Raw genomic sequence first — 144179 nt, forward strand, 5'->3', positions numbered from 1 at the left:
TTGTTCTGTTCAACTTGGCTTTCAGCCCTCTTTCACTGTCTGAACTTCTTTCGCGATTTTGTTCTTTTTCCCCATTTGTGTTTTGTATTTTATTCAATTTTGTTTCTTAATCTTAAATACCTAGTGTGAAGTACACGTTTGACAATTTTGCATTCGTAACACACATGTATAGCGAGCTGGTGCACCTACCTATTTGACCGGTAATGGTCTACGACCAATAAAGTCAAGTTAGTCTACTTTAAATCTTCGACAGTGGCTGTGCTATTGAGTGCCTCGTGGCTGATGGTGCTCCGTGAGGAAGGAGATTAAGTGGGCCCAATTATACACCTACACTACATTTACACTTCCTGTTCCATTTACACGTACATACGTTCCCTTCTTTTTACACTCTTTCTATTTCTCCCTTCTATTTTCATTTTACACTTCCCTCTACGTTTTGCCCTGTTCAACTTGGCTTTTCGCCCTCTTTCTTTGAACTTTTTTCCCGATTTTGACTTTTTCCTGATTTTGACTTTGTTCCCGACTTGTGTCCTTTTGCCAGTTGTGTCCTGTATTTTATTCTATTTTGATTTTGAATCATAATTCCTCTGTTTGAGGTACACATTTGTCCATTTTTATATTAGTAGCACATATGACTAGTGAGTCGGTGCACCTACCTGTTTAACCGATAATGGTCCACTAGAAGACAAGACAAATCTTAAGGGACTGGAATGCGAATGATTGGGTATTGATTTAAAGAAGAAAAGTGCTTATATTTTAGGTGGAATTAACTTGAAAGGAATTAAAGATATGTGAAATAGAGAGTTGTGTGCAGATGAAAAATAACGAGGAACATTTGAAAACATGGTTAGGAATCTTGTTACAGTTTACGGTACTATTTCTACTGTTTGTTATTAGATATACTATACTCGGGTATAGTATACATGAAGCTGCATCAGTTCCCGAAGGAGCAGGACGCTCATACTTTTAGGGATGAGTATGTACGAACGGCAATATTTACTTTGAGCCAAACAGTGACTTCAACCGATTCATGTGATCCGATTCCGGGAGTAGTTTAGGAATCATTCCTAAACTGCTCCCAGAACCGGATCACATGAATCGATTACAATTACTAACACAGTGAAAGTAATGTACGATGTTAAGAATTATACTATAAGTACAAGGGCCACAATGTTACTATACGATGTTAAGAATTATACTATAAAAGTACAAGGGCCACAATGTTACTAAACATCAATTCAGGTGAAGCGGTGACTATCAATTTTCAGATCTAAATGTGGGGCTACCGCCCTCCAAACCCCCCGCTCAAGTACCATACAAACATCCAAAATAATAATAAATAATCACACCACTACTATAAAGCTAACATAAAAAGGGAAAAATTAAAAAAAAAAAACTCGTCTCTAACCATAAATCAGTGCATGACAAAGAAAAAAAAAATTACATCTCAACAAGACAATAGGACAAGCAGCAGTGAACCAAATACTTTGCCTAATACTCAAATGCAAAACAAATCAAGAATAAAAAAAAAAAGAAAACACCATTTCGCCATAGGAGAACACTCATGAATAATGAACTCATAACTGCTGAACTGCTCCACACACGAAAAAATAAGATACCAAGAACACATGCGCAATACTCAACATTACTGAAAAATGTTCCTTTCCGCACACACGTCGTTTTATTAAACCGAGCACACTTGTTATTATTACAAACAAAAAACCAAAAAACGTGCACTTTTACAATACGTCGAAAATATCTTCAGCTTTAGACCACAACTATGATAGGTTTTCTCTAACTCAATTCAACCAATTCAATTACGCGCTTCCCGCATGCCACAAACAGCAGCACACACATACATGCACACAGAACATGTGACATCACACTAACAAACTACCGTATGACTACACAGACACCTAGTGGGAAAAATATGAACTAAGACGTCACACCAAAGGCACGAATAGTTCCAACAAGTGACTCACGCAGAAACAGTTCCAGGAAGTAACTGAACCTATAAGAACCGATTAAAGTCACAGTTGGAGTCAAAGTAAAGACTTACCGTACGAACTTACAAAGGGGGTAACAAAGCGGCTTTTGTTTACTTATCGACTGATACGAAAATAAAAAAGAACGTACCCGTACTTTATATCTGCATGTGGGCGTATATTCCGAAGTTGGGCGTCCGCTTTCAAGTTTTTTCACTGTTATCTCCTTTCCACACTTTCTGCAATTTGTTATTAGGTTCATTAATCTGTGCTCTTCACAAACTTTTAAAAGATTTTGCTCGTTATCAATGTATTCCTTCACAAATGTTAAAACTGCTAGTTCATTGCCCTTGTACATTCGCCATATTGGTAACATAAATGCTCGTTTCTTTCCCACAATGCAACTGTTCGGTTACCTTGCGCCAAGTAGTTCCCTCCGCTAGCCATATAGTCCCATGTTTATAACCGCTTATATATAACAAATATACAGATTTTTCGAGACTCTTATATATTATCAAGCACACAAATGATCAAATTATCCATATATTTCCTGTAAATTTTAAAAATTTCGCTGGAAACGGACGCCCAACTTTGGAATTTAACCCCTGCATGTGTAGTGCCCTTGTACTTTATCTATGACTGTGTGTGGGGGGGGGGGGAATTTAACGCATATCGAATGTCTTGTGGACATGGATACTTCCTACTATTGCACTACGTAGAAAATTTATGGTATTTCATGTAGAAGTGGTAATAGAATACAGAAGAAACGCAAATTAGGGGGTTCTCATGTATACTATTACCCTATACTCTATCTAATTTAGGGGTATGTTTAGTAGAAGGGGTCCGGAAGCACGTAAGAAACAAAATTTAACAGGAGAAATGAGTGATGCAAGTATTAAGACGTAACATAATGTAACCAAATCTAACCTAACGTAATATTAGTAGAAATAAGCGGAATTTATCATTTTTTTGGAAAATTATGTGACACTCCTACACTAATATAGCACAAACTAAACTAACCTAAACTAGCATAACCTAACTGAAACTAACCAACCCTACTCTAAAGTAACCGAATATGAACAGAAATTACCAAAATTGTAACATATTTTAGAGAAAGGAGCTGGACCCCTTCTGCTAAACATAGCCCCTAATTTACTACGTAATGTACGGTTGAGGTAGGGAAGGTTCTAGAACACAGGTATCTCTATAGAGGTTAGTAGCTAGATTGGTTACTTTCTGTACTAAAGCTTAATAATTAAATCACATAATAGTGCCGAACGAGCGTGAGCGAGTGAAGGCGGGTTAGAGCCCCGCAGGACTCGTTTTCTGTCTTTATTACAGCTAAATGGGAAAGGGGACCTGTGTTCCAGAACCTTACCGTTGAGGTAGAAAATACGGATTTATTGCATGGATCCAGATATAAATTCATTGCTTACGTGCTTCTTTTTGATTCACTTGAGAAGACGGTTCTACCAAATACAATGTTTAACCTTTTTGGTCAATGTTCCGTTAAGGGGGTCCAGTGTCTTTGACACCACTACTTTCTATTGATTTTCGTTTCATTACATAATATAACGTTATATTAGGTTACGTTAGGTCAGATTAGGTTAAGTTAGGTTAGCTTAAGAAGGTCCAGTGTAGTTTTGACCCCCTTAACGGAACATGGACCACCTTTTTTGCAAACGAATGAGTGTGAATATAAGTAATGACGGTAAGAGTGCACTTTATGCCGAACATTCATTGGAACCGACTCCTCGGAACAGTTCAGAGATCAGTTCCCAATAATAATCCTATGCATCGAAGCAATCGAAAAGTGAATTCTTGACAAGTTTTGCAGACCACCCAATAAGTAATCGTAATCTAACTTCACCAGCAAACTAAGATATATATCAAAACAATGATCATAGATTACGATTGCTAACCAAATGATCTACCATACTCACCAAGAATTTACTCTTCAGTTGCTACGTATAAGGGCAATATCCTTGAGAACTGACGCTAGAGTCTTCGGAGAAATCAATTCAGGTGAAACGGTGTCTATCAATTTCGAGATCTAAGTGGGGGGCTACCGCCTCCAGAACCCCCCGCTCAAAAACCAGTACAGAAAACATCGAAAACCACTACTATAAATCTAACGTAATACAGAAATATAAACTGCAAAAAAATAACTCACCACTTATTATAAATCAATCCAGCATGACGAAGAAAAATGAAGTACATCTCACCAATTGAACAACCAGCAGCAAACCTTCTCTTCCATAAGTAATGAGCAAAATGAAGCATTAAATTATCAGAACGATAAAATAAATTTAAATTCCTCTTTAAATGCAACCACACATTCTCGACAGACTGCGTATGTGCATCACTCTCGGGATCAACAAAATTATGCGAATGAATCACAGTCATATGAGTCCACCGTCTCATCCAAACCCATGTACCCCTTCCGATAATCAGTAATAATAACGGGAGTCAGGATGTACAGGCTTAGAAATATTTTTTAAAAGGGAATCAGCACTGCGAGAGTTCTCACTACACTCAAAATTATCTCATTAATTTCACGACAAATACCACCGACTATCCAACTTTGACTACGGCGCATTCGACCGACATTAAATTTGCGTCTACCCAACAAACTCTTTTCAATGTTAATCAATCCACGCAATATTCACTTCAGTATCAGAAACGAACAATCAAACTCGCGAAACGATCTGTTCAGATCCTGGACAATATTACAAGAACGAACCGACATCAAAACTGATTTCAGTTGACACACTTTACTATCTTCCCTTTCCTTCACCATAGTAATACACGTGTTCAACTTCCAAATTCAAACATACAGCATGATCACTCAAGGGTACATAACCAATCAGCGACATCAACACAACCAACCAACCACAGCACAGGAGACAATATCATTGCCACCAAGCGCTAAAACACCAAAACAACATTCTTAACAGAAGGAATAAAAGCTACACTTTCCGTACGTGTTCCGGTGACTGTGATTCTGTTTCTCCAATGCCACTTTCAGTGACAAAATCACTTGTTCGGCATAATCACTTGTGCACTGTCAGAGCACAACACTTTGAAATGAATTTTGAGTGATAGCGAAAGTATTGAATGTGCAAGTGAGCTCTTTCACTAGCCTCGTTTATGCGTATACCCCCCGTCGCTGACGCCCCAAATATCTACGGACGCACACTAGCTATCGCTCGAGCCCCATGCTGCGCTTCTGCTCTGACTCAGATCCATTCGTGTTCACCTAGCAGAAGTTGGTTCGTGTTTCATACGCTAGTTATTATGCCTTAATGCGTAATGTATTTATACTGAGCCCTCCTGAAGTCAATCTGCAGGTGGTGATGGAGCTCCTCATTTAGTGCGTACTCTGCTAACAGCAATACAAGGCTCTAAAGTAAACTGAGAATATAAGAAATGAGTCTGCTCGAACCGTTCTGGTAGAACCGTCTACTCGAGTAATGCTAGTCTTTTCCACTAAATCGACGACTTGTATCTCAAATAATCATTTTTGAGGTGTGAACTTGCATTCTTCGGTACAGATTTGCTTTAAGTGTACGTACACGATGAGAGCTATTATGCCAAAGACACTAACCAACTTGTGGAAGGTGGGAACAAAAAAACAAACTCTGTCTAACGAGACAGGGCAGGAGCGCAGCAAGCATATCAGCGAAGACGGGGTACACAAACGAGGATAGCGCAAAACATTGTACATGATATAGAGTTACTTGATTTATGTATCCTGATATGTTTCCATTGTTCACATATTTGTATTCCAGTGTAACATAATACATTGCTACGGTAATGTAACTTTCACAATTATGTGGATTTCTTAAGTCTCGGACATTTCTATATTTGCTCGTCATGAGTTGGCGCATTGACTTCATTTCACTTTGTATACTGTAGATACTTTCTTCTTTCGATGATTTTATGCATAACAAGTTCTACTATCATTAATGTACTTTTATGTAAATATGCACCTCACAGGTAAGAACACAACATATGTAGATTACCGGTATTTACATACTGCTGTATTAAATATTATTACAAATTTATTCTTTAAATTTTAAGAATTGTGGATCCGTATAGTAAAACTGCACTAGGGTTCCAACTCTGGAAAATAAAACCGGCCCCATAAAATTCCCCATGATATAGGTCTTCTAAATGTGAAGTATCTCTGTTCGCATCTCTCCATGGGAAGGAAATGTACTATCGTCAACGAAATGCATTAGCACCTGTATTCTGCATATCCTTAGTACATTCACTAATAACCTTAAGGGGGTGTCTACCCATCATCAGAGGCTTCAGAATCTCCATAAGGTAACATGTAAAATTTAGTTCGTGAATATCTTACAAAATACTGCACTTAGAAACTTGCAATTTTCTATACGGATACCAAAGAGCAATACAAAGGAGGTGGTTATCTCAATTTTAAACTTAATGACTTAGATTAATTGTAATAATTACTTTCGTAATTAGGTAATCACTATTGCAGGTAAAGGATCAAAAGACCACTTTCATACTTCACAAATTACTACAGGTGACATTCTTTGAAGAACACATGCTGGGGAAGGATGCATTGTGGCAATTTGAACAGCGAAACTCATGTCTATCCCTCCATTTTCATAATCATTTACGCCTTGAGCAGTTTCCCTTACCACTTCCCGCCCCAGACGGCAACTACCTGAATTTGCCTTTTCGATGGAAACTGGAGTGACTCAAGTGTCAACAAAATACTTGGTAGAACAAAGATAATGATCTTTGACACCTCAGTATCGAACATATGTTTCCGATTGCTTTTCTACATCTTTTTTTTTTCTTTTTCTTTCTTTCTTGAAACGGGTGGATTCTTCTTCCAAGCAGTAGCTTTCACCTCTCTGCCACTCAAAACTATACAACAAAGAAAAGTCTAAATGTTTCTTATTTACCTATCGTTTGTTTTCTGGAAGGATAGGTTTCATTTCATTTTATATTATTTATCATAGAAAACAGACAGTGCGACGTTCTGTGGTTAGAATGGATTAATTGTATGCAGGGGTGGCAAAAACCAAGTTTTCCTTGCTTGGTTTTTGAATAACTAGAATTTGGTTTACCTACTCCTTTATATATTTACCATACCCGTGTGTGCACGTGTGTGAAAAAAAAGAAAGAAAAAGTAAAAGAAAAAAACTAAAGAACTGCTTGATGGATCATCACCAAATTTGGTCAAAATATAGTCAAGAGTAAGGAATTTTATTTGTCATTAAAACCACCTACCCAAACCGGAAGTGATTTAAGTAAACCATTTCTGGTTTGACCTTTGATCACCATAGATCGAAAACGGCAATATGTAGTGAGATCCGGTTTTCTGCTTCGTAAGAATATATTTAATCTCTATTATTAACTCTACTACAACCTACAATGGTTCAAATCAACTATAATTTCTGCTTTCAATAAATATTGATCTATATATAGCAAAAACGGTTAAAAAAATAGATGAAAACGGTTTCTTCCAATCGAGCAGCTCTCAAGCGTCTCAAGTGTACCTTTCATCTCCTCTTGTGATCTTCAATTGAAAGCTCGGTTTCAATAGTGATCTCCATAGAACAGGAATGAAGCGGGTTTTTGCTTTCTGTTCAGCTTTGTAAAAATAACTACTATATTCTGTCTTCCAAAAGATGTGGAAATCAACTACTTCCGATTTTAACTTTGATGGCTATAGAATAAAAACTGTAATAGATAAGAAGCGGTTTTCTGCAATTTATTAGGCGTTCCAAGAATATATTTCGTCTCTAGTCTAATCTCTCTACTAAAACCGGAAGTGGTAGAAATCTACTACAATTTACAGTTTCAATATTAATTGTGAAAATATCGTACCACAGATACCAAACTCTTTTGCGTGATGTACACGTGGCACTGCTACTTGTTTTTGAACCATTTTCTTTATCTTGTGAATAATCGTGGCCTCTATTTTTTAAATAATAAAATAAGTTAGACTCAAGGTCATATGTAAACTAGTTTTACAAATGATTTACCAGTAGAGCACAAATTATTTACTAGTCTGCCCATTCATTACTGTTCAAGATTGAATAAGCCAAACAGAGTAACGTGTCTGAACAAAGGAGTGCGTTAGGGAAGCTAATACATAAGATTATTTGCATGAATAAAACCTACTTTAGATTTGTAATAAGGGATAAGAAATCTTAAACATCTGAGAGGTTATTTGGTTCACACAGTTACAGTTAAGAAATTGATAAGAGAATAAGATAGATTGGGCTAGAGCCAAAGTTGGGATAAAGCGGGAAGTATAAAACACATTTTTGTAATGAAAGTTTTGATTCTGAGCGAAAACAGCTAGTTGACCTTTGACCTCGAGTTAGACCGGTTTTCGGTCACTTCTTAAGATTGAGACCGTGATCAGTCGAATGAAGGGGCCATGGCTACAAAACATTTAATTTATTTAGATTACATAAGGATAGAAATAAGTTTTTTCTAGCCCGTTCTTATGTAACAGGGGGGTTATGAAGGACGGGACCTACAGTTTAAAGTGGGTTACAAACCATTACTCGGTTTGAATCGGAGAGAAATTGTCCTCTAGCTGGGCTCAAACCTGGGACCCCTGCCTGATTACAAAAGTGACAATTCTACAGACTCATCCACGGCGAACACCTGATAAAGATATATTGTACTGACCTTGCATGTACTGTACTTGTGAATATTTTAAGAATCACTTTACAAGAAGAGAAAAAAATAACTGCACAAGTGAAATCAGTACAAAGTACAGAAGATATACTTTATTCCTCCAAGTTAGTTCACAGAGTCAAAAATTTAGCGACCTAATTTAATTTGCATATAAATATAAGAAGTGAATAAAGATATGAATCAATTGAGTTCACTCTGGTTCTGAGAACCATTTATATTATTTTATTGGTTTAAATCAATTGTTTGTTTAACATACACATACAAATTCTATGAACTTCAATAGGAAAATGATTTTGGATCTTTGGATAATTTTGGATAATTTTAGCACCAGTCGAGCTAAAACTCGACTCGACTCGAAACTCGAGTCAAGTTTAGAGTCGAGTCAAAGGTAATTTTCTCGAGTGCCGAGTCACTGTTTTTGACGTCGAGTTTCGAGTGAATCGAGTTTGATAAATGGCTCGCTCGTTCAGCTCGTTTTAACTCGTTTTGAAACAATCGTCTGATTAGACTGGAAAGCGAAAGCCATGAAAAATGTAAGCAGTAGTGTGGAATACTTTTAGTGTTGCTCACGATAAGGACCACTACCCGCATCTCGTCTCGTCTCGATAACGAGACGACAATAATTTTTTATTTTTTATAACGAGACAGCCTCAAGTGTCATGAGCATCAATATAAGTATATACTGTAGCTCTTACTATCAAAGCTGAGATCTGCACGTTCGAATTTTTGAGCTCAAGCAGAAGCCCAACCCGAGTGGTGATGTCAATCGGCTCGGCACTCGGTTCAACTGAGCGAACAACTCGAGCCGGCTTGGTTCAGATGAGCCATCGGCTCGGCCCAATTGAGCCAATGGCTTGAGCCTTCTCGGTTAGACGAGCCCTCGACTGGCACAATTGAGCTTTTGGCCCGAGCTTGCTCGGTTGGGATGAGCTACTGACTCGGCTCAGATGATTCACCAACTCAGCTGAGATGAGCCATCGGCTCGAGCCAGCTCCGTTGAAACGAGTTCATCGCCTCGGTTCGACTCGGCTCAACTGAGCCGATTGCTCGAGTTGGCTCGGTTGGGTGAGCTGTTGGCTTGGCTCACTTCTCGGTTCGGCTCGATAGTGAATGAGCTTTGAACCAAGCCGCTCGAGCCACTGACAACCCTAGACCCGAGCCGAGCAGTTTTGAACATGTTTGACCGGCGCCCTATAACTTTTAACAATTTTTGGCTCGAGCCTGAATACTTGCTTCTCCGGAACTCAAACCCAGATCCTTGTGAACAATGTCCTTGCCTCCTGAAGACTTCTCGGCGACCGAGATCGGAAGTCAACTAGTTGTACAATTACACCCCGCCTACTTTCTTGGTTATACATGATGTTATAATAATAATAATAATAATAATAATATAAGTAGTAGTAGTATCATTGACCTATTATCTATGTTGGATACTTAAAAATAGTAATTGAAACTACACACGACTTGACTCGATTCGAAATTCGACCTGAATTCCAGTCGAGTTTCAAAGAAAACTCACTCGTATCCATCCCTACAGTGGAATAGGTATAAAGTTCGTTCACAGGGTGTTCGAAAACGACATCAAATTACTTAAGGAAATTAATCCTTACACGAGAACATAAAATGAAAGTTACGGGTCACCGTACTAGAAACATTCTCGCTTAAATTTCTTAGGTTAAATCATATTATGTTGCTGTCAAATACAACAAAACTTCAAGGCGTTTTCGGAAAACTCCAAAATATGGCTCGAGTTGTTGCTTTCTTGTACCGTTACGACCAATTTTCTGTGGACGAAATATCTGAAATAACGCAACTGTGTACCAAGGTTGGTCTATAGGCATGAAATAAAGTTTACATGTTATCTTATGGGGACTGAGAAACCAGTGGCAAAAGGTATAACATCCCCTTAATAGATACATTGTGTTATAAATGAGAAACAGGTGAACAAAGTATATTCGTTGATAGATGGCGAAAGGTGAGTTTTGGATTTACAGAATTTTTTTTTAATCTATACTTTAAACTAGATACAAATCTGAAAAACCGGTCATAAAGGGGTTCGTAAGTAGTTTGTACCGGTCACCGGTTTTAATCATAACAACAGCAATATTTCCGTCCAGTTGGCAACCCCAATCTACACCCAAAATATCCAGGTGCGAGAAAGTAACTTAATTGTGTAGATTGAGAGTAGAGCTGCTTATACGAAAGTGCTAACTTTTTAATTTTAATTTTAATTTAATTTAATTTTTTTATAATAATATCGTTTAATACCTTCAGGTTTTGTAAGACACTTCATTCGTCGGTCCAGATCTTACTCTAGGCTGGCACAAGCGTAATGACTATGAATGCAGCGTTTAATGCTCCAAACTTCTCTACTTTTATATCACTACCTAGAAATACTCTAATGCAGAATAATAAACTTGCAGTAATAATGCTTGTATATGTTTCAACGAGAATAAATAAAGCTCGATACATCTTCGGCTTAATAATTCAACAATGAACTGAAGTTGATAACCATATCAATAGTGTTTGGGAGATGTAAAGTTAAGGTAAACGGAGGACATACTACTTCTATTGGCATGAATAATAGAAATAACAATTATAATAACTTAAGTAAATGCGAGTGCATTCTGCACAAATGATTAATTTATGAGGGCTAGATATTTTGATTTACAGTACATGGAATCCGTTACTAGCTTTAGTATTCAAAATATGCACTGATATACACACAGAACATCCATGTAGGAAACTCAAGAAAGCCTTATTTATCTTTGTCAAAGGATGTTCGAGCACCTGCAGATCAAGTTTAAATACAAAAAAATAATCAGTTTCTCACTAATTTCCTTACTATTATCAAAAACATTAAATTGGGCGACATGACAATATCCCTCTTAACATTAATGAAGTTCAATGGGTCCACCAAAAGTAATTGTTAAGAAGTTACAATTATTTTACGATTTGCGTATAAATACAGCGTCCGGACGTATACTTTAAAAACTACATTGAAAAAACAACAACATTAAACTCCGATAAGCCCCACCTGGCCAAACTACATAGGAAGTAAGTGAGAGAAACCAAACGAGAACCAACCTTAACTAATCTAATTATAAGTAATTATTGTCATGTTGAAAAGCCAGTGGAGTTTAACGGAATATATGTCAAAAATCAAACTAACATGTGTTAAGTGGCCACTAAAAACCACGATGTAATTTACCGAGTTGTTTGTTCGAACTGATCAGGCGCATTATCGTTAGTAGGAATGTACGTGTGTAAAGGTAATGAGAATACGTGGGATTTTGCAGTGATACAGGTTCCTTTACAGTTGCAATGGTTTCACACAAATAACGCTACACTTGTAAACATGAAAAAATATTATTTAACACTGTCATCTTTCAGTGACTTACGTAGGTCGTTCAAGAAAAAAGTTTCGATATTTTTTCTTGCAGAAAGTACGATCTGTATAATTGAAATGACGGTACAAATGTGATCTGTCACCCTTCCCCTACATGTACCACACAATGCAGTGTTCGTGCGGTGTACCGCGCGTGCGGGACGCTTGATTTAGCAGGAGGCATGCAGTGAGAAACATGCTCTGGCCATAAGGTGTAACGAGTTATGGCGGAACAACGTGTTGGCAGTGTGGAGTAAAGAAGAGATTCGTGCTGTGATCCGGTATGATTGGGAAATGGTCTTGCCCCTATCGACATCCACAGGAAGCTGGTGGTTGTTCATGGAGACTGTAATGTCAGTGCAAATGGTGCGAAGGTGGTGCAAAGTGTTTTCTGAAGGACGAACAAGCATATTCGATGAAGATAGGTCTGGTGGCCCGTCTTTTGTCAGTGACGTGACATTGGTTGTCAAAGTCAATGCACTTGTGTTGTCCAACCGAAGAATCAAGATTCGTGAAGCAGCCGCGGAGTTGATCATTTCTATCGGGACTGCGCACAAAATTATCCACAAAATACTGGGCTATGCGAAAGTTGCATCTCGTTGGGTCGCACGACAACAGACTGAGCAACATCGTTACTCGCGTATGGCCTGTTGTCTGGATTCTCTAATCCGCTACCACAGTGAAGGCAATCACTTTCTCAGCCGTATTGTGAACTCAGGATGAGATCTTTGTCCATCACTACACTCTAGAATTCAAGCGAACGTCCATGGAGTGTAAACATCCTACGCCTCATGTAAGGAAAAAGTTCAAAGTCCAGCCATCTGCATTTAAGGTGCTTGTGACTGTCTTTTGGAATTCCAAGGGAATAGTGCTCACAGAGTTTTTGCCGCAAGGGGGAGTAGTCACTGCTGCACGTTATTGCCAATCATTGGACAAAGTGGAAAACGTAATACGCCGCAGAAGTCCCAGACTCCTTTCTGCCGGTGTCATTCTGCTAAATGACAATGCTCGTTCCCATTTGGCAGGTCTCACACAGAATTAACTTCGCAAACTCAAATGGGAAAGGTTACCACACCCCACAACAGTCCTGACTTGGCCCCAGGTGACTTCCACTTGTTTCCTGAACTGTAATCCAGGCTGCAGGGACAACGGTTTCAGAGTGATTTGGAAGTTCTGACAGCTGTGAAAAGCGTTCTTCGTTTTCTGGACCCCGAATTTTATGTAGATGGGTTTCAAAAACTGATGCAACGATGGAACAAATGCTTGTCCCGCTTTGGAGATTATGTTGAAAAGTGGGAAAGGACCACTCTACTCGGTGCAGCTTGATTTTTGTCTGTAACTTAAGAAATAAAGTTTTGGCACAATAGGGGAAGTTTTTTTCTTGAGCGACCCTCGTATTTTAACCGTCGTAAAGTACTTGCAGTGATTTTACACTTGCTGTCATAAAATACAGCTGTTGTCTGCAGAGATTTGTTCGTTACAAACAAGTCTTTCCATGCAGGGTATTAAATTTTATCTGTAAAATTTGCAAAATATGTTGAGTTGATTTTGAGTTTAACGTCCCTTTCAGCAGCGAGGCTGTATGAGACGGGACCTACTGATTAACGTGGAATCCGATCAATATGAGCTCCCGGTGGGAATTGCAAAATATGGTGCGCTTAAACTTGACCAGTGCCATCGAACATGTATCGGAAATCTGGAAAGTTTATTACTCTGTTTTAAGAAGTACAAGGGTGAGTACTTTTGTTAGTACAGAATTACAATACACGGTCAAATTAAAAAAGACACTTACTTCAATGTTTGTGCCCTACAAGGTTTTGTAAGACATTCTACACCCTTATATGCTTGGCGCCTGCTCACATAATTGCATATATATTAATATTATGCATGTAAAGTGATCAGACCCCTTACTGGTATAAGTCATATATTGTCTTCAGTATGTCGGTTCGAGTGTTATATTTTGTTTGAATCATTTTTTGTAAATATTCTTGAATTGTTTGTGATAATGTTCTCGACAGGGCATTTTTTAATCAATCTTACCATGTATAATGAGAACCTTTTGTAGATACTTTATAAGGCATTATCAAAACGTGTGTGGACCGTGTTCGTGAACGTATAATATTACTCATTGAAAGTTGTGTGTCTGTGTGATGAATTCTCTGTTTGTGATTATGGTTCCAGCTGATAATTTGTGTAGCCAAAAAAAGCCGTTGTATAGGAAAGACAGGTTCCAAACACTTCTATAAAGCACTATAGAAATGGAGGCCTATTTTACTATATTTGATTATATACAGTGTGCATGATCAGTTTAATTTTTTTGTCATGAAATTTCGTTGTGTTGGTGACCGTTAAATAATAATAAATGGAAATGGAAAGAGTGGCTGTGAGGGGTGAAGGGAGACTACTAGTCATAAATTAAATTAAAATGAGTTAGTTTGTACATTTTCAGTGTAATGCATAACCATACAAGCGAATGGTGAAAGCTTAGACTACGTTTTAAATATACGTTAGTTTTCTTTAGTTATGCTAAGGAAAATGATAGTGACGAACAGGATAAAATCATAATTTAGTCAGGAAAAGTCAGGGAATTTGGGGATTTGATTCTATGAATTTGGTAAAAATAGTGTTTTGATTGTGAGCTAGTTATTCTTTTACTAGAAGCAATAATATATATACAGGGTGCGGCAGCGTTCATAGCGTAATTTGACGTACGTAGTACAATGACGTACTGCATGAATGCACGACAGCTCGTGCTGCATTCGTGTACTAATGAGCTGCTATTTCGAGTGTGACAGTGATATGGAGCGGTGGAGTGCATAGCATCGTGCCTTTGCTGTTGAAAGTTATTTCAAGAATAACGAATCTGTTATTGCTACCCAGCGTCTATTTCGGTAACATTTCAACTTGGGACGTCATGGGAAAGTTCCAGATGGACGGCCCATAGAATAGAATAGAATATTTTATTGTCAGTGAGCTTTACAAGCAATAGACAACGTCCGAATGAAATATACATATATAATAAATATATATATATAATAATCTATATATATATATATATATATATATATATATATATATATATATATATATATATATATATATATATATATATAATGAAATATATATATATAATAATCGTTACATACAGACAATCAGTTATTGATTAATATTAATATGAACAACCTAATAATATTTGAAATAAAGTGATACTGCAAACTAGGACACAATGTCTTGACATTCACTAAACTCTTGAATCGAGTAAAATGGATTCGTTATTAACCAGTCATATAACTTTTACTTAAAAACCTTAAATGGCAGCTGTTGTATGGAGGATGTTAGTTTATTAAATAGCTTTCGTCCTATAACTAAATAACTATTTTTGATCTTCGATAATTTAGTGAAGGGTATATCAATTTTCTTACACAATCTAGTATTATATGTATGTACTTCATCTCTGAGTGAGTTGGGTACGTGCATTTCGAACAACAGGTTCTGTTTGCAATGGCAAACCGGGAAGAAGTGAAAGAGCTGTGCGGACACCAGAAGCCGTGGAAAATGTTCGTGCTGCAATATTGCGTAGACCAAAAAGATCTGCTCGTCGCCATTCGCAAGCTGTGTATATGTCCGATCGGTCATTCAGGAGAATATTGCACGAAGATCTCCATTTTTACTCATATAAGCTGCAGATTGTTCAGGAAATTAGGCCTCGCGATTGGGTTTCACGAGAAACATTCTGCTTAACCATGCGTGATCTCCTTCGCCAAAATCCACAAATGTTGCACACCATCCTGATGTCAGATGAAGCTCATTTCGAGTTATTTGGTTCCGTGAATAAACAGAATATGCGTTATTGGAGTGATGTAAACCCTCATGAACTGCGCATCAAGCCCTTGCACAGTTCTCCTGTCACAATGTGGTGTGGGGTTGTTTCCTTTGGGATTATTGGCCCATACTTCTTTGAGGATGACAGCGGTATGGTTGTAACTGTCACCAGTGAACGCTACCTAAAGATGCTGCAAGACTTCGTTCTTCCCCAATTAGGTATGGTTGATGTGGATGTGGAACAATTATGGTTTTAACAAGACGGTGCGACCTCGCATACAGCCAGAATTTGTATGGATTTCTTGCGACAGACATTTCCAGGTAGAGTAATTTCCCGTTTTGGTGACATTTCCTGGCCGCCTCGCTCACCTGATCTTTCATGTGCAGACTTTTTCCTTTGGGACTACCTGAAGCAAGAAGTGTTCTGAATATGTTGTATCACCATTCCTGAGTTGAAGGATCGTATCAGAACTGCCGTCGGCAATGTCCCAGGGAATACGTTACGCCGAGTTATGAAAAGCTTCCAACGCCGCCTAGATGAATGTGTTGTGCAGAGGGGGCATCATTTGAAAGGAATCATATTCAAAAAGTAATCCACGCAATGGACAATGACTTACACATTAGTAAATGGCATACCTTTAACTATTAATTGACATAAGAGGTAATAAATAAATTACAGTTACTGCCTGATGGTGTTTTTAATATCCTACTATGAACGCTGCCGCACCCTATATATATATACACAGTTGCCTCCCCTAAAACTCGGAAACGGTGAACATGTCAAAACGAGAAAACACGTATTTCATCATTTCAAAAGTACCACGTATTGAGTGAAACAAAGTTGCCCCAGGATGCATTATAGGGTCCCAGACGGGGTTCAACGGAAAAGTTGTAAATGGGTGTTTGAAAGCATTTGTTAAAAGAAGGAAGATGGAACAAGTCTTGTGGGTATACTAACCCTGTGTGAAATGTCGGGGGACTGAAAATGTTAACACAGCCTTGTAAAGCAAATTGTAGTGTTACTAATAATAGTACTACTACTTGTAATAGGAATATTAGTAATGAGGTCAGAAGTAGTAGTAGGCCCACTTCTACTTGAAATAGTATTGTCTCAATTAGTAATGCAGACATGGCACCCAGTTAATTAAATTTTTCAATAGATGTGACTGTTTACATATCTCTCAGTTCACCCAATCCCTGTTCTTTTGGACAGGGTTTGCATAACCATTCCGAACTTGTATCATCTTCATTCTTTTACCAATAACTTTCAAATAATATGGTACTTGACCCTTTTCCTATTCGCAAATTTTTAGTTGGACCCCACTTGGGAACCTGCAGGGATTCTGGGACAAATGTTTGCACATCGAAAAGCTGTACTTTACATATAAGAAAACCCTCCTTTTAGCGTTTTGACATCTTATGTTTTATCGTTTCGGATCAATGGAAGTGACATTGACTTTTCGGTGAAGGCCGTGTTAACATTTTAATCCTTCCGCCATTTCACGCAGGGTTGGTATTGAAACATAAGACCTGTTCCATCTTCCTTCTTTTAACAATAGCTTACAAACGATATACCACTTGACCCTCCTTGTCATTTGAAAGTTTTGAGTTGACCACGTCTGGGATCCTGAGGCAACTTTGTTTCGCTCTATACGTCGTACATTTGAAATGATGAAATACGTGTTTTTAGTTTTGATATCTGTTGAGCCATTTCAGATTTCTAGGGGTGGCCAAAAACTTTTCAATGCAAACTGTATTAACATTTTGACCTGCCGCCATTTTCTACAGGTTTACTATAGAACATCGAAATTTATTCCATCGTCTTTCTTTTGAAAATAGCTTTCAAACGATATACTACTTAACCACCCTTGCCATTTGAAAATTTTGAGTTGGACCCCGTCTGGGACAACTTTCCTTCCCTCAATACGTGGTACTTATGAAATGATGAAATACATGTTTTCTCGTTTTGACATATATTTCACTGTTTTCGAGTTTTAGAGGTCGCAAAGGACTTTGTGGACACCTTATATATATAGGAAAAGATGCTCATGAACAATTATTTAATAAGATTATGATCATAATTCTATCCAAATTGTAGATGTGGCTGTAAGTAATTATGAAAATAAACACTAAAACTTGCAAATGTAATTATTTCAGGTGATAAAAATAATACACGACAACAAGAACAGGGGAAATCTAAATAATCTATAATCATTTGTAAGGAAAGAATATGGAAGCACGCAGTGATACTGTTGAAGAAGGTATTAATATCGACATTGTAATAAAAGAAGAACGAATTGGTGATCTGAATTCTAGCGATGAACATAAAAATTGCAACATTTTGTTTCCTAGTGTAGATATAAAAAAGGAAGTTGATGATTTGTCTTCGAGTAATCATTCATATGAAACAGATGCACTAATTTCTTCCAATCCTACAACAACAAATGAAGATTGCAAACCCGTAATAACAGCGGGAAGTAGGTAAGTAATTATTTTACACATTTATTTTTCTCCCTGTTCCTTGATTTTTTGTTTCAAATGTATTAATGAAAACACAAAACACTCCATATACACCACCAGACTTAAACAAAATTCACATCACAAAGAGCGTGATAGTCTTAGTTTGAAGATCCCAGCACACCCACAGCCTTTGGAGTTACTCTGCTAGTAGTTTTCAGGTCGTCGATTTGTGTGCGATTCCGTTGTAATCTGTCTGCAATTCTAGAACGACACCAGTGAACGCCTATTTTGCAGTTTAAGTGACTTTGAGCATGGCCGTATATAGGGGTTCTGGGTGTAGGTAAATGGCTTACAAACACGAAAAATGAGTCATTTAAAACTGTTTTTGGGAATATCTTTAAAACTACAAATCGGATTTTAAAAAAGTTGTAACAAAAGTTGTTAATGAAGGGCGACATCCAATGATACCACACTCGACCCCCTACCTTCACTCCCCGGGGCAAGGGAGGGGGCTAACTTTGAAGTATTAAATAGGGACACCCATTTTTTATTGCATATTCTGATTCTCCGTGAAAAAATGAGCAACTTTTGTAAGGAGCATGATTTTCTTTTCGTGATAGATGGCGCTGTAATCGGCAAGATCAAGATGGTTTACAAACTGTCGTCAAAATCAAAATGGGTTACGAATAGTTGAAAAATAATATCTCAAGAACTACATGTCAGATTAGGAAAATTAATACTTTTGATATCTTCGCAAATGCTATCAAATGACACCATAGTTGATCTTCTCAATATGGAAAAGCGTTTGATTCTTCAGAACTTAATACATTACTTTGCCCACATTGTTGGTGTAATTTCTGTCACATGTGTCACTGAAGTGGACAGCAGTTGGAAATATTCATGGTTTATTTTTATCAATGTATTAAATTCTAGTTTTAGCGTTCCCCAGGAACAACGACGTAGACGTAGTAATAATTTGTTCCCATTGAGATGATTTCTTAATGTGAGTCCCCTTGCGTCTCAGCATCCGGAGCAGGACGTTTGGGCGCAAAACCGTATATCTAAATGGGTTAATCTACTTGCATGGGTTATAATGTATTTCATAACGAGAAACACCGGATGTTTCACACTAAGAGCCTTGAAAATAGGCACCAATATCACAAATATTCTGTCATAAAAAATAAATGTACAACTTAAGAAATTCAGAAGAATGAAATTTGACCCCAATTTTCTTTAAAAAATCTTCAGAAACTAAATTTTCGTTACGTAATAGTGTGCCTTATAGTTGTTGGAATGGGATAGAAGTGCTTACAAATATGAGTATGTTCTATATGTAGTTAAAAAGACATAGTATGTGCAAATAGGATACAGAATTATGATGGATGTTTAAGTTGATGTTTGCGATATGAATTATTATGAAGATATTGCTGATATTAAATATGTAATAGCTGTGGACAGGATAAGGATGAATTGTGATAAGTAAAAGAGTGCACTAGGCACAGAATAATAATAAAGGTGTATTGAAGAACACAAGTATTTATTGTACATACAATAAGATTAATATAGTTGCTAATAGGATTAGACATATACGGTTCAGTTATAACAGTTGGATTAGCAGTAATAAACATTTTAAGTATTAACAATGGTAAACAGTCACTGAAATTCTCAATTACATTAAATGCTTAGGCCTAGTTTAGTTGTAGTAAATTTTTGTATAATGCAGAAAGAAAAAAATCTTATGTTACATTTACCATGACATTATCATTAAATGACGGAATTATGAGCCAAATCCAGCAAGTATTCTACAATATCAACAGTTTTAAAATTTTGTACAATAGTTTGAATTCTTTCATCTGCTCTAATATATTTTCTTTTCATCGGAGGGTCTTCTTCTCGCAGCATTGCCTCGTGCACAAGTTCTGCTTTTCTTTTCTGTCCTTCTAAGTGCATCAATAAACCGCCTAGTCGATCAATATCGTTCCTTTGTGTTAGATATATTATAAAGGACAGAAGTTTATTTTGGGGTGTCACAAGCTGCCTACAGTAATTTTTTTTGGACTACTACTCCTATTTCAATGTATAGTTAGTGCCTATTTTTATGAAATCTGAAATAACTTTCTGTTAATACAATCCGGCCTAATGAGCATATCGAATAACAAAAAAGCATTCAATAAATACTCACTTGGCTGAACCACCCATCCATAGCATTAAAAACACCATTTTTATTCTAAAACCAGCTCTTACTTATTGTGTCTGACCTCTTCGTGCAGGCCAATACTTAATAAACATTTCTTGTCTTGTACCATGCATTTTAATAACATATTATGGAAAAACAAAATACGAAAATGAAAACATGTGCAGTATTGTACACAATTTAAGTAAATTCTTTAAAATAACTGAACATTAACAAAAAACTTCTTTTTTACACAAATTACACGCCCTTCTCTTGCCTCTCACCATCGTGGTGGTTGTTTTAGGAGAATCTCTTTGCTTCTCATACATCTCAATTGCTTACTGAAACAAATGTTCGAAATGGTGCCCGTCTTCTGCAATACACATTGCAAGTGTTACATATACAGCGAGTCGCAGTCCTTGCTTCATAGACGGTAATTTGAATGATAAAGAAAGTATTGCAGAAAATAGTCATCATTTCGAACATTTTCTTATCACTTGTCTCAACGGTGTTTAGGGATGGGCACGAGCAAGTTCGAAAGGGTTTTTTGTGAAACTCGACTCGACTCGACTCGAAATAGATATTTTTGAGCTCGACTCAAAACATACATCTTTGAGCTCGACTATAGAACTCGACTCGAAAAATTTTCTCCAACTCGACTCGAATTCGAGTCGAGTTTCGAGTCGAGTCCACCCAAAACGAGATAAATCCTGTGTGTAGTTTCAAGGACTTCTTCAAGTATCCTACATAGACAGTATAATTATTATCAATGATACTACTACATATTATTATTATTATTATTATTATTATTATTATTATTATTATTATTATTACAACGTGTATAACTATGAAAGATAGGTGGTTTGTATCTCAATACTAGAAACTAGTTGTCTGCCGACCTTGGTAGTCGTGAAGCTTAGGAGGCAAGGACATCGTTCAGAAGGTTCTGGGTTTGAGTTCCAGTGGAGAAGTATTACGGTTCGAGCCAAAAACTGTTAAAAGTTATAAAGTGTCGGCTAAAAATGTTCAAAACTGCTCGGCCTGGGCTTAGGCCTATCAATGAGCACCTGGGCTCACAGCTCATTCACTAACGAAACAAATCGAAAAATAAGCCGAACCAACATTTCACCCAACCGAGCCTGCTCGAGCTCTTAGCTTGGTTGAACCGAACCGAGGAAATGACTCATCCCAACCGAGCCGATGGCTTACCACAAGCGAACTGGCTCTAGACCACGGCTCAGTTGAGCCGAGCCGAACTAAGGTCATTAGTAAAATCCCTTATCTTTTATCGAGACGACACTAGATGCGACAACTTTCCCCTCTCGTGAGCAACACGAAAAGAATTCCACGTTACTGCTTACGCTTCTCATGACTTTTGCTTTACACTACTCAGGCCATGATTTCAAAGCGAGTTAAAACGAGCTGAACAAGCAAGCCATTTTTTCAAACTCGACTCCACTCGAAACTCGAGTTCATAAATAGTGACTCGGATCCAAACTCGTAGTTCGACTCGTGCCCATACAGAACAGTGTTTACGCATTTTGATTTCTTGTCTATTACAGCGCCATTTATCACGCAACGAAAAGAATGTTTAATACAAAAGTTAAGTATTTTTACATGGAGAATCGGAAGCTGGATTTAAAAACGCGGTTCCTATTTAAGATTTCAAAGTTGACCCCCTCCCTCCCCCGAGGGGTGAGGGCAGAGGGTCGAGTGTGGTATCATTGGATGTCCCCCTTCGAGGCGACAACTTTTGTTACAACTTCTTTTAAATCCGATTTTTAGTTTTTCAGATATTCCCAAAAACAGATTTAAATGCCTCATTTTTTTTGTTTACTATTAATGCCCAGGACGACCGCCCTGCTCGCCCCCTCCCCCCCACCAGATTACGGCTCTGTGTGAGAGTGGTAAAAGCACTTCCGTGATCATCAAGACGGTGGGAAAGACGTACAACGGTTATGTGGGCCTGTGACATGCACCGGTGAAAACATAAAAAAATGCACCAACCTTGATCAATATACATCAATTGATAGTTCCAATGTTGGTAGAGGCCGCAGGAGTGTCCTATGGGACTGCTTATACAATGGTAACAAAAAAGCGTAGTAAGCGTAAACTTTTTCCTCGCTTAAGTGCCTCACGCTTTGACTCCTGCTCAGAAACAAAGCAGGACGGAGTGCGAAGACTATCGTCAAAGTATGTATGCATCGCCTCAACGGATTTGTTACGGACGATTGGTTTTGGTGTCTAAAGTACGACCCAAAATCGAAAAGGCAATACATGGAGAGGCGCGGACCAAGGTTACCAAAATTCAGAAAGGTTAGGTGCGAGAAGACACTCATCAAGGTAATACTCATTACATTTTTTGATCCTGGAAGTATCGTTAATAAAAAATACGTGGCAGAAGGCACAATACTGAATGTGGCTACCTACGTGAACATCTCGGATTGCATCTTGAAGAGGATCAGACGTGTGCAGCCCGATACCACCATAACCGTGCATAGTTCTTGGCGCGTAACGGGATGGCTGTGTCCCATCACTCCCCTGTTCATCAGATCTGGACCCTACCGATTATTTCCTTTTCTCTCGCTTGAAGAAACGTTTAAAAGGACAACAATTTTCGCACATTGCCGACATTCAATGTAATGTGAACACCTAACCCGTCTCACAGGCTGCCTTCGCCCAAAGTATGCAAAACCTCTACACGCGTTCTCACAAGTGCATAACTATAGGAGATGATTATTTTGAAAGACAGTAAGCTGTATTCATGCATACATGTACCGCATTTCCACAAGTAAATAATTCGTCGTATTTATTGATCATAGGTTATACATATGATTAACCTGTGTCTCTTGAAGCTTGTCACTGAATACTAGGGTGCAAAATTTATCAAGTACTGACTTAAATTAGCTTAGGACAGCGGACAACGCATTATTTAACTAAAACATAGAGAAATTGAGAACCCCTACTTGGAATTTAACTGGTTCATACCATTTCTGAATACTTCAAAAGAAGGAAGTTTCTATTACTATTATTATTATTATTATTATTATTATTGTGTAAATATTGTAGTTCCATCTATTATGTTTCTTTAGAAAATACATTGTTACCAGATAATAACTAGACAATACACTTAGAAAAACCTCAAAGTAGGATATGAACATATGACACATATAGGTGGGATTCAACTGCAGCACCGTAATTGACAACTGTTTTAAGTAAACATAAATATGAAAAACGTATTCTTGGTCTGAAACGTCGTGGTAGATATGCTGCCAAATTATTTAATGATAAGAAACGTCGATGTTCTTTACCGTCCTGATGTCTTGGAAATTGTCGGAAACAAATGAGGATCAGTTAGCGACTTTCTAAAACTTTACTTTGTTAGAAGAATTATATACATTATAGCAGAATTAGGTATAAATTTTACACACTATTTTATGAAATAAAAGTGGCCGACTCATCAACACCCAGGCCGCAATACTGTTGGAAATGCGATACTGCTTTAGTGACGGAAACAAGAGTAAATATGACTTCTAAAGATGTAATGTGATGTGAAAAAATATTGGAAGAAAAGGAAAATATTTAGTATCTAAAAAATAAGAAACATCACATAAGGGGAGGGGGTCTTTCAGGCCCCAATTATTCTTTAAGAAGTTAATGCAATATGTGTTAAAACTAATACATAGAAAACTTTATTCCTCTCATCACATTGAAATCACAGTATTTTCGTGGTAACTTCCCAATCATAGTGACTGATTGAAATCTGTCAAGAATGAGTGGGTGAATTAACCTCTCTGTTCCCTCCGATTTTGAATTTTTTTTTCCCTTCGTCCATCCATTTCATTGTAATGCAATGCAGTAATGTGCATATTTCCTTTAAGCCTTCCCAATCACCCCTCCCTCCCTCTTCACTACTTGGATTTAAAAGAAGTCAAGAATAGGGATGAATTTGCCCCTTCCCGGTTTTTAAAAATAGTTTCAGTATTACTTTTGTATTGTTTGATTTTAGAGCCGTTTTTTGGCTTGTCTTATACGTCTCCCACTGTTTGTAGTTAAGATCAGTTAAAAGTGAGGGATTACTTTACTCTGATTAGGGAAGAATTACTACTGCATCCACAGCTATTTAAAAGTATGTTCGACGATAAAATATATTTGAATTTTAAGGTTTACATCCCAGAACGAAATATTGCGGACACAATAAATTCACTCCTTCATAAAATTTGAACAAAATCCTGTTTCCAACGTTTTTCTTTACTCTTTTCTGGAATGTTGCAAATTTTGCAGTAAAAGATGAATGAATCATCATACGTATTGTGCCACATTGGAGTGTCTACGAGCTGTTCTGTCTCTATAACGGTCAGCAAAAATCTTTGGGGGAAGGCATTCGGCATGACAGTGCGTGTTCTTGTATTGTTGCAACAGTATTTCGAAAATTCCAGTCTAAGAATCGGAAAATTCCGATGCCAACATGGAGCATACAGTCCAAAGCAGGTCCCGTCGGATTTTGTTTTTGGACTACTGAAAACGCCATAATGGCCAGCATTTTAGTAGCTCCTTGACAACCATGCGCTCAACCAAACGAATTCTACATGGCCATTGGAAACTTGGTATCACGTTGGTTCGGATATCTCGATGTCAGTGCAATGTCAAAAAGTGGTAGAATACCTTTCATATATTAAATAACTTGGTTGTTATCAAAACTCCGTGTAACGTTGGTTCCTGTTAACACGGCATAGCGCGTCCTCAGGTTGCGGATCGAGGAGAAGGAGAAGGCCTCTAGATATAGAGGTTAGCTGCTAATATACTGAATAAGCAATCGCGAACAGACAAGGAGTGGTCCTCCACCTTGGGGGTTTGGGAAAGGCTAGATTTGGAACATGAAATATTAGAAGTTTTTATAGGGCAGGCGCGTTAAAATCCGTAACGAGTGAGTTAGAGAAATACAGGATGGACCTAGTAGGAGTTCAGGAAGTTAGGTGGAAAGGAAATGGAATTGTAAATTCAGGAAATTTTACGTTCTTTTACGGGGAAGGAAATAAAAATCACCAGTTAGGAACAAGGTTTTTCGTTCATAAACGAATATTACGAGCAATTAAGCGGGTTGAATTTGTTATTGACATACTTTCTTTTATTACTCTTAAGGGTCGGTGGTGTGATATTGTTTTGAATGTACATGCTCCAACAGAAGATAAGGATGACGATATAAAGGACAGTTTTTACGAAGAAGTGGAACGGATATTTGACCAACTCCCGCGATACCATATGAAAATTCTATTAGGGGATTTCAATGCGAAGGTAGGACGAGAGGATATTTTCAAACCGATTATAGGGAACGAAAGTCTACATAAGGAAAGTAATGACAATGGTGTTAGACTCGTGAACTTTGCAACATCCAAAAACCTACTCGTGAAGAGTACAAAATTCCCACATCGCGACGTTCATAAATACACTTTGACATCACCAGACGGAAAAACACATAATCAGATTGATCACGTTTTAGTAGATAGAAGAAGGCAATCTAGCATAATTGATGTCCGGTCGTTTAGAGGGGCTGATTGTGACACGGATCACTACCTGGTAGGAGCGATAATGCGAGAGAAATTATCATTGAATAAAGGTAATATTCATTGTCCGAAAACGGAGAGATTCAAAAAGAAATTAGAAGAGAGCCAGGTAAGAGAGGAATACCAGATTGAAGTTTCGAATAGATTCTCGGCTGCAGAAGATTCGGAGTGCACTAGTGTTGAGGATACTTGGATTGCAATTAGAGATAGCATTAAAATTTCAGCAAAAGAAAAATTGTGACACGCTGAAATACGTAGGAACAAACCATGGTTCGACCAGGAATGCATTAAACTAGTAGAGAAGAGAAAACAGGCAAAATTACCTTGCTACAAAATCCGAATGAAATAACTACACAAAATTTCGTAGACATCAGGTGGGAAACTTCCAAAACTTTTAGAACAAAGACATGCGGTATTTTGTAAGCTAAAATTAAGGAACTTGAAGATAATAGTAAAAATAAAAACATTCGGGACATATATAAAGAGATACACGAATTTAAGAAAGCTGACTGAACCTCGTGCTTATATGTTAAAGAAATCTGACGGAACAGTTTTCACATACGGATAGCACCTTAAATAGATGGAAAGATTTCTTTGACAATTTGCTTAACACGCAGCCAAAAAACTAATGTGCGTGGAGAAAAGGAGATACACACCGCAGAACCGTATATTCTAGAACTCAACCGAATAAAAGTAGAAACTGCTATAAAGTGTAACGTACCGTACTGGTAACGACACATTGGGGTGGCACATGAATTTTCTTGTTTTAGGTTGCGTTATGTTCAATCTGTTCTTATACACGCTAATTTATGTTTAACTTGTTATTATACGTGTCTCGTGTGAATTTATGATTGATAGTCCCTTTTACTTAATGTTTAGTACTATTACGATTGTATCTTTGATGGTGTACGTAATCTCTATGTGCGACATAACCATAGCGTATGCCATTATCCCTAGGAGTTTAGTAGGCCTCAGTTTAAATTAATCCGGTAATGATATGTAATGAATACTTTCTGTCCTGCGAGTGTTTACTTACAATATATATATATATAAAGGTTGTCGTTATTGACCCGTATATTGTATACCTGCAGACCATATTAGTAGAGAGCAAAATTTATTAAATAATTAGTACGTACCGGTAATTGTATAATTATACTGAACAGACAGTATAATTTAACATAATTATCCATTGCAATACTACATTAGAAGCGTGAGTGGCCTTTTCAACTCTATAACATGGCATGGTACGACGAATGCATATTAATGTGAACTATCCTGTTACGTGAAAATACACTTACATACATATTTTAGTTTCTCCTGTAAAACTGATTAGTTCATTTTATTAATATTAGTACCATTGACACAAGGAAACTACTTACTTTTAGATATATTCAATAGTGGCTGACAAGTTTATAATTTACCTATCAAGTTCTCTTTTTCTTTTCCGCTTCTCATTTGTTCGCTCTGATGCAAGTATTTACGCCACTCTTTTGTTTGTAAAGAGTATGCAGACGTGGCACATGGCGAGATTAAGTGAGAATAGGAAATAAATTTCTTGTACAAAAATTATAAATTAAGTTTTAGGATTTTATTTATATGTATACTAAGAATAATACAAATCTTTAAATCTGAGCGAGTAATGATGCTTACATTTATTGTTATTGGTGACGTAATATATTATGCGTCATGTGCGAGTAAGCATGTCAAGTGCACAAAGAAGAGGGAAAAAGTTAATATGTTGAATTAGGTTACCCGTGACAAGCAGAGCGATTTTAAATTAGAAATTACGTAGCAAATTGCTTCTTTTGGGTAAACCTATATAAAGTATACAATCAGGAGTAACCTATAGTACATTTTGGTCGATAAATAATCCTCTGCTCAAAATTGAATTAACCTTTTTTTGGATGATCGTCACGCGGTAGTGTTTGTTCCGGCCTAGTGAAATGGCCTCACGGGACAAAACAAGCTGTGATTAGCGTCGTGATCCGACCAAAAATCAAATCCGAACGGGAGTGAAAGTTGGCGGAGTCCTGAAGCAGATCAACAATGTGTAAGCTTTTATATATATATATATATATTTAAAAAAAAACCTCAGGTAATCCAAGTTTTACTTAAATTTTTACACAAGAAAATTCGAAATTTCTAGAACCAATATGGCGACTTCAACGCTACCATCATAATAATCTTCATCGAACTAATATTCTTTTTAGTGACTGTGTTTATTAGTTTATTTAAGTGTTGATGATGGATACAGAAATGTTGGGTTAAAACAGTGTAAAACAATGCTAGTTAGTAACCTTGTATAACTTCCGGTTCTCATGTTTCCTCCTTTTAATAGTGTTATTAACCTGAAATAGGTTAATTTTTTTCTTTTAATTATGAACCTGAGAAATATAGAAATTAGATAAAGTCTGGAACCTTAAGCTTAAATTATTATTATTATTATTATTATTATTATTATTATTATTATTATTATTATTATGATTATTGGCACTTTCGAATTAATCATGTAATATGGATTTGGCTTATGATATCAAACGACAGAATAGTTACCTCGTTTGTAAATGCACTTGAGGTACCAGCTTGTTGGCCTTATTCACGAGAGACTGATCTGTTATATAAGTTAATTATTTTTTTATTTGGCACTTCATTTGTTTTTCAATTTTCATTTCTGTAATAATTCTCACAACAATTGATACATGTTATGAAGTAACTCTAAAAATGCTGTCTGGCAGGATTTTTTTTCCTTTGTAGTGCATACATGTCCATTTGTATATATTTCATATCTCATTACTTCATCGTATTTGGTTCCGTGGCTGCATTGGGTAAATTCAATGCTATGGCCATACAGAGCGATGCCTCATATCTGCCACTAGTTCCTTCTAATTCTGAAATTGGGAAGGCGTATAATTGTGGAATACAGTAAAGGGGATATTATTGCTCATATGACTAATATACGAGGGCAAGTCAAGAAAGACTTGCACTGATTTTTTTCCCGGCAGTTCTGTTAACGCTGGAGCTTCATAGTTTGGCATACAAGTAGGGTGGGTCTTGCTGTGCATATATATAAAATGTTGTTAAGGAATCATTGCATGTTTGGTAACCACGACTTTTTATTGCAGGTGATGTTCTGCGCCGCCTCTAGAAGTCGCCTGTAGAAGAAATGGAGTCATTACGAGATGAACAATTTGCAGCTATACGGTTCTGCTATCGCCTGGGGAAAAGTGCAACAGAAACTCTAGGAATGTTGAGAGCAGCCTACAAAGATGACGCTCTGCCACGAAGTACCGTGTTCTGGTGGTTCAAAGAGTTTAAAGAGGGCCGAATGACAATCACGAAAGCTGGTGGACCAGGTGTATCAGAGTCAGCTGTTACTGAGGTGAACATTAACACGGCAGCAGTCATTGTTAGAGAAGATCTCAACATTCCTAGAGTTTCTGTTGCACTTTTCCCCAGGCGATAGCAGAACCGTATAGCTGCAAATTGTTAATCTCGTAATGACTCCATTTCTTCTACAGGCGACTTCTAGAGGCGGCGCAGAACATCACCTGCAATAAAAAGTCGTGGTTACCAAACATGCAATGATTCCTTAACAACATTTTATATATATGCACAGCAAGACCCACCCTACTTGTATGCCAAACTATGAAGCTCCAGCGTTAACAGAACTGCCGGGAAAAAAATCAGTCCAAGTCTTTCTTGACTTGCCCTCGTATTTAACGAGACAGCTTAAATGTTAGAGTCATGGAATGCAATGTTATTACAGGAGGAGGATTGTAATTCGATGTGTGCCATATTTTTTGTGATTATTTTTTAGATAACTCTAATGAAAGCCGATCAGTCTGTCATATTATAGATGTGTTGTATATGTTGTTGCAACGAGGTACTTTAAACAGAAAAGTAAAATTTCTTTCTTTTTTTCCATTTTCTTCTTTTTTTTTCAGTGCAAACAAGCAAAGTTAAAATGTTTAGTGATTTATTTCACTATGAGAAAGTACATCAGAAATTTTATTATGAAATTAAATATAAAAGGAAAAGAAATTGTATTCTACATGAATAATATTGTAAATCTTCAATCATTTACAAAAGGAAAATTCTTTTAAGTAAATATCTTTTCTTCATTCGAATAATATTGATGTTATCCATCTTAATTAAAATGTTAAGTTCTCTTTTGTATGCTGTCACCTGAAAACAATAAAGAAAGTCAATAATATAGAAATTGAACATTCTAATTCAGTCTCATGAATTAATGAGGATAGTATAGTATAGACTTAATATATATGTACTAATCGAATAGTGTCTTATTTTACAAGTTATAAATTCTTGACAGGCGGTAAGAATCAGGGGAAAAGAGTTAGAACGTGTTGAATATAAACTTGAAAGACAAAATGGGAAAATGAGAATAAATATTGAATTCTTTAATAATTGGGTGGGCAGAACAATTTATATATATATATATATTGACATTAAGACATTGTTTTCTCCGATACTATTTTCAATTTTAAATAACTTGTGAAAACTATTAACTTACCAATTTGGCAACGATTATTAATTAGCTGTCAATTTGGCGTCTTTAACCAGAATTCGTTACCATGGATTTGTGATTTTTTTTAAGAAGAAACACTTCTTTATTAGAAGAAATTAAAGAAACACAAATCTCTGGGTGTAGTTGAAATTCCAGCTGAGTTAATTTTAGCTGGAGGCGAAAAATTGTAGAACAAGATACACATACTTATTCTCCTTGTCTGGAACAATGAAGAATTGCCACAAGAGTGGAAAGAATCAATCACTGTTCCAATTCACAAGAAATGCGACAAGACTGACTGTAATAATTAACGAGGCATTTCTCTTTTGTCAACATTCTATAAAATACTTTCAAATATTCTATTAGCAAGATTGACCCCATACGCAGATGAAATTATTGGAGATTATCAGTGCGGATTTAGACGAAATCGATCAACTATGGACCAAATATTTACCATTCGCCAGTGGGAATACAATACCCCGGTACATCAACTATTTATTGATTTTAGAAAAGCGTACGACTCGGTTAGGAGAGAAACATTATACAACGTTCTTACGGAACTTGGAATACCGAGAAAGCTAATTAGATTAATTAAGATATGTTTAAATGAATCCCAAAGTAAAGGCCGGGTAGGAAGTTTTTTGTCCACGAGCTTTCACGTCGATAATGGTCTGAAACAAGGAGATGCGTTGTCGCTATTATTATTTAACTTTGTTCTTGAATACTCTATAAGAAAAATCAAAGATAGCAACCAGGGCCTAGAGTTGAACGGTGTTCACCATGTTATGGCATATGCTGATGATGTAAATTTAATAGGGGACGATAGGAGAGCAATAGAAACAAATGTAGAGGTCTTATTAAGCGCTTGCAGGGACATGGGTTTAGAAGTTAATAAAGAGAAAACTAAATACATGGAAGTGCGTCGGGACCGTAATACGGCAAATTATGGATGATTTAAAATATTAAATTATACTTTTGATAAAGTGGATACTTTCAAATATCTAGGATCAATATTAACAGACGAAAATCATATTCACGAAGAAATTAAATGTCGACTAAAACCAGGGAAGTGTTATTATTCAGTTCAAAGTATTTTGTCGTTGCGAATTCTGTCGAGGAATTTGAAGCTGAAAATATGTAAAATGCTAAATTTTTATTTCCTTTGCACAGTTACTTAAATCCAGTGTTTCTCGTTTCTATGGAAATGGATCCTTGCTTAGATCGCCAAATTTGTAAAATGCTTAATATTGATAAAAAAACTTGGGTGTAGTCGCCGAATTTGTAAAACTCGTCTTAGAACACAATTTATTTATTTAAAATGAACAAGATATCAGAATGAACAAATCCTAGCTGGTGTAGCCAAATTTGTAACGATTATTTTCCCGGAATGAATAAAATCTCAAAACGAATTCCGGAATGAACAAAATCTCAAAATGAATCAAAATCCTAACTGGTGTAGCCAAATTTGTAAAACTCTAAAATTTTTATTCATTATGATTTAACACCAAAGTAAATATTATCCTGGTTGAACTAAGCCAAATTTGTAAACACGTATGTTTCTTCTTAAAAAATTGTAAACTACGGTTTTATTTGTAAAAACTATTTTCCCGGTTTATATTCAACGCATTCTGACTCTTTTTCCAGAGTCCTTACTAAAATAGCAACCGCTCGTGAAGAATCTATAAGGCATTACTTTATTACTTATACTAGACTTTCATAATATTGTAATCTAATTGTTTTGTAAGACGAAATTATACTGTTCCATTTTATGTCAGCGATCTCATTTATTGTTTTCAGGTAACATCTTTAAAAAGGGATTTGACATTATGAAGAATATAGATAACAGCAAATATCATCTGATTAAAAAAAATGATATAATACTCAACAACATAATTATACGAGTTTTATACGATTTATGTTATTTATATATCTCATTTTTAGAACAATAGTTTCAAAATGTATTCTTTTCATAGTGAAATAAAATTATACATGTTTATATTGCTTGTTTCCATTTAGAAAGAAAAAAATATTACTTCTCTGACTAAAGTACCTCATTATAGTATCACATGCAAAGAACTTTGATGTCTATTCCAGACTGATCTAGAAGAATCTAATCGTAAATAAAAAAATGGCACATTACAATTCTCTTCCTTCAACAACATTGTATTTCATGACTCCTCATGAACTTTAATTAACTATTGAGCTGTCTTATCAAATATATTGGTTCACACGAGCGATAATACATCCTCTATTACATTCTACAATTATATTCCTTCTCAATCTCAGTATTAGAAGGAAGTAGTGGCAGATACGAGGCACACACTCTATATGGCCTTAACATTGAATTACTCAATTCAGCCACAAAACCAAAAATGATGAAATAATGGAAAATATGAACTATATACAAATGAATATGCATGCACTACAAAAAAAAAAGTCCTACCAGACAGCATCTTAAAGTTAATTTGTAACACATATCTTGTTGTGGGGAAAATTACAAAACCAAAGTTTCAAACCAAATGAAGTGCCAAAGAAAGAAAGAAAAATCATCCTATCTATTTGACATAGCAGATCAGTCTCTCATAAATACGTAAGTGCAACAAGCTGATGCCGTAAGTATATCTACAAGTGAGGTAATTATTCTGTAATTGGATGTCATCAACCTGATCCTAATAAAAAACATGCTTAAGTTCCGTACTTTAATCGTGCTTATATCTAAGATTTAAATTATTTCAATAGAAGGAAACATGAAATTTGACGTTATACATAGTTACCATAGCAACATAAATCATCCATGATCGCTATCATGGTTCTAGAGAATTCTAAGACTACATTAGTGGAGAGCTAATCATAGAATGCATGTGATGTGTGAAGCCGCACACAAGTTAACTCAACATTTTTGTATTCACCATCATCGACACACAAATACACCACACACTGTTTTCCAAATTTACTTTAAAAATATTAGTATGATGGTAGCGTCGAAGTCGCCGTCTTAAGTTTAAAGAATTTCAAATTTACGTGTCTAAAAGTTCAAGGAAAACTTGGTTTACCTGAAGCACTGAGATTGTTTTTATAGCTTACCACTGTTGATTAGCTCCGCGATGCAACCCAATTTCAATTCCAGTTGGAGTTGAGCTTCGGGTATATCAGGAGTCTGGCCGCAGCTTCGTTGTTCTGTGGTGTCATTTCCTTCGGCCGGAACAAAATATCCTACCGTGACAACAGTCCGAATATAGGTTACTTAAATTTAGAGCAGAGGATTGATTTTTTTTCAAAATCTGTCTAGAGGTTGTACTGAATCAAATAATTTCCATAGATTAGCCGAATGAATCATTTTAACACCACAATTTCTAACTTAAAATCACTCTGCTTTGTCACGGTAACTCAAGTAGACATGTTACACTTTTTCCTCTTACATTTTACACTCGACATGCCTACTCGCACATTATACATGATAATTCACATCACGAATAATAATAGACGTAAACATCAGTCCCCGCTCAAATTTAAAGATTTGCATTACTACTATTATCTATATATATAAATCCTAAACTAAAATTTTTAACGTGTGTATCAAATTTATTTTTCTTACTTAATCTCGCCATGTGTTGCTTCTCCATACTCAAACAAAAGAACAGCGTAATACTTGTGATAATGCAAACAAATGAGAAACGAAAAAAGAAAAGGAAAACCTTATTACAACGCAAGTCGCTTTTCATCTAATTTGTTTTTACTAGTATACGTAAGTAATTTCTTTATACCAACGATTATCGTATTAATAAAATGCACGATTTCAGTTGAGTAAAGCCTAAAATATGTACATATGTATGCAGGTATATACTTTCCACATAATAGCGCAATTTACGTTAATATGCATTTGTTATATGTCACATTTTAGAGTGAAAAGGGCCTCACACACATTTATCGCAATGGATAGCTATGCTAAATTTTCTCTCCAACGTAATAATTAGTTAATAGGATTTCTCTCCACTAACGAGATCTGCAGATATACTATACGCGGGTCAACAATATTCACCAAACAGAATATTCGTTACGTATCAGTACTAAATAATTTAAGCCGTCGCCTAAGTAGTTTCTAAAGATAATAACAGAGCCTACGCCGCAAGTAGAGAATACACATACCAAGGCTATGGCGCAGATAAAAATTACGTATGCCACGTATGGCATCAATATAAAATAGTAACTATAATGAACGGAACACGGATGATAAGAGATTAAACACAACTTAGCACTTATAAGAATAAAGTGCAACCTAACACAACCTAAAATAAGAAAATTTAAACCCTGTGCAACTAAAATGTAAACAGAATGTAAGGTTACCAGTAAGGTACGTTGCATTTTTCCCAGGGACTTCGAGAATTTTTTTTTAATAATTCATTTGCACTCTTTGAGTAAATCGTTCCGTTTCTCGATAGTACAATCAAATAGCTTTACGTTTGATAAATTTTGTTTTGATACCTCTCTCCCCTTGAGATACTTCAAATATACCATATTATTACCTAGTTTTGTCACTAGATAAGGCCCTGTATAAGTAGGCATATACTTCTGTGTAATTTTCTTGAAGGCATCGGATAGGAAATTAGTTCAGACCATCACAAGATTGCCTTCCTTAATTTCTATAGAACGATTCAATCTATTATCTTGTTTTCTTTTTCTTTTTGTCGACCATCGAGGTTCCACTTGTATATGTCGCCTCGAGTCCATATCCTGCAACTCCAAAGGCCATGGGAATTGTTCCCTGAATGTATCTGCTGACGAAAAGAATATAAAAAGTTCCGCAGGTGTACAGCCAATGGTACTGTTATATGAATAATTTAAGAAATCCTGCGCGAACTTCAATACGTTTTTCCATTTAGTATGATTTTTGTTACATATTAGACGAATAATGCGATTCAATTCTCGATGAGATCTCTCCACTATCCCATTTCCTTTAGGGTTATATGAAGTCACAAGGATATGATGGATCCGATGCTCCATACAAAAGTTTTTCCAGCTCTGATACAAGAACTGTGGGCCTTGATCTGACACTACATAATTTGGATAAGGACATATGTAAAAATATTTTTCTAAAATTCGGATAATTTCCGCAACAGTTGCGGTTTTTAAAGGTAAGTAGCAAACAAATCAAGTATAGACATCTATTATAGACAGTATATAATAGTAACCATAACTGCAAGGGAGTTTTCCGACCAAATCCACACATATTTTGTGATGGGGTTTATCAGCCCGGATGTGGATGTCTTCCCGTGCAATAACTTAGTTGGAAAATTTTGTCTCAGGACAGAGCTCACAGTTTGTTATATACATCTTAAAGGTTTGTTTGATTCCAAAAGAATAGCTCTTGAGCTAGTTTCACACACTTTGTTACCCGAAATGTCCTGTTTCATGATTTTTTTCACCACGCACTGAACTAATGCTGTAGGAATTACTAGAAGCCAATTATTTAATTTAGAATTTCGAATATAGAGTAGGTTATAAATAACTTTAATTCGATCATGTACTATTGTAGTATTTGCCTTATTCCTAGTTTGTTATATACATCTTAAAGGTTTGTTTGATTCCAAAAGAATAGCTCTTGAGCTAGTTTCACACACTTTGTTACCCCGAAATGTCCTGTTTCATGATTTTTTTTTCACCACGCACTGAACTAATGCTGTAGGAATTACTAGAAGCCAATTACTTAATTTAGAATTCCGAATATAGAGTAGGTTATAAATAACTTTAATTCGATCATGTACTATTGTAGTATTTGCCTTATTCCTCAATTCGCAGCAATACTTATCTGACGCTTGCAAATTCGCTAATTCATTCACCTCAAACCAGGTATTAGTATTATAATTTACAAAATTTATTTGGTAATTACTGGGTTCGGCATAACATTCAGGAGTATTCCGACATAGAATGTGTGTTATTTTATTGTGGGTTCCTTTAATGTGTTCAAACCGGAGGTCGAATCGCTGTAATTTCAATAAAATTTTAGTTCTCGTATCCAAATTTTGTAACGTGAACGCATAGGTTAAAGCATTACTATCACAATGAACTGTAACTTGCCTGCCCAAAATATAATAGGAAAAATGTTCACACAAGAACAGGACTGCTAGAAATTCTAATTGAAAAATAGAGTAGGATACTTCCGATAATTTTAACTTACGACTTGCGTACTCGATAACTAATAGCTCTCCGGTTTCATCGTACTGCTCGAGGTAACCAGCTAAATTTTCCAACGACGCGTCTGAGAACAAGTGGAAAGGTTTTGAGAAATCAGGTTGACTGAGTGCAGGAGGTTCACTCAGTAACATCCTCAATTGTTGGAACCGTTCTTATAATTCAGGAGTAAACTGATACTTTTTGTCCTTTAGAAGATCGAAGAAAGGTGCAGTTAACGCAGCAAATTGGGGAATATTTTTTTTTCTCCATGAAAGCATTCCTAGGAAGGATCGTAACTTTTTGTTAGTATTAGGAATCGAGAAACACTTAATAGCCTCATTTTGCTTCGGATTTGGTTTCACTTCAGCTCCATTGATTATATGTCCTAAAAACAAAATTTCTGTTTGCATGAATTGACATTTTTTGAGGTTTAAAGCGAAGTTTCCACGTTCTAAAATTTTAAATAGTTCCTCCAAATGGGTAAAATGTTCCAATACGTTTGAACTATAACAAAGCAAATCATCAAGGTATACAACTACGAAATGCTGAGTATCTAGTCCAAAATAGGAGTTCATAATGTTTTGAAATATACTAGGGCTTGACTTAAGTCCCATAGGCAAGACACATAGTACGTATTGCCGCCCTAAGTAGATAAAACTAGTACACTGGAATGAGTCAGGATGAAGCCTGACACCATAGTAACCCATGGTCGCATCCATTGAGCTGAAGATTTTGGCTACCGAAATTCGTGAGAGGATTTCGTTTATGGGTTCGACTTGAATTTTCGGACTTATGACTTTATTATTCAATAAACGAAGATCAATCACCGGTCTCACACTCCCAGAAGCTTTCCTTACACAATGTATGGGATTCCTATAGCTACTAGGATGTTCTTTGGCTATCCCCAGTCTGATCCATTTATTTAGCTCTTCAAATTCGTTTTGCATGGCCTGAGGAATGGGATATTTTTTCTACAACAGGCTCCTAATCAGTTCGATTTTATAGGGTTCGCATTTTATCGGTTTTGGATACAAAATATATTTCTATACTTGATTAACAATATTTGTAGTTTAATATCTGTATCTAAATCTTCACGTTTATCAATGTATTCCTTAATTTAGGTTTCGAAAAGTTCTCCGAAATGGAGAAGGGGGTACATTACACTCATCAGACATCTTATTATCAAGGTGCACTAATATTTTTGGATCGGATAGATCTAAGATTACCTTTTCGGAGTTATTGTTCAAAATCAGTTTACGGTTTTCACTATCCAAAACTACTTGAAATTTTGCAAAAGGTGATCTCAGTAACAATCCAGTCTTCATATCTTTAACAATAAAAAATGGGACATCGAATAAATTTCCTTGAATATTAATGGTTAACTCAGACCCTTAAGTAAAAAATCATCTTTCCCAGCAAAAGCGTTTAAATGGAGTCTGGGAGTACGTTTTAACTTTGGCGATCGAAAAGAATTTTGTAATCTCGTCCAAACGTTGTAATTTAATAAATTTAGCTCAGCTCCCGTGTTCAGAATACATTTTATTTGCATCCCGCTACTTCACAGTTTACCGAAGGGGAAGGAAAACTCTCATGGTCATGGTGAGTAGTATCCTTGTCTCCTTCCTTTAAAGCAAAATAAGTTAATAACTTAACAGGAGTTACTTCTGAATTTTCTCGAATTCTGGTAAGCGAATAATCTGTATCACAAAATTTGTCGCAATTTTGATGTGGGGAGAGAAGTTTCGCTGAGCAGGCATCGTCTTCCCTTAAGGATGACTGCTCAACCTGTTTTACCAGGTCTGACAATGGTTACACCAGACGGAAGTATTACTAGTCTTCATTGCTTCAATAGTCACAGAGGTATAAGACGGGTGTAAAGAAGTGACTGACGTCATAACTGGAATATGAGAAGGGAAAGGAGAACTCACTACAAGTACACGAGGACCTTGTACAAATGGTGATTTTATACACCCTCCATTCCAAAAGAAACCGAACGTTTTAAAAAAACAAAAAAAGCAATGTACATTTTGGAACAAATCATTTTTATTAATCAATGTATTCCCCTTCTGCATCGATACACATATTTGCACGCTCCAACAAGTTGTCAAACGACTTCTCCATGTCCTTTATTGGAATGGTCTTTAGTACGGCGGTCGTCGCCTTCTCAATGGCATCAATCGATGCGTGCCACTTTCCTTTCATCGCCAAATGCAGTTTCGGGAACAGATAGAAATCACACGGAGCGAGATCTGGTGAATAGGGCGGATGATGCAACCGAATAATGTGATTTTTGACCAAAAATTCAGTTACAAGTCGCGAATGATGTGATGGTGCATTATCGTCCAAAAGAGTCCAACTGCCGATTTCGCGATATTCGGGCCGAATACGACGAATTCTTGCCAGCAAACGCTTCATGACGCCCAAGTAAAACTCTCCAGTGACTGTCTGGCCGGGCTGAACAAATTCTTTGTGGATAATTCCTTTTGAATCGTAAAAACAAATCAGCATCACCTTAACTTTTGACTTCACCAAGCGACATTTTTTGGGTGTTCCTTCATCCGGCGCTCTCCATTCAGCACTTTGCCGCTTTGTTTCGGGCTCATATTCAAAACACCACGTCTCGTCACCAGTTACAATCGATTTCAAGAAGTTTCGATCCTGCCGAGCACTTTTAACGATGTCTTTGCAATGCGCAATTCGATCAACTTTTTGGTCTTCGGTGAGTTTGTGTGGTACAAACCGCGAATTAACCTTCTTAAGGCCCAAAACTTCGGTCAAAATGCGGTATGTGGTTGTTTGAGGAATGCCTAATTCCATTTCAATAACTTTCACCGACGATTCTTTGTTATGTTTGATGAATTCACGCACTTTTTCGATGTTTTCTTAGGATAATCCGGTTCTGGGACGGCCTGATCTTTCGTCATCATCCAGCGTCTCTCTACCCGATTTGAATCGCCTGAACCACTCGTAAACTTGCGTACGGGATAGACACTCATCACCATATGCATTTTGTAGCATTTGGTGCGTTTCACTAAAAGTTTTACCCAGTTTAACACAAAACTCAATTGCAGCTCGTTGTTTGAAACTCATTTTCCGACCGATGTACACAACACACTAACAGTTGAAACGCAATAACTTTGTTGCCGTGCATCCAAATGTCATGACATTTATACCAGTTGTCAATGAGGGACTACGCCATCTACCGGTAAAATATTACAACAGATGGCACTAGTGGTACTATTTGTTTTCAAAAGTTCGGTTTCTTTTGGAATGGAGGGTGTATTATACATCCCTGGTATGATGTACGGCAGCGGTACATTTCCATACATCATAGGTAAGGCTTGAATTTCCGAAACAGGTTGATTTCTCTTAATTTCGTTTCCTCCCCAACTTCTCTTGAATTTTCGATTACTCTTCCAGTTCCGACGTACATTTCCAGCCCCATTTCTAAATTGTTGATTATTGAAAGTTTCTTTTGTAGAACTTTCGACATTCATTGGATCCGTTTGTACCGCATTATCTATACTAGTTCTTTTCCTCTGATTAACAAAGGTGTCTCACATTCTGTTGTTTCTTAATTTGAAATTTTGAACCACTGTGACTATCGAGCTGGCTGTTAGGACATTCTAATTCGGTTATCCTAAGAGTGAAATCTTGCACATTGCTAACTGACTCTAATTTCAAAAGTTTAGATTCCTCTGTGGGTAAGCATTCTAAAATCGCATCATTTAATTCTTGGTCTGATGGCACCGTCACAGTCGAATTATACGTTTCCACTATATAACAGACGAAGTCCAGTAAAGAAGAATATTTAGTGCGATCATATCTCAATGAATAGAGACGACGCGTTTGTGCCCTCTCCATCTGTTCAGATATATATTGCAGCTTGAAGAAACTAACAGAATCTTGGAAGGTTTTTATTTGGTTCGCGACACTCCGATACCAAATTTTGGGGGATTTTTCGAAACGCCTTGCTATTATATATATATATATATATATATATATATATATATATATATATATATATATATATATATATATATATATATATATATATATATATATACGGTCTTGCTCGGTCAAAACATACATATTCGTTTGGATTATGTCATCCAAGAGGGGCCACGGTTGCTCAGTGGTAGAGCGTTCACCTCTGGTGCATGGGGTCCCGGGTTCAAACCCTGCTCCCGCCAAGTGAACTTTGTGATGGACAATCACCGTGTGCGTGGGTTTTCTCGGGGTTCTCCCGTTTCCTCCCACTTTCTTCACTCCAGCATTTCATTCATTTCTCATAATCACCGTCTCCTTTAGCCTAACCGGCATAACCGTGGGACGTAAAACTCAAAGATTTCATTTTTTATATCATCCAAGAAAATTCGAACAGTTCCTTGCGTCATTTTCCCATCAAAATTTCGGGAAATGATGCAATTCTTTTAAGTAAGAACCAGCACATCGTTTTTGTTATGGGCTATTTCCCCAATGAACGTTTTCTGCTGGTAAATCCGAAGGGATTTCGCAATACACATTACTACAATTTAGAACTGAAGGTTCATTTTGGTGAGTTTTATTTCTATAACGTTTACGTTTATCATTCCGGTGACCATTCCTTTCTTCCTCCGAATCGGTTGAGGACAACCTTCTACGCGCAGATGTACTATTGATCCGCGATTCATCTAAATTATATATCTTACTTTCGTTACTATCGTCCTCCGAAACATCAATTTCAAATCTATTTTTCCGAAATATTTTATCACGATTACTATCATTATTAGCGGAAGATTATCCTTTTCTACCTAACTTCTCGCGAAGAAGGGTTTCGCATTTATTTTGAGCTTCAGAAATTTGGTTTTGCACGGATTCCTTTGAGTTTTCCATATTCTGCCTACACTGATCCCGGTTATGTCTGTAAGCCTCAATTACATCTCTTTCTAGTACCTTTACCATATTAACGGTGGTCTCGTTGAGTTTGCGCCACTTTCGGCTGTCTTCAGCTTGCTGCTCTTTTACAATTTTCACTTCGTTTTGATAGTCAATATTAACTTTACTTATTTCTACCCTTAAATCAGACATCTCTTTTGCTACAGCCTCAATTTTAACTTCTATGTTTTCATTAGTTTCCTTTAGTCCTAACTTTATATTATCTACATCTCTCCTAACAGTGTTAACATCAGTTACATCATCATTTAATTCCTTAGAAAAGTTAGTTTGAAGCTCATTTATAATTTCCATACATTGAGTTTTTATATTCTTAATTTCTAATCTAACCTGTCTAAATCATTAGTTAGTTCTGTTTGCAGAAAAGTTAAAAGATTCTTTACGCGATGACATATCGATGGATATTTTTAGCATTAACTCTGACATTTTAGTATCAATTTCCGTCATCTTAGTATCCATTCTAGTTTCTAATCCGGTAATCAAGTTTTTTTAAAGTTTCCAAAAGTGGACCCCCACCAATTTCGATTGTCGGTATACTTTTTATCGTTCTGTCTTCCTTACTAGCAGCATTTGCACCTTCGCTAACTTCATCAGTTAAATTTCTTTCTCTCTGTGACTCACAGTCTAAACAATACCAGCTACCATAATTTCGTTTCAAGGTTTCAAGTTCTTCCGACGATAATTGTACACAACTTTTATGGAACCAATTTCCACAACTTTGACAGTTTATGGATAAATTATAATTCGAATCAGCTATACGTTCGCAACAACTATTTGTTTCAGGTTCATGTCGATATATATTCGACTTACTAAAAAACTCATTCTCATAATATCGGTCACACATCTCAAACACTCCAACAGAATCTCCACCAATGAGTACTTAGCAATACCTCACTTGCAAAAGTAACAACCTTATAAATTCTAACAACGGTAATACATACTTTAGTTATGACTATAAATATTATACTAATCCTGGCTGGGTCGCCAAATTTGTAAAATGCTAAATTTTTATTTTCTTTCCACAGTTACTTAAATCCAATGTTTTTATGGAAATGGATCCTGGCTTGGATCGTCAAATTTGTAAAATGCTTAATATTGAAAAACCTGGATGTAGTCGCCGAATGTGTTAAACTCTTCTTAGAGCACAATTTATTTATTTAAACAAAATATCAGAATGAACAAATCCTAGCCGGCGTAGCCAAATTTGTAACGATTATTTTCCCGGAATGAATAAAATCTCAAAACGAATCCCGGAATGAACAAAAACTCAAAATGAATCAAAATCCTAACTGGTGTAGCCAAATTTGTAAAACTAAAATTTTTATTCATTATGTTTTAACACCAAAGTAAATATTATCCTGGCTGAACTAAGCCAAATTTATAAACACGTATGTTTCTTCTAAAAAAAATTGTAAACTACGGTTTTATTTGTAAAAACTATTTTCCCGGTTTATATTCAACGCATTCTAACTCTTTTTCCAGAGTCCTTACTAAAATAGTAACCACTCGTGAAGAATCTATAAGGCATTACTTTATTACTTATACTAGACTTTCATATGGTAATTTAATTGTTTTATAAGACTAAATTATACTGTTCCATTTTGTCAGCGATCTCATTTATTGTTTTCAGGTAACATCTATCAAAAAGGGATTTGACATTATGAAGAATATAGATAATAGCAAATATTATCTGATTTAAAAAAATGATATAATACTCAACATAATTATACGATAGTTTTATACGATTTATATTATTTATATATCTCATTTTTAGAACAATAGTTTCAAAATGTATTCTTTTCATAGTGAAATAAAATTATACATGTTTATATTGCTTGTTTCCATTTAGAAAGAAAAAATATTACTTCTCTGACTAAAGTACCTCATTGTAGTTTCACATGCAACGAACTTTAAAGTTAATTTGTAACACATATCTTGTTGTGGGGAGAATTACAAAACCAAAGTTTCAAACCAAATGAAGTGCCAAAGAAAGAAAGAAAGAAAGAAAGAAATCTTATATATTTAACATAGCAGATCAGTCTCTCATAAATACGTAAGTGCAACAAGCTGATGCCCTAAGTATATCTACAAGTGAGGTAATTATTCTGTAATTGGATGTCATCAACCTGTGTCAAAGTCTTGACTGGAAGACCAATCGGAAAACGACCTTTAGGAAGACCTAGACGCAGATGGAAGGACAATATTAAGATAGATTTCGCAGAGATAGGAATACAAAGTAGAAACTGGATCCAGATGGCTAAGGATAGAAGTCAGTGGAGAGCTTTTGTGAATGCGGCATTGAACCTCCGGGTTCTATAGGCCAAAGGGTCAGTTAGTTATTTACCAAACTACACTATTAATATCACTAATAAGTAAGATAGTAAAATAAATACACAATGAGATACTGGTTTTAGAAGGAATTAGCTAAAAAGAATACACTTTAAGGAATTAGTAAAGTATAAAAGTTAGTTGTTGAAATAAGTGCGACTGTTAAATCTATACCATCAAATGTGTGAAAAGCAATACAATGCAGAACGAAGCTGTAAAGGTTTTGTTTCAAGATAGCGCTTCAGTAAGTTAAAATTAAAAAAAAAGAAATGTATAGAAGGAAGTGAATGAATAGATATATGACATCACGGAAAACAAGCACCACTAAAGATGCATCGTGACACATTTAAGGCAGTGGCGTGCTACGAATGTTCACAGATTTATCACAGGCTGCTTTGTAAATTGAATTTTGAAGTAATTTCAGTATCTTTGTCTCAGTGTTTGGATACCGATGCAAAATAATTATGGGAATTTCCTGAAACTCTTCGTTTAAAATAATGCGTCGAAGGATTCACAATATTTGCTAGAGATTTTAAAATACATATTTTCTTCTGATTCAGTTTCATATAAAAGTTTATTTCATACAAGTATATGAATTTAGTCCTCCCCCCAAAAAAAAATCAAAGAAGGGAATTATCACCTGTTAAGCTTTAGAGTATACTGAATGTAGACGTGTATTACATGCGTTCCATTCCCATGCGTTGAAATGAAATGAGATGATTTTATTTTTTTCTAATATTTTGATATTTCTGTGCTATAGAAAGGAAGTGCCAGTAAAACGAAATATACATTAAAAGTTTAAAAGAGATCTAAAACATTTTGATTTTTCCCCAGTAAACTGTTGATGGCATAACATATCTCGAGGGCCGCTGTTGCTCAGTGGCAAAGCGTTCATTTCTTGTGCGTGGTGTCCCTGGTTCGAACCCAGCTCGCGCCAAGTGAACTTTTTGGTTGATCAAATACCGTATGCGTAGGTTTTCTCGGGTTCTCCGGTTTTCTCCCACTTAATTTATTCCATCATTGCATTCATTTCTCATCATCACTGTCTCCTTTAGCCTAGCCGGCATAAATGTGGGACGTAAAACTAAAAAATTTTTAACGTGGAAGTGAAGTGAAAAAAAATTGATTTCTGATCGGAAACGCTCTTTGAATCAACTTGTTTTTCTTGTTTGCGTTTACATTACTTAGTAATGTTGTAGAAAATGAAGCGGCTTTGATGACATGTTATAATATTTTGTGTCAAGTGTATGTCATATACTTGTTATTTAGATGGATTTTTATTTTTCAGGATAGATGAGATAAGAGAATCACAGTTACCTCTTATAGAGAAGAAAATATCCACTCAGGGGACTTCTGAGGAAAACAGTGTATTGCAAGAAGTGTTCGATCAACATGTTACTACAAGTGAGAGTGAAGACTGTAGAACTTCTGATAATTGTAGAAGCATCTTAAGTGAAAGTGATAAACTGAGTGCTAAATTTAATGGAAGAGTAAACGAAATACTACAATCATGTGTGAAAGAGTCGAATTCGAAAAATAAGGTTTCACCGGCTGCAAAACGTAAAAAAAGACGAAGAGCAAGTTTTGCTGAGTGTGAAATTTGTAAGAAAACATTTTCAAAGGAATACTTGAAAAAACATTTGCAAACACATTGTGATGAACGTAATTTCGAATGCAGTGAATGTTTCAAAAAATTAAAAACACTTAAAACATTACAAAATCATTTGTATAGTCATGTGACAAAATTTGTGTGTTCCTATTGCCATAAAGTTTATGCATCTGAAACTGGTTTGAAACTTCACGAAATGAGACATTCCCGTGACTCTCTGTATAAATGTAAGTTTTGTAGTAAAGAATTTTATTCCAAATTTTCGTTACAAGCTCATGAAAATGAACACACAGCAGAAAAGGTGTACACGTGTGAGGTATGCAATGCTACTTTCGTATCCTACACGAAATTTCACTCGCATAAATATAAGCATAAAAATGCAAGTTACACATGTGACGTTTGTGGCAAAATTTACAATAAAATAAATCGCCTTAATGCTCATCAGCAGACCCACAATCCTTCAACATACGTTTGTGATATTTGTGAGAAAGTTTTCGCTACGCGTAAGACGTTGACAAATCATTTGAGAATTCATACCAACGAGAAGCCGTATGTGTGTGAAGTGTGTGGGAAGCGATCGCGTACTTACGATTTATCTGCTCAACACTCGATTATACACACAGGAAAGAAACCATATACGTGTATCGTCTGCTCAAAAGGATTCACTCAGCGTACTAGTCTCGTCATTCATCAGAGAACTCATACAGGAGAACGGCCTTATCAATGTCAGCAGTGCTACAAAACTTTCATTTCAAACTCAGCCTTATATATTCATAACAAACAGTGCCATTTATAATGATTGGAATGTATTTAGAAAATGTAAGTGGTAGTTTTAGTTAATCTAAGAATTGGTTTCCATAAGAAATTATTTGCTGATGAATGTGCTCGAGAGTACTGTGGAAAACTTTATATGTTCGTTTCAGTCATGGAATGTCATTTCAAGAGGTAGTTAATTAATTGCCGTTTTGTTGTTCCAGTGTTTGGAATGTGCAAAATTATATACCACAAGATAACTACGTAACATTACTAAATAGATGGTGAGAGAGCTAGTCTAGTGGCTGGCCGTTGGTGCATTTTGTCCCGGCATCGATTCCCAGTGGGAGAACACGAAAGCTTTAATTTCGCAATCAATCACTTTCATTAATCATCAGTATCCTGTAGCATAAAGGGCATAATCGTGGGACGTTAAACTGAAGAAAAATCATTTTCATTTTGGATCACGAGAGATTAAATATTTCCTACTAGGACAAGGAATAACAGTTTCACGTTGTGTTGCATCAGCCACGCTTTTATCGTTTAAGTTAAGTTTTCTTCGGCTGTGATCACTTGGTAAGCTTTAATCACCCATTAATTTTGATCAGGCACTGAAAACTGTCATTTCCGCACTTGGCGTAGAATTGATACTTTTAAATTATGTTTTGTACTTTGTTGAACGTTTGTTTACAAACGGTATTATATTTTGATAATACATGAGTTTTTGCATTTTAGCGCCCTAATTTATTTAAAAGAGAGCAAATATTGGTATTGTGTAGTGTGTCGTGGGGTGTTATTTTTCTGTAGTATTTCACAAACCTTAAATGTTAGCTTATTCATGCAATCCTGATCTCCAAATTACTTCTCGAATGTTCGGGAAAAAAGGGATGCAAAAATTTAATCAAAATATTTTTTTTCTCTTAAGTTCGGGAAAATGATACATTCAGCACTTAAGATCGAAATTTAATAGATGTGTAGGTGAAGATGTATACCTTTTTTTCTCTTTTCTTAGAATGGATGGTGGGTAACTTCACTTGCCATTGGCCATTATTCATTGTTTAGTTATTTATTCTAAGATGAGGCGAAAAAGTATACATTAGTTAAATTTCGGCCTTAACTGCTGAAGTTATAAGTTTTTCGAACCCAGGGGAAAAAATAATTTTGATTTGATTTGAATTTAGCATCTCTTTCAGCAGCAGAGCTACATGAGACGTCGACCTACAGCTTAACGTGGGATCCGTCACCATCATCACTCGGTGACGTCATCCTATTGGGTTATTTCAACCTCTCCATCACGTGGCAGGACAGTAAGCATGGCATCGCTAAAGACGGAAATGATAATTATTTCATGGACAATTTTATTCATGGACTTGGACTGGGCCAGCACAATATGCATAATACCCGCAAAAATAGCAATCTGGATTATGTTCTCTCTAACTTAGAACCTCGTCGTATTGTTCCGTGCAGAAATCTCTTTCCCTCGGACCACGATTCCTTGGATGTTTCATTCAATTTCTTCCCCTCCAGTACTACAAACCAGCCCCTTAAAAGTAGGTCACAACTTCTTTGGAAGAAAGCCCCTTGGGGTGACATCTGTCGGGCTATTGAACTCTTTCCTTGGTGTTTGTTGGAGGCAGGATCTGTCGACGAGGCGGTGGACCTATTCACATCTGTTGTCCACTCAACTATAAAGGATTTTGTTCCTGTAAAAACATCAAAATCGAAGAAGTTTCCGGTCTGCTTCGACAATGAGCTGCGTGATCTTAAAAACAAAAAGGTTGCCTGGAATCTAAGGAAGTCACATCCGAGTGACTACACATACAAACAATTCGCTAAAATTAGAAGCTTTACGAAGAAGGTACAGTGACGTAAGTACTTTGAATACATGGACTCAATTGGTGATTCGGGACCGCGGTGGCTCAGTGGTAGAGCGTTCACCTCTGGTGCTTGGGGTCCCGGGTTCGATCCCAGCCCCCGCCAAGTGAACTTTGTGGTGGACAAACACCGTGTGCGTGGGTTTTCTCGGGGTTCTCCCGTTTCCTCCCACTTTCTTCATTCCACCATTTCATTCATTACTCATCATCACCGTCTCCTTTAGCCTCACCGGCATAACCGTGGGACGTAAAACTCAAAGATTTCATTTTTCATTTCAATTGGTGATTTTACTGTTAGCAACCCTAAACTATTTTGGACTGTAATTAAATCTCGATCGAAATCTCCCGGCATACCAGCGACAGTTCATGACGAGAATTTTGAAGCTAGTGATGCTCAGAGACCCGACCTTTTTAATAACTACTTCTGTAAAACATTTACCGCCTTTCCCCCTACAACCCATTCCCCCCTCTCTTCCCCATTTGTACTAACACCTTATCAGACCTCTCTACCACCCCAGGTGAAGTTTTGGTTCTCTTGCAGTCGCTTTCTCCACATAGATCTCTTGGGCCCGACAACATTGGCTCTCTCTATCTTAACAAAACTGCTTCAGCTATTTCAGTTCCTTATACATCCTATTCAATAGATGCTTCAGAGAAGGATATTATCCCACCAGCTGGAAACTAGCTTATGTAACCCCAATATATAAATCAGGACTTAAAGATCAAGTATCCTCCTATAGGCCAATATCTCTTCTTTCTGTAATATCTATTATCTGCGAAAAAATAATCAAAGACAGGCTTCTCAAATTCACGTCGCATTACATTCACACTTCTCAGCATGGCTTTCTACCGAAAAGCTCAAGTCTCACAAACTTAAGTACTCTTCTTTCCTGTGCAGTTCAATGTTTAAATAACAATACCTAATTAGATGTCATTTATTTTGATCTCTCAAAGGCCTTTGATTCTGTCAGTCACATTCTTCTTCTCCACAAGCTTTCCAATAGGTTTAATGTACATGGTAAATTTCTCTCTTGAATCACCAGCTATCTAAAGGGCCGTAAACAGAAAGTTGTTCTTTCAGAGGCGACTTCTAATCCCCAACCTGTGATCCCGGGGGTGCCTCAGGGAAGCGTACTAGGGCCCCTGCTATTTGTCCTGTATATGGACGATCTCTACTCTCACCTATCAGTTAATCCTAGTGGCCTTTTGCTTTTTGCTGACGATTGCAAATTATATAGAGAAATATCATGTTTCCGTAACACAATTGCCCTACAGGAAGACATAAATTATCTTGTGGACTGGTGTGAAATGTGGCAATTGAAACTTAACAGTAAGAAATGTGACGGTATTACAATTACTCTGAAAAAGTTTCCTGTTCCCTCCAAATACCATATTAACGATTCCCCTATAACACATTCTGCCAGTCATAATGATCTTGGTGTCATCTTTGATTCGAAACTCTTGTTCTCTGACCACATCTCCTCAATAGTTAAGAAATCAATGCGTATGCTGAGGCTTCTTTACCGATTCACTGAACTACGTACTGTGGCATCATTAACAGCATTCTATAAAACTCTAATAGCACCCAAGATCGAATACTGCTCTCACATATGGGCCATGGCCGCACCTACACATCTCTCTAGACTTGAGTCTGTTCTCAATTTCTTTATTGCAATAGTACGTTTTCGTGTTCCCGCACTTCGAATATTATCTAAGGAGGAAATTTTGCGATATCTTAATATCCAGACGCCGGAAGTACGCAGAAACAACTCTGATTTGAAGTTTCTTCATAAGATTGTAAATGGAAACCTAAGATCAGAAACCCTAATTCAACAACTATCCTTACATGTCCCTTCTTGCAAAACCCGGAATACCCACCTATTCCATCTTGCACGCCCTAGGTTGACAATTATACAGAGGTCTCTTTTTCACCGAGTACCCAACTATTATAATAATCTAACTAGAGAGGTGGACATTTTTTCAAGCTACCCGGTGTTTGAAAGAGCAATAAAACGCGTGCTGGCTAAATAATATTACTTGTGCACTCTTTGTTAATACTATTGATGTTACTGTTGTTGTTTATTTTTTTTAATTATTTTTCTTTTTTTCCCGCTTGTTGAGATTTCCCTATGTAAAATGGCACAATTATGCTGTATCTGGGAATTTGTTCAATAAAGAAATAAATAAAATAAATAAATAAATATAGGGTGGCCCAAAAGTAGGTATACACTCCTGCACTGATCAAGTATAACATTCTAGTTTATACGTTTATTTGCTTCGGCTCTTCTGAGCTTAAGATATAAATAAAAAGATAAGAACAAATAATAAAGAACTGTCTATCTGATGGATAACAATAAGAAATGATATAAAATGCAATGAGCTGATCAGTACGGTACTGTATACCTACCTTTGGGCTACCCTGTATGAGCTCCCACCGGGAATCGAACCGGGTTTTTCTCCGTAATCATGAGGAGGCTCAAGAGAAAAAAAATTAAGAAGTTGTTTAAGAGATAATCCTGAGATCAGAAATACATGAATAAGTAAACAGTGAAGTTTGCGAAATATTGTTGAAAAACATTACCTCAAGAGCCATCACGCAGGTAACACAATACTTGCTCTTTTATATAGTATTATATTTTGTTTGGGGGCCCGCGTTCACCTCTGATGCATGGGGTCCGTAGTTCGATCCCATCTCGCGCCAACTGAGCTTTGTAGTGGACAAACACCGTGTGCGTGAATTTTCTCGGAATCTCCCGTTTCCTCTCACTTTCTTCATTCCACCATTCCATTCATTTCTCATCATCACCGTCTCCTTTAGCCTAGCCGGCATAATCGTGGGACGTAAAACTTAACGATTTCATTTCATTTAATTTTATTTTGTTTGTGGTCCTGTAAACTTAGACTTGGTTACTACTTAGTCGGAACATTCGGAATATTGTTGTTATGACATATTCGCTCTCTCATTCTTCTTAGCTTGTATTGGCACGTAGAGTCAAAGTAATAAAAAGTAGAATTACACTTTTCAGTTCCTTTCGGACCTCGTATTTTGGAAAGTTTCTCAGATTCATTCACGGCTGGTTTAACCTTGTGGATCTTCAACTAAAGCCTTCTTGCTATTCTCACAATGATTTGAATTTGTTTGTAGTAAAATTGGTCCATTGAGACAGACTAAATATTCGTGTACGAAAATGGGTTCGTCTATTTGTGAAGTTTTAATTTTAGAACTGAAGTGTCAACAACATTGAATGGTAAACCTATCATATAGCCTAAAAAGTATTGAGTATTTTGACACAAGATGGTGTTAATGATTGAAATCTGAATCGGGCGGCTTAGGTCTAACGCCATTTGACAGCTGACTGTTAAAATTAGTAGATATTAGTTCAGTGCATTTAGGTGTTACGTATATTTACCTTTTGTATCTAAAAGAAGCAAAGATATTACTTCGACTAACTTCCAGTCTAGTAGAGTTTAATCAGGAATGTCGATACCACTATCCCTTTCTCTCCAATCTTTATTGGATTTACACAACTAAACTATAGATATCAACATAGACAGGAACCTTCCTGCATTTCAAACACTATTTCAAAAACTTAGCCACATTTGGCATTACCATAACCTAAAATCCTTTCTGTACATACCCATCAACTTAGTTACCCTCTTCATTTGTTTATACAATCGTTTATTTTCTACACTTTGTCTGATTAAACACGTAAAACACTTTATCCGAGTATTTACACTCCCAGCATCCACCCGAGTATCACCTAAAAATGAACTGATTCGCAACATCCTCCTAGGTATCAGCTAAAAGCTCTAACATTTAACTGACAATAGACAACTTCTCACAAATTACTACACTAGCAACAAGGTTGGCTGGTTTAAACCAGCTGTTTTTTTTTCTTCAAAAAACAGCTGATTTAAACAAACAAACAAAAATAGCTTTAAATCGTGTGAACTTCATGGTAACGTTTCCACATATCAAACCATTTGCATTAGTTTTATCTCCTTTTCAACTTCTATTCAAGGCATCCCATGTTCAATTCTCGGTCGAATCACAACCCTTCTTTCAAGTGCAAAACCTTGTAGCGGTTCGGGTGTCACTTTAAGCGAAAGTCTTCTCCTTGAAACCTCGGTATTACATAAGGATGTTAAGCCTAAACATACGAAACGACACCAAATTGTATATTTCTGCTTGACTGAATGCCTGTTGTTGTATAAAGGAGCTAAGGTTGCTTAAATATATTGATAGAAATTGGCAAAATTTATCGACTGCCTATGTAGCTTCCAGCATGATCTTGGATTTTACTTTGTTTTAATTTTATTCAATGATATCAACATACTAAATTTGTAACTTAATCCCTCAGTTTTAACGTACTGATTATGATACGTTGACCTTAAAATTTGACATACCAAGCAATAATGGGATTTTCCCAATAGGTAAGGCGGGAGTTTCCCGATTTATATATAATTTTGTATAATGATTTCACTTGTGTAACTGTTTATCTTTTTGTCCTTCTGAAATGACTCTTGACTATTACAAGTATGTAAAGATCAGTACGACGTATTTTTATCAGAAATGCTTCGTGAGTGAGTCGGCAGACTCATCGTATTTGTGGCGAATTCGGAGGACAATTTCCCTCGGATGTAAGCCGAGAAGCGGTTTGGATTCCGCTTTAAGCTTATGTGTCTCCTTCCAGCTTAACCCCGTTGTTGTTTAATAACACCAAGGCGAAAGAAACTTATTTCTGTCCATATGTAATATAAATACCTAGAGCAAATTTTTAAACCAAAAAACATAGTTTTGTATATACTTTCTTCTTCTGATTTTGTTAGTAAGCTATATTTACTAGTACTCCTTCACCTTCTTAGGCTTGCTTTTCCTTCTTGCCGAGCTTCTTGTTGATTTAGTCCTCCTCTTTGACACTTCTCGGGGCACCTCTACCTTCACGCTACTGTGACAATTTTTTTTTACTTCTTGAGCTATTAGGTTCCTCCTTCTCTTCTTCAGTTTGTGATTGGTGCTGAAGAGTCGCCATTGGTAAAACCTGGTACAAATCCTTCACTTGTTCTGGTTTCAGTACTAACGATAATGATTTCAGGATCTTGGAATCTTTTTCTATTTCCTTCTCGCTCTGTAAAAAGAATTCTTACATTCGTAGCTCATGTATTTCGTCATCTGTTGTTTGCAATACACAAGCTGGTGCAAAATGGTGTATCCCTGTACACTTGAGTCATCATTTGCCATATGGCGTTCATTCTCCTTTTCTGTACGAACGTTGAGATTTACTACATTTGGTAAGTTTTCCGGAATTTTGGTTCAAAGAATTTCTCGGCGAATTTTGACTATTTGATGTATAAGCCGACCTCTTATTATCTTTTCTGTTCTCTTTTGCTCCGTGATTCTGTGTTACATTAATTTGTTATTTCTGATTTGAGGAACTACCGAATAGTATCATCTGCTCCTCAGTATATTGAACTGTAGTCACAATGTCCACGTGCTGGAATGTTAGGACAGCTGTTGCTAACATTTACCTTCTAGCCACATTGTTCCTCACACACACACACACACACACACACACACACACACACCAAAAAAAAAAAAAATCTCACAATGAATGCTCCAAGCACAACACAAAATACAGTATGCTGCCCGATATTTCAAGGCTATCACGAATTGAGCGATATTTTGTTGTTCGAGATTATGAAACTTAAACCATTCAGCTATCTAGTGCGTCTTTACTTCGTAATGGCCTAGCATGAGGTTCTTTAATTCTTCATGAGTTTTCTGGGCTGACATTTTAGGGGCACACAAATTTCTCAGTTCCTCATAAACTGCTAACCCATGACAGCCAAAAATGTTTTTTTTTATTTTTATTTTTTTTTATTTTTTATTTTTTATTTATTTTTTTTTTTTTGTCGTCTGGTAATGCTGCAGAAAGAGCTGCCTGCTCAAATCTTTCTATATGTACTTGGATTCGACAATGACAAAAGGCTGAAAATTACTAAAAGAAGCAGTTATTTTAATTAGATGCATAGAGTTCTTTTGTAAACTACGTCAATATGTTAGGTATATATACCTTTTGTATCTAAAAGAAGCAAAGGTATTACTTCAACTAATTTCCAATCTACTAGAGTTTAATAAAGATTGGGCCGCGATTGCTCAGTGGTAGAATATTCACTTTTGGTGCATGGTGTCCCTGGTTCGATCCCAATCCGTGCCAAGTGGGCTTTGTGTTGGACAAACACCGTGTGTGTGTGGGTTTTCTCGGGGTTCTCCCGTTTCCTCCCACTTTCTTCATTTCATTCATTTCTCATTTTCACCATCTCCTTTACCCTACACGGCATAACCGTGGGACGTAAAACTCAAAAATTTCATTTTATTCTTTTAATCAAGAATGTCGATACCACTTCTTTCCTGTCTCCAATTATTATTGGACTTATACTACTACAACAAGCCAATTATTTACAACTCTAGATATCAACCTAGACAGGAAACTTCCTGTATCTCAGACACTATTTCAATAACTTAACCATACTTGGCACCTTAGTTTTGGAATCCATTTCCATCCCTGATGCCAACAATTCAGCAAATCCTTCTCGTCTTTTCTTAAGAAATTTTTATTTATCTTGTTCTTTTCAGCGGTTCTTCATGTAGCATAGATAATATCCCTGCACCTCTCCCAGAATCCCTTCGTTGTATCCATTTCTCTTCATTTAACAACAGCGCTGATCATTGATAGTAAAATAATAGTCTCACGATATTATCAGATGACAAATAGTCGAACGTTTTAAATTAATAACATGGACTTTTGACAAATGAAATACGAAACGAAAGATCCATCAATCTTTCTATTGGGTGCTGTATAGTAACTTCTCAAAATTGGATTAATGTTCTATGTCACAAATGATAATGAAGTTCTATCCAGTATTTCATGTCATAAATTTGATGGAATATTTTGTCTACAGTATGTTCAAGTTGTAAAGAACGAACAGAGAAAGGGTACTTTTAGAAGATACAATAAATAGGGTGGATATTACATTTAAATGATATATAGGTTACCTTTAGAGAATTGGTGCTGGAACTTAGTAAAAGACACTTCCTGTACATGGTGTTAAAATATAAGTAAGTGAATATTATAGTATAAATGACTTTGAAAGGTATGTCTTGAATTCGATTCCTGATATAAACTATGAGTTGTCTTTATCAGAATATTCATGAGAAAATTGAAAACGTACGAAAAAATTAAGTTCAATGTTTCATGGAATAGTAGTTATCTAAAAAATAAGAGTAAATCAAAAAATATGTAATTGATCATGAAGTGAGTGTTATATTGTTATTGACAGAGTTCACAGCGATCAAAATTGGGATTTAATCGATTGCTTTATAATGCAAAATACAATGAGCAAAAATGAAAGGAAAGATGCCTGTTAGTCGCATACTTATCAATGTAGCTTTTGAATTTTCAAGTTTAGCTTATAATTCGTGATTGATGTTTCGTGGTGTGAACTGATGAAGTGACAAATCAATAATATTAAGACTCTTAATTATAGCTAATAAGTCTTTTCGACCACACCTACGTAAATCACTTTTCTACCCTAGTGTCATTTTCAATATCATCGTTTCCCTTTCTGTTGCTTGTAGCGTATAGTATCAAGAATTTTGATAGCATGTTTTATTGTTACATGTATTTAGTTTTAATCATATTGTATTTATTAATAAAAATATACTGAATACTTGAAGTAATCGTGTCAGTTCTAAAGACAACATGAATCATATTTCTCGTGTTTATATATACTATTTCTTACACCACATTACACAACTAAATTCCTGAGCTCAAGCTAGTGTTATTTGATGTGTCATACACCCCTTCCCATTTTAAAAAATGAATTGAGTCCAAAATGGCGGAATTCAAGATGGCGGCCATGAATGACATACACTCCAAAATTGTGGCCCCTCATCAAACCTCTGTTCCCATCATCACTTTTTACTTTTCCCATCGATTTTCAAACTTGTGCAGGTGTCCAAGGACTTTTGACTCACCCTATATATATATATATATATATATATATATATATAGGGTTTGTCCGGAAAGTAATAGGACTGAGTCGATTTAAAAAAAAATATTGAGCCAATCGTTACAATTCTTTATAAACTTTCAAAATAGGCTCCTTCTGCGTCGATGCAGCGCTGCCAGCGCGATTTCCAAGCATTGAAGGCGTCACGGAAGTCATTCTCCGGAATAGCCTTGAGAGCCGCGGTGCAAGCTGTTTGGATCCCGTCTGTCGTCTCAAAATGCTTGCCTTTCATCGGGCGTTTCAGGCGAGGAAACAAAAAGAAGTCCGGGCAGGCCACATCTGGGCTGTAGGGCGGCTGCGGAAGCGTTGGGATGCCGGCCTTGGTCAGGTAGCTGTTCACAAGAAAGGCGGTGTGAGCCGGGGCGTTGTCGTGGTACAGCTTCCAGTCGGCTCCGATGTCTGGTCGGACCCGATTGACCCTTCGTTTGAGTCTCTTGAGCACTTCCACATAAAACTTGGCGTTGACGGTTTGTCCAGGAGGAACAAATTCATGGTGGACGATGCCTTTGATGTCAAAAAAAGACAATGAGCATCGTTTTCACTTTGGATTTGCTCATTCTTCCCTTTTTGGGGCGAGGAGACGCCGGCGTGTGCCACTCGGAATATTGCCTCTTTGTCTCGGGATCATACTCAAAGATCCATGATTCGTCACCTGTGATTACGTTATTCAAAAATTGGGGGTCACTTTCACACATATTCAAATTTTCTTGGCACGATTCCACTCGCCGCAATTTCTGGTCGTCAGTGAGCACTTTTGGGACAATCTTCGCGCACACCTTGCGCATGTTCAAATGCTCCGTCACAATTTCATGAACCACAGTTTTTGGTAAATTTAACATCTGGGCAATTAAACGAATACTTAGTCGACTGTCTGAGTTCAAAACTTCGCGCACACGAGTCACATTGTCGGTGTTCGTCGAAGTCGAAGGTCTTCCAGCACGGTCTTCATCGGCGACCTCTTCCCGGCCCTCCGAAAAGGCCTTGTGCCACCGAAACACACCACTTCTTGCTAAAGCATCATCTGGGTAAGCCTGCTTGATCATATCAAACGTCTCTGTCGCAGATTTACCGAGTTTAACACAGAATTTAATCGCGTACCTCTGCTCTAACGAACGCTGCATTTTCGGCTTGCACCACTCACAGAAACACGTCGCGCGAAAAAGCCTGTCCTGACTCCGTGTGCTCGGAGACAACTGACCAGGCGCTCGTTCGTTAGCTAGGAACGCCCTCTACCGGATCCAGTCGGTGCGCGCACGCTCCGAAGTACAGTCATGGCGGAATAAAATCAGTCCTATTACTTCCCGGACAAACCCTATATATATATATATATATATATATATATATATATATATAGTGGCCCAAAAGTAGGTATACGCCCTTGCGTTGATCAAGTATAATATTTTAGCTTATAGGTGTGTTTCCTTCGGCTGTTTCGAGCTTAAGATATAAATAAAAAAAACATTAAGAACAAATAATAAAGAAACTATAGATAACAATAAGAAATTATATAAAATTCAGTGAGCTGATCAGTACGGAACTGTATACCTACTTCTGGGCCACCCTGTATATTTTACAAATAAACTTTTTGCCCAAATCGGTGGAATGTAAACTCTGACGAAAGAGTTACAGATTCGTAAATGTAGATAAACTATTAGCAAATATTTTGAAATATAGTATTACGTGATGCGATGAAAATTTCATTTTGCTCACAACTGGTCATGGGCGTCTCTGGCGGGGGACGGGGGGGGGGACGCGTCCCCTCCAATATTTTGAGTGACATAATCTAAACTTCCGCTGAGATACTAGCAGTTAGATCATTTCCTTTGATGTCCCCCCCCCCAAATTTTACATGCCAGAGACGCCAATGCAACTGGTAGTTAGCAGAAAGCAACATATTCAAAATACATGGGGATTCGGTGTTGAAATGAAACCTTTGAGTTGTACATTCACCAGCAAAAGTATCCCCCCCTAAGTGCTCTGATTCCATTACTTGGCAGATGCTCCAGATAATTTGCAGTTCGTAAAACGCTTGGACAGATGTTGAGTTGATTTTGAGTTTAACGTCCTGTTCAGCAGTGATGCTATATGAGACGTGGACCTACTGATTAACGTGGAATCCGAACTACGAGCTCCCGCCGGGAAACGAACCCGGGTCTCACGCGCCAAAGGCGCGTACGCTAACTGCTTAGCCACGGAGGAGCTCAACTTAGACAGATGTAATCCAACTTACTCGAAACTTTTCTCGGCGCTGATAGCACTCATCCAGGTGTCTATGCAGGTGAAATTGTAAAGTAAGTGACTAAATAAACAGTTCTCCATTTTAAGCCGAATCTATGGTTCGGATTGTGTCCAATGAACACCATATACAGGGTGTAACATAAATGCATGGCCAAAAGTGACGAGATGATTGCGGTCATCCAAATAAGAAAACAATGTTTCTATAAACATGGGTCCGACGCCGCTTCGTTTCCGAGATACAGGGGGTTCAAATGTCGAGTCCCTGCAATGGCTCACTTTGAGAAAGTGAATTGAAATATTCAATTTTACAGGATTAATACAATCAAGTAGAATTATGCCTGTGCAAATACGCTTACACTAACGTAGAGAATAAACTAATCAACAGTTGAGGCTATTGGGCTACAGAATTAAAGCACACACAATAAAATTAAATCTAATAACTAATAACCAAACAGCTGATACAAAAGAGATACTGGTATATGAATTGTGAATGTCACATATTCATACATAGGGCTGTCAACTCGCCGGCTTTTCATTGGTCTGGCCGAATACAAACTTCTCACCAGCCCCTTTATAACCTTTTTTTGTTTTTTCAAATTTGTATCTAGTTCGAAGTACAGATATTGAAATTTAGCTGTCATTCTGTAAACTCAAAACTTACCTTTCATCATCTATCAACGATTAATATATTTTGTTCACCTGTTTAGAAAATTTTAGAGAGATGACAGGGACTGTATCAGGGAAAATTTGAAATTCACTTTCAAGGAATTTTATACATTTATTAAGAGTGGAAAAGGACTTCTTAAAGCAATTTCCTATAGTTGAAGTAGAGATTATATGTTTAAAGAGTGAATTTCATTTTCCAAATCCAAAATTGTCACGTAAAGATTATTACACTTTTGTTCATCTGTTTCGATAATTTTAAAGGAATGGTAGTTACTGGTAAATACAATCAATCAATTGATCAAATCCGATTGATCAAATTCAGTTTCTCATTTGTAGCACAATGTATCTATTAAGCTTATTAGTGAATGTTCTAAGGACATACAGAATATATGTGTTAATGCACTTTTGTTCACGATAGTACATTTTCTTTCCATGGATAGGTCCGAACAGATACTTCACGCTAAGACCTATATCATAGAGAATTTTAGGAAGTGCCGTTTTTTTTTTATTTTACAGAGTTGGCAACCCTATTCATACATCAACACACACACCCATGTGCGTAAAAGAAAAAAAACACATTCCAAAGCATTCGTCTTGGTTGTTATGCAATGCACGATGAACACAATATACTTCCACATGAGGCGAAACAATGTTTATCAACGTTCTGGAAAGCAACCTTGAACCCGCCAGATATAGGAACAACATGTTAGCTGGGAGGGGTCCAAAGTATTTGAGGAAGGTCCAGTACGTCTACGTAATAACGAACCTGTCTTATACTGTACCCGAAAAGATAAGTAATTCTTAATTACTGTCACCTATATTTTTAGAAAAAATGATAGAACGATTATTTCTATAAGAAAAAAAAAAGAGTACATGATGAGGCGTAAAATAAAATATTTAGCGTACATAAATCATTTCTCTGTTAAACAAATATAGTTCGTTAAGAAAGTCTACAAATGCTAGTCGAGTTTCGAAATTTTGGGGAGGTCCGGACCCGGTGCCTCCCCTCGTGGCTACGCCTCTGAGCATTGCTAACTAGTCCCAAATTCAATGTGGCGTTCCCCACCATACAGTTTTATCAAGAGTATAAAATATACTTATTTTATAAAAGAAATATGTATATACTAAAATACTATCCACAGGGGGAGGGGGATTCTGCATATTGACTTATTAATATTTGGTTCACAAATTACTGTAGAAGAAACCTTCATTATCTATATAAGCTAAGAATTAACTTGTAAATGCGGATCTACTTTCATTTGATTTCTGCTCTACTACATATTTTCTTTCTTATTTTGTAATTCTGCTATCACTTTTTTTAATTGTCATTATATTGATTTGCTTCAGTATAAGTACCGTAATTTTAAAATATGAATGCATAAAAACAAATTCCATTTCTTAATTGATAGTGAAATAAAATTCAGAAAGCTCATTTAGCGCGAAAAACCTTATTCACTGGAAACCGTGGTGTGTTGCAGAAGCACTGCAACGACCAGACCCTTTAACTTCTGAGATAGGGGAAAGGAGGCTTAACATTTGCTCCAATTCCCGCGGTGGAGGAATCTGGTCGTTGTATGCTCGCTGTAACACAGTATAAATTAGAGACTCTGTGACGGATTATTTTTCGCTTTTTAAAACATTAACGAAACGGACAGTTACAGAAGTAAAAAAAAAAATGTTATTTAAAATATATATGGGAGTATTAGAAAGTATTTTTTTCTGTTCTTTACTACTATTGCTAATAATATTTTTTCTTGAAATAATTTGGTCGTTGCGCAACGCTGCAACACTAACACTAGCCGCCACTGGTTACATCGCTTAGGCGAGTCAAAATTAGGGGACAAATTCTGACGGTGCACTTGTGCACGAATAATCAAAAGCGTATTGAGGAACTACGGGCGGGGTGCCTTGTTTGGCGGGACCCGTCCATTAAATAGACCGAACGGTCGCGGGCATGCTCCCCATGCGTGCAACTAAGCGTGGAACAGTAGACCACTAGCATCAAAGTGTGTCTATAGACTTTACTATTCTACCAATACTACCAGCAGAAGTTACACTAAAGCCGTCTAAAAATCCAACCTTGGCAACAGTCGGAAATATCTTATTTCGAACGGTGAGTCGGCCACACCTCTGGTTTAAGCGAATGGAATGTGAAGATATCTACGCTGTTACCATAGAAACAGGAGAAGTTGCACAAATACCGTATTGTATTGCATTGTATTGTATTTATTTCGTCCTTTTTTCATACATTTAGCACTGTATTACAATGCCTATGAAGTGGACACGTCATTTATATATGAATACAAAAGTAAAAGAAACAATAATAGTGAAAATCACACACACTAGGTTAATAACTAAGCCTTAACCCATTTGGGACCAAATTATTATTTTTGTGATTTCTTTCACTTTAAGAAGTTAATTTAGTTTATTATTGCGTAAGTATCAGAAAAATATTACATTTTGGTTTTTTCTGCGCATCAGATGTGACTTACGCCCTGTCCTATAAATAGGACGCTGGTCCTTTCTGATATACTAGAAAGGACATATATTTAACTAATTGCATTTTATTGTTTTACTGAAGTAATTCAAATTTTTATCGCTGAGTGCCTCAAGGCATTGAGTGATAACAGCCAGTATATCAAAGCATGAAGTTTTCCTTTATATATATATATATATATATATATATATATATATATATATATATATATATATATATATATATATATATATAATATGTATGTGCGTTTTCAGTTAACATTTATTTACGGAAATTATACGAAATACGATATTTGGTACATAACTAAACAGAACATACATATACCAGTATTTAGAACACCCAACTGTTATGTTTGAAGTACAGATAATTGCTATTTTGTAATTTCGATCTACCTGTGTAGTTTGTTACACGTGTTTGACTTTGATTCAAGGTTTATTTTTCTTTGCCTTCGTTGTATTTCACGAAACACTTTCAACCAAAATGTGACATTACACTTTTCAAAGTACGATGATGGTTTTGAAGTGCATTCATTATCATGGCATCTTTACGTCTTCCTTTCCGTAATGAAGTAATCCCCTATAGCGAAGCGTACATCATTGAATACGTTTGAACAGGTGACTACCAAGTTTGATATATTTGACAGAAATGTTGCTCCTGAATGTCAGAAGATCCCCATTGGAGTGAGTTGCTTTCGTAAACGTAATCGTGAATGTACGATCATTATGTTAATAATTCGTGTAAATATCACCCGATACCACTTCTTGCCTCTTATATCAATTCTAATTTTTTGATCCAGCAAATCGAGATGGTCGACACCTCCCGTGTGGTTATTGTAGGATGTTATAACGTGAGGATGCTCAATTCTAATATGTTCATCATGTAGTCGGCTCCACCTCTTCATTCGCGAAACAGGATGTACGCTTTTAAAATTTGTGCCAATTAAAACACGTCGATTGTCATGCCTTCTAGTCGAATCTGTATTCATTTGAACTTCATACATACTTACTCAACTCTTTTGAATCAGTCAATGGATATACTGAGACACACGATTGCTTTGCAGAGTACGGGTTGTTCTGAATTCCAATTCACGAAGTTGAATTAGCAGATCTCTATTTGCGAAGAAATTCTCAAATATAGAACATGACTTTTCGGATCATCTGGTATATTGAGAACCACTCTGGAATCTAAAGAAAAATATTCTCTATCATTATGTATATTGTCTCTAACACTCTCCTTTATCTTCATATCATTTCCATAGCAGAGATCAAATTTTTATAACAAGTTTTATAATCACACAAGAGAAAATGATCATTCTTTATCTCCGCACCATACCGACCCTTTTGTCTCCATTGTGTCACTGTTGAAAATACAATAGAATATCTCTGTAGGTGATTTGTTTACAACATTTCTCTTTCAGTTCCCTCAAGCTTCTGTCAGTTTGTACACCAACTTGGGCAAGCTTTGTGTGTGATGCGTCCATTTCTCTCCAAATTTGAACATTATTATAAAGCAATTTTCTGTCTCTTCCATTTACTTCTCTACTGTAACTATAATAAAGCTTAGATATAAATTGCATTCAATTGACAAAAGCAAAAAATTGATGTTATCAAGCGTTAAACAATGAATGATAAGCGTAAGAACTCGGAAAAAATCAAGGGCGTTGGTCTATCTATACATTCCCTTTCATTGCTTGGTAATATATTGCTTTGGACCAGCGTCCTATTTATATGACACTAATGTTTCAACACCTATAGCACTGAAAGTTATAACAAAACTAAAATAACTTTCCTATAGCGTGATTGCCGCATACCTATTGCTACCTAATACATATAAACCAAATGCATTGTTTCCATTAAAAACAAAAAAATAACGTTACCCGAATCACACCCAAATAAAGAAACACGGGTAAATTTCAGTATCCCTTTTTTTTTTTTTTACAGAGGGGAAGGAAAAATATATAAAAAATACAGTGCATTAGGACAGGTCTTCAATTGTTCCCTGTAATTAGCAGAACTCGAAAACTTTATTCTTCTTTGTTATAAAAAATAAAATATCAAGTGTCCTAAAAATAGGACGCTGGCTAATTCTTACATCTTATTACACTCTACATTTTACACAACATCATTGTTAAAAATAAAGTTAGTAATTATTACTTGCAGTGTATTTAGAAATATTCCAACAAATATCTAATGCTAAAAGAGAGTAATGACATTGATTTACTGTACATCATGTAACATTTCTATTCACTTACCAGTTCATGTATTCCTCTACCGAGTAAAAGCAATGTTGTAATAAATATTTCTGGAGTTCTTTCTTAAATTTAGCAACAGAGACCTGAGTTATTATTTCTTTCGGAAGTTTATTGTAAAGCATGATACCCGCGTATTTACACCCTTTTTCATATAATACTCTTCTGTGTTCTACAATAGAAAAGTTTTGTTTGTTTCTTGTATCATGATCATGTTGCTGTTCTACTCGCGTAAGGACACCTTGTAGATGTCTCTTTACAAATATCAATAGATTTAAAATATACAAACAGAGTACGGAAAGTATACGAAGTTTTTTAAATATTGGTTTGCAGTAATCTTTTGGTTTAGCAGTTGCCATCATTCTTATTATTCGTTTCTGTATCGTAAAAATTACTTTGGCCTTGTGTATATTTCCCCAAAATATAATACCATATGCTAAATTCGATTGGAATAATCCAAAGTAAATTGTTTTTAAAGTAGACTCTCTTAAAACATTTTAAAGTACTTTGATTGCGAAATACATTTGGTTTAATTTTTAGTAAGCTTAGTTATTTGCACATCCCAGGAGAGATTTTTATCTATCCAAATTCCTATGAACTAAGTTGAGTTTATATATTTTATTTCGTTATTTTGAATTAAAATGTTCCTAGGCTGTGCATGTTTTTTGCGCATGTGATGAAAATTGATTGCTTGTGTCTTTTCAATACTTAATTTAAGCTTATTTTCTTTAACCCAGTGAGATAGTTTACAAAGGAATTCGTTTGCACTACCTTTAACAAACTCATTTGTGTTACCTTTTACAATAATATTAATGTCATCTGCATAAATGGATGCTTCTGCTGGAGCAATATTACTTGGCAGGTCGATAATATATATATAAAAATAATAGAGGGTCTAATACGGATCCTTGTGGCACTCTACATGTTATTTCTTGTTTCTCTGATATGTAGTATGTAGCTTGGTTTGTATCCCTGTTATCTTATGTAATTTCCAGTACTTACTGCCGATTTTTCAGATACGATTGAAACCATTTGGATGCAATGCGTCTTATTCCGTAATCTTGTAGCTCTGAGAGATGTGACACTAAGTCAAATTCTTTCGAAAGATCCAAGAAAACACCTATACATTTCTCCTTACTATCTAAACTTTTATGTACACTTTCCACGAAGTTATATATTGTGGTTTCCGTTAATTTCCCTTGTAGGAAGCCATGTTGCTCGTGTGTTATTAGATCATGTTTAAGTAAAAAGGATGCTAGCCGGACGCTCATTGTGGTTTCTAAGATTTTTGAGAAAATTGAGAGAAGCGAAATAGGCCTATAATTTTCAAGCGCTGGTTTGTCGCCTTTTTTATATATTCGTTTTACTTTTGCAATTTTTAATATACTAGGGAATTATCCACTTGAGAACGACATACTTATGAGGAAACACGGGGGTCAGCAATATATTTAGTGCTTTTCTTTACAATACTTGGCGGTATGCCGTCTACGCCAGCTGACCATTTACTTTTCATTTTCTTTACCACTTTTATTATTTCTGGTTGTAGGTACATTGTATTGTTGCAAATTTTTGAGAATATTTTCGAAGTGGACAATGCTGGATCATTATTGTACGTTTGTGATAAGTTGGTGTAATAGTCATGAAATAGGTCAGCAGTTATACGAGGATCTTTTATTATGTTGCCATTTTTAATTACCTCTAAATTACCGTCATCATTACGAGTGTTTAAACTTAACTCGCTCTTTACTAGTTTCCACAACGCCTTCGACTTATTATCTGATTTTTTAATGATTGTGTCATTGTGTGATTTTTTTTGCTGCTCTGTTGACCAAGAAATGTGCGGGAAGGCTTTCCTTCTCTCTTTCTTTATTACTAGAATGTTAAAAGGGCAAACGAATGTTTTCATCAGTATTGCTTAACACTGTGTTCATGGTGCCGGCAGGAGAATAAAATAGGGAAATGATATGTATGTTATACTCTATGAGGGAAACGGGGATGTTTGACGGCGGAAGATCTAGCTGAGGCACAAGGCCTGTTACTATGTAGAGACACGTCCTGGCAACCCTGTAAAGCAATACAGAAAACCATTCCTCCCTTCCCTTCCGCCAAACCCTTTGACCAGTGCCAAAACCTAAACACAACAGCAGCGCCACTTCAAAACAAATGCACAGACTCGTGCGTCGGGTAATACTTTACCAAGGATGTTATAAAATAGAGGATCTGCCCATAGAATAAAATCGTGAAGCCATACGTCACAGCTTCGCCACATCTACTCTGCCCACTCCGCGCCACTAAGATCGCACTGTTTCGAACCAACAATCATGACGGAAACGAGAGTAGCCAATCAGACTTCCCGGCTCAGTTGTTTTTTGGCTTCAATGAGTTCATATGATAAAGATGCGTATGGGCAAATCCTCTATTTTATAACATCTTTGACTTGCACAAACACCTGGATCAGTGCTACCAACTGCTCTCAGTGCCGAGAAAAGTTACGTGGGGTTGCATCCATCCAGGCGTTTTACAAACTGCAAATTATCTGGATCCGAAGTAAGAAATTAGAGCACTTAGGAGGGGTACTTTTGCTGATGGCTATACCTCCCACTGTTATGATCTTCGTTCACTTGGCGCGAGCTGGAATCGAACAGGTGCCCCATGCACCAGAGGTGAACGCTCTACCTTCGAGCCACCGCAACTCCGGGGATTCAATGTCGACTAAGGCAAGGTGACAAGACGTCCCGTTTTAGCCGGGACAGTCCCTTATTTTCAACCGTTGTCCCGTTTTTTTCTGACTCTCAAACGGGACGCCTAAATGTCCCGTTTTTAAGCAAACATGAGCCAGGTGTCCCGTAATTATTATTCAAAATATAAATGGTCAATTCTAATTCTACACTCTTCCGTACCAACACTCATTGGAACAGGAGGGGATCCAGAGGGGGGCGTCTCCCCCCCAGAAGAGGAAACTTTCTTATTTTATATATATAAATAAAACCCATCCCAAAGTTTGGGACCCTTAAAAGTAGCAGTATGGCAACCCACCGCCCCTCCCCAGAAGTCGGCTCTAGATCAGCCCCTGTATTGGGAAGGTTCAGCCGTGCCTAGAACTTCTGAATATTCAAATGAGAATTGAGTGTTCTGTAGTTCGAGTGGGAATTCTGAGTGTTGAAGTAGTTAAAAGTATTGTTGGGTAGCACTTAAGTTAGAAACGCTGTGTTATTATTCTTACTTGTGTATTTTGTAAATTGAAAACACTGATGAGTCCCAAACTGCAATTTGGTAGTCATCCCCCTCCCCCCGTCACGAATTCGTATGCGTCCCGGTTTTGAAAGTAAAAGTTCTGGTCACCTTGGACTAAGGATGTCAAAGTTTGTGAAGCACCATAAATATCTAACAAAGAGCAATCTGAGAATATTGTTCCATTAAGGTTTGTTTTCTCTTTCGAGATGGCTATGAATGTGCAAGGTAGGTTCCCCATTGGCATCATCCGCCCATCGACTGTTCCTAGATGTGTTATATGTAAACTATTCGACATTAAAAAAAAAAAAGAGTTCCCTCATTACTAAACGGTCAGCGTACGTGGCGTAGAATACTCGGGTTCGTTTTCCGGCAAGAGATTATATGGTACGGATTCCACGTTAAGCTGTAGGTCTACGTCTTACAGATTTTCTGAAGAAAGGGACACAAAACTAAAACATGAAATAAGATCGATATATAAAAAAGCACTAGCTTCCCCGTCTCTGCCCATCAGCCCGTCCTCAAGAAACTAAAGCTGCTGCAATCATTGATCGCAACTACAGCAAACTAAAAACATGTTTTACGGTGCGTTGACTGAAACGGTTACGGGAAGAGATTCCTAACTATTTTGATTTGAATTTTATTTTAGTGTCTTTTCCAGCATCGATGCTATATGAAATGAGGACATTTTAATGTGGAATTCGAATAAAATAAAATTCTTCCGGGAATGAACCCAGGTATCTTATTCCAAATTCGGGTCGCTAACCATTTTAACTATTAGGAAGTGTAACTTTCAAATGCTTCGTGTGGAGATGAACGAACCGTATAACATACTAAACCACTTTTTGATACTATTAGTACTTGCGTAACGCATATAACAAGTGGTCATATATTTTGACCTTTTACACTTGTAAATTAACATTTTTGTACTCTATACGCTTTTCTGTGCAGTTTTACTATACGTATCCATAGTATAAGTAGTAATAGTAGGAACGGGTTAGATGTCCCGCGGCTTTTAGCAGAGCGGAACCATATCCTCTAACAACTTAAGGGTAATAGAGGCCATGTCCTATAAGGCTGCCGCACAACGATAACTCACTCCGTTTTTTTTTTTTTGCAAATTCTGTAGAAGAAGAAGGCGACGTGTAAAGTGTTTACCGTATGAATTTGCCTATGGTCAAGAAAAGAAGTTATTACATATTATAGAATTCTTTTAGATACAGCACTAACCCCAGTTAAATTATTTCAAATTAGAAAAAAGGATACTTACCACTCTTGGTGTGATAAGGGTATAGGTACTCTTAATAATTTATTATTCGAATGTGATTATTTACAAAATCAAAGATTACATTTCTTCAAAAATTAAATTATTATAAGAATAAGAATTATTTATGGTCAGTGTTCCGTTAAGGGGGTCCAATGTCTTCCACACGAAATTTGCAATATTACCACTTCTTTCTATTGATTTTCATTTGATTACATAATATAACGTTATATTAGGTTACGTTAGGTGGCAAATCTTTAGTTTAGGCAAGGCAGTGGCAGGAACTGATTGCATTAAGTACAAGGGCAATATTGTAGTAAATTAAAGTCCCCTTATCACTGCCTTTTTAAGGTCGTACATAGTCTATGAATAATCCCTAGCAACAGAAAGGAACCAATCACACCTGTGAATAATACTAACAGTGACGGGATATCACTGCCTTGCCCAAAGTAAAGAGTTACCGATTACATAATATAACGTTATATTAGGTTAGATTAGATTACGTTAACTTCCTTATACTAAAACTTACCATCAAGGTTAGTACACATCTGCCACTGTCTTTAAGAACTTGTGCACTATATTTTCTTGCTTCACTGAACATCTAAACAGGTATTCTGATAAATACCCTTACATATGCTTCTTCCCAAATGCAGGAACAGAGTTCTTTGCACCTAGCCACTTCCTCTCTATCGTTTGTGTGTGGACGTAGTTCCTTACCTTTCAATAGCTTCTTGTTCTTTTCGTACACTTCCCCGCTTGCTTTCGTGCACACAAACTCAATAGAATGATTAACTCGCATGTGTCTGTAACCCTCGTTGTTTAAATTGTCATATGATTTTCAGCAATCGAATATTATTTTTGTTCCTGGTAAAATTCGGCCTTTTATTACCTGCAGCAAGGTGTCCTTATCCCTTTTCTCAACAGGAATTAGGAAACATTTTGAACTATTGCCTCGTTCCACACGTCCAAACACCCAATTTCCTTCTATTCGACGACCTTTATTTAACCAATCCATGAATGTCTCTCTGCTTATTTTCAACTCGTGACAAAGCAGAAATTCCCTATTTTTAGTCACTGCAACAATACACTGTAAATAAAAGTATTTTTTCTAACTCTTACCTTGTTCTTTCGAAGAAGATTCCTTCCACAGCTAACTTCTTCCAATGACACTTCGCTCCATTCAATCGGCGTTCACAGCGAAATATGTATGTATTTCCTGTTCTTTGAATTTTCACTTCCTTATTACACTTGCCACGTTCGTTTCTCAACTTTAAGCCGTGTCTCTCTACAAAATTAAGCAATTCATTCTTCTTGCCTAGGTATGATCGTACGAAGCTGAGTATTGAAATGTCACAAGAAACGCACGATGCTGCCTTTTCCCTTCACGGTTGACACTCGCATTTTGACACTTACACTAATTACTTTCCCTCCATAATTTCAAATTCTTCCGCCTCCCTTCACAACATACAACTTACAATCTACTTACATTTTCAGCTCACAGTTGCAACACATACTCCTTCCATTACATTCGCAACACCTCCTCGCTCCTGTAAATCATCCTTTTTTTTTTTTTTTTTTTTTTTTTTTTTTACTAGTTTTGGACACCCTTAACGGAACATGGACCTTATTTATTGTAGTTAAACAACATGATGTTGAAATAGACAACGTCAAAATTTAAGTTTGCGTACATATAATATTTACAATTATATTTTATGTATACAATACTTTATATTTAACCTAGTACTACTTTTCTATTCTAGTCGTGAAATTTCTCCCTGAAATTCTGAAATACTATTTGTACACTTTTCTAAGAGCCACTTTTTACAAAAACATTTAAAATTTTTAATCTCCACTTCTCTCACTCTAAGTGGCAATAGGTTATACAATTTCATCCCTATATATTTATAATTATTTTCCGTTTTGCACAACCGCACATGGGAAATATCTATTTCAGTTTTGCGCCTCTTATTGTGTGAGTGAACATTACTTCGAGTAACATAATTTGTACAGATTTCTTTGATGTACATAAGGCACGATAATATGTACAAGGCAGGATGGTCATTATTACAAAATCTTTGAAAAAATGTATACAAGATTCTCTCTCTGTAATTCCTGTTATTGTTCATATCTCTCTTTTTTGCCACTTAAATACTGTTTGTGTCCCGGCAGAATTACACCATAATAATATGCCATACGACAGATGAGAATAAAAGAATGCATAATATGCAGCGATTAATAGAGTTTTACTTACAGATATTTTTAATTTGCGTAACACATATACTGCCCTTGATGATTTTTTACCAAGTTGCATACTATGAACATTCCACTTTAATTTCGTATCTAAGTATATCCCTAATACATTAACTGAGGAGCATTCTTCTGTATCAGTTGTGGAGCAGCTGAGATGAAAGTATAACTTCTCTGTTTTATTGTGATTCAAATGTAATTTATTGTGGAACAGCCAAATAGTAGATTTATCTATTGCTTCATTATTTTTCGTGTGTACTCCATTGATATTATCTTTCATTATAAGTGTAGTGTCATCGACATACATAACAGTGATTTCTAGTAAGTAGTCAGGTAAATCGTTAATATATACCAGAAATAGAAAAGGTCCAATGACACTTCCCTGTGGCACTCCTGTTAATATTTCAAGAATGTTTGACTATTTATTTTGTACATACACAACTTGTTTTCTACTTTCTAGATAGGACTTGATCAATAAGAGCTCAGTTTCTCTGACCCCATAATACTGTAATTTCTGAATCATTATTTCATGTGAAACAATATCAAAAGCCTTACTTAAATCTAATAATGTTGCGCAAGCAAATTAACTGTTTTCAAAGGCATCAGTTATCTTAGATACAACTTTTTCAACAGCTTTAATTGTGGACATAACTTTCCGAAACCCATATTGTGCATAGTTAATGAGATTGTTATTTTCAAAATACAGAGTTAGTTGTTCTGTCATGAAATGTTCAATAATTTTTAAACAATTGATACGAGAGATATTCGTCAATAGTTGCTGGGACAGTTTTTGTCCCCTCTTTTATGTATGGAAATGTAACCGCAATCTCGGAACACTCCTACTATAACTCGACAAGTTTCAAACCAAGATGCGCAGATCGCTGCGGAGCACTTCGTATTCCACCACCCTCCCCACTACTCTTCCATCCACTGATCTGGCCTTGAAAGTACCAGTGATACTAACTCAGCAAACTTATGCTACAACAAATATCACCTGCTAAAATAAATGACAAATATTACCGTGTAGCGTTATACCTACAGTATCGACTCGTAATTCTCATATCAGTGGTCCATTTCATTTAATCCCGCTTTCGAAAATGCGTTGCGGTGGTAGCTCTTCGTATTCTACGGTAGTATATTCTGCGTATGTTCGTTATTAAGCTTTAAAACGAAGAGAAACCAAAAGGCGAATGGCTTAATTTTCTGGATTCCACATTAAAGACTGAACTGACAGCCGAGCCTACTAGAACATTACGATACTGAACCAGGGGCGAATACAGAACGGGGGGCGCACCTTTCTGAAAGGGAAATATTTCTGTCTTACTTCAATGAGACGAGTTGACAAAAGTATTTTTGTCAATATAAGACAACAAATAAGCTGCTTTTAGTCTATTGTTAGTACAAACTATGTCTCAAGTGTTATAATGTTTTATATTTTGCGCCCCCCCCCCCCATCCTTCTGAGTAAGAATGAATAATTATTCAACTTCCAAGGCCGAAGATACAACTTGTGTGTGTAAAAAAAAAAAAAAAAAAAAAAAAAAAACTATAACAACTTATAACTAGTAGAGAAAACTTCGTTCAACGATTTCTTTTATTTCAGCTAGTTCCTCTTCCAGAAGTGCGGATCAAAATATTTGGTATAGTTGCAATTAAAATATTTGATTTAATTATCACCCTAGTTATATGTTCGAGGTCCCAAAGGTCATGTAGGCCCCCTATTGTATTTATGAATATACATAATTTGGCATAATTTGAATGCAATTTGCTTTAAAATCCTCATGTATATACCTTCTGCATCTGAATGCTCCCAACTTTACAGAGAAATCGGCGCCCTTGGGTCGGGCCTAAATGCTAACTCGAGTCGGGCCTCACATTATTAATTCACGGGCCCGGCCTGAGATGAAACCTACATTCACGCATCACATTCAGTACTGGCGTGTTGGCAAAGTAAGAGTGAAATAGGTGCAACAGAAACTGTTGGAAAAGGGCCACGTCTTATTATGGTCCATGCAGGAGGGGAATTTGGGTTTGTTGATAATGCTCTATTATTGTCCAAATCTAAGCAGAAAAAGTGGAGATTATCATGATGAGATGAACAGTAGAAATTTTTCAAAATGGATCGATGAAAAACTACTTCCTAATCTTCCCGAAAACAGCGTTGTTGTCGTTGATAATGCCAGTTATCAGAATGTTCAAATCAATAAAAGACTATCTATGTCTTCACTTAAAAGCGACATGATACAGTGGCTATCAGCGACAGACAAACCTATAAACGAAACCGAAATTGAAGCGGAGAATAGAGTAAATACATTGTGGAGAATGAACAAAAGACAATTTTTCTTAAGAATTCAAAATGTACCTTATGTGAAACAATACGCGATTGACAAGAAATTTATAAACGCGAGGCACACTATAATAAGACTTCCACCTTACCACGCAGACTTAAATCCTATTGAACTTGTGTGTGGGGGGGGGAAGGGGGAATAAAGAGCAAAGCAAGGCAATGCATTTCCGATTCACTGGATGAAAAGAAAGAATTACTGGGAAAGTTATTTAATGAATATTCACCACAGAAATGGGTAAAATGTTCTGAACACGTGAAAAAAATTGAAGATTCTTACTTTGAAAGAGACGGACTTATGGATGAGCGTGTAGATGAACTGATAACTAGATTTGGTGAAACCGATTCAGACTCAGATTCATCGGCCGATACAGATTCAGATGAGTGGGAGAGTGAAACTGAAGGAGAAATGGAAAATATTTAGAAGGTGATTTCTGTTATCATTTATTTATTTATTTTTCATTAAGATTCATTGCGAACTTTTCCACCTTTTAATTCATATATTACGTTGGTAAGGAATACCCCTAATCCTACTTAATTCATTTAATATTCAAAGAGAAAATATTAAAATGCATTAAAAATTTAGTGCAATCAATATACAGCATTTACACTCAAATGTCGTAGAAAATCCTCAGACCATTCCGCTCCCTCCAGATTGCAACACTGCAAAACATCATCATCGCGGAGAAGGGAGTGGGGAAATGTAGGATTAGATGCGCAACAACTAGGCTGCAGCGTTCTGTTTACAAACTTTTTCACTTATAGTATCCAATTAATGAAGTGTGTAAGGGTTTCCATTATTACGGCCAGGGTTGGCAAAAACCATGGTTTTTATTAAAAAAACAAAAAAAAACGTTTTTTTTTTTGTTTAAACCAGGTTTTTTTGGTTTAAACCAGGTTTTTATGGTTTAAATGATTTGCTCTATGTATTCATATCATTTATGGACAGAAATAAGTTTGTTTCGCCTTGATGTTATTATGCAACAACCGGGTTATGCTGGAAGGGGTCACATAAGCTTAAAGCGGAATAAAAACCGCTTCTCGAGTTACATCCGAGAGAAATTGTCCTTCATTTGAACTCAGAACCAGGACTAATTGGCCACAAATGCGATACGTCTGCCGACTCACTCACGAAGGAATCCTGATAAAAAAAATACGTTATAGTGATCTTTACATGCTTGTTAATATAACTGTCAAGTGTCATTTCAGAAGGACAAAAAGATAAACAGTTGCACAAGTGAAACCATTACACCGAATTACATATGAACAATTTCAAAGTTCTACGGAGTACAGAAGAACTAATTTAGTTCAAGTTAGTTAACAACGATTTTTATTGGTCCAAATTAAAGAAATACACCGACTTAATCTGCATATCAATAAGAAAAGTGAATAAAGATACGAATTATTTGAGCCCATTTTGGCTCAAACTCATTTATACATAAATAGATACCAAAGATACTTATTTCACTAAATGCCTCTCGTGGGGTCTGTATGACCCCCCCCCCCCCATACACACACACAAAAAGTACGGCATTTTCGATGTATTTTATCAATAGTAAACATTGAAACGCAACAATATTTAGAATTTTTCTTCGATTGCAATTACGTAATAACAACTACAAAAAAATCACAAAATGAACTTGTAAAAAAAAGGTCCTTTTATAGTATAATCTTTTTGAGTAATGATTGGGGAATTTAGGTCTGAATATAATACGAATAATATACGGGAGTGAAACGTGATAACCCACAAATGTATGTTCATCAAGATTTTACAAACACTTACACTTTTACGAACATTTTTTGTTTTTTGGTTTAAACCAGTTGGTTGTTTTGAAAAAACCAGCTGGTTTAAACCAGCCAACCCTGATTACGGCTATAATTTTTAATTGTGCTATCAGTAAACCCATAATAATCCTCGCAACCAGAAGTTTGAAATTACGAACCACTGACAAAATTGCTTCAGATGTTACGTTTGTCCATTTAAATGTCAACTCACTAGTTTGATTTCTACATGAACGTAGAATACATGAATTTATATTGGATTAGGTCCATATTCTTATAAATATATCATGGCAATTTAGAATTGGAAAGCAATTCGTCGTACGATACAAATAATTCTCCTTAATGGTTTAAATTTATAATTAAAAAAAATAGTTAAATATAAGAAGGAATATTTATCAAAAAAAAAAAAAAAAAAATGTTAAATTAAATAACCTTTAAAAAGATAAAATAGGTATAGAACAAATTTGGACATGATGATTAAAAGTATTACTCGAAATATTCCTTCGGTATGACTGCTGTATCGCTGGACCAATTTGAAAATCGAAAAAAGAACCAAAATGTACTGCATTCGGTTATATTTGGTTGGATTACGTTAGATTACGTTACTAAGCGTGTAGTTTTACTATACGGATCCATAAGTAGTAGTAGTAGGAACGGGTTAGAAGCCCCGCAGGGATAGTTGGGTTCTGTTCTCGACATGAAATGGGCAAATTAAAGACTTGCCAAAATTTTTCTTGCCCTTTTTACAATCTATAGATCCGTATAGTAAAACAAGTGTACCTCTCCGCGAAATAGTCCATCCGCCTCCACATACAGTGACGCTTATAACGTCAAAAACAACCAAAAAATACAACCATTTTCTTAACTTTTACTATTCCCCTTACCTAACTTTCACTCATTCTTCCTCACGAACTTAAATAAATGCTCCAATTGACCCGGTAAATTTCCTAAAATTGGTCCGGCAATACAGCAGTTAACCCATTCCTTCTACTGAAGAAGATAGAAGTCTGAGTAGAAACAATTAATAGAGATCACCTAACAAACTTAACATTTGTGGCCTACTAAGACTACATTTAAGTCGGGGGCACCTACTTTAAAAATACTGTTAATAGTGAAGAAAAAAGAAAGAAAGAAGGATTTGCTCATCGGATAATTTTCAGGAGCAGCATCAGCATCAAATCGAAACAGAGAGTGAGCAGCAGGGAGAAAACAACGTTTTTTTTTTTTTTTTTTTTTTAAAGAACTTTGTACTTTTTGGCTTTTCGGCATATAAATTTCTTCGGTGCAGCTTTACTATTCGGATCCACAGATTGTACAAGGCTCAAAAGTCTTTAATTTGTCCATTTTATGTGTAGAGAAGGACCCAACAAATCCCTGCGGGGCTTCTAACCCATTTCTACTACTTGTCCTACCCCTACTTCTGCTACTACTTATACTATAGATCCGTGTATAAAACCACGATTTCTTCTCGCGTTAAGTGGAATTTGTGGTAGACAAACCGTGTCTGTGGCTCCTCTCGAGGTTCTCCTATTGCCTCCACTTTTTTCATTCAACTGTTTCATTTATTCTCATCGTTACCGTCTCATTGAGCCTACAGACATAATAGTGGGAAGGAAAACAGATTTCATTTTTAACTATTGTCCGAAGAGTTTGGTGTAGGTCTAAAATTGGGATCATACATAAATTCATTATATAGGTATGTACGCTCATGTCCAAAATTATTGTCGCATGTCTATAAATATGTTGTTGTAGGAATATAATTTGATAACGAATTCGCCCGATATTTCTTGTAATGTTAGTACGTTTATAATCGACAAAGATATGTATGTAGTAAATTTAATCTCAAAAGAGCAGTAAATAAGAACAATAAAACGAAAATAAAACTTTCATATCCATTTAGCAACATTTTGTTTTACTAATCCAATGTTCTCGGGATTGCTGCCAGAGTGAGTGTTGCTGTGCTGAGCTTTCGTTACCATACAGCGGCAACATCTTCAGAGCTATGTGTTGGAGTGTGCTGGTCGTACAATTTATATTGTAGTCTTTAGGAATTGCTGTATTTCTATTGGTTGTTTTTGTTGGCCAATGGCGTGCTCTGATTTTGCTGGTGGAAACTTTTCTCTGATTGGCTGATGGTTCTTTTCGTACTGAGAAGCTGGATCCAGATGTCAGGTAGATGATAACCTTCGTCTCTGTTGATGGATGGCTTGTATGTACGGATGAATAGAGATTCAAGTATTTTCCTGTTCCAGAACTGTTTGCTTTTCTTTAGTACCTCAATGTGGTCCAATACAATATAATCATACGGCCATGTGCGACCAAACTGATGTACTTAAGAAAAGCAAACAGTTCTGGAACAGAAAAATACATGAATCTCTATTCATCCATACATACAAGCCATCCATCAACAGAGACGAAGGTTATCATCTACCTGACATTTGGATCCAGCTTCTCAGTACGAAAAGAACCATCAGTCAATCAGAGAAAAGTTTCCACCAGCAAAATCAGAGCACGCCATTGGCCAACAAAAACAACCAATAGAAATACAGCAATTCCTAAAGATTACAATATAAATTGTACGACCAGCACACTCCAACACATAGCTCTGAAGATGTTGCCGCTGTATGGTAACGAAAGCTCAGCACAGCAACACTCACTCTGGCAGCAATCCCGAGAACATTGGATTAATAGTAGGCGCCAGCAAAGCTTCAAGATTTTTGTTTTACTCATTGTAATTTTCGGATTTATATTTTTTTCCCTATAAAAAATTTACCACAAAAGTACCTTTCCCGATTACACACATAGTATCAGTATTAAAAGTACCCTGCAAAATCATTATCAAATTATATTCTTACAAGAAGACAGTTATAGATATGCGACAATCATTTTGGACATGACTGTACTTCTCTCATTATGAAATTGATTGCTAGTACCTTTAAAAATTATTACGGGAAGAGTTGCATTTCTAAGTGCTGAATTACTTTAGGAGGCTTAGCCGTTATGATTATAAATACGGCGTGCGGACATTTTGCTACTATAAAAAACGATAGTGCAAAATCAGCAACAAACCTGTGCTAGGTGACCCTTAAAGCACCAATATGCCCAATCTGCGTAAGGTGAAGGGCAACCTTGTGGGCCTGCCTGAGTACGTACGTAGGGAGATTGGTTAGCGAGAGTAGGTGTGAGCGTTAACGAAAATAGTACAAAAAAAAAAAAAAAGGCAAGTTTTTGCTCTGACTAGAATATTCACTGGAACCAAGTCTTCTGATCCGGTACCCATTGCAGTTCAGAAATCATTTCGCAAGAACGATTCAGTTCATCAGAGCAGACTAAGAATCAGTTCTTCGAAACGAACAACCTGTCATGAGCAATTCATCCTCGACTTCTCGGGAGAATAAAAACATCTTTGGCAAATGCTTACTAAACTGCTCCGGGAAACGGTTCAGATGAATCAGTTCTTAAACAACCATAATTCATAATTTCAGCAAATTATACATTAGAAAACAACTACTGATTAAACTTACATACTGCAAATGAAGTGAAAACCAGCTTCTAAAACTAACAAACATAACCTACCCAATCCAGTATAAATATTCAAAACTATTCATAGATTTCAACTACGATATCTAATTTTCAACTAATAATTCAAAATAGAAAACAGAACATTAGTAAAATGCGGAAAAGTTACTTTCAAAGCTACATGAAGGCTACCGCCCTCCAAAACACCGTAAAAAATAAAAGTAGCTGGATAACATAAACTGTACCAAAACACATTTCGTAATTTAAATAAAATGAAATGCAAAATAGATAAAAAATAATGATCATATCCATAAAAAAAAATTAAAAACTAAAAATTCTCTCTGCCGGTGATAAAGAGATTCAGTATTAGACAACAACAATACTTACCCATACTGAAGTTTACATTACTGAAAAATGTTCCTTTCCGCACAGACGTAAATTTTTGGAAGCGAGCACAATTCCTGTTATAACAAACAAAAGAGCTAACGTTCTCTCTTATACGTCGGAATAACTTCAGCCTTCGACCACAACCGTCAAAGGTTTCCTGTAACTCAATGAAACTACACAATATCGCAAAGCGACAACAATTTTCGAATCTAATACCAACTTATTTGAAAATAAAAGACGAATTCAAAATCTTAGCATCAAATTCATTAAATGTTTTTTCCACTACGAATCTCATTTACGAACTCTCTAGTCGCCATGAGACACAAATTGAAGTACGCGCTTCCACGAATTTGACAATTAGCTCATAAACCTGGCACACACCGCCTAGAAGCAGATACGAACAGTTGACATCACAGTAGCAAACTATCGTATGACTATACATGTTAGACAGACACTTAGTTGTAAAAATAGGAACTACCATCATCTCATATCACAATACACATCGCACAAGGGCACTAATAATTCAAGTGACTGACGTTATAAGAGCTGATTCCCGTCACTGGTCTATTCAAAATAAAGTCGTCAAATACATGATTATCTTGTGCTTTACATGTAACATAGCATAATAAATAGGCTAACTATTGATTAGGCAGTTTCTTACTTTTTTGGTTTTGATCCATTGATATCCTAAAGGTTCAGTATACTATATTCTAATGTTGTCATCCATACAATTAACTGATTAAAAAAAAAAAACGTATGATTTTACAAATCACATCTTTATTGCACCATACACTAGAAAGAGATTTTTCACTTAAAAAAAGAAAAATCTTAAATAGGGGGAAAACGAAATGAAGTCTTTCAGTTTTACGTCCCACGTATATGCCAGCTAGGCTAAAGGAGACGGTGATGATGAGAAATGAACGAAATGGTGGGATGAAGAAAGAGAGAAAACGGGAGAACCCCGAGAAAATTCACGCACACGATATTTGTCCACCACAAAGTTCACTTGGCGCGAGCTGGTATCGAACTAGGGACCCCAAGTACCAGAGGTGAACGCTCTACCACTGAGCTTAAATAGGGAGAACAGCATGTGTTCCATCAATAAATTCTTGTGTGTTGTTCCTATAGATCTTACGATATTCAAAATTTGTTTGGGAAATTCGTAATCTCAAAGTCATAAACCTTTCATACTATAACAAAAAGAATATAACTTTTATTATTTTTGGTTACAGAATACTATGAACGTCCGCAAGAAGTGCAAATGGCTTGTGTTTGTAAGATAAAAGGAACCTTACGTGATAAAAGATTGGGGAAACAGGATGAACGAAGATCCTACTGAGAAAGATTTCCAACATGAACGGTCAGGTCATAGGGAGGTAAGTATTCAATTGAAAAAAAAAAAATATTTGAAATACATGAACAGGTACCATTTGTTGAGAAAGTTCTACGCAAAACTCGACTCCGATATCTTGTTGCTTATATATTCGTAATAGAAAATAAAGGTTTACTATATATAAACTTAGAACAAATGGAAGATGAGAGAATTTGAAAGTCCTGATCTGGACATCTCATAAAGAAAACAGCTTCTCAGTTCTTGGAAAAAGAATGTGGAATAAACGTCGAACTCAATTACTCCTGGTAACCTTAAAATTGCGATCTGGCCTGGAAGAGTAGTAAACCTTACATAACTCAGTCAAGGTAATCTCTGTTTGGAAAACTAGTATAATTAAAAGAAAGAAAAAATGCCAAAGAACACCCTGCGTGATCGGAATATTGGACATAATGATGTAGAAGTGTATGAAATGTCAACAACCAGTTGTTTTTTATGCTTAAATCGTGTGAACTTTATGGTGAAGTTCCCACATATCAAACCATCTGCACTAGTTTTATATCCTTTTAATCAAGGCGTCCCATGTTCTATTCTCGGTCAAACCTTTTTCAAGTATAAACCAAGTAGCGGTTCCGATGTCACTTTAAGCGGGAGCGTTCTCCTTGATAACCGCGGTATTACATAAGGATGTTAAACCTAAACACACGAAACGAAATCAAATTGTATGTTTGAATGCCTGTTTTATAAAGAAGCCAAGGGTGCTTAAATATATTGATAGAAATTGACAAAATTTATCGACTGCCTACGTAGCTACCAACGTTAGCTTGGAATGGACTTTCACTTTTAATTTTACTGAATGATATGTACATACTAAATTTGTAATTTAATACCTCAGTTTTAGCGTACTGATTATGATACGTTGGCCGTAAAATTTTACATGCAAAGTAATAACGGGATTTTCCCGTTATTGCTTTGCATTTGAAGTAATAACAGGATTTTCTCGATGGCTAAGTCGGGGGTTTCCCGATTTACGAAATTTACTGACCGGACCACCCCACTTTATAATGAAACAGTTCCGATTTCCGAATAAGCGAATACATTATTGGTGTTGGAGTGACGTGGGTGGAACTTACATTCTGCTGTTACGTAGTAGGAAATCAGATAGTGATTACTCTAGTAGTGAGTACACCAACCTAAGAACTTTTCTCGTAAAACTTGGTTTTAAGGTTTGTGTAAAGGGACAAGCTTTGCCGATAGATGTCACTACAATCTTCGTATCTTTCTCATGTATTTTTTACCTTTCAGTAAAATTCACGATTTCTCTTACAAGTTTCAGCCTAGAGACTTCAAAATTTTTAGAGAAGGAACTTCATAACCTATCAAAGGGAACAATCCGTGTCGATTTTTTATTTAGAATTTTCTTTATTGTTGAAACAGTTATATTGTTAAAGGTTTCGATATCCATTACAACAATCAAGTCATTTCAATAATGAAGAAAATGCTAAATAAAAAATCGGCACGGATTGTTCCCTTCGATAGGTTATGAAGTTCCTTCTCTAAAAATTTGAAGTCTCTAGGTTGAAATTTGTAAGAGTAATCGTGAATTTTCGAGAAACATAAAACATACATGAGAGAGATACGGAGACTGTAGTGACATCTATTGGGAAAACTTGTCCCTTTAAACCAACCTTAATAGCGTTATTTATCCTGTTGCACCAGAAAGTTAACATTTTATTTCTTTCGATGGCTACTTCCGGAACAGGGCGAAAGCCCTATACAGTGTGGACTTTTTTCGATGTAATAAAAAAAAAAAAAGAAAATAGCAGAAAAGGAAAACGAGCAAGGTGCAGAAAATGCGGACTTGAATTAGAAGGGCAAGTTGCAAGGATGAAGAAACATTTGCAGAAATGCTCCAGTGACAGCCATGAAAGGGAATCTGAAGAGGAATCAGGTAAGATAATTCTATTTATTTAATGTTTAATTAATTTATCTATTTAATAATATATATCTAAATAATAGGCTGCAAGACTAACCACTTTACATTGGGATCATTCTCAATGTGAAAGAAATACAAGTGTAAGGAACCACCACGGCAGTCGCTTGGTAAAACTGAGGGGAAACCTCGAAAATCTGTCGGAATGACTGACCTGGAGATTTGATAAGTCCAGCTTATACCCATCGGCTCTTAATGAGAACTAGAAAGCTAAGAAGTTTTATGAATGAAAGCCTAGGTTTAACGTCCCATGGGTGTCAGTGACGTAACGTGAAATTTAAGAATGAGTAGATTGAAAATTAGGTCCTGACAAAATGAGTACCTATCGGAAAACAAACTTTTCCATATTTCGATTTTATGAAAAAAAGCATAATGCTTAAGAGGCTTATGGACTAAAATCCCTACTTTTATTATTATTTTTTTTAAAATATGGAGAAACTAAGTAAAATATATTTGTGGAAAGTGGAGAGGTCGTGGGATCTCTATGGTTGAGCTAAGAAATGTTTTAAATAACTTATTTTTAGCTGAGATATCTGATGACCCACAAAAATTGGCGTCATAGTCTGGGCCAATGATGATTTCAGGGTGTGGTCCGGAGAAGATTCACCGTTTCCGGAGCTACGAAATTCCTTCTTCTGGTGCTTGAGATCTCGGCAGAAATTTCATTACAATACCTATTTTTCACACATTTTTCTACTTTTGTGCATTGAAATCCTCCCCCCCCCGGGGGGGGGTATACTCTGAAATCATCATTGCTCTGGGCTATCAAATATTTCAGTTAAAAATAAGTTATTTAAAACTTCATTCCTCCTTAGTTATTTGTTCCTTAGTTCATACCAGAGTTGCATGACCCTATGCATCCCGATTTCCAAAAATTGTAATATTTTATTGTTTCCCCACAATTTTAAAAATTAAAAGCAAGTGGTGATTTAAGTCCATAGGCCTGTTAATATGAGATACAAAATCGGCATCATTTCTCAATTGTTTGTGTGCCAGCAAAGTTTTTCAGGCTTACTTCCTTCGTGCAAAGAAAGCATACACTAAAATCAAATTAGTTTATTCTCTCACCGTTCAATTAAATATCCTTTTGAATCGCACAGTTCTGCCTGGTTGTTTCTTACATATTTGGTTTTAATTTTTTCCTCCAATGTAAGATTTGAAAACTTCTTAGCTCACTAGAATGGCCTGCTATTAAGGCAGAACACATTGCTGATGTAAGATTCGTAAAGCATATTTCGTTCTCGATGTAATTGTCCACCGGAGTTCGCGAAGACGTTATCACTTCAATAGAAACAAAGATTTTTAGCAAAGTGCATTGTGTCACTGGTTCAAAGACACCACGAAAGGATTTGCATGACGTTGGGGCTTCGCACGGGAAATACGCATCCGAGGCAAAAATGGATGAATTGTCTCAAGTATGGTATTTAATTCCGTTGAAAAAGTGCCCCTAAGGCGGTATGGATAGGTGGAGAAAACATGTATCTCTTGTGATAATGAATGAGAATGAAAGTTTGATAGCTACAAACATACAATTAAAAAAAATGTTCATAAGGCCCAGTAAGAATATCCCTCGAATCAATTGCAAATTTTAAAATATAACGCACAAAAATAATGTTCTCAGATTATAGAGAAGGAAATAAGTTACGGAGTCTGTGGGCGAAGTTTCCACCAGACCGCAAGAACGCAAGGCCTTGGAGCGAACCCCTAGCGATTAAAGCAAGTTTCTTTATTATAAAGTGGTACTGCTTTCGATCCAGTTCAATTCGAAAACCAACTCTGAAAGACTTTTTCCTACTAAATAAATTCTTGATGAGAGACTTTTTTTTACTAAATAAATTCATGATGAAAGACTGTCTCCTACTAAATAAATTCTTGATAGACTTTTTCCTACTAAATAAATTCTTGAACCTCCTTTTAGACTTCTTGCATCAAAATTACTGTGCATTTTTTTTTTTTTTTTTTTTTTTTTTTTTCAGATAGTACAACAAGCATTTCATCAACTTAAGCATTAAGTGGAACATCGGCACAATCGTCTTTTCAAGCAGAGTCTAGTATTCCTTCCACTTCGAAATACATTAGCGATGTGCGTACTTCTACAACTTCACAACTTCAGAGAAAGCGTCCCAGCTCGTTGGATTCTTACATTACTAAGACCACTCCAATTCAGAAACAGAAACTGGACCATCAAGTTGCTCGTTACATATTTGCCACAAACTCTGCTTTTAGAAGTGTGGAACACCCTCAATTTATCAAACTGATGAATGACCTGCGTCCTGGATACTGCCCGCCAAACAGGAAAAAAATCGGTGGACCTCTCTTAGATTTCATTCATGAAGAGGAAAAGGACAAAATTACATTCTTGAAGGTGAAACAGTGTGCGTCGGTTTGATGGTTTGATCAAACGTTCATAATGAACCTATTATTTGCGTAACAATAACTACAGCAAATGGGGATGTTTACCTGGCAGACACGATTGATACTTCTGGTAAACCCCACACCGCGGAGTATCTCACCGATGTTACAAAGGACAGTATTGGAAAATGTGAAAAGGAATTTTCAGTCAAAGTAAGATCAGTTGTTACTGATATTGCTGCAAATGTAACAAAAATGAGAAAAATTATACAAAACGACGGAAGTTTGGATGTCATCACATATGGATGTTCTGCCCATATCCTGAACCTTCTAAGTAATGACCTGCTAGTGTCTTACATAAAAGAACACGTACTTAGTATTATCAAATATTTCAGAAACAACCACTATGCCAATGCATGCTTCCGTCAATCTGGGTGTACAAAACTCGTCGTACCAAGTGAAGTTCGGTGGAACACTAGTAGACTGCTTTCAGTCTTACATCAAAGCTTGGCCGACTCTAATAAAAATATGTGAAGAAAATCGCGATGCTATCGATAAAAATGTTCAACAAAAGATTTCGAATTTTTTTTCTGAAAAGGAATGTTGAAGATCTTGTGGAGCTTCTAACACCAATTTCAGTTGCAAGGTGCAGAAAAATGATTGTACTCTCTCAAAGTTAATCAGAGCATGGAAGGAGCTACTGAACTTAATCACGGAAGGTGCTTCTAAGAAGAAAGTGAAAGAGAGGTACGACGTGGCCATTACTCCATCTCATCTTCTGGCGTACCTGCTAGATCCTAAGAAAAAACTCCCGACCTGGACCTTACCACAGAAGAAAAGCAATCTGCTCTGAATTTCGCTAATGAAAGATACCCCGACTCACAATTACTACCATTAATAATAATGTTTCAAGCAAATCATATCTATTCAAAAAACACTTTTCCAACCACAAGTGACTGACGAGGTGACAGCGTATGACTGGTGGAAGAGTCAGAGAAATGACTTGGATAAATTTAATGTCAAAATGTTTCCAATAATTGAACAGCTGTTCACAGCCCGACCTTCTTCTGCAAATGTGGAGAGAACTTTTTCTTCGTTTGGCCTAGTACATTCTAAAATTAGAAATAGATTGGGCATTCAAAAAGCGTCCAAGCTTGTGTTTCTTTTTAAAGTGTTCAACAAAGAAGTGTCTATCGATGTTGAAGACTCTGAGGAGTTCTAAGTGTTTTCCTCCTTGTGGTTTATAAGAATAATGTGTACTATTATCAGGCCGTGTATTTAGATTTCTTACGAATCTCTAATGACGATTTGTGATTTGCTAAAGCAGAATCTAATTTTAGATTTTAATCCTTAAAGTATAGAATATGAGGAGTTCGGAAGTACAACATGAAAATTCACAATATGGCGAAAACTATTTTTGTTAAATGCAGTGACAACTTTTTATGGTCAGAGAAACAGGGACTCCCTTGTAAGTCAAATCTCTTAAAATTGTCACTATGGTCTTCAATAAGTGTTCGTTAAAGCTTGGAACACACATTTGTGGTTATCACGTTTCACTCCCGTATATTATTCATATTATATTTAGACTTAAATTTCCCATTCATTATTTAGAGAAATTATACCACGAAAGCAACTTTCTATAAGGTTATGAATGTTCCTTTTGTGATCTTTTTATAGTTATTATTGTTATGCAATTGCAATCAAAGTAAAAATTCTAAATATTGATTCGTTTTATTAATGTTTACTATTGATATCATCGAAATTTCGAACTTTTTTGTCATATAAACCCCAGGAGAGGCATTTATTGAAATCAGAAGTATATTTGGTATCTTTTTATGTATAAGTGGGTCAGAGCCAAAGTGGACTCGAATAATTCGTATCTTTATTCATTTTTCTTACTGATATGCAAATTAAGTCGCATTTCTTAAACTAGCTTGGACTAATTAAAGTCGTAGTGAATTAACTAGGACTAAATTAGTTCTGCAGTCTGCAGTATTTTGAAACTATTCATACTTATTTTAATAATGTATATAATTCTGAATAATGATTTCACTTGTGTAACTGTTTATCTTTTGTCCTTCTGAAATTGACTCTTGACAGTTATAGTAACAAGTATGTAAAGATCAGTTCAACGTATTTTTCTCAGGAGTCCTTCGTGAGTAAGTCGGCAGACTCATCGCATTTGTGGCCAATTAGACCCGGTTTCGAATCCGAATGGTGGACAATTTCTCTCGGTTTTAAGCTTATGTGACCCCTTCTAACATAACACCTTTATTGCATAATAACACCAAGGCGAAAAGAACTTATTTTTGTCCATATGTAATATAAATACATAGAACAAACTATTTAAACCAAAAGGCTGGTTTAAAACAGTTTTTTTTTTATTTCAAATACTCAGAACAAATACTAATGTAAATACTCAGAACAAATCATTTAAACCAAAAAAAAAAAAAAATGTTTTTGTTGTTTTGTTTTTTTTAAAAACATGGTTTTTGCCAACCCTGTCAACAACCATATAAAAGAAAATTCGAATATGCTACCTGGATACTGATAACATGAACACTTGCACGCATTTAGTCCGATATTAAAATTATGGATGATTAATTATTACTATTATTATGATCTTTCATTGGTATTCTCACATTTCAAATCGCCTAAATACACTTACATATACTTCACAAGTAAGAGGGAGTATAATTTAGGGGATAACTGGCTTACGGAGATTGGTGACTACCCAAGACTGCGATAAATTCCACTCCTCGCCATGATGATTCTACTAACCCTCCAAGCGGCTTGAAGGTAAGTGGAGGGCCGCGGTGGCTCAGTGGTAGAGCGTTCTCCTCTGGTGCATGGGGTCTCGGGTTCAATCCCAGCTCCCGCCAAGTGAACTTTGTGGTGGATAAACACTCTGTGCGTGGGTTTCCTCGGGGTTCTTCCGTTTCCTCCCACTTTCATCATTCCACCATTTCATTCATTATTTCATCATCACCGTCTCCTTTAGCCTAACCGGCATAATCGTGGGACGTTAAACTCAAAGATTCCAATTTTTTGAAGGTAAGTGGCTGGACGACCACGACTGTCTTAACAGCTTGACAGCGATCTTAAAGCCGTCGAATAATGCAGGAAACGTTTCAACTTATTCCCGTAATGAAAAACCACTAATTCCCCATTTTTCGCGTTTTAATTATATTATCTGTATAAAATATAAAATTATGAACACCAGTGCGCTATATTCAATAGGCCTACATGAAGAATGACATAACGAGGTTACTATATCAATGAAGTACATGGATACACTGTCCCCAAAAATGTAAAGATTCTCACCATTGGATTTTAGGGTTATCAAGTCAGACTGGAAATAACCGGTATTGGTAGTAGTCTCATGTTACTACTAAACCTATGCAAATCTATATATGAAGATATGGTAATTTGCCTTTAGGCCGATATGCTTAGTTCGAGTAACACTGGAAGTCACCAGGGACGTAGTGTCCATTAAGGCTATAAGGCTTAGCCTATCCATTTATTTATACATCAGCCTCAAATGTTGCTTTTGGATATTGATACAATTAATTTTATTAAAATGGATTTATTTTATAATATGCTGTTTAAACATCAAGCGAGTTGAAGCGAAGCTTAGGCAAGAACGCATTGAAGGCTATCGGCGGCTAGCCTTCCGCTTCTCATGGAATTAGGAGAATGGGGCGGTGACAATCACTTTCCCGCCACTCTCAGCAGACGAAAACTTCTAGAGCTATACACAAATTTAACATGATGCAACGAAAATGGACGAATGTTGACGAAAGGCTAGCCTTTCGGGTGTTTGGCGAGACAAAAGCGACAGGATGCGGTCTTGCAAGAAAGTATAGAACAGAGACTATGAAAAATTTAGAAGCTCACATTCAGTAACGAGTTTTGACCAAAAAAAAAAAAAAAAAAGAGAGAGAGAGAGACAGAGAGAATAAAAATGTTATGTTATTATGAATAGTATTATAATAACTATGACTCATAGATATATTTACTATGACTCATAGATATTGAATGTGGTCCGCACGAGTGGCGATGCAGACATCAAGATGATATTCCCATTCACTCCACACACGCTCCGACATATCTGATGAAATGGACTGGATGTCAGCACTGATACGAACTTGCACTTCTTGCAGGTTTTAAGGCAATGGGGCTACATAGACACAATCCTTTACGTAACCCCATCAAAAGAAGGCACAGACCGTTAAGTCAGGAGACCTTGGCGGCCACTTGTAGAGACATTTTAATCATTTTCGACACGTTCGATCCATCTTCCTGGAAGTCGCTTATTCAGATGTTCCAGAACATGTAAATGCCAGTGAGGAGGTGCTTCATCTTGTTGGAAAATAGTCATTGCCTTCTTCTTCCAGTTGTGGGAAGAAGACCAATTAGTGAGCACAAACTAAACATGAATGAATTTACTTTTTCTGTGTTTGATCCCAGTATTTTTATGGACACACTGTATATCAGGTTTCCTTCCTTTAGTTGTATGTTGTTTAATGGGTGTTACTGCTATGTTCAAAAGTAATCTACAAAGTGACTTACTAACATTGCCCAAGTTTGCTGTTCGTTTTCCATTTTTCATAAGCTGTTGAACATAAGCGGAGTTATGGGGGCATTGCCCCCACTCCAACTTTTTGACAAAAAGTAAAAATGCCACTTATAAGATCCTTCAATTCTCACTTATGTTTACCGTGCCCTCCAACAGACAAAAGTTCTGTCCCCACCAGACAATTTCTAACTCCGCCTATGCATCATGGATATTTTTGTTAATTTTTAAAATGGCTTACCTGAATCACACGCATTTTGAGTTGTAATACCTCATATTTCATTAAGTTTTGTTCCAGCATGTGTAATCGTGAATATAAAATTATTAAATCTTTATACATATTCCTAGTAGTATTTTGTGAGCACTTTGATGTTAATGTTACATTGTTATATTCAGTACACTTAAGAAACAGATCAAATACAAGATTTAAAACTATTTGTTTTCTATACAAATAATAAAACCTGTCTAATTTGAAAAGCTCCTTCCTTGAAATTTGAAGTCGAATATATATATAAGGAAATCTATATAATTAAATCGCATTTCAATTAGGAATAAATAAAACTACCCTGCTCCCGCCAAGTGAACTTTGTGGTGGACAAACACCGTGTGCGTGGGTTTTCTCGGGGTTTTCCCGTTTCCTCCCACTTTCTTCATTCCACCATTTCACTCATCTCTCATCATCACCGTCTCCTTTAGCCTAACCGGCATAACCGTGGGACGTAAAACTCAAAAATTTCATTTCAAATAAAACTACATCAGTTATTTTCCTCCTTTTTCTTTGATGCGTCAGTGAAAAGTAAGCTTATATTTGAATGTTTTATCGATGTGAAATTGCCGAATTGTCGAGAATATTACTCCTAAATTTTTCTTATATCAGTAAAAGTATACTGAGATGTATTCTGAGAATGTTATCAAAATGTATTCATAAGAGACTAAAATGAGGTAAATAATAATAATAATAATAATACTTTATTTTCTTGTAATAGAAAACGCTTTATTTGCGTACATTCCGCAGCAAAAAACCTGCAACATAAACATGTAAGTTTATTGTGAAACTACGCCTGACAGCGCAGGGAATCAACATGACGTCTAAGTGGCACGAATCACGCCAGGACAAACCTCGGCGTCCTCTCTTCCCCACTTGTTTTGGATCAAAAGACTTCGTCGTTTCACAATAAACTTACATGCTCATGTTGGAGGTTTTTTCTGCGGACTGTACCAAGATAATATCTGAAAATAAGACTATTTTTTTAAAGAAAAAATGATTTTGTTTTACTAAATTGATGTAATTGTACAATAGTTCAAAATGAGTGTAAAATAACGTCTCGATAAAATAAATTTACAGTAAGTTAAATGACTTAGTAAATGGATAGGATTATTAAGAGTCTTCTTGAGTAATGCGTTGATTGAGAAAAAGCGAGGTTTACGTAGCAAAATTTTTAATGAATCGTTTGAGAATTTGATAAGAGAGTTATATATATACTTCTATTATATTATTATTGGTCTATACTTTCCGTCTTATCTTGGTGTCAGGAAACACCTCCCAAACGTTGTCGGTGTTGTTTTGATTGTGTGCGAGGAACAGGCATATTATATATTGTCATACCCATTTTAGCTGTTTTAAAATATTTTTAGGTACAAGGTACGATGTGCTAGGTGTAACTTACTTTCTTAGCACTGAAACTAGTCATTACACTTTGCCACAATATTTAAATTAAATTTTTTATAACATTGTCACCATACTCAATAATATGTGAATGTGGAATAAAATTTTGCTAGGAGACACTAATCTAACACATCACTTCTTGTATTTGTATCTTGTTTCAGTTGTTTCAGATTGCATGTAAAGTAGAGGAGGATGAGATTACTGTAAAAGAAGAAATTTCAGATATATCGGAGTATTTATCTGAGGAATCATTAATATTCAGTACGGAACAGAGTATCCACAATAATAATCAAGATACTAATGTTGATGTCTGTCTGAGCAGAGAAATTATTGAGGAAAAAGAAGAATCAGCGGGTAAAGATGAACAGCCAAGAACACAGGAACCAGTCATTAGTGATTCATGCCATTTCCAGCCTGATACAAAATCTATTTCTGCATCACCAACTACTACGAGTCATGTTTCTATTTCAAAAATTTCCACAAAAAGAAAGTAAGTAGTTTTTGTCTTAAGAAAGGGAAAAACTTAAAGAAAAGCAAGACTTGAGAAATATCTGGGGAAACTGTCCGAAGATACAGAGGTTGATTCATTTAAATTGAGCCGAATTGAACCCTGCCACTTACCTAGGAAATGTCGTGTTCCCACCATCGGTTGTGTTCTGTCTGCAGGCTTCCTCTATTGACTATTGCCGGTTTCGGGAGTTTCCACTGTAGGAGACTGCATTGCAGCAGGGCCGTGGGTGTTGCATCCCATCCTTTTTACAGGCTTTCCTCAAACGGTACGGACTCGACGATGGGTCAGGTACCGCCTGAGAAGTCCGAAAGCACACTAGTATATTGGGTTGGCATCTGGTATTTTGACGGGGATGTCAAAGAAGGGAATTGCCGAAATTTGAGTCTTTGCCGTGTGGTTGGATGCCTTATCTTTGCGCAGTTCAACCTGGTTCACGTTTTGTCCGTACAATGCTGGGATTCCATGCTTTTACATTTCAGTCAGGACATGAGACTGGTAGTACATAGTATTGATTTTGACGTTTTGCTCCACTTTTCGAAAGCGCAGTTTCCCTTGTACGAGAAATCGGCCACTGTCAAAAACCCTTTTGGGAAACTCTCTCCGCAGTGGCGGAAGAACGTGCTTCGGTCTTTGGAGTCAATAAGACTGTATATAATGGCACGAACTTTACCAGTCTGTGATGTAAATCCACGCGTCATAAAGGGTAACAACAGAGTTAGTTATCTCCCGCCCACGGGATGACGTTCACACAGCCTCATACAGTTTATTTTTCACTCAACCACATGACATGGTTTCAGGGCATGCACACTGCTCTTCCAAACGACCGCCAGGACCGTAAAACCCTGTGAATGAGGCGGTCCTGCGATGTGCGGCATTTACTGGCTATCGCACTCTATAGGGAAGATTTTCAGAGGTAGTCGTACGCCGAACCACCCACAATAGCAGCGGGGTCCTCTTCACGGAGACCGGTTTTTAGGTACTCGCGTCTTGTGGTGGGTCCAGGACTCCGTGCCCGATATTTCCGAAAAATATGATTCACAATAGCATAACCTACAAGCAGATTACGCACATGACCTATTTCTGCGATGAAAGACGTCGTGAACTTAGTGTCGAAAAGGACCACAGTGAACTCCTCCCAGACTGATCTGTTCAGTTTCCGCGGATCAGACTATGCTCCACCGCACTGTTCTACTGCGTGACCAATAAGATACTGTTGCTGGCTCATCTCATGGCAATAGGTTGTGGATGGGCAGTACAGTTCAACATTGACTTCGGCTCAATATAAATGAATCGACCCTTGTACTACAGTAAAAGCTTCCGAGAGAAAACAATGTAAATACATTATTTGGGACCAATGTTAAGGTTAAACATTACCTAATGTCTCTTTCATAACAAACTTACATAAACAAACCGTTCAATAAGTTTCGGGGTTACCTCCAAATTATGTACTTACTGATGCCAGAAAAAGTTATTACCATACCAATCTTTATATGCATCCCTTTCCTAACCACACGCTCGCAGGTAGTGGCTCGGAATGTCTAGGAAAGTCATCTAATGGAATGCTGTTCAGCACTGCCGCCATATTCGCTTGAATCGATGTAACATTCAAAACGGTTTCCCTTGAGGGCACATGTGAACTTAGGAGAAAGCATGAAATCTAATGAGGCCAAGTCATGTAAATATTGGGAATGTTCAAAGACTGTGACCCTTCGTTTAACAAATTACTGACTCACAAGTAAACGTGCAGGCACATTTTGGTCACAATCCTTAAACGTTCCCCATATTCACCTAATTTGACCCCAGCGGCTTCATGCTCTTCAGGAGCGTTTTGAGGATGTTGCATCGATTCACGCGAATCTGACGTGGTGCTAAACAGTTTTCCTATAAACGAATTTCCTAGGGCGTTCCAGAGCCTGTACAACCGGTCCCGCGAGTTTTTGCCTCAGGAAGGAATGTATATAAAAATCTAACGTAATATTTTTTCTGGCATCGTTAAGTATGTTATTTGAAGATAGACACGGAACTTATTAAACGGACTGTGTACACTCACGTCCAAAATGATTGTCTCATATCTATAACTGTCTTCTTGTAAGTAGAGATGCAAAAAAAAACAAAAAAAACAATAAAAAACAGCCTTTTACAATTTTTCACATAAAAATCTGGCTTTTTTTTTGGGAAAAATGAGAATTTTGGAAATTTGCTATCTAAATAGCTTTCTTATGGTATACTCTATAGTTAGATAAGATTTCCATGACCTTAATGCCATATTTCGCTCTGGAATTCACCACCAAGGTGGATGGAGCACGTTTTACGAATTAAAGCAAACACAAAGAATGTAGTATTTGAGGGCAATTTTAGAGGTTATTTAACTTTATTTTAACTTTTGAGTTATCATTTTTTTCTTCTCTGGATCATTTCAGTTTGTCATCCGTGTTTCATTTCTAAGAGCTTAATAATCTAGCTTCTAGCGCAAAAGTTAAACTTACGTTTTTCTATATATCCGTCAAAGCGTACGTTTTTCAATATATTCGTCCAACCGTACTTCCACATTTCTGTTATAATGTAGCTGTTCAATGATTTAGGAATAATTTTCCGGATACAATTTTGAATACCATTTTATACAAATAATCAGTAGTGGATTTAGAAAAGTACTTTGGTAGGGGTTTCTCTGATTGTTTCGTTTTTTAAAAAATCCTGAATTTTTATTTGGGAGGAGCTTGAAGTTTATGAGTACAAGCATAACTAATATTTCATTTTGTTTATATATTTAGCACTAATATTCCGGATACAACCTTGAAGATCATTTTACACTGAGAATCAGTGGCGGATTTAGAAAAGTTTTGTGGGAAGGGTTTTTCTTTTCTAATATTTAGTTTTTGTAAAAAGTCCTCATTTTTAATTCAGGGGAGCTTAAAGTTTGTGAGTAAAGGCATAACTAATTGATGTTTCGTTCACTCAGTCTTATTTGTTGTGCAGTTGTGTTTGGCTTAACTTAGATATATTCCGTAGTTTTTTGGGGGGTTAGGGTAGGGGAGGGGTTCCGTAAAGATATGTCACTAAGCAGTATGGTTGATGATCTTAAACAACAGCAACAAGACAACGTGATTAATAGCAATGAAGTGCAAGTGCAAGGAGGAAACATGCAGTCTGACATGGTAAGCATAAACCATTGTGATGTTAATGAAGACATTGACAGCGTTTTACAAATAATAAATGTGTTACAGGAGGACATGAGGACACTAAAATCAGAAAATGAAGTATTGCAACAAAAAGTGAGGTCAGTAGAATCATTTGTTAAAACTCAAAACATCTCAAACCAGTGGACAAAAATAAGTTACAGTAGGCCCAGACCCAAATATTCTAATGTGGCATCAGGTAAAACAATTGCATGCGATAACAGATACAATGTGTTGGAAAACGTCGGGAGTGAAGGAGACGTGAATTCAAATGAAAAACCGGTAGGAAACTCACAAAAGAAGAATAGTGCAAGGATACCCATGTACAAGGGAAAAACTATTATGCAACCAAACGTGCCGAAAGTTACATACAATAAAACGAATGCTAGAAGAAAACCTAAGACAGACGCGCAAGTTTACATATATGGTGATAGTCACGGTCGTGGACTGTCCGAAAAAGTGAATAGTAATTCTAAACGCAAGTTGCCAGTGCAAGGAAATACCAAGCCTGGAGCTAAAAGCGTTGATGTGTTGTCTGGTATTAATCCCAACATTGTAAATAAGGAAGGTAATTATGTAGTAATATTAAGTGGAACAAATGATGTGGCCAAGAATGAAGGTAGTGAGGCTGTTAGTAGAATTGCAAAACAACTCTCTATGTTGAATAACTGTAAAACAATTGTGGTAAATATCCCTTATCGCCATGATCTTACTCAAGACTCGCGCGTTAATAAAGCTGTACAAAGCACTAACGTCAAATTAAAAACAATGTGCAATCACTTTAAGAACGTTGTAATGGTAGCTATCAGTAAGTTAGGTAGAGAAATGTACACGCAGCACGGTATGCATTTCACTCAAAAGGGTAAGGATGAATTAAGAACCAAGATCTGCAAAATATTTGATAAGGACGTAGCCAGTAAATTTGAAAGTAAGAAAGCAATAGCGATTCCATGGGTTCACAGGGAAACCAAATTCACCCGACTCCATGAATAAAATTGCATGGGGCCGGATGAAAACCTCAAGTCTAACGACGCCTCTTCATTTTAGTAATATAAGTGGCATAATAGAGGCAAGAAATAATATTAATAGATTTTCTAAGAACTATGGTACTAACATAGCTCTGCAGAATGTATTAATACTCCACTTAAATTTACAATCAATAAGAAACAAGTTGGCTGAACTTCAAATTTTCTTAGATACATTTCCCTGTAATATCTTATGCATCAATGAACACTGGCTTGCAAATGAAGAAATACATTTGTATGTTCAAACAGGATATAGGTTAGCCGCTATATTCTGTAGAGATTCAATACTTCATGGTGATGTAGGTGTATATCTGAAAAAATCGTTTAATATTGAATACACTGCTTTGAATTTAGAATGTTTTTATAATGAACAGAGTTTTGAAGTAGTTGGGTTATTACTAAAAAGCATAAAAGTAATAATTGTTCCCATATACCGAACCCCAAACTTAGATATCAATATTTTCATTGCTAATTGGTAAGAGTTAAACATTTATCTTAATAAATACAAAAATTACAAAGTATTCTTATTGGTGACGTGAACATTGACGTTCTAACCAATTCACCGGTACGAAGTCTATTCTGTGATATCCTCAGATCTCACAACTATTATTACGTTAATGATCAACCAACTAGAAAATCTGCATGTCTAGATAATGTACTTACTAACGAAGATAAGACCAGAATGACGTGTGGTATCATACAGCCTTTGCTATCTGATCATGAAGGTTTGCGGCTTCTGATTCCTGTGACAGTATGCATGAATTCTAACAATGTTACAACTAAAAAGTTTAGAATAATGGGGGAAGCTAACATATAAACATTACGAAGTAATCTAAGGGGAACTAACTGGGAAAACTTAGTTTTAAACAGTAAAAATATTTCTGAAGTCATTCATAATTTCATGTGGACTTTGACTAAATATCTAGATGAATGTTGTCCTGTGAAAGAAAGAATTACTTCCTACAAGCGCGTTAACAAATTGAGCAGAGGAAATCCCAAATGATTTACACCTCGCCTTCAACTGCTCCGGAATAAAGTAATAGCTCTTTATAACATAGCTAATGCGCCAAGGTCAGCCAGTGACAAAGAGAAATATAAAATATCAAGAAAATTGTACAGAAAATAAATTAAGATGGCGAAAATAACTGTGAATAAGAATTTCATAAATAATTCAGAAAGTAAGTGCTCTGCGGCCTCGTCTATTATTAACAGGGAGCTAGGAAAACAGGTTTTTGAATAGTCGATAAAGATATCCCCAAATAAATTCAATGAATATTTTGTAAATAATGCAAACAAATTAACTGGTAGGTACAAATATGGCATTAGTTCACAAGTAGATTTCGCTTGCTTATTGACACAGACAAATATTAATCAAACTAGTACTCATTTTCTATGGACCCCTATAAATATTAGAACTGTACAATCAGTGGTCAACATATTAAAAGGTTCTAATAGTGAGGATATATATGGGTTTTCTAACGACATGCTAAAGAAGATAATAGACATAATATTCGAACCTTTGACCTATTTATTCAATTGCGTACTTCTCGAAGGTGAATTTCCGGAGTGTCGGAAATCGATTGTTACAGTTCCGATTTACAAGAAAAATGATAAAACAGCTTAATAACTATCGCCCAATATCTTTGGTATCAATAATGTCTAAGGTTTTTGAGCAATGTATTAAGAATCAATTGTCAAGATATTTTGAGAAAAATAAATTATTTCATAATATGCAATTTGGATTTAGATCTGGGTGTTCCAGGACTAAAGCCGTGGAAAATATAGTATCAGAAATGTTAGATAATTTGGAGAACAATCTTCATGTTGGTGTTACATTATTAGATTTGAGTAAGGCGTTCGATACCGTGTCACATAATACATTAATTGCGAGGTTACACTATTATGGTATTACTGGCTTGCAATTATCTTTAATTGCATCGTATCTTAGTAATAGAAAACAAGCTGTTCGCATTGGAAACGAAAAGTCAAGTTTCATGTGTGTAACAAATGGTGTTCCACAAGGTAGTGTATTTGGCCCCTTTCTTTTTCTTGTATATATAAATGATTTTCCAAGTTTTTTGCCCAATAGTTGTGTTTTATATGCTGACGAAATTACTGTTGAAAATTCAGACAAAAGTATAATTGATGTCCAAAGTAGGAATAGCGAAATGTTAGAGTTGTCTTCTATATGGTTTAAATGTAATGGACTTACAGTAAATCAGGATAAAACAGAAACTATGTACATTAGTCTTAGTAATTCTACGAGTCCTTCAGATACACGCAAATTTGTAAAACTGTTAGGAATGTACGTCGATACAAAGTTAAATTGGAATGAACATACAGAGAATTTATGTAGAAAGTTATCCAGTGTATTGTTTTTATTGCGTAAATTAATAACTGTAATTAGTGAGAAATCTCCTATAACATCGTACAATGTTTTTTTTAAATTCACATTTGGAGTATGGAATAATATTCTGGGGTATTCTTCTGGTGCTCAGAATGTCTTCAAATGAAAAAAAAAAAAAAAAAAGCAGTAAGAATAATTAAGGGATTGCCTAAAACAGCATCATGTTAGGAAGTGTTTAAGGAAATTCAATGAGTGTCTTTTTTTATTTATTTATCGATGTCTCATGTATATTAAAGAAAATTTAGATAATTGATTCATTCCTACAATACTAGGCATAAAGACGACCTTAATATGTTACAAGTTAGGTTAACCACTACTCAAAAGAGTTATAAGATAAAGGTATGAAATTATTTAATGTATTACCACCAAATGTACGCACAATGGGTCTTATGAATAAAGTGGAGCGAGGTGAGCATGCTCCAGTATTTGTGGAATTTACTCCTTTTGGTATGAATAAAGAGGAGGAAAGAGAGCATGCACAGGGAGAGGTTACTCAGTGCTGGAGCATGGTCTGAAAACTATCGAGCATGCTCACATTTCATATGAATAAAAAACGAGTTCGTGCTCGCACTTCGGAGTACTCTCTCCAAAAATCTGGAGTCACCTCATTAGCTGACTCAAGCCGTGCAGTGAAGGTGTGTTGTGAAAATGGCTGCATTCATGAATTTACAACGACATAAAATATACAAGGAGCACAGAAACACGTGGGAAGTGGACTATAAAACTGTGTATCGCTTTGATCAAGAAAACGTGAAATGGTTTTCCTAGATGCAACAAATGAAACTAGAGGCGGGGCACTTACTAACACGAACAGAGAATGCGAATTTTTTTGAGATATTTGAGTGATCCAGGGTTTCAAAGTGGGGTAGGGGATGATATAGGTGTGGATCAGAGTACGGTGTCCGTGACATTTGCAAATGTTCTAGACAAAATAATCGAAAAGGCTCCCCTGTGGATAAAGTTCCCAACAACTGTTGCTGAACAGCAGGCAAAAATGAATAAGTGGCGCAAAAAAATACAATTTTCCCTTTGCCATCGGGGTCATCGATTGCACATATGTGGAAATTAAACGACCTCATGTACACGCGGAGGAGTACATAAATCGTAAAGGACGTTTCACCTTGAATGTTCAAGCCACTTGTAATTGTAACGAGGAATTCACGAGCGTTGATGCTTCCTGGCTAGGTTCGGTGCACGACTCCCGAATATGGATGAATTCAGCTGTTCGTGTGATCATGACAGAAAACAGGTCAGGAGCCTTGCTTCTGGGCGATTCTGGATACGCCATTGCTCCTTGGCTTATGATTCCTTTCCAAAATCCAGCTACAGAAGGAGAAAGAGATTTCAACAACTGCTTCAAAGGAGAACGAGTTATAATAGAAAGATGCTTCATCAAGTGAAGCACGATTCCCTATACTGGAAAATAAAATACGAATGGCGACAAACAAAAGTGCCTTCGGTGATTCTAGCCTGTTTTGTCCTTCATAATGTGGCTAAATATCTGAAAGACGGCGAGTTTTACATTGTTGAGAGAGCGTTTGAAGACTATGACGACATGGAAGAGGATAACGAGAGCATCCCGCGCGTGAGACAACGTGGGCAACAAAGGAGAAATGAAATTGCCAAGATGATAGTTGGTCATTAAAATGTAAGAACTTTCATGAAAAGTACAGTTTATTTACAGTAGTAGTTTGTCAAATACTTGATAAAAATATTCATGTTATACTACAGACCTAGTAATCCTTATAAATCTTATAGCATCTAAGAGGTTTTATAGAAAATTCAACACAAATTTCTTGAAATAAATGTCTCTCTCTCTTTTTTTTCATTTATGTCTGTTGACACTTCTTAAAATAAATGACAATACATGCTATTCTTTTAAAAATAATATAGCAGAAATAAGTGCAGTTGCAGACTGCTTGCTTCCTCGTCTCAGCGCGGAGTGGAGCAACCTCTATGAGCATGCTCGGCTTCTGCAAGAGTAAGCTCTCAAAACTATTGATAGTTTTTATTCATACGAAATTTTTAGAGTTTGCTCACGAATAAAGCATGCTCACCTCAAGTGAGCAGAGTCTAGGCTCCATTTTATTCATACCACCCAATGCCTCACGACAACTTCAAAAACTTGTAAATCCTTCCTTGTAAAGCAACTTTGTATATAGTATCTCTGAATTTGAAAAAATCTGTTATCAAGAGTTGAAAGCAGGAACAATGATACATAGATAAAACTTGCCTGATAGTGTAATAAAACTTGTAAATATATATATATATATATATAGTGTGTGTATTATTTTTGACAATGTCTATGTGCAACAAATATTGTTTAATGACAATAAAGCATATCTTACTTAACTGGCCATTTCCAATGAAAGTATGCAGTAACTTGCAGTCATATGAATCATCATATACTTAGAACAGGGATGCAAATAACCACTCGCCTCTCGCCTGGGACGAGTGCTTCATCGGTGCCGGCGAGTATTTAATATCATACCGAAGCTAAGTAAATGATTTCTAGTGTGGGATGTTGGCTAGTAGGTTTTTTCCTGGGCTAGTAAAATTTTGTTTCTTATTTGCATCCCTGGCTGAGAATTTAAATTAGAATTTTTAGAACTCCCTTATGCGGTAAAAACAAAATCTAAAAACGTTACTACTAGCAACGAATCGCACGGCAGTTAAAAACGAGAACTCTGCTTCCTCGTGCTAGTTATTGCAGATTTTTCTTGCTTCCTCGTGCTAGTTATTGCACATTTTTCTTAACTGGCCTTGTGCTAGAGATTCTCAACAATAGCTACTTTTGTTTATTTAAAAAAATATATAGACGTGGAACGTAATATAAATAGTCGTGGAAAAGACGTGGAATTTTAAAATAAACATTTACTAAATATCCTGTAATCTTAAAATGATAATATTTAATGTGTTTCATACTTATTTTAAAAAAATAAAGTATGTAGACTACTGTACTCCTTATTTCCAATAATTTTATACTGTACTACGAGTCACATTTTATTATTATTTTATGGAGAATATTTCAAGAACACTATTTTCACAATCTGTGGAAACAATACAAAACGAAGGAGAACGTAGTAGATTAGTTCTATAAAGTAATTGCAATAATGCTTTTTGTGTATGTTAATACAATTCTTTATTATAAAATAGTTGTTATTAGTCAAGCATCTCATAAGAGAGGCAACTGATTGACACATATTCTTTTTCTCTTTACAGAAAGCTACAGCGCACAAAAGCGAAAAGTGCCAATAAAAGTATTCTACAGCGGGACAGAAAAAGGCATCACTCTAAAGATACAAAATGTAAAATAGACAGTAATGAAAAATATGGTGTTGACATTGCAAATAAAAGTTTTTCAAATGAAGCTGTGGTTAAGGAAGACTTCAAACGTGACGAATTACCGGAGTGTGAAGTGTGTAAAAAGATTTACAACAAAAACTATATAACAGTTCATATGCAAACACACAATAATGAAACTGATTTTGAGTGCAATACATGTGCCAAAAAGTACAAAACTTTGCAAAGCTTGAAAGTGCATCTTAAACTTCATGAGATAAAACATTTAGATCCGATTTATAGTTGTAGTTTCTGTACCAGAAAATTTTATACAAAATATACTTTAAAAATGCATGAAAATGAACATACAGCAGAAAAAGTGTATATGTGTGAAATATGTAGTGCGCAATATCTTTCAAAATCGAGTTTTCGGTCTCATATGAACAGACACAGAGATACGGATTTTGTATGTAATGTTTGTGGAAAGAGTTTCAAGAGAATAAATCGACTTAAAGACCATCAACGAATTCATAGTAAAGACGCATTGTCGAATGTTTGTGATATATGCGGAAAGGCGATTGCTTCACGCAAATCACTTATAGATCATTTAAGGATACATACTGGTGAGAAGCCATATGTTTGTGAAATATGTGGGAAACGCTCCCGCACTCATGATCTAAATGCTCAACACATGTTAGTACATACAGGAGAAAAGCCACATATATGTGATATTTGTGGAAAAGGATTCGCCCAACGAACTCCTCTAGTCACACATAAAAGAGTTCATACTGGAGAACGACCTTACTCTTGTACACTTTGTTCAAAGACTTTTGTATCAAAGTCAGGTTTAAGTATACATAATAAACAATGTAATTAAAAATGGATTTGAATATCAGAGTTTTTTTTTTTTTTTTTAATTTCCGGCAACTGTCTTGTTACTTCAATGAAGATAGCGACTGAATCACTCTGACGAAGATGCAGATCGCTGCCCATACACACACACCGACGCAGAAAAGAAGTTTTTTGAGCATAGAGTGAAATGGTATGGAATTCGTTTTTTCTAATGTTAATATTACGATTTTGAATTCCTAAAGAAAATAGGGGTATATGCACAATGAATTAAGCACATACAGACAATGAATGCTGGTAGTATGTAGTGTATTCATGATGGCAGCTGTTCACGTGAGAAGTACCACAATGATTTTACACAAGGGCCGCGATGACAGTGGTAGAGCGCTCACCTCACCCCTGAGTTGATTCCAGCTCGCGCCAAGTGACCTTACCGTGTCCGTGGGGCTTCTGGGATTACTCATTCCTCCCACTTTTTCATTCATTATCACCATCACAGCTAAAACTTTTATGACGCGATTCCTTAACAAGCTTGGGTATGTTAGGATCTGTTATAGACGGTCTTGCAAGTTTTATTCCTATACGAAAGGATCTATTTAATAACTGTTACTTTCCTTGGATATCAAATCGATGTTACTTACAAATCACAACACAACTTCTGTGATAGTTCCGTTTCGACTCCTGAAAACCAAACATCTCGTAACAATGCAGTGTTCGGAAATAAATTATGGTACTGGTTAAGATCCTTTTGTGACTTATCATTTCGTATTTGATGTCCGGAGGTACTCTTTGTAATACAAAAATAGCTACACCATGAAAGCTTACATCCCAGCGTGGGCGTCCATGGCGATGAATATTTGAATCACTGATGTCACACATACTTGTAATTGCTCCAAATACTTAACGTGTGAGTTAACTAAATTGCAACATATTCAATATACATAAATAATTCTTGTTTCTATATGGAATGTTTTTATTTTTATTCCGCTCATCTTCAATACTCTTTATTAGTATTCGACACAAAACAAAACTTTTTACAAGTTCACGATGAACAAAGTGATGTTTGCAATATTATATTCTTGATTATAGATATATATGTATTTAAGCCCGTACACTTTTCTACGAAGAACGGACACATCATCGGACGAGTCACTAGTCATCTCAGCGACCCTAATAACTATGGATTGGAGGCTAATATTTGTTGCTTTCAATTATTTTTATGCCACTCTCATTACGACAGGGGATGAATTTAGACTTAAGCGGCAATGCGAGTGTCACTATTCATCTCAGCAACCTCAAAAATTATGAGTTAATCACCAAATCAGTTTCCTTTTGGTGAGGCAAGAAAAATATTTACAATTTTTTCATAAAATTTCATCTTCCACCCTCTACCGGGGCTTGAAATCCTCAAAACTCCTGAAACATTAAATGTTGGAACTTTCACCTAGAATAGGGTGGAAAAGGTTCTCCCTAGTATGAGACAAAAAAAAAAATTCATTCTCAAGCCCCTCACAGAATCCCATGCTCCACCCACAACGGGGGCTGAAAACTTAAAAAATCCAAACTATGGAACCCCGATACGGTGGAAATGTTTTCTTTTACTGAAAAAAAAAAGTTTTTTCACAGAATCCCATCCTCCACTCTGCACCGGGGTGACAATTTCAAAAGTTTTGAAAAAATTAAATTTTAGATTTTTGAATGGAATTGAGTGGAAAAAATTTCATTCAGGAAGACAAATATATTTATTTTTATTTTTTCATAAAAATGCATTTTTAACACACATTAAAGGATTTATCAAAATCTGAAGGTTTTTAATTTTTTGAAGTAGGTAGGAGATGTTTAAAAAATCACCACAATGCATTGGCTCTCAGAAAGTAGTATGCACCAATTCTTTAACCAACTTTTTTTTTCAAACTGTCGTTCGTTAATCTACTCTTGTTTTAATGAAGCCATCTTTTCTATTCAACCCAGAAACTTTCTTCACTAATTTGACACACCTCTCTACTGCTTGAGTGTGACAAGGATATTCAAATTCAAGAATTTTCTCTGGTCAGCTCATTATGACACTTTTGATGTCTTCAACGTTCAAGTGCTGTAGTATTGGAGAAGAAGTAATGTCGTTTTCTTGGCAGTTGCTCAAATCGATGTATTCATCAGTGTCAAAGTTTAGTTTTGGTACTTTGAATAGCCGAATAAATGTGTGGTCTTTGGTTTTAGCATTCAATATCTGTCTAAAAGCAAGTTATCTAACAAACAGACAATTATTACATAATATGCAAAACAGAATGTTCTCTAGGTGAGCAAAAAATGAACTGCGTTGGATCACAGGATCTACGAGACTTTTTAACTTCATTTAAGTACCGACTCAACTTGATGGTTTGAAGAATATGCTTTGCTCTCATTGGCTAAAATAAAATGACTTCAACAATTTCTCTCTCTCCGTCTCCATCGCCTCCATGGCAAAGCCGAAAGAACACTCGCCTACGGATTATAGGGTTAGTGGTTTGCGCCCACCCAGGGGTGGTTTTCTTTTAGTGTTTTTAGACACTTTAACGTAAACATCGCGCATATAGGTGATTCAACATTTTGGGGGAATAATTTTGAGATTCATTGGCGTTTTGTCGCGTTTCTGCCGCTGGTGGAACGCGGCTGATAGAATTTTCAAAACGGAAGTGGGGTCACACCGGATTGTCGCTGCGGGGCATCCAATTTTTGCCGACAGGTCGCTAGTTTCCCATCGCTGGTCCATCAACGCTTTCGGCGTGGGATAGCTTGAGTTTTAGCCTGTTTACATTATAAGTTTTCTTTTTCTACATTTCAGAAAAACAAAATTTCCATACAAAATAACGTAATAAACAGAAAATATGTATAAAACGTACGTTTGAGTGCGCGGGTCACACATCACATCTTCGCGAGCAAACGGGTAGAGATTTTTATTTCTCCAATATCGAGTAGACTGGATAAAATGTTCAACTCGACAATCAGCAATGCATATTAATGGCTCGTGAAATAATATAATTTAAAGAAATACCGAAGGGATATGTTTAAACTGTAGTTTCACATGCTCAAGCAGTGCGTTAAACTTCCTATCTAAATGCTGCAACAGTTCCACTTCTACTACTACCATCAGCCATTTTCAACAATTTACTTTGACAATTTAAATTTGAATTCCCTTTATTACTGTCTCCACATAACGCTTTCTATTTTATTATGACCGAAACAACAGTTTTAGAACATTGAAATAATAAAAGTGTGCAATTTGCTGAAGATACGCCAATTTCCCCCCTCTTAATTACCCATAATGTCTTAGATTAGTAGGATAAGCATTGGTTTCACATACTGGTGATCCAGGATTCGATTACCGTTGGATAATTAATGGAAATATTTATCATTAGGAATATTGATACTTTCAATGTAAGGAAACATGGAAAATATTCCTTTTCTCTCAGTCTTAGTATTGAGACGACTTTGTTCAGTGCACTAGCAATTGAAAAGTGACCTACGAAACACGACTACAAGATGATAGCCGCATAAACTTTTATTCGTATTGTCTGGGAACGTAACGTGTTTAGCGAACAATTGAAGAATACGTAAGTAATGTCGTTAAAATGGGTCATAAATACGTCTGACCAAAACCAAAGGTTATTGTTTCCCAGAAATTGCTTAGATATCTACTACTTCTACTATTACTGCTTTTAGAAATATTAGTTTTAAGCAATTCACCAGTACAGATACGTTCCATATAAAAAAGACTAAATTGAATGAAAAACTTCATAAAGTATAAAATATATAGCCAAGCCTCGACTTTCTGATAGCAATAATAATAATAGTAATAATAACAATAAAAGAATAACAGAATTACAATATCCATTTCGTAAACAATACCTTCCAATTAAGAAGAAATACTTGCCACGACGGAATTCGAACACGATCTCTGATTACGAGTTTCACGCTTTAACAATCTTTTGGTTTTTTAAATACGGAACAACCGCGGTATTGTTCGCCAGTGGCACTTCACGTCCTTTCGACTTACTCCAAACACGACAGGGGCACAAACACAGAAATATCGAGGACAGTTAAAATTCCATGCTTCCTCTTCAGATTCGAGCCCCCAATGGGCTTCATCTCACAACCTTCAGTAATCTGGCTAAAATTTATCATACAAACATAAGAATGTAAACTACCCCATGCCGTAAACGTCGCCAACGCCTACTGTTTACCCATTCGGCTGAGACCTCTAGTTGGCAGAGTGCCAAGGAAAGTATATTAATGAAAGGAGTGGACTGTAAAAGAAAAAGAAGGAAAGCGTTGGTTATTCGGATCGGTGGTAAAGGTGTTGTTTGCAGTGTTACCAACCCGGCTCACTAAATCTCTACCTGATAAGATTTTATAAATAATAATATGAGAATAAAATCAAAGTGGGCCTACAGCACTGAAAGCACAATAACCGATTATTATTGTCCGTAGGGCATGACTGGGAATCTACGATGCAAGATGAAAAAAAAGAATCCAAAATTTGGAGGGGATAAGCACAATACTTTGCCTTCACTGGGTGACGGTATTGGCTCTATCATAAAATAACAAAACGACGCGCGTACACACAGAGGCTCACGGAAGCATAACCACGAAATATGAGAAAAAGAACTAGAAAAATACACTAAACTGCACACGCACAAGCGTATGTATACTGTAGAGAAAGACAATAACTGAAGTTCTCCCGCGCGTTGTTGGCGCGATCAACCGAATGTCGAAGCCCCTAAAACAATGCTATGCTGTATTTAAAATGCGCGCGCTCTGTTCACTGCGTGACATCATAACTGACCAGAATGTATTACTGACCTGGGACCAATTAACGTAGGCTGGCAACCATGTTTAAACTTCCAACCTTCTTTCTCTCGTTCCCAGAGGAGAAAACAAACACCTGTTGTCCGTACATACACATACCTATTTTTCGTAATGGACTCTTCTACTTCTGTTATGCGCAGAAGTGTCGAGGGACTTAATGTCCGAGGGTAGACAGTAGTGGCCCACTTGCCAGTAACTGTCGATCGTCGTTATAGCGACGCGTCGAAGGACTGCCGCTAGCGTACCACTGGCGCTTGAGTCAAAAGAGATATCTCGAGTCAGGGTATTGAACTTACCACGGCGTAACCGCAAAGACTTCATTTTCGTCTGCGCTCCTCGATTCGTCGCGGAAAATCGCGAAGGGACAACACGAACTATCGCCAGTCATGTGCATGCGGTTATTATATATTTTCTCCTGACGAATTTTTCCTAAAGTAAGCTACGGGGGTCAAGAGTAACCCCTGCTTGTACATCATGAAGTGAAAAATCTTGAGATGAGTGCTTATAATTGTGTGAATCTAGATGGCATCTGTCGCCGATCATTTGAACGTGAATATGTAATACTATGAAATGTACTATGAAACAAAGTAAATAGACGCGCGTCATTTTGTTATAAAATATTACATGACGAGCGCATTTTATCTAATCCCAAAGTGTTATCGACGAATATATACAGTCACAAGAGCACTCTGATTAGCCAAATTAAAGACAAACTTCTTATACCTCTACAAGCGATTTATACCTCTACGAACGATTTGTACCTTTTCTTCATCGCCTCCGTGGCCAAATTGGAAGAGCACGTTCCTAGTAATCCAAAGGATGCTGGTTCGCGCCCACTCCGGGTCGCTTTTTTTAACTTCTTAAAAGTGTTTTGTAGACTCACCTTAATGTAAACAAATTACACCTATAGGCGATTTAACATATCTTGAGGGAGTAATTTTGTTGTCCATTGGCGTTTCGTCGCGTCTTTGCCGCTGGTGCTATAATTTTCTAAAGGGAAGTGGGGCCACCTCAGAACGTCACTGTGGGACCGCTAATTTATGGCGAGATTTCTCTAGTTGCCCATCGGTGGCCCACCGATGCTTGCGGCATAGGGTAGTAGTTACGGAAGATACAAATATAACTTCCTATTTCTACACATGTTGATACAGTTCAAAGAATGCGAAAATAGTGTCTGCCGTCTTTACTTTGGAAATTAGAAGTTAAGATGACGAAGAATAGTAATGTAAATCGAGACCATCGTTAAAAACGATGAGGTAGGCTTTGTGTATGGAAAATATCACAAGAACGTTTTGTGATATTTCCTCATTGACGAAGGTCTATATAATTTGTTTTGTTGTAAAGAAGGAAATCTAGAGTAAATCATTGTGACACTCACATAAGGAACGTCTCCTTATACGAGCATTAGTATCTTGTGTATAGTCTTACAAGCAACGATTTTTAATTAGTTAATAGTTTGAATGGAAGCTCAAGTGACGCAGTAGGTAAGTGATTAGAGCATTGAATTTCTATTCGACGGACCCAGGTTCAAACTTCAAATGTTTCAATTTCAATACATACTGAGTGTGACAAGCAAGATCTCTCCAGAAAGAAAAAAAGGTTGGAATGAAGAAAACTGGAGAAGTTCTGTCAATGGAAACAATGATTTGCAAACTTATTTCCGGCAGTTGTTCTAGATTTGATATTTCCACCTACTTTCAAGCATTTTCTGATTCATACGTGGTCAGTGTTTTTATTTCTTTGATCCTGCAGAATATAATGGAACAATACATTACATTAGGCACGTAGTCAAGGGAGGGTCCGGACGCCCCTTCAAAACCAAAAATGAAAAAATTACGGAAGGATGAAACAAAATGAAATGAGAAAAAGAAGGATCGCGTTAAAATTTTTTTTAAAAAATTAGGAGGTTTTTGGTTACTCTTTCTTATGAGGAGATTTGTATTACTTTCAATACATAGTGGCGAGGTAAGCGAGATATGGTGGAAGAGTCCGGGAATTTGAAATTTCTAGAAAAGTTACGGAATTCTCAGAATTTCTGCTACTAGTCAGGGAGATTTCAAGCTTCCGAAAGTATAGTACTGTTGTGTAACAGCGTGGGCATTTTTTAATATAATTTTTCATCACATCCTTGCAGTATGAAACGTGTTATTGCAAAAACAATTATCTACTGCTCCTTTAACCTGTCATTTGGAACAGACACTAGTTGACGGAATAATAAAAACAAAAATTTATGGGGAAAGAAATGTCTGTTAACATTTGATTCAACAGGCAAAGGAACGCAGATATTGTAAAATATTTTACAATACATTATTGAGTGTATGCCTTTTACAATAGTGAATACGTATTTTTATAATAGTTGAAGTCATAATGAAAGGAAAATTGTTATATTGGAATGGACAGAGGAAGAACGTAAATATTGTAAAATCTTTTTCAACACGTTTGTTTTTATTTTACTCGAGATTTCTTCATAGTTTGTTATTAAAATACTTACCAACATATCCTCATTTTATTGTCCTAACAAACCAATATATGTTGATAGTAAAGTAGTTTAGATTGATCGAGCTCCTGAATATTCAGATTTTAATGTTACGCTCCCTCTCTCCCCTCCGTTACGAAATCATGGCTAAACGAACCAATATATATATATATGTTCCAGTTAAATAGTTTAGAATGATCGAGCGCCTGGTGTGATGACCACAGTACTTCATGTCACAGACCCCCCTTCACGAAATCCTGGCTACGTGCCTGATTACATACATTGCAATATTGAGATTAATATACGGGGTTCATTGGACAACACGCTCTGAACAATAGAGATTCATCTCAGAATGGAGAAATGTTTCGTGCGACAAATACAATTTTACTTTCATAAAGTTCTGACTCAGTGCTACCAACTGCTGGCCGAGAAAAGTTACGTGTAAGTTGGGTTGCACCTGCCCAGGCGTTTTACAAACTGCAACTTACCTAGACCCGAAGTATTGGAATTAGAGCACTTAGGGGGAGGATACTTTTCCTGATGGCTGTACAGTGCTCCAGTTTTTGCAGACCTGTTAAAAAAACCTGGAGAATTCCTCGCACCACCGTTCGTAGCACTACCCTTATCAGATTAAAAATGGGGTATTTTCAAGTGTTATTTGAGTTTGTGAAGTAACTACCGATAGTAGACATTGTAAAATCTGGGAAATGAGGAGTATCTAGATATTGAAATCATAGATTATGCGATGTCAGATGTATTTGCAGTACTTGATGGACAGGTGAATTCTCTGGAAGGAACAGAATTTCTTTCTTTTCATTTTTTCTGCATTACGCTTTTAGTTTTGTAATGCAGACATTCTGCATTAAATGTCTAACTTTTCGGCAGGGAAAATGGGAAATGAGTGTTACCACTCCATTGACCGTTGCTTGTTTAACCCTGGAACCGTACACCTCAGTTTCTGTTACATTAACTATACACTGGGGTATTGGGTGCCCCCAAAAATAACAACTCATTGTCTCATGGAAAAAATTTAATTTGTTTTGAAAAACTCCTTTAACATATTCTTTAGATCTCAAACTTATGCAAAAACATACTTTTACATCCCAGACAACACGTATGTGTACGGCACATGTGCACTATCCATGCATAAGCCGTACATGTGCATTTGTGTGGATGATGTACACATACATAAACCGTGCTTAAGCCGTACATGTGAATTTGCGTGGATGAAGCACACATACATAACCCGTACATGTGTATTTGCGTGGGTTACGCACACGTACATAAGTCGTGCATGTGCATTTGCATGGATGAAGTACACATTTATACTGTACAGGGTGAGTCATAAGTCTCCATACAAGATGACTAATGATTATTTTTTATTTTTCAAGTAGTAAGTCCCCATACAAGATGACTAATGTTATTTTTCATATTCCAGGTAGTAAGTTTCCATACAAGATGACTAATGTTTATGTTTTACGTATTTTCCAAGTAGTAAGTCTCCATACAAGATGACTAATGTTTATTTTTTTAAGCGAAAGAATGCCACTTACGAACTAAGAACGTATTGACATCATTCTGTTGGCTGGTAGTGGTACCACGCGTCATGTAGCACATGCGTTCAATGAAACACAAAGAACGCAGATAACCCATAACACGGTGGCCAAACTCATTCAGAAATTCCAGAGGACAGGTTCTCTGGCCCACGAACCTCGATGTGGAAGACCGAAGACTTCAACAAATGAAATTACGTCAACGATGGTGCTGGCAGCGATGGTCAAGAGTCCGAAAAAGGGAAAACGACGCCTCTCTGCAGAAATTGGTATCAGCCAAAGCAGTGTCATGCGTATCTTGTACTAACAAGTGGCACCCATTCAAGCTACAAATGTTGCAGAAGCTGTCAGAAGACGATCCTGATCGTAGGCAGAGTTTTGTGTATGGGCACTAAACATGTACCATAGTGATTATGATTTCGTTAGTACCATTTTTTTAGATGAGGCAAATTTTTATGGTAGTGGTGAGGTGAACAGGCAAAAAGTGAGGTACTGGAGTGATACCAACCTACATCGGATGTCTGAGTGCAAACAGCAAGGAGCAGCGAAACTCATGGTGTGGTGCGGGATATGGGTAACAGGATTGTTGGCCCTTTTTTCATTGAAGGAAACTTTAATGCCAAAGGGTATCTTGACATGTTGAAAAATGACATCTTCAAGCCAATCTTGGATGAGAGTAGGGACTTCCCTGCATTTTTCACCAGGATAGAGCACCACCCCACTTCAGCATTGAAGTGCGCCGATGGCTGGACCAGCAGTTTCCTGGGCATTGGATCGGTCGACGTGGTCCGGTGGAGTGGCCACCAAGGTCACCAGACCTCACCCCCATGGATTTCTATTTGTGGGGCCACCTGAAATCGATTGTGTACCAGGAGAAAATTCGAGATTTGGATCATCTTAAACAAAGAATCAGTGCAGCTTGCAAACAAGTAACAAGTGCAACATTGACAAATGTTCGTCGGAATTGGAGTGCCTGTCATCTTGTCTCGACATGCAAGGGAAACATGTGGAACATTTTATAACTGTAGTGTAGTATTATCATAATTTGTATGGAGACTTATGACTCACCCTGTATAACCCGTGCTTAAGTCGTGCATGTGCACATGTGGATTTGCGTGGATGAAGGATACATTTATATAATCCGTGCTTAAGCCGTTATGTACACATGTGCATTTGTGTGGATGAAACACACTTATATAACGCGTGACTAAATCGAGCATGTGCAAATGTGCATTTGCGTGGATGAAACACATTTAATAGGCTACTGCACGTGTGTATGATACGTCCAAAATAGCGTGCAAGTGTATAGTTTTACTTTCATTTTCCTAGTATTTAAAACATGCAATATGGCCATAGTATTTTTAATTTAAAGTCGTCGTTTTTCCTCCAGGCGGTGTTATAGAGACTTTTGGGCGAATGACAGCTGAATGACTGTAAAAACTACATAACATCCACTGAGCTAGGATATAAGATCAACAGGTGGCAGCACTGTACTGATGTAACTACTGTCAGACAGTTCAAAGGTTTACAAAATTATTTTCGTGACCGATTACAGCAGAACTTATTGTGTTAATTGTTCCTTGGCAAACATGTCAAATATACTACCTAAAGCTTTGCACTTTGCAAAAAAAGAAAAAAAGACTTCAATGGTAAAATTCTCATTGACAATTATTAGTTACCTCTGATATACTTGGAAGATGGCTGAGCCTGCTCTATCCTCTGTTTACTGACCTAGATAAGGCCAACGCTTTTGCGACGCAATTGCAGACAGTTTTCACACCTGCAGTATCTCCTCATTCACGTAACCATACAGACTTGGCTACTATTCCTGCTCTACAGCCGTCACTTTTACACATACTCGATGAGGAAGCCCCTCTTACATCACCAATCACTACTCAGGAACTTCAACGTGCACTTCATAAGAAACGCAATACTGCACCAGGCATTGATCGTATTTCCTACCGGTTACTAAAAGAGGCTCCGCTTTCTTTGCTTACGTTACTTGCTGCAGTATACAACTTTATTCTCCGTACCGGCTTTTTTCCTCTGGATTGGAAAGTATCCAAAATCTGCATGTTTCTCAAACCTCATAAACCGGCACATGATCTAACATCTTATCGTCCTATCCACCTCACATCAGTGTTTAGTAAACTGTTCGAAAAAGTCCTGGTACAAAGGCTTCATCCATATCTCCATGAACATAATTTATTACCTACACATCAAGCAGGCTTTCGACCCACATTTTCGATTAATGACCAGTTACTTCATCTTTCGACGATTATCACCAATCAATATAACAAAGGTCTCCCATCATGTCTCGTCTTAATGGATCTGGAAAAAGCATTCGACAAAGTCTGGCAATATGGGTTCATACGAAAGCTGCAAAACTTAACCTTCCGATCAGTTATTTACGTTTTATATATACCTTCTTAACTAATAGAATCGGATATGTTTACATAGGATCTGCCATCTCCCGTCCTATTTTTCAATACTCCGGAGTTCCACAGGGTTCTGCACTCAGCCCACTTCTCTATATACTGTACGCCTCCGATATACCACAACCTACACAGAATGTGTACTTATTTCAATACGCGGATGATACGGCGTTTCTAGCTCTGGGCAAGACCATGCAGCAGATCAACACAACCTTAAAATCAACTCTAAATAATTTTATGCAATGGTGCAACACTTGGCGACTAACTTTAAATGCCTCCAAAACACAAGCATTGGTATTTCTACCTCCTAAAAGCCGCTCCAAGGTTCAACGTAACCCTCGCAACCTTAATATATCTCTAGAAGGCCATCTACTTCGACCAACACCTACAGCTACATATCTCGGGGTTGTTTTTGACTTTAAATTAAGTTGGAAAGCTCATTTAGAGAAAATAACACAAAAGGCCACTTTGCAGCTCAATCTTCTACGGCGTCTAATAGGAACTACTTGGGGTTTACACGCACCTCTCTTAATCAACACATACAAAATGTTCCTCAGGCCCATTTTAACATTTGGCCACATTGCTTGGTGCAATGCTCCAACAAAGTTTTACGACCGATTATCGATACTAGAACGCCATACCATTAGACTTGCATATCGCATAAAATTACCATACCCGAACTTTATGACATACGAACACATCAACTTTCCTCACCTTATTCAACATCTTGCAGACCTCCGTTTGAAATACATACTCTCTCGCCTATCAGTTTCCCATCCATTACTCTTAGATACCTTAAAAGCTGATGCTGAAACTGATGCACCGCATAAATATCTGCATACACCGTTAAACGTTCTCCTCACGCTACACCTAAAATATGCACATCCTACAGCTGAAGAACACGACATATTTCATATATATCATATACCAGATCATCTTCATCATCTCTTTCCATTTTAACACTATGTCTCCATTCAATACTAACTTTGGGCTTTCCCCGTGTTTCCATCAGTCTCGAGTCGCCCCGAGACAGAAGAACTAAGGCCATCTAGTAGTAAGCCCCCCCGTATATCTAGTCGAGTCAGCAAAAATTTTAGTGACGTCATAGGTCAAAGGTCAATGACCTTGGCCCGGGGTCAATGACCTAAGGGTACATAGGACCACCCCCTCTAAATTTTGGCAGGGGTACCTTGGCTCACCCCCTAAATTTTGGCAGGGGTACCTAGGACCACCCCCCTTAAATTTTGGAAATTGTCAAATCTAAAAATTGGGTGTGGTAGCCTACGACCAGGGTATGTACCTCTATCAGTATTGGAGGTCTATGTCGTTCCCGTTCATGGGTAAAAAATTGCCAAATGTCAAATTTCGGAGGCTTTTGACCTAATTTATCCCCTTTGATGAGATGTTATTACCCTATATAGTTATATGGGCGTATACAGGGTTCCATTACCTTTCATAAGACATGGGTATATTAATGCACCCCTTGAAAATTTTGGGAGGGGTACCTTGGCCCACCCCTTAAATTTTGGAAAATGTTAAATTTCAGCATGTGGTATTATAGTATAGGACCCTAATATGTATTATGATAAATTTGGATGGTTCACCTCGTTCCCTTTTAGGGGTACAAAATTGCCAAAATATAAACGTAAGCAATACGTTATACCACGTGTTTGTTTTTTGGTTGATTTTATCCCCTTTGATGAGGTCCTATTACCTTATATGTTTACATGAGCGTATACAGGAGTCTATTACCTTTTATAAGACATGGGTATATTGATGCACCCCTTTAAATTTTTGGGAGGGGTACCTTGGCCCACCCCTTTAATTTTGGAAATTGCTTAATTTCAACATGTGGTATCATAGTACTGGATCCTAATATGTATCATGATAAATTTGGGTGGTCCACCTCGTTCCCTTTTAGGGGTACAAAATTGCCAAAATATAAACGTAAGCAATACGTTATACCACGTGTTTGTTTTTTGGTTGATTTTATCTCCTTGGATGAGGTCCTATTACCTCATATAGTTATATGGTCATGTATAGGGGGTCCATTCCCTATCATAAGACATAGGTACATTTGTGCACCCCCCCGGGAGGGGTACAATGACCCACCCCTTTAATTTTGGAAATTGCTCAATTAAACATTTGGTATTACAGTATAGGACCCTAATATGGATCACTATAAATTTGGGTGGTCCACCTCGTTCCCTTTTAGGGGTACAAAATTGACAAAATATAAACGTAAGCATTACGTTGTACCACGTGTTTGGTTTTTGACCTAATTTATTCATTTGGATGAGGTCCTATTACCTTATATGGTTATATGGTAATGTATAGGTGTTCATTCCCTATCATAAGACATAGGTACATTGGTGCACCCCTTTAAATTTTTTGGGAAAGGTACGTACCTTGGCCCTCCCCTTAAATTTTGGAAATTTTTTGATTTAAGCATTCGGTATTATAGTTCACGACCTCAATATGTATCATGATAAATTTGGATGGTCCACCTCGTTCCCTTTCATGGATTAAAAAAATTGCCAAATTTACGTGTAACCACGTGTTTGATTTTTTGATCCATTTTATCCCCTTAGGTGAGGTCCTATAATCTTATATGGTTATATGGTCATGTATAGGTGTTCATTCCCTATCATAAGACATGGGTAATTTGGCAAGGGGTACACCCCTTAAATTTTGGAGAAAATTTCGATTTAAGCATAGTACAGGACCTCAATATGTATCATATGATAAATTTGGATGGTCCACATCGTTCACGTTCATGGGTAAAAAAATTGCCAAAATATAAACGTAAGCAATACGTTGTACCATGTGTTTGGTTTTGACCTAAGTTATCCCCTTTGATGAGATCCTATTATCTAATATGATTATATGGAGATGTATATAGGTTCATTTCCTATCATAAGACATGGGTATATTGGTGCACCATTCTTAAAATTTGGCAAGGGGTATGTTGGCTTATCCACTCAGTTTTAGAAATTGTTTAATATAAGCATTTGGTATCTTCGTACAGGTCTTCAATATGTACCACTATAAATTTCGATGGTCCACATCATTCCCTTTCATGGGTAAATAACTACCAAAAAATCAAATTTCGGAGGTTATTGACCCCTTTGATAAGGATTTAGCACGTTATATGGATATGTACAGAGGTTTATTACCTTCATATGTTTATGTTCCCTTTTAAATTTGGGAATTATCAAATAACAAAATTCGGTAAACCTTTTTCTAGGACCCATTGTAAATGTTGGTGTTCCTCTTATAGCCAAATACTCAAATTTTGAAGTTTATTGACCGATTTTATATTTTGATACGACTATATAATTGAATGAGTACAGGATTTATTACTTTTTTTTCATAAAACACAGGTGTATTTATGTACCAATCTTAAATTTTGGGAGGGGTACATTTCTTATTGTCATATCAATAATTGGTAATTGTTCATAGAATTGGGTGGTATATCTTTCTTTGGGTAAATCATTGTCAAATATTAGTATGATCACGTGATCAGTTATTGACCTATGATGTGGTTAGGTGTTCAGGACATTGGTACATTTAAACTTTGTAGGATAATTTGAGAATTGTCAAATGAAATTGCGTCATTGGTTTTGATTATTACAGCCAAATATAAACGTAAACAATACGATGTACCACGTGATTGACCTTGATGAGGTAGTGTACAGGGATTCATTTCCTTTGTTGTGGTACTTCTTAAGTTTGAGTACACGTTTCTAGACAACAGTTGGTTCTAAAACAATTGACGGACATTATTGACCTTATTGAACATATAATGATATGATTAATTCTAAAACAGGTATATCAAGAGAAGTATTCTTTAAATTTGGGAATTGTGATAAACAGAATTTTAACATAAGGCGCAAAATTTGAAACAATACATTGAACTTTAGTCACAGCTCATAGTCTAAGATCATTTGTGGTGATTGATTTGACCTTGAGCTTTAGAATCTGATAGGTAACCTTATTGAATCTTATGACTCATAGTCTTAAGGGAATACATGCTACAACACTGGCAAAGTTATTGTTGATGCAATTTGATTGGTTGATTACTATCTTTCGTGCAATCTGATTGGCTGATCACTATCTTTCGTGCAATCTGATTGGTTGATGATTTTCAAATCTTTGCGGCATTTAGTTTTAAGTTTTGTTTAACATTTAAGAAGTTTTTGAAATTTTCGTTTTGAAAATATTTGTTTGAAAATTTTTGTTTAAAACTTTGGTTTGAATTTTTTTAGTTTAAAAATTTTTGTTTCGAAATTTTTGTTTCAGAATTTTGTTTGACATTTTTTTTCTAAATATTTTGTTTAAAAATTTTTTGTTTAAAATTTTTTGTTTGAAATTTTATCGTTTCAAATTCTTTTTTGAAATGTTTTCGTTTCCAAATTTTTTGTTTAAAATTATTTGTTTGAAATTTTTTGTTTCAAGATTTTTGTTTGAAAACATTTTTCGTTTCAAAATTTTGTTTGAATTTTTTTCGTTTGAAATTTTTTGTTTGAAATTTATCGTTTCCAAATTTTTTCGTTTCAATTTTTTTCAAAATTTTGTTTCAAAGTTTTTTGTTCGAAATTTTTGTTTGAAATTTTTGTTTCAAAGTTTGGTTTGACATTTCTAAAAGTTTGTGCACTCATTAGTAAAGAACCGGAACTGTTTAGAACAAAAACCTCTGGCAACATTGTTTATCATGGTGCAATAGTACACGTAAGAACATGTGGTTGTACTTGAAATGAAAAAAAAAACAAATCATTGAAATGGATCATTTTATTACACTCCACATACATCCATACCAGATAAATTATCTGGATATTGTCGATACAATGTATTTTGAACTTCTTGCACTAGTTTGTCTTTAGCGTATAATTTTAATTCCAGTTGAAGTCTTTTAAGGTCTATTGCAATATCAATTGGTGGAAACTCAATGTTCATTTGATCACAAATAAACTGTTTATCAATACAGGTATGCACCCACGAACGATGTTGACAACCATCACAACATGTACGTCTACTGTGACATTATTGAATCGGTCATTGTTGGAGATACAATGGTACCCTTGCTACGAATTGTCAACATGGATCCTGTGAATCATACTTTTGGAAGTCATGCAGTACAAATCTTTAATCCTGCACATTATGTTCCGGTGGAAAAAATGGATTTTGAGCAAATACAAATCGATATAAGGGATAGCACAGGTCATCGTATGCCATTCACCTTTGGAACGGTGTGTACAAAACTACATTTCCGTCGTCGTCGTCATGACTGATCCATATTTGCAATACTACCAAAAACAAGCGTTATCCGGTATCGGCAACGTCTATGTGGGAAGTCCCTATCAAGCAGGACATGGCATTGGAAGTTTCCTTGGTGGCTTATTTCGTTCAGTGTTACCACTTGTAAAGCAAGGAGCTAAAACCGTGGGAAAAGAATTATTAAAATCAGGTGCCAATATGATTAATGATGTTGTGATCTCGAATCAACCGCTGGAAGAATCGTTTCATCAACGGATGCAAGAGGCAAAAACAAATTTACAAGAAAAAGCTAAAAATAAGTTGAAAACTATGCTGGGAAGTGGATATCATAAACGAAAATGGGATGACTGCTCTCAGTTTGAGGTTGACCTTCCAACCATCAACAACACTATCAATTCTACGAAGAAACGTAAATTATCACATAAGAAGAAGAAGAGATCATTGGCATTGTCACCAGATATTTTTGATTAATTCAACGATGGCTTTCTTACATCATCAATCCTGTGAATGTGTAAAAAGTGAATTGGATATTTTTTCAACGTTACCCACGCAAACCAGTGTTCTGGACAATCGTATTATAGGCTACAAACCAATTAGTTCAATAGCTGAAAATTCACCAATAGAATTTGTAGTGAGTGGTAGCAGTGATGAATATATTGATTTGCCACAAACCTTATTATACATCCAAGCACAAATTGTGAAACCAGATGGTTCCTCCTTCACCGAAACGGATAAAGCAATTGCACCTGTCAATGATTTTCTAAATGCTATGTTTAGTGAAGTACAAATCTACTTGAACAATAAACTGATTTCATTTCCGTCACATAAATATCCGTATCGTTCGTACATGGAAAAACTGCTCAATTATAGTGATGGAGCTAAAAATACACATTTACAAACAGCAATGTGGTTTCAAGATACGGCTGGTCATATGAACGCAACCACCAGGGAGAACAAAGGATTTCAACAACGCTATGAACTGACAAAACAAAGTATGAAATTCGATATGATTGGACATCTTCATTGTGACATTTTTAATCAAGATAAATTTTTAATTCATGGAGTGGAATTACGTGTGAAACTTATTCCTGCAAAACCAAACTTTTGTCTCATGGCCAGTGAAAGTGGTGTCAATGCAAAAATCAATATTCTAGATGCATCGTTGCAGGTGAAAAAAGTCAGCATCAGCCCTAGTGTCAAATTGGCACACAATAAAATTTTACAATCTACACCGGCAAAGTATCCTCTGACAAGGATTCAAATGAAATCATTTACCATCCCGAAGGATATACAATCCAAAACTATTGATAACCTGTTTATGGGAACATTGCCAAATCGTATTATTGTAGGATTTACATCGAATGAAGCATCCAGTGGAACTATTACCAGCAATCCATTTGAATTTCAACATCTAAACATTAATTTCTTTACATTGTACGTGGATGGAAAAGCTGTACCATCAAAACCATTGCAACCCAACTTTGAAGAAAATCTCTACATTTCATCGTACCACACATTGTTCTCAGGCTCTGGCATACATTTTACCAATACTGGAAATACAATTTCAAGAGGCGACTACAAGAATGGATATACACTGTTTGTATTTGACCTAACTCCCGATTCTTCTGCTGGAGATTGTCACTATTGGAATTTACAACGATATGGAGCCATCCGATTGGAAGTTCATTTCCAAGAGAAATTAGCAGCACCTGCAAACTGTATTGTGTATGGGGAGTTTTCCTCACTCCTAGAGATCGACCACCAGCGCAACATTATCCTGGACTTTTAAATTACAAGGTACGTATACGTTATGTATCATTTCCATTCACGATGTTGAATACATTACAATTAGCTAGTGCTTTAAACGGTAGTCCATTGTTCAGAAATCATTTTACCGAAGTATTTGCAAGCGATGAGTTGCCCTCACGGATTTCTGTTCCTCTGGCAATCATTGTAAATACAGATCCATCTTGGATTGCAATTTATATTGATAATCGTGGTGTTGGAGAATATTTTGACAGCTATGGCCTTCCTCCTTATGTACAATCCGCAGCAAAAAACCTGCAACATGAGGATGTAAGTTTATTGTGAAACTACGCCTAACAGCACAGGGAATGAACATAACGTCTAAGTGGAACGAATCACGCCAGGATAAACCTCGGCCTCCTCCCGTGCACACTTATTTTGGAGCAAAAGACTTCTTCATTTCACAATAAACTTATATATTCATGTTGCAGGTTTTTTGCCGCGGATTGTACCACAACATGTTGCATTCTTAAAACTTTATTGTATGTACTATAAATATAATAATAGCCAAATACAAAGTCTTGGTTCATCCGTATGTGGCTATTATGCTTATTTTTATTTGTGCTGTAAAGCCCAAGGAAAATTTCTGCGTGAAATTCAATATTTGTTCACAACAGTACCCACGGTTAATGATCGTAGACTACTGCAATATACCTTCCAGGTAATTTTATCATATTTATCATTGAAAATGTATTTGTTTTATCATCATCTATTTCTATACTAATCATCTTTTTCCTCGTCCTTTTTACAGAATTCACAATACGAAGCTTTGCAAACAGGTGCTATGCTGCGAAACATGGAAACAAATAATCACAATCAAGAAGAGGCGGAGGTCTAATGAAGAAACCCAGCTCAATATACAAACATTGTCAATAAGAAAGAAAAAGAAGAAACCAGAAAAATGAATAAAATACAATTTATGCTGATCTATGTGTTTTTATTGTTCATCCATCAATATGATACATACAACGTTATCAGATTTTCCGAAAGAACTGTGCGATATAAGACGAGAACCCTGGGCAAAGTTTCCACCTAATTCCTAGAGAACATTGACTAGGGGCCTCGTCGCGCATCAAAACCAAATCATCGATCACGTAACCGTACTACACCCGAAGGGTCCTACCAAATTGAAAGGGGATACCCGTCCATACCTTATCAAATAGGATAAATTGAGTCAATAACTGAACACGTGGTTGTACTAAAAAAATTGGCAATAGGAACACCGAAACATATTGAGGTCCTGTACTATGCTTAAATTGGACAATTTCAGTGGACCCCTTGCCAAATTTTAAGAAGGGTGCAACAATATACCCATGTCTTATGATAGGAAATGGACCCCTGTAATCATATAAGGTAATAGGATCTCATCCAAGGGGATAAAATGGACCAAAAAAAAACAAACAAACACGTGGTACAACGTATTGCTTACGTTTATATTTTGGCAATTTTTTGTACACCTAAAAGGAAACGAGATGGTCCACCCAAATTTATAGTGATATATATTAGGGTCCAATACTATGATACCAAATGTTTAAATTTGGCAATTTCTACAATTTAAGGGGTGGGCCAAGGTGCCATTCCCAAAAATGTTAATGGGTGCATCAATATACCCATGTCTTACGAAAGGGAATGGATACCTATACATGACCATATAACCATATAAGGTAATAGAACCTCGTCAAAGGGGGATAAATTGGGCCAAAAAACCAAACACGTGGTTGTACTAAAATTTGGCAATTTTGTACCCCTAAAAGGGAACAAGGTGAACGACCCAAATTTATAGTGATCTATATTAGGGTTCTATACTATAATACCAAATGTTTAAATTGGGCAATTTCTAAAATTAAAGGGGTGGGCCAAGGTACCCCTCCCAAAAATTTAAAGGGGTGCACAAATGTACCTATGTCTTATGATAGGTAATAGACCCCTATACATGAACATATAACTATATAAGGTAATAGGACCTCATCCAAGCAGATAAATTAGGCCGAAAACCAAACACGTGGTATAACGTATTGCTTACGTTTATATTTTTGGCAATTTTGTACCCCTAGAAGGGAATGAGGTGGACCACCCAAATTTATCATAATACATATTAGGGTCCTGCATTATAGTACCCAATGTTTAAATTGGTCAATTTCCAAAATTTAAGGGGTGGGCCAAGGTACCCCTCCCAAATTTTTCAAGGGGTGCATTAACCTACCCATGTCTTATGAAAGGTAATGGACCCCTGTATACGCCCATATAACTATATAGGGTAATAATACCTCATCAAAGGGGATAAATAAGGACAAAACCCCCGAAATTTGAATTTTTGGCAATTTTTTACCCATGAAAGGGAACGACATAGACACCCAATACTGATAGAGGTACATACTATGGTCCTAGGCTACCATACCAAATTTTTAGATTTGGCAATTTCCAAAATTTAAGGGGGGTGGTCCTATGTACCCCTGCCAAAATTTAGGGGGTGGGCCATGGTACCCCTGCCAAAATTTAGAGGGGGTGGTCCTATGTACCCCTAGGTCATTGACCCCGGGCCAAGGTCATTGACCTTTGACCTATGACGTCACAAAAGTCGGGGTCAAAGTCCAAAACGCGGTCAAGTCACGCAATTACTACTCATCTATACACTATAGGATAGATCCTAGGAAATTTCTTACGGTTTGTCCCAGAGTCAAAATCTCAACGTGTATGGCATCAGATCACATGTCATTTCCTGTGTTCTGAACGATCCTATGAGATTTCTCTTGTTTAGAGCACGCTCTATTTCGGAAAGAAAATTCGTAAGATTTCGCTTGAAGCGACATCAGGTGAAAGAAAGTGAAAACAAAACAAATGAAAACACAACTGATGAGGTATCTTCTGATCGTGCAGGTTTACTTTAAGTGTACCACTCGAAATAACTGTGGAAAAATTATGATTTGTCACTGTTTCCTAACTGATTTGCATTGACCGGCATGAAAATACCTCACATAGCATAGATAAAATTCAAGGGGGCCATCAAAAGCAATTGTCGATAAATTTCAATCATTTTACGATTTGGGTACAAATACGAGGTCCGGATGTATAGTATAAAAACTATAGTGCAAAAAACGCAAACCAAGTTGTGTTATGTGGCCTCTGGAAAGCACGAACGCTATCTAACCGAGTCCGTGCAGGGATAAGCGGGGACCCGAGCGTCAGCCAGGGGTTGTGGGCAGTGGCGTAGCACACTTTTGCGGGCCCCCCGCAAAGTATAGAGAAGGGGCCCTAGTTGTAAAGCCGACAGAAGTAAGGTTGAAGTTCTACTTCTTTAAATCTTTATTCATCGCAAGACTTCGGGCCCCCCCCCCGCAGTGCGGGGGTTGCGGGGGCAGCTGCTACGCCACTGGTTGTGGGCGAAGGAAGCAGGCGCACCAGCAAAGATAGTGAAAACGAGTGGGTTTTGGCAATGATACGAGTTTGAATAGCACTTGTCATGGTATCATGGTAGTAGCGCTCTACTTGTAAACATAAATTATAGCTTCTGTAAGCTGTGCAGAAATACACAGGTAGTGGAAAATAGTATCACCGGTCATCTTTCATATGCACTCACTTAGGTAAATGTTTCGCAGAAGGGGACCAGAAGTAGGCAAAACATACAAAATTTACAGGAGGAATGGGAGATGCAAGTATTTAGATCTAACACAACCTAACCAAATCTATCTTAATGAAATTAACTAACTTAAACTAACCTAATATCAATAGAAGTAAGGGCATTACTGCTGCATCGCCGGACCAATTTGAAAATAAAAAAATGTACCTAAATATATTGCATTCGGTTATATTTGGTTGGATTCCATTAAGTTACGTTAGATTATGTTATTAGGTGTGCAGTTTTACTATACGGATCCATAGTATAAGTAGTAGTAGGAATAGGAGTAGCAGTAGTAGTAGTAGTAGCGGTAGTAGTACTAGTACTAGGAACGGGTTAAAAGCCCGTTCTATTGGTTGGGTTCTGTTCTCGACATGAAATTGGCAAATTAAAGACTTGCCAATTTTTTTCTGTACATTGTACAATCTATGGATCTGTATAGTAAAACAAGTGTACCCCTCCGCGAAATAGTCCATCCGCCTCCACATACACTGCCGCTTAGAACATCAAAAACAACCAGCAAATACAATCACTTTCTGAACTTTTACTAGTTTCCTTACCTGATTTTCACTCACTCTTCCTCATAAACTTAAATAAATTTTCCAATTGACCCGATAAATTTTGTAAAATTGGTATGGCGATACAGCAGTTAACCCGAAGGAAGAGAAATTCTATCACTTTTTGAAAATTATGCTGGACCCATATACTAATATAATCTAACATAACCTAACCTAACCGTAACTAACCTGAACCAATCTTAACTAAACTAACGCGAATAGAAACTACCGAAATTGTAACATTTCTAAGAAAAATTAGCTGGACCATTTTCTGCTAAACATTGTCCCTCACCTATTTTATCCGTCGTTGCAACATTTATAATGATTTTAAACTAGTAACCCTACAGTTCTAAACATAAAATACAGGTGTATTACTTTGTATTTAATTCTGTTGCTTTCAGAAATTTATTTCTTATAAATATGTCTTTTCATGGAAAGTATTGAATTGTACTTGTAAATCTTCTAAATGTGGTGCGCCAAAAGTATACGACCACCCTTCTGACTTTTATGCTTTTTATTATTTTTTAGAGGTATCCAACTTAACAATATAACGCCTGGTATTAATATCAGTGGGATGTGCAGTCTAGTTAGCATAGTAATTCATCAATCTTGTACTTTTATTAAATAGAACTATTTCACAATGTTGATAAACGCCATTCCGTCAGACAGGAAAACTCTTCACGTGTATGGCACAAAACGGTAGGATCTTCTACGGGATGTGTCGTAAGATTTTTCCGAAGATAAATTCTAAGATATTTCCTAAAATTGATCTCGTAGTGTATAGCCCGCCTAACATGCATTCGTGTATCTAACACTATGTTTGTGACTGGCGTGTACGCACTGCATTTCATATTATATTCTCATGTTTATTTCATAAAAATACAACGCACTGCTTCCATGCCAAAGTTACATTCTGTTTATACTTGAACCATTTATATATGTATTTTGTTCACTTATATGCACATTTATATTTATTCACTCACTTAATGTTTTGTTTATTGTTACTTTTAGCACTATTCGTTTATAAAATTGCACTTAGACCATCTTACATGCTATAAACCCCCCAGTGTCGTCAATTCTGTGCCAAAGAGAGGGCGTAACCCTCTAATGGTTAGGGTTTAGGAGACACTCTACAAGCATACATTTTTGGTATGAAAATAGATGAATAAGCTTACACTACCAATCCCTAACCCTGTAATCTTAAAAAAGAAAAGCCAGCTCTAGCCCTCTAATATACAAGCAGATTCCACCGTAGGCTATATCTGTGTATAGTGCGCTACGAGCACCCGGCAGGGTGCGTTAGAACAAAATGAATGCTTATACATTAAAAGATAGTGATCCTCATATGCATAAAGACTGACTAAATTGACTCAGGAATACAAGGCGAAAAGACACATTCTGCCTGTCCGAGCAGGTCTAATACGCTCGTGACCAGTGTCAGAACAATAGGAACCAAGAAATTACTACCGACGATACCAATAGAGTACTGTTCAGGTCCCTTTATCACTTAGACCCGTCACTACCCGGTCTTATTCTGAATCAATATACATTCTACCAGTGCATATAATGTCCACGCCACCCAGCAAGTGCAGGAAAGCCCCCTCCGGGCCAGACAAAGGAAATTAAAAAGAACTTCAAGGGATTGCGATACACAGCACTCGGCACCGGCCCCCGCCAGCGAGTTCCCCTCTCCGCTAGCAAGCTAGACAAGTGCAGCCAAGAAGTGCTAGAAGACAGCCTCCACAACACGGAGCTGTATGCTCCAGTTGATCCCACCGCACAAAAAGTTACCATAGCGTCCCCCCTTGAAGAGTCCTCTTCTGCTAGCGACCCCAGTTCCAGCTCCCCAGTGGACTTCTCGACACTGAACATCGACGCCCTGGTGGTGGTGGTGGACATGGACGACGCCACAGGTCAGGCCCCAGATCCGCCCTGGATTTCAATATCCCAGAAAGACGGCGCAACCTCCAACAGAGGGCCCCATCTCCTCCCTAATGCAGTTAAAAAAACATGTTTTCTCCCCTGAGTGTCAATGCCCAGAGTGATGAAAATGCAGCCTCCACGTCGACAGCGCCCCCACCGGTAGCAGCAGCCAAGAAGATCGCCCCGATCTACATCTATAACATCACCAACAGGTTTGCCTTCGTGAAATCCATAGTCAAGACCCTGCTTAAAAGTAACTTAACCAACTCTAGACAAGATATTTCATGTTTCTGTCAAATTGTTTTGATATCAATGAAATATTTTATCATTTTGCTTTTAACGTGCCCATATTATTCAAAATTACCCAATTTCTAGTCAATTACATTTATGATCATTTATAAATGTTTACGCTTACACTTGAAGCCTAATAGAACCTCACTGTCGTTGTTTCCCAAATTGATACTGATTAAACGCTTTTACTGATAAATCCAACAGACAAGCAGAGTTCAATAACAGTAAAGAAAATGTATGTTAATTGTCATTGGTATATATTTTCTCCAATGAAAATGTTAACAAATCAAGGCACTATCTAAGGATTTAAATACTAAAATCATAAAACAATTATTTTGCCTGTAGTGCTGTGAACGTAAGTATAAGAAAGAACATTAAAAGCTTTTGAAAACGAACTTTTGAAATCAGCTTCTAAGGGTTCGAGCCGACTCGATTGGGTGAGCTGTTGGTTCGGCTCACTTCTCAGTCCAGCTAGATAGTGAGTCGAGAAGCTCGAGTCATTGACAACCCTAAATCCAGGGCGATCAATTTTGAACATGTTTGACTGGCGCCTTATAACTTATAACAATTTTTCGCTCGAGCCCGAATAGTTGCTCCCCCGGAACTCAAACCCAGAACCTCGTAAACGATGTCCTTCCTTGCCTCCTAGACTTCTCGACGATCGAAACCAGCAGTTAACCAGTAAACAAATAATATATTTTTTTAGTATTCAAATATGTTTATACATGTCCTAACAATATTATTATTTGTATCATCGATAGTAATGACATTATATTGAGAAAAACTTTAAAAAATCGTTTCATAGCGTGTAGGTGAAAAAGAGAGAAACAAATATCCCCTTTCTTAAACAAGAGGACAAACGAGTGTTCACCCACAGAGTTGATATATCAAATTCATCTGGGCGCCTTTTCTAAACAGAGGTATCCTAAAAGTACTCCGACATGTTTATGACAAGTCAGGTGGCCACTTTTTTATTTTTATTTTTTTTCTCTTTGAATAGTTGGTATTGTGGGCATCTTCAATTATACGAGTTCGTAGGAGCGGGCAGTGGACATGTGTAATAAACCAACATCCCCAAAGACCATTGACCTTGCCTTCGACTCGATCGTTCCCGCCCTTCATTGATAGAAAATTACCTTCCACCATTTCCGTAGAATGATTCAAATAGAAATATAAATAAATGACTGTGTATGAGGTCAAGGCAAAAAAATAAATACGTAGTATTCTCCTGTTTGGCGGGACAAGTGGCCTGAAAATTCCCCTCAGAATGATTAATTTTCTTGTTACCCTTAAAAATATTTTCATTTGCTTGCATGCTTTATTATCAATAGCGTACCCACGATTAGTTTTGCGTAAGTGGTGTAAACACCTCCTCTGTACTTATCATGTCATATACATATCATATAAAGATTCATATTGATTTCTGAGGGATGGGATAAGGTGGCTCTGTGGTATTCACCTCTGGTACGAAAGGAGCCTGGTTCGAGCCCAGACCATGTGAATTTTTGGCGGACAACACGGTGTCCATGGGTTTACTCTGGATGCTAATACACTCTCATCCCAGCACTCTTCATAATAATTCACTTTCTTCATTCAGTCGTTCCTTTTAGTCCAAAGTTCATAATTATGGTACGTAAAGCTAGAAAGTTTATATTTATTTATTTTCTACCTTAAGAACTCTGAATTTATGGCTTCGTCAGACAATAGAAAATGTTGATAGTAACAATACTTTTCATATATTCGTATCCTTAATCCATTCCACTATGCTATAGGATATATGCTTGTGTATCAATAATTTAGTCATTTTTTAAATTGGAAATTTGTCATTTGTTAAAACTGAAATTGTAAGTTTATGATACCTACGTGGAGTATCGAGTTCTGATACTTTATTAACCTAATATTTTGTATATAAATATGACATAGATTTAATACGGGAGGAGGGTAGAGAAATTCTTTTCGCATTAGGGCTAATTTACAAAGACGTCGTTTTTATCTTTATATTAATACGTAGTACATATATGATTGAATTTATGCTTTATTTACAATAATTTCTAAAATAATTTGCAGCATACTACACTTTCACTTTTGTCAATTATTTCCCTATTTCAATTTGCGTGATAGACTCTGCACCCTAAATATACTATCTGAAGTCTAGAGAAAGAGATTACATTCCTTACACTCAATAAAATAGAATGAATTAGTTCCAACCGTTTGGCCTACTGTAAAGGTACGATCCCACATCTACTTGCATCTGAGAAAAAACAACTTGAGCGGAATTGTAGCCACTACTAACTCTCCTAGACTTGACGGCGTGTAATAAGTTAATATTCAACAAGTACAGACTTCGAAAACTCCTTCGTCGGCGCGGGGGTCCGTGAAAGGATTGGGACCTCTTGAATCCCCGCACTTCAAATATGCTTGTAGCCTTCACCAATATTACTATTGTACATTACTTTCATATAACTTTCAACCGTTTTACTTGCTATCGCACGCTTAGGTTTGATTTTCTAAGTGAACCGACAAAAGACAAACCAGCAAGGTGTATTATACGATATTTTTATTTGTGTTTCAAAGATAAAAGTCTATTATAAAATTGTTGGAAAATTGCACTATCAACATTAATGTATTTTGTTGTCACAACTAACCGTTGAAGTCATGCCCTATATTTTTTCTTTTAAGCGAATTGTTGAAAAATATGAGAGAAAGGACGGACGAGTAAACTAGGAGTTTGTTATATTTTTCTGAGCGTTGCAGTACTTTCTCCTGACACAATTCATTCGACATAGGAAAATGACGGTACACTGTTTTCATCTACGAGGCGATATCGGGATGGTACCTATATTGAAATAGGTTTGACCTGGCAGCTAACTTCCCTCATCTCTTTCTAACAGCATAAGCCAAGATGCCAGTTTGCTGTAATTAAATTTATTTCAATTCCGTTTGTACCTATCACCTCGTTCTTGAAGATGACGCCAGCTCTGTGGATATTGGGAAACTTGACATAGTCGCGACGCTGCTCCAGTTTGGGAGGGGCAGATAGGGTCTTGAATATGGATTTCACGAAGGCAAACCTGTTGGTGATGTTATAGATGTAGATCGGGGCGATCTTCTTGGCTGCTGCTACCGGTGGGGGCGCTGTCGACGTGGAGGCTGCATTTTCATCACTCTGGGCATTGACACTCAGGGGAGAAAACATGTTTTTAAACTGCATTAGGGAGGAGATGGGGCCCTCTGTTGAAGGTTGCGCCGTCTTTCTGGGATATTGAAATCCAGGGCGGATCTGGGGCCTGGCCTGTGGCATCGTCCATGTCCACCACCACCACCAGGGCGTCGATGTTCAGTGTCGAGAGGTCCACTGGGGAGCTGGAACTGGGGTCGCTAGCAGAAGAGGACTCTTCAAGGGGGGACGCTATGGTAACTTTTTGTGGGATCAACTGGAGCATACAGCTCCGTATTGTGGAGGCTGTCTTCTAGCACTTCTTGGCTACACTTGTCTAGCTTGCAAGCGGGGAGGGGAACTCGCTGGTGGGGGCCGGTGCCGAGTGCTGTGTATCGCAATCCCTTGAAGTTCTTTTTAATTTCCTTTGTCTGGCCCGGAGGGGGCTTTCCTGCACTTGCTGGGTGGCGTGGACATTATATGCACTGGTAGAATGTATAATGATTCAGAATAAGACCGGGTAGTGACGGGTCTAAGTGATAAAGGGACCTGAACAGTACTCTATTGGTATCGTCGGTAGTAATTTCTTGGTTCCTATTGTTCTGACACTGGTCACGAGCGTATTAGACCTGCTCGGACAGGCAGAATGTGTCTTTTCGCCTTGTATTCCTGAGTCAATTTAGTCAGTCTTTATGCATATGAGGATCACTATCTTTTAATGTATAAGCATTCATTTTGTTCTAACGCACCCTACCGGGTGCTCGTAGCGCACTATACACAGATATAGCCTACGGTGGAATCTGCTTGTATATTAGAGGGCTAGAGCTGGCTCAGCCATCTTCCAAGTATATCAGAGGTAACTAATAATTGTCAGTGAGAATTTTACCATTGATTTTTTTTTTTTTTTTTTTTGCAAAGTGCAAAGCTTTAGGTAGTATATTTGACATGTTTGCCAAGGAACAATTAACGCAACAAGTTCTGCTGTAATCGGTCAGAAAATAATTTTGTAAACCTTTGAACTGTCTGACAGTAGGCCTAGTTACATCAGTACAGTGCTGCCACCTGTTGATCTTATATCCTAGCTCAGTGGACGTTATGGAGTTTTTACAGTCATTCAGCTGTCATTCGCCCAAAAGTCTCTATAACACCTCCTGGAGGAATCTCCCCCTAAATACGCCACTGCATGGCAGCCTCATCTGACGGACACGTGCTTCGACCGGCTAACATGGACACTTCTCTACCTTCTAATTTGGCAACTTCCCATCCATCAAATGTGTCTTACACACATACTAACAACAATTCGTACAAGGACCATCGTCTTGGTCCTTTTGTTGTCCATGTTGCATCCACTTCTTCACTGGGCAAACAACATTCCATGAAACTTGAAAGGATTCTATACACTAATAATCTCACTGATGTCACAGACATCCGTACTCTTTGCCCTCAGAGCTTAAAGGTATTTTTTCTTACCGGCAAAGCCGTCAACGAATTCCTTCAACACCCATTATTGCTGACACATAATTGGCATTTCTTCGTTTCTTGTCAGGGCATTTTATGTGGAGCTGACCCGTCCTGAACGGACGATGAACTTCTTACAGCATTGCGCTGTAGTGCTCCTATTTTACATGTTCGCCGCATATTTCGTAAACGATCTTCCTCTGATGGTTCTCCTAATAACCACCCATCTCACTCTTCTTTACCCACTAACCCTTCTGTTACGGATTCTACATTCTCTTCAATTCCCACCGGCACAATAGTTGTTACTTTTGATGTAAACACTCTTCCCTCCCATTGCACTCTTTTATATTCACCTCCCCGTTGAAACATATATCCCATTCCTAAAAATGTACTAACTGCCTATTTTACAGCCATTTTAAGCAAGTCTGTCGTGGTAACCAAACTTGTGTTACGTGCGGGGACGCAGACAAGGTTGGACGACGACAAGCCTGGACACTTAATTTTGGTTGCTCCCGACAAGGTTGGACAACGACAAGGTTGGACGACGACAAGCCTGGACAACGACAAGCTTGGACACTTCTCAATTTATCCTCTTGCGCCAGACTCGAACGAATTCCTGAGGTGTCCAAGCTTGTCGTGGTCGATCCCGACAAGCCTGGAAACATCTCATTTTGGGTCATTGACGACAAGGTTGGACGACGACAACCCTGGACACATTCCTGGGGTGTCCAAGCTTGTCGTGGTCGATCCCGACAAGCCTGGACACATCTCATTTTGGGTCGTTGACAACAAGGTTAGACGACGACAAGCCTGGACACATTCCTGAGGTGTCCAGGCTTGTCGGGATCGATTTTGGATTGCTGACGACAAGGTTGGCCAACGACAAGCCTGGACACATTCCAATGGGCCGATTTGGTGCATTCAAAGCACGTAGCAATAAGCTTGTTTAGCGCTGAAAGAGCAGCATTGCATGAATTTCCACCAGAAAAGTTTCGTTCCGTTTCCAGGTTCGGGAGATGATAAATATCCCGGAAAGTAGCACCGCAGGCTCCATAAAGTTGCTTTGTTCTTTTTTACCAAAAATATTTCAATCCAAATATAAATTTTGTGAAAATGAATATATTTGTGGGTGTGTATGAAAAGGTACAAGTTCGCGGGTATTGATCTATTGGTGTTTTCTTAATGTTTGTTAAAAGTAATAACCATATAAAATGCGGCTTGAATACAATTTCAGCATTAAAAATTACTTTCATAAAGTTAAAAAAAAGGTATACACTTTTTATATACAGGGTTTTTATGTACATTTAATTTGACAAATCAAAATATCTTTGGAACGAAGAACAATTTTCAAATTCGGTTTACGCAAGAAGATAGATAGTGTAGGGGGAACCGTGAGACGCTATAGAGTAGAATCTGTGGATCTAGTCTTCTTCTTCTTCCCGAGTATTATCGATATGCAAAATACTGATTCCCCATTTCACCCACGGTAGTTCGCAGTGGAACAACATAAACAGTCTCTTTAATGTATTCTACCCCACACAAAGTGAGAACAGGTGATAACCCACTATTAGAGATCCTCATGCCAGAAATTCTAGAAAATTTCTATGCAGACTTTTCGAATATCACTTCTGATACGAACATCACCCTTATTGGAAATATTATACTGATATTTCCAATAAGTATATTATAATGTATACACGGTGTCCGGTGAGGAAATGCAAAGATTTTGGGATATGATGGGGAGGGGGGATCGGGAAGGTCATGCTAAGCACAAATGCTTATGTAAACATAGGGCCTATTCCCCTTCGTTTCGGAGATAGGGGTGAGGGTAACGTTTTTCGTGGTGCACTTGCCAATTTTCGTTTGAAACATTATAGCCCACCCTGTAGTTGGTCTTACGTTACATGCAGTTTATCCCAGTATTTTCCTAGTTTTTAAAGGTTAATAGCCTTAACGCCCGACTTCGTACGGGGAGATCTGGTTTCTTAAAAATATATTGGAATACTATTACCTATTTCTACTACATTATACTACTACTACTGCTACCACTACTACCTACTACTACAACTACCTACTACTACTAATACTAATACTGCCACTACTACTACTGAAACTACCTACTGCTACTACAACTACCTAGTACTACTACAACTACCTACTACTACTACTACCACTACTACTACTATTACTACACCTACTATTACTACTACTACTACTACTACTACACCAACCTGCAACTACTACTACTACTACTACTACTATTACTTACTACTCCAACAACAACAACAACAGCAACTACTGCTACCTGTTTGGAGTGTTAACATTGATCTAAGTGACCTCAAAATCTGTATAAACGACACTAATATTGGTCATTTTCAACAAATTTTACATTTCAGCCCCTCCACCTCCGCCTTTTGACGGGCTAGGGGTGTTCCACTCCAACATTATTACCCGCCAGACTATAAGGTATATGTGTGCCAAGTTTAGTTCAAATCGGTTTAGTCGTTCTTAAGATATTTCATTAACAGCATTTATGCCATTATTTATATTTTAACCCTTCCACCTCCGCCCCTGGACGCGCGAGGGGTGTTCTACTCCAATATTATTATCTGTCAGGCTATAAGCTATGCGTGTACCAAGTTTCGTTCAAATAGGTGTAGTTGTTCTTAAGATATTTTATTAACAGCATTTATGCCATTATTTATATATATTTCACCCCTCCACCTCCGCCCCTGGACGCGTTAGAGATGTTCTACTTTAACATTATTATTTGCCAGACTATAAGCTATACGTGTGCCAAGTTTCGTTCAAATTGGTGTAGTCGTTCTTAAGATATTTCATTAAAACCATTTATACCATTATTTATATTTCACTCCCTCCACCGCCCCTGGACGCGCTGGGGGTGTTCTACAGGGATGAATTCAGGGGGTTCTCCGGGGGGGAATCTCTCCCCCGAAGAAAATTCATTCCCCCCGAAGAAACTCAAAATTTCAATCACAAAATGTAGAAATTACTTCATCCAAACTCCCCTCCCCCCGAGGAGCTCATATTCCCCCCCGGGTGAAAATGTCTGAATTCAACACTGCTCCAACATTGTTATTCGCCAGACTATAAGCTATATGTGGGCCAAGTTTCGTATGAACGGTAGAACCGTTCTTAAGATAATTCATTAAAACCATTTATGCCATTATATCACCATTTAAAAAGCATTGTGTAGTGTTCCACCCCCTCCCCCTCTGCATCGGGGTGAGTATGGGGTGACTAACCCCGACAGTGTTGGTTGTCTAGTAGCAAGAAATATTTGTGCCAAGTTTGGTCAAAATCGGTTCGACCGTCTAGGAGGAGATGTGGAACATACATACATACGTACATACAATCATTTTTATATATAAGGATAACCGATACTTGGTTAATAAGCCGTTTTTCTATAAAACTGGAAATACAATACTATTCCCAAACATACGAAAGCTCTACATTTCCACGTAGGAACACAAGTCACAATAAAAATTGTGACAATAATAACAGTAACAATTAAAATAAGAGAAGAAATTATAATAATAATTATTATTAAACAAGCAAAATTGTTTGTTTCCAGTGGAAGTCATTATTTAACAAATAAACCGGTTAGTAAGAAGTGTTTGTGGCGTCTAAAGAAGATAACAACTTGACACCTGTGTATAGTTTTCCCCAAATCAGAAACAGTTTCTCTACTGACAGAGTTTCTACTCAAGAACAGTGAAAAATTGTGTTACAAAAGAGAATTTTTTTAAAAAAATCCCTCCGTTACTTCCCTATTGTATGCAGTATTGAGACAAATTGCAGACCTCCTAAAAGCCTGTTTCATTAGCTTTAAAACAAGCTATAATATGTAATGTAAGACCAACTACAGGGTGTGCTATAATGTTTGAAACAAAAATGGGCAAGTGCAAGATGCTAAAAGTTATCTCCACCTCTATCTCCGAAACCCTATATGTTCACATAAACATTCTTGCTTAAAATGATCTACCCTATCACCTCCAATATGGTCTTGGATCCAATATGGTGGCCGAAAGCATTTGTCATAAAAATACAGAGCCTAGACGCTGAGGCTAGAGACACCAAATGTGGTATAATTACCATCACGAGGAGGTTAGAAACAGAAAATAAATTTGGGAAAAGTCTCCATCCTGAATCCAATATGACTCCTAATATATAAGCACAGTATATGCACAGCCCGAACTACTGAACCTAAAAGTACGAAATTTGGTATAAAACTTTTTCATCAAAAGTGCATTAAAAGATTAATAAAAATGTTCAAGAAGTCGCCATCTTGAATCCAATATGGCGGACGAGAATATATTTCACAGTCGCTGGGGATAGAAACACCAAATGTGATACAAATATTGATTATCAATATGTGATCATGCAATGAAGTATGAAAAAATCGTCATCTTGAGTCCAATATGGCCTTCTAAAATAAAAATCAAAGCTATATGTACAGTAAGTGCTGAAGTTATATGTACCAAATTTGGTAGAAATATTTTTGAGAATGAGCAAGTCAAGGAAATAACGCCAAATTTTGAAAAAGTTGCCATTGTGGATCTTATTTGGCAGCCTAAATAAAATAAGGAGTGTATATGCACAAAGCAAATGGCTGAAGCTGTACAAACACAGAGTTTGGTATAAATGTGCATTATGATAAATTGGTAAATCCATTAGGTAAATTGGATAATACCAAGAATATAATGGAGGGAATACGAGGGTATTCGGCGTATACTCACCTTACCTGCCCATTCTCATGAACATTTCTACCAAATTTAGTACCTTCGATTTTTATTTTAGGAGGCCATTTTGGATTTAAGACAACGACTTTTTCACACTTTATTTATCATTTCGTGATCACATCTTGATAATCAATATGTGTATTTCATTTGGTATTTCTATCCCCAGCGATTGCGAAATACATTCTCATCCACCATATTGGATTGAAGATGGCGACTTCATGAACTTTTTAAGGAAGTTATTTTCGTAATACACGTTTGGTGAAAGGTTTTTATATAAAATTTCGTATTTCTAATTCTCATTCTCATTTTCATTCCCATTCCCATTCATCATAATCAACATTTGTCTTTGGTGTTTCTAGCTTTAGCCACTTCACCTAGAAATATAGATGAAGGTTCTGAGGTCCAGGGACTTTACCGTCCTTTAAAAATAGGACAAATTGCAAGAAAGGGTATTTTTGCGGGGATATGGAAGATTCGGTGTAGGGAAGTTCGGTGCAGGCCCTGGACATAAGATGAATGTTTCCAGACCCTGGACCTGTTGTATCAGCAATCCATCATTCCTAGCAATTCTTGTGCAGTTTAGCACATTTTACAATGATATAATGCATTGAGGAAAAATAGTTTATATATATATATATATATATATATATATATATATATATATATATATATATATATATATATATATATATATATAAAATATCATTTCTTCATCATCATCATCATCATCAACCGATGTCGATCCACTTCTGGATGAAGATCTCTCCAATTCTTCTCCATAACCATCTATCTTCTGCTTTTCTTTTCCATGCTATTCCACAGTGCTTTTTCATTTCGTCACTCGATCTTGTATTAGAACGCTTTCTTGGGCGTTTCCTGTCTCTAGGTATCCAGTCGAGAACTGCCTTTGTCCATCTGTCATAAGTTCTTCTTACGATATGTCCCGCCCACTGCCACTTCAGTCCCTTTATTTTCGCAATAATATCCGTCACTCCTGTCATCTTCCTGATCCACATATTTCTTTTCCTATCTCTTCGGGTTATTCCGAGCATACATCTCTCCATGCTCCTTTGTGTAGTCTGCAGACTGTGAATGTCTGATTTTGTTAGTGTCCATGTCCCAACTCCGTATGTCAAAACAGGAAGAATACATTCATTGAAAACTTTCCGTTTCAGACACATCGGCAGATCACTGGCGTAACAGACCTTGCGGCCCTGAGCCTGCCCCAATAGCATGTGCAATTATTCCCACCTGAGTGATGGCCGTGGGGTCAGCACTGCGCAAATTTGAACCAAATTATTTTAGAACTAGTTGGCCAATGAAAATAAAGTTTTGGTCTAAAATGACAGTCTTTATTGAGGCAATGAAACTGTTGCAAATATTAAATTAAAATACTCTTCCTTAGTTACATATTTTTATTTTTAAAAAATGTTGTTTTTTTCTATTCAACTTACTAACTATTATTTCTATTCTATGCCCCCCCCCCCACTTTTTTGAAGTGACCCATTAATGTATATAGAGTTTCATTTGGAAATGTAAAGTTTTTGTGTGTATTACTGGTTCATAGAAAAAAAAATGTGCCATATAATATTTTTCGTTGCGTGGTTAGGCCTTCCCGTGGAGTTAAGAAACTACAGGATTTGCGTTTTAATTGCCACGGAAAATGGTCCAAAAATTATCCTTCCAGGATACTTTTCTTTCTTCTTACAAGGGTTCGATATCTTAATCAGCCGCTTTGAAACAAATTGAGAGAATATTTCGCCAGAAAAAAAAAGAGTCTTTCACGAGTTATTTTTTAATTGCACAAAAATCGAAAGTTCCTAAAATGTCTTTCATCTTTCTAATAGTAAGGAATATTGATTAAAAGGAGAGTAATAAGAAACAACTTCTACCTTCTCCATTGACAGGGGTGCCCACAAGGGGGGGGCTATGACGCAAACTGCGTCATTGAAATATTTGGGGGGGGGTTAAAAATCGATATAAATATGTTTGAGGAATGTAAAAATTAATCGAAAAGATTTTTTTTTCATGGAAGAACACCTACGGATAGACAATTGAGGGGGGTGCGTCATGGACATGAGGGGGGGCACCACCGCCATTGAGTTGTTGATTTTGAGCTTAACGTCCTTTTCAGCAACGAGGCTATATGAGACGGAACCTAGTGATTAACGTGGAATTCGAAACACATGAGCTCCGACCAGGAATCGAAGCCGGGTCTCCCATACTTTTTACATTGTTTTGCAGTGTAATATACGAGTGAAGTGGTGCGTTTAGGGGTGTACGAGTGTATATACAATTAAATTTAGTGAATTCGACACAACTCTAGGTTCTATAACTGGAGTGTGGAGTGATTCTAAGTATTGTTGTGTTTTGATATGTCCAAGAAAGTGAAAACTGCACCTAATGGCAAGGAACATGTTTCGGGAAGCTGCAGAAGTATTTCTTTAAATGTCGTAGCATATGCTTATAGTAATTTCTGTCTTTCATTTTCTAAGTGCCAGTCCTACAATATCCTGATATTCTTTCTGATTACTATCAGTCAGAATTAGATATCAGGAAGTTGTCAGTTACTTTAACCCGTGGTTCGTTCTACAATATACTGTACCTGATATATGCTCTGTCAGATAGCTAACCCGAAGCAAGGTTTTAACGGACCATTTGATTGGTTGGTTTTCTGTTGCTCAAATACTGAAAACAATTGAAACGTCAAGTGCGTTTTCAGTATGCTTGTTTAAATTATCCTATTGAAAACATGGGAAACAGAAATGAGTACCGGTATTTTTTGTTATGCACGTTTTTGTCTAGGGATACACTATCGTAAAGGCAAACACAAACTTAAGTAATAAACTACATTTTATAATACTACACGTAATAACACAGTCTGAGCTTTTAATTAATTCATTTATTTGATATTCCACCTCTAAAAGTATGTAAATTAGATTAATAGTTTTTATATATCATTCAATTTCAATAATTAAACTATATTTTATATAGAATATATTTCTTCCAGAGATGGAGTGGGTCAGTGAGTCGGTGGGTCAGGTTTTCTGAGTGGGTCGTGGGTCAACAGCATGTGACCCACTGTGACCCACCACCCACTGCGACCCACCACCCACCGTGACCCACTACGACCCACCGACTCAGTATGATCTACCGACCCTCTCTGCTCACTGCATTGTAGACAGTATCTTTTGAAGACTGGTAAATTTGTCTCCGTTTTACTTTCAAGACCTTCATTTCCCTTCCTTTTCCACTTGTTTCTGTCTACTTACTTGAGGTGAGTATATCTAACCAAGTGAAAAAAGAACTTCAGGCACTTTTGGATATTGATATTTTTAATAGTAATAATAGCAATAGGACTTACACTGCAACTTGGCTTTCGAGACCTGTGAGTTTTTAGAGGAGCTAACTACTGGCAAAAATACATTTTTGAATCACTGTAATATGTTAAGTATTATATAAAAAATTGAATGTAACTGTGTGTGCCTGATCATCACGGTGATATTGCAAAGTCAAATGAAATTACTTTTGGTATATAGTTAGGCCTTAATCCAAATTGGGATGTTATATTGCTTTTATTATAATGTATAATATCCTAAGGAGGTAGTGAGGATCAGAATTTTTGCAAAAAAAAAAAAAAAAAAAAAAAAAAAGAGTATCTCGCAAGCATTTAAACTTACGGAGCTGAATTTGATTTGGAACTTTGAAATTTCATCCTTTTTTCACTAAAAAGTACTGATAATTCAACAAGGAAATAATTATACTATGATAATTTAATTGAAATTCATCGTAATTTGGCTCATGGCAAAAAGCAGTGTGGTAATTGAAGTTGGAGAAGAAGGGAAATTCCCATTCACCTCTGAACACTTTCCAGGAACCACGTCACGTTCCCTTACGCTTTCTAGACGGGGGAGGGAACTTGGTAATGGTATCAAACCTTCATGTGTAATTACAAAAATTAAATTTATAAACAAATAAGAAATCATCAGTTTATCAGGCTTTAATTGAAAATTTATTCACAAGATTCCTTATCAAAGGCGTGGTAGATGAAGTTTCTGTTCTACAATGCGTGGGTCGACATTGCCAACTGACATGGTCGATATGGGAAAGATGTATGGTGATAGAGAGATGATACTTCTTGCTGAGTATTTCAAACCTGACCAAGAAAAATCGTTATCAGACTTAAGTCTAACAAGTAGATTGTCGATGAGAAGTTGCAGAAATCGGGTAGAAGTATTATCAATTTCCACGACAGAGTGCGCACGGGGATTTCCCCTTATGAATTTACAGATGACTGATATTAGAAATAGACTAAGTGCTCAAACATTGTCTAACTTGTTGCTCATCAATTTTAATGGCCCACCGCTAGACATGCTCAAAGTAGACGAGCTAGTTATTTCTTGGCTGAAGGATGGACATCATTCCACTGCGAATGATTTACCACCAAAAAGTTAACTTACCAACAGGAAATAAATCCGATTTCAGATTTAAGGTGGAAAATTACGAGTTACGGAAAATGTATATTTGTATTACTAATGGCTTATTTGTGTTATTCAACTTTGTATCTTATTTTTAGTAAGTCTTCTTTGCTTTAGGTATACTACTTTGAATAAATATTCATAATAATTGCAATTATGCATATTTGTAACTTAAATTTAACGTGGTGTTTTAGTGATTACACAAATTACAATTATGAGCATACTTTATGGAGATGCTCTCACATAGGGTACCCGAGCACCTTTATACCCTATGAACAACTGATTTTTCAAGTCTTTTGTGAGAAAAATACTGTGAACTGAGAAACCATAATCTTTTCCATATTGTACAGGGGTATTTTCCTGCCAACAGAAGTTTCTTGTGGAATGCGTTCAGAAATTAACACTTGAAAGAATACTCTCTTAGTACAAGTATATTTTAAGCACACACTAATTTCCCCCCACCTCGAACTGTTTCAATTTCCTCACTGACAAACACTTTACAATTTTATATCGTAAAGGTCAGATCCACTGTTATTGTAACAGAGTGGTGCTTGAGCGATTGACTAGAAAGTCAAACTCCGACTAGTGACAATTTCACAGTCTCGTTTTATTACAAGTGTAAACTCTTTAGTCAGTTCAGAAGAGGCCGTGGATCGTGTTCAGAGTTGATGACGATCTATTTTGGTGAGTCAGAGTAGGTCAAAGTGGATGAGAGTGGTTCATGGTGGGTTGTGGGTCACAGTGGGTGGTGGGTCAGAGTGGGTCACCGTGGGTGTTGGGTCATGGTGGGTCACAGTGGGTGGTGGGTCGTGGGTCATGGTGGGTGGTGGGTCAGTGGGTCGTGGGTCACGGTGGGTGGTGGGTCAGTGGGTCGTGGGCCAAGTTTTCATTGACCCACGCCAACTCTGATTCTTCATCTTCTAACTACACAAATTACATGGCGCTTATGTGCGGGCACTTGTAGCCAACGGGTACTACTTATCGTTATAAATTGGCATATATTCGAGCTAAAATGGTGTTCTAGCCCTCGCTATATATTGAACTCCTCATCGTCCTCGGACACCATCAACAATTCTTCGATTTCGTCCATGATTCACTACACAACTAACAAGTAGCTGATAGCTGTTAACAGGCAATTGACTTTCCTGTCAAAGTACCAACCAGCTGATACGGTTTATCAGTCGCCTGATTGTTATCAGGACATTGTAGAACACTTATCGGAAAAATGTCAGGAGGATATATATATCAGACAGATATCAGAAGATGGTAGGATTGGCCCTAAGAGTAATAACATACATTTAATAGCATGTGTGGAATTAAAAATATAAGTTGTTCATTAATCCCCAGTTTCAATATAACTTCTACAGAACAAGCTTCATTATTCATTACTATGATTAATATTATCCTTTCTATTTATTTGTTTTGCAAATTTATTATTAAATACTCCGATCACAATTTTCCAGACAGAATTTTAAGATGTTCATTAGCAAGAAATCAAATCTCTTCTTACACCTTCGTTGTTTAAAAGTACAAAGGGCTAGTCCCTACTTGCGTTGTCAATTTCCTTAATAAAATATGAAATACGTTATACAATATTTTAACTGAAAAAATAGTATCATATTAGTTATACGACCTTTCGTCAAATAGTGTTAGAAACAAACAAGGAAACTAACATTAATATACAAATATTCAGGTCTTGCCCCCCCCCCACTTTTAACGTTCAATCGCCGCCACTGTTTATCATTATTAAAAAAGAGATTTAGTTATTTTTACATGTTACTCAGCGACTAAACTAGCAATATTTCTATTAATATTAATTCTCTTTAGCTACTCTTCAAAGTAGGTTTAGTGACATTATTATTGAAGTCTGTGGCAACATTAATTTTAGCGAACGGTAAACAAAGCAGATTAACTTCTTATTACAATATTTCACAAATAAACACTACTATTTTTACTGTGCTCTTTAGGTAAGTACAAGTATGATAATTCCATTAAAAATAAAAATTGAAAGATTTATTTGAATAAAATAGAAATATATGTATTTAAAACCGGCAACCGAACGTCATCATAGCTTAACAGCATGCCAAAAGTACCAACATGTGTGTCGAATTGATCATTATGAAAACGAAGTAGTACAACTACGAATTAGATACCATAAATCAATAATGTAATTCTTTCTTCATATTACAATCCTACTACTCAATATATCAATACAAAATACATAGGCCTAATTAATGTTCCAGTCGTTATCAGTTGTTGCAGCTAGAGCATTTACCAGCCAATCAAATGATTCTTTACAATTTGCCTTCGAAATAACTATCTGCAACAGCACTTATCTATGCATTGTAGGACGACCTTCTGATAAAAGTAGCTGAAAACATCCCGAAACCTTTTTCTGGCGGTTAGTAATCAGTAAGTTTATCAGATGATTGTAGGACTGGCCCTAAAGGTAGTATCGAAATGTGTCTAGAGTGCTATCTACTAATCAGCATTGCCAACTCAACAAAAAATAAATAAAATGCCAAATCTTTGAGTATATGTTTTGTAAGCAGTTTTAAAATATGTAATAATAGGTAGTGATGGGCGAAGGGAAAAAAATCCGACGGGAGGGAAAATATTTTTTGGTTTTAAACCCGGATTTTTTTTTCAAATCATATTTCCCTCCCGAAAAATGGATTTTTATTTTTAAAATGTGAAAATATTAGTCTCAGTTCACGTTTATCGATTACAAACACAAAATCTTGATCAGTGATTAGTGAACTAACTTAATTTTTTTCTTTAAATATAATAATAATTATTATTATTTTACCATAATACATGTTAAAAGTTATTGGAGAAAGGCACTAGTCAGAATTAGAGATGGGCACTGGATTAAAACCCAATCGTCATTATCCGTCGTCATTTTTGGGTTTTAACCCGGGTTTTTCTTTTTCAGTATAGATGTTGCATGTATTTCAATAATTTTATAGTAAATGTCTGTGCTGGTTCTTACAACAGTTTACATGATATAATGAAACATTAATGTGGTATAAATAAAACTAACACTACACTATATATTACGAGTAGCGTTGCCCTTGTACATTGGTAACTCCACCTACCCTTTGTACATTTGATAAAAACCCATCTCTGGGTTTAAACCCGGGTAAAACCCAAAAGGTAAAAACCCGAAATTTTCCCCATCACTAGTCACAACCAGTGGTGGAAAAAAAATTTAATTTTTTGGCTTCAAATCCAAAGTTTTAAACCGGGTTTTTAAACTCAGACGTGGGATTTTATTAAATGTACACTCGTCAAATAAATGAATAAATAAATGGATATATAGTTGTGTTCGTCATATCCTTCAATATTGGACAACTAACCATCACTTGTGGTCACTTGGTGGGTGAATACGAAAGGCCACGAAGAACCTTGGTATTAATCCACTAAGCAACCAGATGTTCGTTTTCTAAATTAAATGATCTGACAAATACAACTGTTTATTCACTTGTACGGGTGTACAAGGGCAGTTAGTGTTATCAATGTACTATGGCAACTGTTCTCTCTGATTATACTGCAGTGTTATTTTTATACCACCGTGATATTCATAAAAATCGTAAGAAATA

The 144179-nt window shown here is 36.7% G+C and overlaps 1 protein-coding gene across 15 annotated transcripts; it reads left to right on the plus strand.

Moving 5' to 3' along the window:
• The first annotated feature begins 250 nt into the window (after positions 1-250).
• Positions 251-101977, plus strand: LOC145663074 (uncharacterized). Of its 15 annotated transcripts, XM_081729280.1 has the most exons (7): positions 633-846; positions 18046-18369; positions 35569-35742; positions 45333-46472; positions 80008-80151; positions 90854-91182; positions 101034-101977. In XM_081729280.1, exons 5-7 carry the CDS (start codon positions 80095-80097, stop codon positions 101968-101970), a joined length of 1323 nt encoding a protein of 440 aa, XP_081585406.1. In that variant the 5' UTR covers positions 633-846; positions 18046-18369; positions 35569-35742; positions 45333-46472; positions 80008-80094; the 3' UTR covers positions 101971-101977. The 15 variants fall into 15 exon arrangements, with proteins under 15 accessions (XP_081585403.1, XP_081585402.1, XP_081585400.1 ...); XM_081729279.1 differs by lacking the exon at positions 35569-35742; XM_081729281.1 differs by lacking the exons at positions 35569-35742; positions 45333-46472.
• The last annotated feature ends 42202 nt before the right edge of the window (positions 101978-144179 follow it).

Source organism: Thermobia domestica, chromosome 10 (genome assembly GCF_964235325.1).
Source record: "Thermobia domestica chromosome 10, izTheDome1.hap1.1, whole genome shotgun sequence".
NCBI classification, from domain to species: Eukaryota; Metazoa; Arthropoda; class Insecta; order Zygentoma; family Lepismatidae; genus Thermobia; species Thermobia domestica.

What these genes read in the sequence shown, in the direction of transcription:
- LOC145663074 (XM_081729277.1), top strand. Translation starts at nt 18,119, where the DNA reads ATGGAAGCACGCAGTGATACTGTTGAAGAAGGTATTAATATCGACATT. An exon ending in GTAATAACAGCGGGAAGTAG is followed by an intron (nt 18,370 to 45,332) that starts GTAAGTAATTAT and finishes TTTATTTTTCAG; the next exon opens with GATAGATGAGATAAGAGAAT.